The sequence below is a fragment of the Watersipora subatra genome, chromosome 11, assembly GCF_963576615.1.
Source record: "Watersipora subatra chromosome 11, tzWatSuba1.1, whole genome shotgun sequence".
Lineage (NCBI taxonomy): Eukaryota > Metazoa > Bryozoa > Gymnolaemata > Cheilostomatida > Watersiporidae > Watersipora > Watersipora subatra.
Window position 1 is genome coordinate 26,285,612 of NC_088718.1, and position 144,179 is coordinate 26,429,790.

Here is a 144,179-nt window from a genome sequence, read left to right on the forward strand (position 1 = left end):
AATTATCTGATTGATGAGACTGCTTGTTCGACAAAAGGAGCCAACATCGTCATATCTTATATTCATCAGTATCTAGAAACCTATTGCCTGGATGAAGAGAAAGCTTTGTTCCACGCTGACAACTGTTGGTATGCAAGCAACAACCAATGTTTTGAAGTTTCATGTTTGTATTGAAAATGTATTGGTACAATTATGTATATCAAACCCTTTTTAATGGCCAAAATAAAAACAACGCAGTAATACAGTACTTGGTTTGGCGCGTTGCAAACGGGCTGTACAAGGAGATTGAACTGAATTTTCTCGTCGCAGGTCACACGAAATTCAGCTGCGATTACTGCTTTGGCCTGCTAAAAAGGAAATACAGAACTAACAGAGTTCCTCTCTTTCTGATATAGGTGAGGTATGTTTCTCATTTTGTCAATTAGTGAAGTAAGAATGTTCAAATCTTGCATGCGCTATTTATACAGAAACTATCTAAAGGTTCTTGGTTACTTAATCTGAGTTTAATTTAATTAGGTAGTAAATGGCTTGGCTCGCCTAAACAGCACCCAGCTTGTCATGGATGATCATGGCATTGTGCTTGTTCCAATAAAGGACTGAAGTGGATTTTTTCATGCAAAAAGCAAAAAGATCAGCCGAATTAAGAGCTACCACCAGTTTATCTAATCGGTGGAAAGATTAGGTATAGGCCTACTTTGTTTTGTGTTCTTTGCCATCCTGAATTTTGGCTTTGAAAGTACAACATAGAGAAATTCAATAATGATGTACAATTCATGTAAGTGTAATACTAATAGACAGTGTGTGCAGTAATCGTTGTTTTGCTGCAGGCAGTGTCCAAGTAAAAAAGCATGCCAATAGCGTGGAGAGTGAAGATATACAGCTTATGTCTGCAGAGTCAGCCAGGTCAGGGTGGCCTGAAATCATTCCGCCTCCTTGTCTGAGTGTTGAACGTCAGCAATATCTTTTCAAAGAAATCAGAGAGTTATGTGATGAGAGCAAAAGAGATATTGTGTGCCCAGCGCCTATTCAACAGTCATCACAGCTCAATACGTCAACTCAATACATCACAGCTCAACCGCCGCAAAATCCAAAAAGACTACTAGAAAGTCTACTAAGGCTAGCTCTATCGCCCCGATACGGAAACGTAAACGTCATTCAGACAGTAGCAGCAGTGCTAGTAGTTTATTTTTTTATTGATATTATATTATTATATTATATTCATGTTATTTTGATAATATTTTAATCAATTTTAACTTGCTTTAATTTGAATCTAATTTAGCTACTAAACAAGTAACATTGATCTCAAATTGTCTCCCCGGGCTCAGAAGCATGGATCGTCTACCCTAAAGACGCTAACGCATTCATTTCAGTAAAAGTTCTGTGAGTGCATTGGATTATTATTCTAACACTGACACATTTGCATCAATTTTATGCTCAAAATAATCATGTGCAAATGTGCAACACAATTTGGTAGTAACTCCTTTACTGTGCATCAATGTGCTCCTTTTCAATGACACATGTGACCTTGACCTCACTGTTTTATGTATTCGAGTTGAAGTGACATCATCGGGACCCATTTCATATCGTTCGCCATGTTCTCTTCCCTATAGATCTCAACATTCATGAAAATATAATGTCTGTAGCGTGCGGTTGCTATGACATTGCAAAACGTCAACAAATAATACTGTTTAAAATTCAATCCATCAACTTTAAAGACAATTTTCTCAATTTGTGGTGTTGACCATATTGACCAACACCTTCTTCGATAAAAACCTGTATCTCAGGTTAAGTTGCTTCAATTTCAATTCTGAAAACAGTTTTGAAAAGCTGAGAAAATTCTCTATTACATTGGGCTAAAAAACAATTTTGTGATCTGACCTCGTTTGTATTGAAAATGACACAACCTGTCACATATTAGTATAGATTGCGTCCATTTGTCTTGCAATCTATGGATGTTTCTTCATAGTGCCACAACTCACGAAGAAATATACTCCGGTTTATAGGGTGAGGTTTCTGGCTTCCAGCGCACAGAATGTTGAGAGCTTGGACACTCTGTTTTGGATGATACGATAGTACCATTGCACATAGTCTGCAGACATTGAAGTTCAAGGACATTGTAGAACAGCTCTCCAAGATAATCGGCATTCGGAGATGAAAGAGAGTGAAGACAACTGTGAAATTCAGCATCACAATCACAAGAGACTCTACAAAGCCAGATACGCATTATAAAACTAATTGACAGCAATTGATGAACTGATGACTTATGGGTGGAAATATTGAACTGATGACTTATGGGTAGAAATATTGAACTGATGACTTATGGGTAAAAATGTTGAACTGATGACTTATGGGTAAAAATGTTGAACTGATGACTTATGGGTAGAAATGTTGAACTGATGACTTATGGGTAGAAATGTTGAACTGATGACTTATGGGTAGAAACACTAGGTTCAGACTTTAAGATTAGGACATGAACCAGGCTATAAAACTAATAAGGTAATTATGTGAATTATACATAAAGTACAATATAGCAACATATAGATTCAACTCATTTATTCTTCGACTTACCTATTTTTTTAGTGTACTTTGAAGGTAATCTTTAGAAATACTCATAAGTGAACTAAGATTGACAGTCCAGTTTACTTGACTGTCATGCATTTAAGTTACAATACTTAGATGAATGATATTTAAGTATTGCAACTAAGTGCAATGAATGCATTTGAGTTGAAATACTCTCATTTTACTATATAGCGATTAAAATGCTGTTTGATTGGTTACTTTGAGGTGTTGTCTTTATGTCTTTGTTGTTTTCTATATTCTTATAAAATTTCTCATTTAGTCACTACACTGTTAGTAAGTACAAATCTTTACCATAATACTTTTTAACATACAGGTAAGTACAGCCAAGTACCTTCATCTTACCACTTTGCTAATAGGAGAGGTAAGTCAAGATATCTATCATAATCTTAGCTAATATACACGTAAGTACAGACCTTCACCTTTACTTACATTAGGGCAAGTGGAAGTGAAGGTTTTTGTCATAATATTTATTTAAATACAGGTAAGTGAAGACCTTGCCCTATTGTGTGTTCACTTACAGGTACGTACATGTTGTAATGATGTTTTTAGAGCACATGTGTGCCAATCATCGATACAAACAGACCCTTAATACATAATGTAAATACAAAGGCAAAGCTCTATTGCGGCTCTATACCCAAATACATACAAACCTTGACAGTAATATTACTCTACAATGAGCATCTGCATACTACAGGTGTGACCAACAGTTATACAGTTGCTTCACACTATATCGCAGTAGGTCGAAGTTAATCCCATAATACATTAGTGACCGTTTGTGATAGCATCATTCAGATTATAACGAACCCATCCGTGTTTACATCGGTGAAGAGTCCGCAATATGATGAGATACCAGTCCCGCAGCAACTGTCATCAAGAGAAATATAGACTAATCTGTGACAGCCAGTCACTATCGCCGAAATGGTGCCAATGCATAAATTTTCATGAATGCTCGACGAACTATCAGAGAAGTTTGACAGCTGCAATGTTTCCCAACTTATCCGTGTTGTCTTGGCGATGCCATCAGTTTATGGTGCACATAACTCCCAAATAGTTGTTAAGAAGACAATCCCAACATACGACGACACAGCATGAACCAACCCACAACCTGCAAAGTGACCTCACCTCCGAAAGTTATCAGCTGAAGTCGGAGTTGCCAGACCTTTGAAGGGTACACCTGACTGTAGGTCACATCTATTACGAATAACACAGCATTTTTCGAGGTCATGTAAAGGTGCTTTTTCAGGATTGTAGTTCACTCGCTTGCCCACCTGGCAGTGACGGGTTCCTGTAAAATAATATTGTGATTAAAAGTTCACTTGTACAACTATACATCTAAGTAAATCATTAATGCTTGTCACTATGGGTCTACTAAATGTCAACATAAAACATAACATGTACATAAAACACGTAAATACATAAAATGTGCATGAAATAATTGAAGTTTACATAGGCCAAAGAGATGACAATAAATTGATTGCATTAAAATCTGAAAATTCCTGTTCATAAGTGAAATGGTTTTAAATCATTTACTTAGCCTTATTTTCACAAATCAATTCCTAGTTTTGGACCATTACAGCATGCTCACCATTTACTAACAAATTGTAAAATTGCAGTCAACTGAGCTGTTGAGATTAAACATGGTGTTCATACAAAGCGTTATTATTGTTATCTCTATTTTCTACACTGTACGCTAGCAAATCTGCAAGCTCCCTAATGGCCCCCTCTCTTAACGGGTATTCTTATTTTACCACTACAGTATCCACATTTTAAATAGTGTTTTAATATGTTCGTTACAAATATTCAGCTGTGTAAACATTATAACTAACTAGCCATTTTTAACGATGTCAGTAGCTAATATGAACATCTTCTGTGGCCTAGCTGTCAAGGTTACCTGTCAGGGTTTGACTTAGGAAAAAGCCAAGTACCCAGAAAGAGCACCCGCTCCTTCCGCCAAATCAACAATGCATATTTGTCCGCTGTAACTATTCCATTAAAGAATCTGCCACAACATCAAATTACTACAGCTTTGCTGCAGGACCAAACTGTTTCTGCTATTCAGGGATATAAAGCAATGAAATTGCACACTTTCATCCTACCATGCATTAAACTAGCATTGGCTGGCAATCTCTTTCAGAAAGTTTTAACTAGAAAACAAAACATACTTGATTTTACAAACTACGCAAAAAGTCACTGTTGGACCTATGAGTAAGTAGCAGTGACAGTTTGCAGTTGATGTTTGACATATCAAATGTCCATATTTGTACAATAGTCTGCTCATGTGTGGCCTAGCAGTAGTAGGTATTTGACAATTGACTAGGCAACCACACCTGAACACAGGTATATGGCTCGTGCATGCATCTAAGAAAAATCCAAACGCAATAATGTACAGAGAGTACTTTCAACGGGCAAATTTAAAACATTATTCAAAATGTGAATAGTAGTACAATGATAATAGATGCCGAGAGGGGGTGCTCATTAGAGCTGTAGGTCAGCCTACTAGCAAGCAGCCATACAAAATAAAAGCAGTTTGTGTGAGTGCAAGTATGTTGTTTGAGCTTTCCAAGCATTTTATTACATGCAGAGGAACATAGCAATTATTAGGCATGCATAACGTCTCTTTCATATACCTGTCCAATTCAACACGGAAGAGTAACTCCAAAAAACCAGATCATAAATGAAACGGTGTAAAGGAAACCACCGAGTTCCTCTACTTGCTTGACAAGAAAACCAACTATTCGAGTGCAAGGTAATAAATATATATTTCTCAAATGTATAATAATACAGTCAAGAGTGCGCATACAATTAACTGCATAGAATGAGATCCAGCTGCTCTAATCTCGGCCGATTACGTAGTGTCTTACATACTTTTCGATTGAACTTTTATTAACTATAACTATTACCTATATAGTATAATTAATAGTTATAGTATAGTATATTTAATAGACCTATTAACCATATTAACCATAGATCTATTAACTATATAGTATAGTTGATAGATTTATGGATATAATGTTAACTAGCCATTAGACACAGTTAAAGAAGGCACTAATTCTATAGACATACAAGACTAGACAGGTATCTAAACACAAAGAGCTAGTCAACAATGTGCAAAAATATTGTTCATTCGAACTCCCAGAGGTAGACCCAGTAGACGATCTTTACGATGATATGAGCAGTATTTGTCTATCTGTTCGAAGCCATGCTAAGAGCGTTAGAAAAAAGATTACCTTCCACAGGAATCAATCCCAAGCATCAGATTCAATCACAAGGACGCTACCACTACATCTACCAGTCACCTTGTCACTTCATGGGATAATCATACTCATTACCCATGACGATCTTTCACAATGCATAAGATTAACAAGGGTACTGTTAAAAACTATAGTTTAGAAGTAGACTGATCAGGATTTGAGCTCTAAAGTGGCTGTTTAAGGGCACTTCAGACTCCCTACACGTAGGGATAAATGATTGGGTGCATGTAAAACATTTCACTTTCTCAAGGAACTCATAAGAACAGCTGCAATACAAAAGTACTTCTTACGTTTCATAATCCTCAAAACTGCTTTATGTTCAGTTGTTCAAACATAACTGCATTCGAATAGCAGTCAATATGACCCAATTTAATGCATAGCAATAAAGGCTGTGACAATATTTAAAAGGCTTCCAGTAAATGACACTTTGTCTTGTAACTTTACAAGCTTTTGGGGTCCATTTAGAAGATACGCAATAGAGTACATGTAAGTAGTTTGGATTTAAATCACCTATCCTCACAATTTTAGGAGTAATATGGCAGTTGTCGTCTTGTTTGAAATACTTGAGAATAAACAGTTACTGAGTAGATAGTAAAGTTCATTGGCAACAGTCAAGCGTGGCGATGCATCAACAAAAGCCATGGCCTAGGCCTTAGGACCTTTAAAAATATCTAAAATTGTTTTGAGGCTACGTTAACTGAATGATAAAATGTTTTATTAGGTTCATTTTTGTGTCACTGAGTAAGTCGTGAGGCGCTAAAAGTGGTAAGAAGAAGGTAACTCCGAACCTATAATTATGCATCGAACTAAATGTTTATCGTGGACCCATTTTCGTGACAGATATTTCTTTAATATTTTGTCATATGTACTCGTCAAGGGTCCACACAAGGAACCTGAAAGCACCCTAACGCTCTAAACCACTCAGCCTCCTAATAATGATACAGATAGACAAAGGTAGACACTGATTTATATGTGTAAGGAAACACCGAGTGGCAGAGAAACAAAGGCTATAGGAGATGAGTTGTTACTACCAGGGTATGTTGCATATATTTGGTTGCCAAGTGCCTCTCTTCGATTGGCGCTAGAGGCTGTCTTCTGTAGATTATATCTGAATAACATTCTTGATCTCTTCCCATAATGCTTCTCAAGAAACTCCAAGATGGTGGCATTAGTTGTGACACCCAGAGACCTCAGGGGCATTCGAAGAAGATTCAATATTCCTTGGCGATTGGCGAAGGGAGTAACGAAGCTTCTGAAATGGTGTTAAACAGACTCAGGATGAAACAAAAGGCCAACAAACAGCAATAATGGGTTAGTGACAATGTAATAGAGAAGAAATTGTAATAGAAAGGAAATGTAATAGAGATAAAATTTAATGTTAATTTAATTTCATGAGGAAATGTAACACAAAGAGGACATGTAGTAGAGAGAAATTGTTAGGAAAAAAATTATTTGGAATTATTTTATGGTCATGTAAAGAAATTACTAGCATTGAAAAAGGCTGTAGCCCAAGTTAAGTGCAAAGCAGTGGTGAGCGTATCTTATTCTGTCAATGAAGTTGTACCACTACCAAGTTATTGCTATCTTGCACATTTGAAACCATTCAAAGTAGAATTTTAGCAATTGTAGTAGTAAAATAAATTTTATCAAAATCCGTGAATAACAATTACTATTTTAAAGAACATTATAATTATAATTATAATACTATTTGGCAAGTAAACAAACTAAAAAATAAAGAGAAAAAGAGAAAGTTGAAGGAGAGCAAACAGAATTGCAAGTGGCTTGTATAAAATGGTCCTAAATGCTTTTTCTAGTTGCTTAGCTCTGATTGTCAATATTTTGCGTTTTAACATAACGATTAGCATGGAAACCTGTTTTAGATCCGAGTTTATAAGAAGCGAGGAAAATGACATCACAAATATTTAGTTTTATACGCTTCAAGCTTAGTAAAATAAGGTACACACTCATCGTTGAAGGGGTAATAGCCTATCACGCTAGTCCTTCTGTAGTTAGCGGTTCTTTTGGATTTGTCTTCTGCCAACACCACTAAAGCGAATCCCTTGTTACTAAGAATCCGTTCAAGTTTTGTTTGCAGTATGAGATCTGACCTACCATATGGCATTTATATATATAAGACACACCACAAAACCTGGTAACGATATAAGATAAAAAAAGTCAAGCTGCAAAAACTACAAACAAACGTAAAAATTGCCAAATTTCTAAACGAGCAAGGAGCTTGGTTAGCAAATAAGCAGGGAGAGAAATCCCTAAAAAACCCAAGATTAATCTATGAGAAAAGCACCACAGTCGTGATAAAGGTTACAAATAAAAGGCAGCACTACAAAAACATTTGATTCGCCCGTGAGAAGGCAGCACTAGAGAACCAAATGATAACCAATGAAAGAGGCAGCACTAGAGAACCAATGAGAGAGGCTGCACTAGAGAACCAATGAGAGAGGCAGCATTAGAGAACCAATGAGAGAGGCAGCACAAGAGAACCAATGAGAGAAGCAACACTAGAGAACCGATGAGAGAGGCAGCACTAGAGAACCAATGAGAGAAGCAACACAAGAGAACCAATGAGTGAAGCAACACTAGAGAACCGATGAGAGAGGCAGCACTAGAGAACCAATTAGAGCGGCAGCACAAGAGAACCAATGAGAGAGGCAACACTAGAGAACCAATGAGAGAGGCAGCGCTAGAGAACCATCGAGAGAGGCCACACTAAAGAACCAATAAGAGAGGCAGCACTAGAGAACCGATGAGAGAGGCTGCACTAGAGAACCGATGAGAGAGGCCACACTAGAGAACCAATGAGAGAGGCAGCACTAGAGAACCGATGAGAGAGGCAGCACTAGAGAACCGATGAGAGAGGTAGCACTATAGAACCAATGAGAGAGGCAGCACTAGAGAACCAATGAGAGAGGCAGCACTAAAGAACCATCGAGAGAGGCTGCACTAGAGAACCAATGAGAGAGGCCGCACTAGAGAACCGATGAGAGAGGCAGCACTAGAGAACCGATGAGAGAGGCAACACTAGAGGACCAATGAGAGAGACAGCATTAGAGAACCAATGAGAGAGGCCACAATAGAGAGCTAAAGTCTGGTTCCCATATCGATTACGAGACCCCGGCGGTAATCTTGTGCAGCAAAGTGCTTGCGATAATGGTGGACCTTCACCTGTGCAGTGGATTTCGGGAAGGTTTTGTCTGCGGCTTTTCGTGAAATTTGAACAGTGCTAAACTCTTGCGCTGACCGCCGGCAACTACCGGTGGTACTCGGCGGTACCCGGTGTGCAGGTTCACATTTCACCGCAGTAGACTGCGGGGCTGTCGCCGGTGCTTTGCGGCACATATGGAACCATGCTTTAGGAACAACAGGTGAATGATGCTTACCTCTTTGATGCATTAAGCTTTGCGCTCATCAAAGGCCCCCGGTACGGTATATCTGGCAGAGGGTTGTCCTGATATCTACCATCAGTGGGAGCAGAAAGTGCTGTCAGGGTAATAAGTGACAGCAACAGCTGCCTCATTTCGCATTCAAGTGAACTTGCTGGAAACTATGGCATGATAGAATAGCGCTGTACGCAAGCCTCAGCCGACCTGCATTCAAGAATACCAGCAGAAAGGAGAACAACATTCATTAGCCTGTGAGTTGCCTATCTACTAACAATCTCAGCTGATGGCTACTCAACTGTCTATAGAGGCAGCAGGCACTCCCCATGGTTAGAGAACCTCAGTCTATTCGCGTGCTAAATTTGCTAATCCTTATACCTAGAACAGAGCGAACCAACTGTAAAAATGTACATGTAAACTGGTATTCCTTTTGCTTCAATTGTATAAAAACTAGACTCTGCCATGTCTCAAGCCTATAGACATATTTCTCGAGCCTATAGACGTATTTCTCGAGCCTATAGACATATTTCTGAAAACCAGTGAATATTAGTAGCAACTAGATTATTTATGATATGCTTACCAGCATTGGCTCATGTCGCTACTGACTCTTAGGGAGTTTTCAGCGGAGTTTTCACGGTCTATCGCTTCGCATCTCTAACATTTATAGACTTCTTCGCCAGTAACTGTCATTTGATGACATCAGAGTTCACAGATTTAGTCACCATGGTTACTAAAGCTTTATAAAAGTGAAGCGCAATAAATAATAAAACCTTTACTATTATAAGAACTGTGTCTGTCTGAAGCCGCAGATGGAAGTTGGGAAAAAGATTGCTTCATACTGGATTTGAACCCATGACCTTCTGCCAGCATTTCAACACACCACCACCTGCACCAATCATTCACTTTCTAGGGTTTTGAAATTATATTTTACATGCTTATTATCTGTGCTTTATCGGCACTCCTAACAGTCTCTCACAGCCCACCGAACAGCTGGGGTATTGGTAAATCATAAAAGCAATTAATGAATGAACTAATTCAACAAATACGCCAAAATTTGCTGATTTCAAAACAAACAGCGCAGCAGAACGTGCAAAGAGGCACAGCAGAGTCATTGAGAGGTTAAGGAGGAAAACATGAAGGTGACCACTGACACAGCCTGTACTAATACTTTTGGTAGAATGGTTGTTCTAGAATATGATTAGTACAACTAAAAAGTAACATTTGTGATGCAATCATTTCGCCCACAAAATACAAAACACTATTTTCAAGTAAATCAATTTTCATGTACAGAAGGTAGACAGAAATGATATGATTTACAATTCACTACTCATACAAATTTTATTTAATAACATCGGTTAGTGCCTCATCAGGCGTGTTCAACTGCTGAAGGAGAGAGGTGTCTCAAGCGACCAAGGCTACTTTCAGATATTCCTCATGTACACCCTGAATGTTACAATGACAAAACATCTGGCGTATCCACAAACTTGAAGACATCATCTAGACACCATTCTCAACGATACAAATTGTAAGGTAGAGGATGTGTAGACGAATTTGATAAACACAGTTTTAGCATTCACCAAATGCATCTGTAATGATTGGGGTTTGGTTATTGTAGCCTTAAAACATGAAAAATTTATAAATAACTGCGGCAATGACTGATGGAGAGTCGAAGGCCACTGCAAATTAGGCACTTCCAACATGATTGTGTACGTGAGTAATCTCTTGAAGATCAATTATGATGTCTGCTTAGCTTATTGTAATCAGAGGCTGTGTGTGTTTTTCATGACTTTATGATCTTGTCTGGACATGTCCTAGTCCAGTGGCAAAAGAACCTCGACGACTGGAGACATGCCCAGCTGCAGAGAGCAATTTCAGATTCCATGTCATTGCTGTCACCACCAGTGACCCTTTTTAGGAATTGAACCCCAACCTGTTGTTTATAGGTCAGGCGCACTAGACCATGACCTCTCTCTGACCTCTCTCAACACGATTACAACTTGTAAGGACTATTATTAAGACAAATTCAATTAAACTATACACTCACTATCTTTACATGTAGTAAATCTTTAATGACTCTAGGAGAACCACCGGCAGCCCTAAAGCCTTAAAATACAGTCTTGACGCTTGGAGTTTACTAAACTGGAGTGTTTGATCCTAACCCTCTCAAACCTTGACACTAAGCCTTGCTGCTTTTATTACTGACTCAAGTTTTTAACCTAAGTACTGAAAGCTAGACTTACCCAACTTGAGTTCTTGTTAAAGTAACTACCAGTGAAGCACAGGTGTGACTAGAGTCTAAGAAAGACAGAGATGGTGCTGCTTATCGATGCTTCCATTTTATTCATAGCTAAGAATGTTTAATTCAAGCACAAACTGTCAACTAATAGTTGAACATTCTAGAACATATACTTATCCAAGGCAACAATACAGCCATAACTATAAGGCCAACTGGCACTGTGCTAGCTAATGGATGCCTGATGACTTTCTGGCTATGACAAGCTTGTATGTGCAAACCACTAGTAAACTTTTAACGAAATCATGGGGAGGATATAGAGAGCCATTCTGATGGTAAATATTACTGTTGTATATGCAGGCATCTCTTGTGCACCTGACTACGTTACAGAAACTTGGGCTAAGAAAGCCAGATAGGCTTTTGGAGGCAAAGCCTTTCACACAGGCTTGCAGAATTATGTAGCTTTCTCAGCTTATTGATAAAGCTAAGGAATAGCTAACTAGATATGGAGAAGGGTGTATAAGGAGTATTCTTCTTCCTGCTACAGGAGAGTGAAGTTGTGGTGAGTGAATATTCAACTACAAGTTGGCGCTAAGGGTAGATATACCTTAGATCGTATTATTTAGCAAAAATAGCACCATTATTTTTTAACAGCTAAAATCCAGTGATTGTCAACGAAAATGTTACATGGTCAGGGAAGCATACCTTACTACCTAATGAGCAGCGGTGTGCGCTGCTGTTATATCCTCACAGGTTTTCATGGCGCGGCCCCTTGTGGTGCACACACTCTAGACCGATCCCTATTTTAGCTTGATCCAGAAATACGCGTACCTTTTTAAAACATTTGAGACTCGCGCCAGTCTGGCTTGGTCATGTGCTGACAGCATGTGCTCGACTTATATAAGTAATATTTCTCACTTAAGCATTACATGCATAGAGATGTTTATCCGTGGCTAAGTATCGTAACACAAGGTAATATATATTATAAATCTTTATTTATAATATATAACATATTCATAATATAGATTATATATTGTAAAAATAAGGAAATAGTTATACTGTAGGTAAACGCCAAAAATTTATGCTTCATAATATGGCCTATGGTTGAGAAAGTAAGAGAAGACAACTACGGGATAGGTCTCAGAAATCAGGCACTAAAACAGTCTTGAAGGTCTGCTAGGCAGCCGAGAGTGTGAACAGCAACGGTGTGGAGATAAGCTCCTTGCACTTGTACTATTTGACAGCAGCTGTATCTTTAGTCACAAATTGCTCCTCAGCATAGGTGTGTATAGTCTTTCCAGAGCGGTTGCGGAGGGCCTTGCTCCCTAAAAATAGAGATTAATGAGAATCAACATATAAAAAAAAGGTTAATGCGAGTGAGTCGAATCCTATGGTGTGTGAGAACTGCATGTGGCTGCTTTCTGCCCAAGGAACTAAGGGTATGTTGAATTACCTCCGCTTACCCTTAGAGAGGACATAATGATGATAGGGTACATGATAAACATTCATTTAGTGATAAGTGTAGCTTGGGGCTGTTCACTACTATTTGTCATTTTCAGTGATATGTGAATTTTTAGTGAAATACTGAATACGTAGATGACCCACGATTTAATCTAATCAAATGTTTTCAGCATTCGCCTAGTGTAGGTGTTATAAGGTAAGCGCTCGGACATCTTACTGTCAAATCATGAAAATCTATATATTTCTCAAAGTTTGTCGTCTGTTTTTTGTCGTCTGTTCTTCGGTATGTCCAGCTACAGCTATTAAAATCACGGATTTAAAATTTCGCGTCCTGATGGAATTGAGCTCGCGGAGATTGTGTCTGCAAAATTATTTACCACGAGCTTTACCACTGAGCTACGAAAGGCATATTGATCTAACGCATCATATTGTACCCTATAGAAAACGCTAAATAATGTATTGTTTGAAACTTTATGAATTCTTTTAACTCTATGAAACATGATGCTTTTTGCGTTTTCGTGAACTTCTATTTCCAGCTTTTCGTAAGGTTCAATTGCTAAATCGCCGTGAAGGTCAATACTTTTTGCGTGGACTGTTGTATTATCTCGAGTAGGAATGGCCTCTACATTCTTTCACCGTTCGGTCAAACAAAAAGGCAGTACCATATCTTATTTTTACATTTGTACAAGTATCGAGAGGTACCAATATCGTCGTATTCAGAGTTTTGATAGATTTTTACAAGGAGATTACATTAGATAATTACTATGGGTTTCTATACCACTCTATGTACGTCTATAGCCTACGATAATTTCGCATGGCAACACTGGCATGCAAAAATTGGCATGCCCATTTGCATGCCACTGAAACGAACTAAATCATATAATTGTATACCAAATAATTTTTCATTGTAATCGTAGTAAAACAGACAAAGACAGTACGATATCTCAGTATTAAATTTGTACCAGTATTAAGAGGTACCGAACCGGTATCGTCATATTCAAAGTTTTGATGGATAGCTTCTGGTGGAACCTTTTTTATGCACACACATTTCTATGCAAGAATTGTTATTATTAATTCAATGCTTGAATTAAATGCTTTTAATAAAATCAATTAAATGCTTTTAATGTAAAGCTTAAAACTTTTTTATCAAAAAGTATAGACTTTTCTATCACTTGAGATTGGTTTGTTGTTTGAGGTGATGTTATTGCCAGGACATTTTTAGATTAAAATTGGCAAAACTCAATCGTTGTTGAAATGCTCAGAAAAAAATAAATCTCACTTTTGAGCGTTTTAACCAAGATCAATTTTGCCGATTTTTCTGGAAGTTTATGCGAAGTTACCTCTCTTTTTCTCGCTTCCCAAGGGCCATCGCTAAGTGGATGTTTGGTCAAATCAAATTTCACCAAACCTTTAGAAAAGTCATTGACAAAAATATTTTGCCGATGGTAGCAATAACGACGCCTATGAATTACGAAAAGTTGAGGTATTCCTCTATGGGTTGGGATAAAGTGATTTTTTAAAGCGATAACAACTGTCTCGGTAGGTGTTGAGCAAAAAACTGTTCGAGTTAACAGAGTTGAGGTCGAGTTATCTAAAGCAATTTATCATTACGTGGGAACAGACGAAAGAAACCGTTCGAGTTAACCATGTGTTCGAGCTATCCGAGGGCGAGTTATCCATGTTTGACTGTACATACTAGCTGTGCGACCCGGCGTTGCCTGGGTAATAAATTATGTCTTGGGACAGAAAATTGATTTGTTTAACATATAACAACATTTACTATTCTAACTTTCAAACTACATATCGTGCGAGAAGTGTTTTGTGTAGTTGAAATACATAAAGAGAGAAAATAAAAACAACTGTAAAAGTTTTTAAACTTTGCCAAACAACCGTAACTTTCAAACTTCACATCATGAGGAAAAAGTTTTGTGCAGGAAAACTAAATAAAACAATTGTAAAGGTTTTCAAACAACTGTAAATTTAAAATTTCATAACTTGAATGAAGTGTTTCGTTGAAATAAATTAGAAGGAAAAATAAAAATGTAAAGGTGTAAAATGTAAAATCATTAGTAAGTAATGGCTAAATATAGTCTATTTTAGTACAATTACAATCCAAAATCTGATATACGATTATATGATTTCAGTTCATTTCAGTGTTGGCATGCGAACATTGGCATGTAGGCTAATATCGTAGGCTATAGGTACTAATCGTCCTCATTAAAAATAGTGCCAAAATACTAAGTTAACCTTAGTAACTATAGGTACCTACAATGACTTCAGTGAATTTAGTGGTTATGATCTGCGTGCCAAAGATAATATAACATTACAATGTACTACGTGGAGAGTTTTTACCTTCGAGACACGCGTATAACATAAACGCTGAAACTAACTTGAATGAATTTATTTTACTAATCACATGTAGTTGAAAGAAGTTTTAGTAGGTACTTTAGTAAACCTTAAATTTTTAACATTAGTTATATTATTGCGAGATGATTTTATTTCAACTGATACCGGATATACCGTATAACGGATACAGATAACTCGCCATGGCAAGTTCAGCGACGTATATCTTTTATTAACGTATATAATCAGTTCATAATTTGCCAAATTTTATGTTCGAGATTAATTATCATGGGTCCGAATAAATCAGCCCTAATGACAAAAGACGAATAAGCATCGCGTTGCATATACGTACTTAGGTCCCAAAATAGTTCTGAACAGTAGCATCGTAACTCGTCGACGCTAAATGCTAAAATAATTAGCACGCGTATTGTGTATCCGTTATATTAAAACATCTTCGACCACTATGGTGTTCTAGCTCAGTGGTAGAGCATCCGGATTAGAAAGTTGTCATGGAACCATCATGAGTTCAACTCTATCAGAATGCGGTATTTAAATATCAAGATTCTAAGATCTATAGCGGGAATGCAGACAGACGACAGACATACTTTGAGAAATATATATATAGATATTCCAAACAATCACGTCTAGTGATATTCTTATCCACCGTTAACTCACCTATTTGATTCGTTTATTGCACACCCATGTACACCTCACTCAAAGAAAAAACTACCATAAGTATGGAAAAATTGTGAGGGGTATGTGATTGGAATTTGAACGCCTCATTTTTACCCGAATCCAAATCCTGAAACTCAAAAACATATAGCAATAGAACCTTGCCTCACCTTACAAATATGCATACCTGAAACATATATAGCAATAGAACCTTGCCTCACCTTACAAATATGCATACCTGAAACATATATAACACTAGAACCTTGCCTCACCTTACAAACATGCATACCTGAAACATATATAGCAATAGAACCTTGCCTCACCTTACAAACATGCATACCTGAAATGGAAACGATGAGACAGAGAAAAAGTGTCAAGGCAGCCATGAACATGGCGATCGGTACGCGCATCTTATCTCTGCAGATCAGCATTTTGCTTGTCCTGCAAATAGAACATCCGCAGCGTATTCACACAGCTGTTATATAATTAACAGAAATGACAGCTCTCACAGATAGCAATAGAACGTAGGGCAAAAGATTTTTAGGGAAAGCAGACCTGGTTGTAAAACATAAAATGTACCGTATATTCCCGAATATAAGCCAATTATAGAATGCAAAAATGTTACTAAACTTAGGGGTTTGGCTTATACGCGCGTAACTCTGATTGAAAGTAAACGAAATAACATGCCAACTTAATTTTAACAACCATAACTCAAACCTTGCTACGTATGCGGCTGGTAGCCATTTACTTGCAGTTATTTTATACAATAGCAATGGCTTGCATTTAAAGAATAGCCGCAAACGGATATTCCTTAAAAAAATTCAAATGAACAGGTGCATTTAGCCTTTTTCTGTCCAGCTTTCATTCTCAAAGCAACAGGGTGCACACCAACACGAAGCAGCTCTTGTTTGATAATAGTATGGTATGACACTAATGACAGTCTGTGGTCACTTGGTTATACAAACGATCGCTTGCGTTGTACACATATCACATGCAATTGCATTGACAGTATTGCTGGTTCAGTTAAAAAGATTTAACAAAGAAAAAATGTCTGATCTTACTCATAAAAAACCAACGACTCACACTAGTTCTTAAATAATGATTATCGTATAACTCTTTAACTACCAAATAAATTTCTTTTACCGAAACAATTGAATATTCAATAAAACCAAATATTTGACATATGCGCATAAACATTTGACCAAATATAACTAGCATAAAACATTACATCATCCGATGCCATAGAAAGGCCACAAATGTGTTGCAGAATGAGTTCAAACACCTTTTTTGTCTTCTTTATACTACCGTGGTGGAGCATGTTCCAAGTCAAGCGAGTTACCACTATTGCTATGGCTTACGACATTATTATTACTGTTAAAAATAAATAGTCACAGTCACTACTACTATAGCCCGATATATAATCATGATAGATAATCATGAGAAGTTCACTCATCAATAATTTGTGAAACATACGTAGCTGTATAGCGTCTGATCATCGCTAAAAAGAGAAAGCTACAAAAAGTGTTTTTGCAAAGCAAAACTAAGGTCATCGTAAAATGCAAACATGTTTTCCACTGGCTCAACGCACACAGATACTCCCCAATCAGAAAGGCTTTGTACTGTGCCTACAACCTTTTACTTTTATATGGCATGTTACGATTTATAGGATCGGCTTGTGAGCAAGATAGGCTTATATGGAGGGACATACAGTGATACATGTATTTAAAAGTCACTTTTAGAACATTAAGCGCAGACTAAAAACAAGGATATGTTCGTGCCTCACTGTACAAACATGCTTATATACCAAGAGGAAAAATGAAAGATCTAGTAAAAACTAGAGATAGAGTCATCCTTTCACATCAAAGGATACAACTTCAAATCATTTTACGAAATGAAAAAGATAAACTGAGCCTTTCCAGAGCACCTTAAGACTATACTAGGAGGCAACGGGTAAAACTAGCGTTACCTTCAACATTTCCACAGAGAAAAATTCCACCAATCGAACTCTAAGCAACATTTAACCAAATGTTTCACTGCTCGCTGCTGTTCATCACCTTTCTTACGACTCCTTGACAAATGCATGGCACGAATTTAGGAGATCAACTGCCTCACAAAGTGCTTTGTTTTATTTTAACAGTTTATAACACCCAAAAAAGCTCATAACGCTCATGCCACTATAACGCTCACGACACCATAACGCTCACGACACCATAACGTTCACAACACCATAACGTTCACGACACCTTAACACTCATGACACCATAACGCTCATGACACTATAACCCTCACGACACCATAATGCTCACGACACCATACCACTCACGACACCATAACAACTTAACACTCACGACACCATAACACTCACGACACCATAACACTCACGACACCATAACGCTCATGACACCATAACGCTCATGACACCATAACGCTCATGACACCATAATGCTCACGACACCGCAACGTTCATGACACCATAACGTTCACGACACCATAACGCTGACGACACCATAACACTCCTGACACCATAACGCTCATGACACCATAACGCTCACAACACCATAACGCTCACGACACTATAACGCTCACGACACTATAACGCTCATGACACCATAACGCTCACGACACCCTAATGCTCACGACACCATAACGCTCACGACACCATAACGCCCACGACACCATAACACTCACGACACCATAACGCTCATGACACCATAACGCTCACAACACCATAATGCTCATGAAACCATACCACTCACGACACCATAACACCTTAACACTCGTGACACCATTAACAATCATGACACCATAACGCTCGTGACACCATAACCCTCGCGACAACATAACGCTCACGACAACATAACGCTCACGACACCATAACGCTCACGACACCATAACGCTCACGACACCATAACGCTCACGACACCATAACGCTCACAACACCATAACACTCATGACACCATAACGCTCATGACACCATAACGATCATGATACCATAACGCTCATGACACCATAACGCTCATGACACCATAACACTCATGACACCATAACGCTCATGAAACCGTACCACTCACGACACCATAACACCTTAACACTCGCGACACCATAACAATCATGACACCATAATGCTCATGACACCATAAAGCTCACGACAACATAACGCTCACGATAAAATAACGCTCACGACACCATAACTCTCATGACACCATAACGCTCACGACACCATAACGCTCACGACACCATAACCCTCATGACACCATAACGCTCATGACCAAAAAGCCAAGTTTCAGAAGTGCATACCTAGATCGAAGCAACTCAAGCTAGCATGGAGTGGCTATACAGCATTGAATGAATGAACAACCCAGTGAATAGCAAATAAGGCTAAAAAGTCTGGAATTGCATTAGCTTGTAATAAATAATTCAGTCAAACGCACTAAAAATTAATGTTACCCCCAAAAATATGACAGCAGCCTTGCCATTTCCCATTTTATTTTCAACAATTTCAGAGAGTTAACAATGTAAGAACATCAGTAGTGACAAAATAAGGTGACAAACAAGAAATAACTAATCAAATTTGACTGTCACACTAAACCTAACCAATAAAATGTGAGTGTCAGACCAACCCTAGCCAATCAAATGAGAGTGTAAGGCTAAACCTAACCAATCAACTACGAGTGCCAGGCTAACACTGCCCAAATCAAGGTGAGCATGGTTTAATGGTTTTCAGGATACCTTTTGTGCTTCTCCACACTGTAGCAACTGAATCTTCTGTTAGGTTGCAGTTCAGCTACCCTTTTACACTTTCTAAGTTATATGCTTTGCATAAGACTTTAGAAAGCATGGGCACACTCACTGAAACTGTTGGCAATAGCATTATGCAGAGTAACTATTGGGCTAATAGCTAATAGGGCTACTTTCACCTCACTCGTCATATAGAACTGTCAAAGGAAGCTACAAGACAATGGAACAGCTAACGAATATGGTAGAATGACAGGAAACCTACGGAACAATATCTGGAATCGACTCCTTGTCTGGGTACGTTTTGGTATATACCAGCATCCACTTGTCCATAGCACTTGGCGCAACGCTGTGTTGAGGCTGTACACCATCTTTGGCAGCTACAAAAACCATAAGTTATGTGTTGTGCAATCACACCTCACTTTTAACACTGCAACAAAAGATTAGGTTTAGTTTACTAATCCAAGTTTAGGATAGCCTAACAGAAAACACTGTTAGAGAGATCTTGACTTCAATTCCAGCTCTAACGTCAATTGTTTTATTGCTGGCTCCAAAATGAGCTTTTAAAAACTGTAACAATGATCACCAAAATGATGATATGCACACGCCAATATACAGTCGACCATTTCTCTACAGCTACCAATCTTCATACATCTGTATAAATGCCATTATATGAGTATAGGACTAGTAGTAGTTATTTTTAATATGACATTTCCAGATAAAATTTTTGACCATTTAATATGGCACGTTCTAATAAGTCAGTTGGACAAATTCAAATGACATGTGACCATTCTGACTTGGCAGCTTTTAGAATGTTTAACAAAACGTAAAGTGATTAAGATGCCACAAATGTTTTGATACTATCTTACTAGCAAAATTTTGGTCAGCAAGTCTTCCCTGACTAGCAATGATGAGCCTTTTCAATATAAGAGAACTAACAAGTTCAATCTGCTAAAAAGATATATGAATTCCTTATCCTCTTAATATGCTTACAACGCCATGATCTACTTTTTTGTAAAACATCAGGGATTACCAAAAATTAAGGAATACACACGACAGTCATATATATTACAAGTCCATAGTTGAAAGAATGTACATTATAGACTTAAGTCTACTGTATTTATATGTTAGCTCCGCATCAATTTCGTAAGTAATAATAGCTGCCAATGGTTTTATATCATGTACCATAATCAATAAGCTATGACTAGCGCTTTTCATTTGCTAATTCGACTACCGATCATAGTTTAAACTCTCTTGATATGCTAATCAGGCCTGCCAACCCAAAAGTGGGGCAATACGTGAGATTTGGTTTTGGGGCAATTGATTTATCAATAATAGTATATATAAAATTGTGGAAATTGGGGCAAAAATCTCACGCATTTTCATTTTTTCTTTGGGGTGATATCGTGAGTCTCACGCCCAATGCGTGAGAGTTGACAGGTATGATGCTAATTGTTAATCTGATAACCTGTGCATATGCAGAGAACGTTAAAATCTCATCTAACCACATACAATTCTAGTTTATACTTACCGGAGGTTTTGTCACCAGTCTTGTTTGTGGTGAGCTGACTTGGGTTTGCACTCTCCGAAGAAGTTTCCAACGACTGATAAGCTAAAAGTCGTGGCGTTTTTGATGATAAAAGTAGATTGCTTCTAGTCGATCGAAATTTGCATATGTAAAGTTTAGTTGTGGAACTTATAGGGCGACGATAAGATAAAACTGACGTATGAGATGAGAGGCGCACTTGCATGCGTCTTAAATTATACGACATGTTTGTCTAGCTTGTTCACAAGGTTTGTTATCTATTAAATAAGTTGTTGTATACGTGAGGACGAACGCATCTTCTCAAGTTACCTCGTCTCATTGGTTGACAAATTTATGAAAGTTCAAGGTGATTGCAAGCAAATTGGCAATAGAGTACTGATTCTGCATAAACGTGATCTACGTGTATTGCCAAACTGGTTTCGGTGAATAATAGGTGACAGGTCTATGTTCCGCACGCCCTATGTTCCGCAAGGCCCTATGTTCCGCACTTTTCCGCAAAATCGGATAAAATTTCTGAAAAGGACAGACAACTTCTAAAGCAAATGCAATTATTGCTGTTTAAATTAAAACCGTCGTTGCGAAATCACGCCGTTGGGAAAATACAAACCGCTCTGCTGAACTTGAGAGAAAATAAAAAGATCTGACGAATGAACGTTCACTAAAAATTAGTAGTGATAATTCACGAATTATCAAATTAGAATACGCAAAAAAACCATCTTTTTCAGTCATTTTTATTTTAAAGTAATATAGATAAATTCAAAGGCTACTTCATTTTTTTATTTAATTATAGACAAGCGTTCATGTAAGCCTACATTTCTAATTATAAAAGCCATAAACTCTATATATCTCACTCCATAACAATATTAACATAATCATGTAAGCCTATGTTACGTACTCTGTAATATTATACAATTTTTCTTCTAGGCGTAATGTTCCACCATATGATATTGTATGCCAAAAAAACCGATGCTCTACACTAAATGATATAGTAAATAAACATAATCATGAGGCTATGTTCCTCACTCAATTATAATACTGTATAAATATAATCATGAGGTTTATACTCCTCACTCAACTATATTATAAATAAAATCATTAGGGCCAAAGTTCCTCATTCGATTATATTATAAATATAGTAATAAGGGTCTATATTCTTAACTCTATTATATTATAAATATAATCATGAGGGCCTATGTTCATCACCCTAATATATTATAAATATAATCGTGATGGCCTATGGTCTACACTCTGTTATAAAGATAACCCTGATGGCCTGTGTCCTTCATTCTATTAGCATAAAAATAAAAACCGTGAAAGGCCTATGTTCCTCACTATACTTTATTATAAATATAATTATGTTATATTATAAATATTTTATTAGTTAAATTATTTATATTATTAGCTATGTATAGTTACGTATATTATAAACATAATATGTTTCTCATTTTATTATAATATAAACATAATCATGAGAGTTTTTGTTCGTCACTCTATTTTATTATAAATGTAACAATGTTGTATTATATATATTTCATTAGTTAAATTATTTATATTATCAGCTGTATATAGTTATGTATATTATAAAATAACATGTTCTTCATTTTATTATATTATAAATGTAATCATGAGGGTCTCTGTTCCTCACTCTATCATGTTATAAATATAATAATGAAGGCCTATGTTCCTCGCTCAATTATAATATAAATACAATAATGAAAGACTATGTTCCTCACTCTATTTTATTATAACTATAACAATATTATATTTTTAATATTTTATTACCTAAATTAGTTATATTATTACTAGTTACGTATATAGTTACTCACTCATAACTATATATAGTTATTTATATTATAAATATAATATGTCCCTCATTCTATTATAATATAAATATAATCATGAAGGTCTCTGTTTCTCACTCTATTTTGTTGTAAATATAATAATGAGGGCCTATGTCCCTCACTCAATTATAATATAATTATAATCATGAGGGCTTATGTTCCTCACTCGATATTGTACAGCGTACTCGCTTGAGCCTATGTTCCTCACTCGAGATATTACGATATAGGTATTCACTAGGGCCTAAATTCCTAACTCCATAACGAGCATACTACACTTGCTTGGGTCTATGCTCCTCACTCAAGATTGCGCAATATACTCAAAGGGCCTATACTCCTCACTTCATAATGAGCATATTATAATCCCTTGGGTCTATGTTCCTCACTCGAAATTGGGCAATATAATTAAAGGGCCTATATTCCTCACTTCATAATGAGCATATTTTATTTGCTTGGGTCTATGTTCCTCACTCAAGATTGCGCAATATAATCAAAGGGCCTATATTCCTAACTTCATAATGAGCATGTTATACTCACTTGGGTCTATGTTCCTCACTCAAAATTGCGCAATATAATCAAAGGGCCTATACTCCTCACTTCATAATGAGCATGTTATACTCACTTGGGTCTATGTTCCTCACTCAAGATTGCGCAATATACTCAAAGGGCCTATATTCCTCACTTCATATTGGGCAATATACTCCCTTGGGCCTAGGTTTCTCACTCGATTGCTTGGGCTTATAATCCTCAATTGGTAATGCGGAACATGCTCAAAGAGGCTATGTTAGTCACTCAATCCTGATATAAATGCAATCAGTAGGATCTGTGTTCTTCATTCTGTTATATCATGAATAGTCATATGGCCGAGGTTTTTCCTTGATATTGCATGCTAGTCTTGCTAGATCATATAAAGCTCTTAAGATCTCATAAAGTCAGACATGGCCATTTTTGGCATGATTGTGAGGCGCAGCACATTGGAATGCTCCCTCGCATACTTTACAGCTTAGATGTGAACTTTTGCTGTCATTTATGCTGCTTTAGGCAGCACTTGGCACCAACTATCACTGAATGAGGTTTCATCCTTGTCATGTAATGGATTGAAAAATTATTAAATATCAAACCTGGTGTGATAACCATAATTTGACATCAAAAACTGATTTGTGATCAATTGCAAAAATCTTCTGAAGTTTTTGACACATGACATTATTGTTCAGCAAGCTCATATCTCTACTACCCTTCTACTAAAAATATGTACTGTTTTGTTTTTTAGGACCAAGTTTAATGATTCTGTGAGGTTTGAAAGAAGACTACCACCTGTGACGCGTGGAACTGTGACGCGCGGTACTGTGACGCGTGGGACAAAAATAACACTACGAAAAATCCAGAATTTCTCTACGTTTTGTAGTATTTAGACAACAAATTGTCATGATTTGGAGTTACAACATCTACCCATATACATGTGGTCAACCAACTAATAATTTAAAATTAGTATATATTATACTTATTTTATTTAACCGTGAATTATAAGACACATACGATTCAAAGATTGTGAGACTTTTATGCAGTAAACAATTTTTTCTTAAAATCGTCATATTCTGCCGTTATCATTTTCTCATTTTTTAGTAAAAAGTACCACAGTGACCTGATAGTTACCCCTGGTGCAATAACTGGAGATACTTTAAGAGGAAAGTTCATCTGGGTGGTTCTTTTGTCGTTGGGGTTTGGCTGCATGAACTTCTTGCGTGCACTGTGCATGTACTTTATAGTTCAGCTACTTTCATTGGCCTTTGCTATGAAAATTTCTCCCGTGTTGACTTCAGAGTCATAGGCCAATGCGACCAGCATTTGTGGTGAAAACTCCATTAATGTTTGTGAAGTATCTCTTGTGGTAACTTCTTGATTAGGTTCGCTGCTCTGTGTGTGTGGAATTGGCTGCCAGGTGGGATCAATCAATCAGAGCAACATAACTATTTTTTAATTGCTATGTGATGGCACAATCAAATGCCATGAATTAAAGGCACCATGGACCAGGGTTCTTTGCACATTTGCGCAGTTTCAGTAATCTTATCTTTTGAGATAGAGAATATCTTTATTGGTTTCGCTGATTTGGAAGTTATTGTTGTTGCAGCTTTCGCAAATGACTGCAGAGTTTACGACATACTTTTATCCGGTACACTGCCATTAGCACCTGTTGTTTGATGCTTTTCCTCAATACTATATATTACACCTTCGCCATGCGATGTGATTTTTGTAATCATACATTAAAAACACACATTCAGTTCAAAGATTACCTCACAATTTGACGGGCATCACGCCAAGTGTTTGTATCAGTAGGGTAATATTGACCAACTCCATGTTTTGAGTTCGAAACATCGTAAATTAATTCTAATTTTTTATTTCTCTCAAAGAAACTGGCTTTTTTGCCTTGGAATATCCAGCGATGTTTTCCCATGCACGGTATCAAAATGAAATCTCAAACAAAGGCAGACATCGTCATATTATTAAAATTGTTCGGCGTGTCACAAATACTTCCATGTGCCCATAAAATCGAAACTAGCTATATTTTCAGCTAATTAGCAAGTTTGGCTGGTCAAACTCGCCAATTCTCGCTAAATCTCGTTTTATAGATAAAAGATTTTTACCTCAGATAGCTTAGGAAAAACAGGCTGCAACTAAATGCACTAAAATTGTGACACGCGGAACAAGCTATTCTTTGCTCACCCGAATGGTAAAAAAAAGTTGCATTTGTTAGGAAAAAACACCTAAGCTAAAAATCTACTTTTGTATTGATTATAAAAGAAAAGCAAAATTTATTTCAGAATGAATAGCAAAATTTAAAGAAAGATGACCTATTGTGCCGCCCGTCACACACCATACCAGAAAAATCTACTTGCATACCCCATATCATCATGAGAGATTATTTCATTATAAAAACTTTCTTGTTTCTGTATGTCTGAACATGTTTACTCACTAATTGACAGAAAATTATGATCACAAAAAAGTAAAAAAAAATTGCCTATGTGTGTGACCCTATGTCTGGCTCTGCCCAGTCGGATTTTTCTTGCTTGTTCTCGCGTAAAACAACTCGCTGTTGCTCACTGGGGTGAGCCATGCTGAAACTGACAATTCAGTTATGTATACTGTATACAGAGAAAAACCTTTTTTCTGGCATTATACAAAACATGCCTTTATAAATGACCTCAAGACTCAAATTTTGGAGTAATACATTTATACTCTTTCCTTTTAGAATACAAAAACCTGTGGTGAAACCTTATGATGCTCAAGTTAATCAATAACTTTTGGGAACTTGGGTTTGGGAACGTTCAGGAAATTCAATTTTATTGCATTCTAACCATAGCGTGATGAGGTATTCCAAGTAGTGATGAGATTTTGAATTTAGCGATGTATAATGTATTTGTGTTTACTTGCTACCAAGCCAGCAACAGCGCATTTTAAGCTGCTTTGGAAAAATTTGCAACTGACCAAAGAGGTGCAGTTTATCTTACAACTACCAGCAAGTATGTTTGGGGCCTATGCTTATGTGATGTTAGGCCTATTATAAATGTAGGTTATTCAGGGAGTCCTGTTTGTCATTCTACTCTATTTCAACTTTGCTTATGCAGGCTCCTTGGGTGGTGTTCATAAAGCTGAAAGATCATATTTCACATCAGAAGGTTATGCTCGCAGCAACAATAAATATGTGGTATGTTTCAGCCAACTCATACTCACTCAGGCTCTGTAACTCTGAGTCTGATCATCAGGGACCACCGAGAAAGGAGATGGCTGTAGATAGCCGTTTTCTTATGCCTATGGTGTTTTTATAAAAGCACCTATACTGATCATCCCACTGAACACGTAGCCAGCAGAATAAATCAGGCTTATGGGGGAATATGGGCACTAATTCAGGACTGACAACTGCCAGCTTATCAACCTGAGAATTGTTATTCACATTTTTAGTTTTCCTTGTGCCCAGCAGCAGTTGAGCATAAGTTATGTTGTGACATTATTATTTGTGTTCATAAAAATTAAGGCTATTGGAGGGTATGTCAGAAAAGTGTCTTATTGCAGCCACATTTATATACATGTAGTCGTAAACATTTGCTCCGTTTGATTGTCTGACTTAATAATTTAAGTCAGAAGTTTAAATTCTTAAAATAATTTTTTTACTTTGATAAGGTTTATCATCACCGCTATGTACAATATCTTTAACATACCATGAAATTTTTAGTAAGTGTTTGTCTCAACACACAAAGTAATGACATTACATAAGGTCGAGTTTTTCAAAACATTCTCTTTTTGCAAATTAAAATAAAGGGGCAAGTAAAAATAATAAAGCATTAAGGCTTTACTGTATACATTTGTAGATGCTCAAGGTAGTCAACGGCACTGAAGAATTCAGTGCCTTTGAGGTTGTTTGCGACTTTGAGATCAGTCTGCACGAAGCAATAAAAGCAGCAGGGCCCAATGTAGAAGTATGTGGGTGCTATTTCCACACCACCCAAAGTATTTCTTGAAAGGTTGCAGCTTTTGGTTTGAAATTGGCATACAATAAAGATTGTAATGTACTAGAGATCGTACAAACACTCTCAAGTATAGGATCTTTTTCGCCACATCACGTGATCGGGGCATTGAGTAAGTTGTATTAAATTAATATGATTATTGTAAGGTAGATTTTTGTTGTTATACAATTTTATTAATTTCATTTGAATATTATTTGACATGATAAACATTTGAACAAAAGCTGATCAGCAATTGTGCGCATTAAAAAGTTATTTAAAAGTTAATACACCTGGTTATCGAAAAATGGTGGTGATAGGACTAACGATCAAATCAAGAGTGGAAAGTATTTTACTGATTAAAAAGCAAACTACAGTAGAAGTTGTTTAATGCTATAGTAATCAATGCAGTTCTATGCCTGGAAGATTAGCTCTACATAGAGTATTTGGTTAATAGAATCTTACAAAAATATATGAAATGAACGCTTACATTAGTATAAATGGCAATTCTTTACAAGTGGATAGGCATTTTTAAGGCAAAAATTGTATTATTATAAGTATTACTCATGTATAAGATCACCCCGCTATTCCAGAATATTTTAGAAGCACTATAACTGTATCGATTGTTGCTATCCGAAAAAAATATAGCTTTCAAAAGTTTTTTATTCGATATGATAAATAGAGTTCATCGGCATGTTTTAAACGAGGTTTTGGTTGACTCACTTATGATATTGTTTGTGAATGGATCACATGCTAAAACAAAAGTTAAGCATTGCCTGTTCTCAATTGGGTGTGGGCTGCTCAGGAGGTAGTAAAAAAACAAACAGTGCATATCTATAGTCTATTTAGAATTTACAGTTGGAATATTTTGCCTAATGTTTTCCGAATATATTACTTGTTAAACTTAAAACCGATCGGTAGTAGTTCAGCATAACATTAGCGCCTGCCATATTATGATTGAAAGTGATGTACTAAGCATGTTCAGTAGAAATATATATGGTATCTTCGCTGATATTTGATACTGGTACTTCTGTGAAATAACTTTAACATTTATATGCTGAGCTATCATTAATATGAGTGTTTGTGAATCCGTAGACAAATGCATACTTCGTCGCCATTAAATTTGCTATTTGGCTTATTTGCTATTTGCTATTTATGAAAGGGTTTCAATAATAACGGCTTTTGCTGGAAAGCCTTTCGTCTTCAACAACCATGAACAATTGTTTTTTATTTATCCACAATGCTCGTGCCATCAAGATTTTGTTAATTAGTAACTATGCATAGTATGAACACGAGCTATATGGATAAGAATTGATTTTCATATTTGAAAAAAAATTTTTTTTAAGTATTTTACTGCATATGTGCATATAAAATTTTATGTAGACAACAGTGCGAATGCGCAGTCGTCAGTATTTAGGCTAAGATCCTAAAAGGCTAGTGAGCTAACAGCAATCTGCTGTAAATCAGAAACAAGCTTCCACAAGGTTAAAATAAAAACTGTATGCGATTTTCATCCAAAATTTTGGGTTGAAAAAGATTATTCGTATAGCTTAATCATATTATAAGCTTATTCAGCAAAGTGTTTTTCCTCAATGCCTAGCCTGGAACAGTCATTTTAATGCATGGTTGGAAAAAGCACCCTTCGATATAGCTTCTCATTTCGTGTTTAGAGGACAAAGAAGTATTGTATAAACAACAAGCCGCAGCAGCTGCTGAATATGGGAACTATCATTGTAATCTACTTTCTTTGGCAGACTTTGTGTGACATAATGATTAATTTGTATTGCTGAGTGAGTATAAATTGTGTCATAGAGCAATAATTGCTCTATGACACAATTTATGCTTAATACTTAATTGCTTATAGGCATAGAATTTACCAAGTGTAACTGAAAAAAACCTCATAGTCTCAGATTTTGATGATTTTTTAATATGTTGTTGCCTATATTGAAAAACGCTCAAATCCCAAATTTTTATCTTCTAGGGTCATCGGTTCAGGTGCTATGAGGATTTGAACTTTGACTATTTGTCGCCTGAGTTTGAGGGCAAGTCACATCTAGCTTACTTTAGACTCATATAAATTCAAGAATATACAAGTTAGAGGTCTAGATTTTTATTTGTCTACACACAATTTCAATATTTACACAAAAAAATAGGTTTGAAATTTTTCGGATGAATAATGTGGGAGATAACTCCGAACAAGAATGACCGAAAATGCTATTTTAGCCACTATTCAAAAACAATTATCACTATTAACATATAATTTGCCATTGTTTCTGTTAATATTTCTGAAATTCTCCAGGCCTCAGCTATCCAAAACAAGTCTCATCTTCTCTGTCGATTCATCGAGTCAGCATCTAGAAGCCATACAAGATTAAGCTCTTTGTAGAAATACTGCAAAAGTAGAAGTCAAGGTCAACCTGTGGTTTCAACAAAGTCACACATTCTTCTCATGTTTCATATCAATTAACATATGCAAATTTTATTAAAACCATCAAAAGTTTGTGTTTCAGATTGTAAAATGCTTAAAATTGAGTTCCAAATTCAATGCCCTCCAGACACCTTTGTAAATCGCCTCAATTAAATGAGATTATCCCCCCTTATCAAGCTTTAACTTGGCTGATTATTATCCTATTGAATTCAAACTCGCTGTGTGCTTGTGGTTTGTGATAGTAATGAGTTTTAAAATATTTTCTTAACTTACATTTCTCAATGTTATCCATTGTTGTAGCTTGGTAAATTCTATGCCTATAAAAAATTCTATTTGATGCATACATGTATATATATATATATATATATATATATATATATATATATATATATATATATATATATATATATATATATATATATATATATATATATATATATATATATATATATATATATATATATATATATATATACATGTATATATATATACATGTATATATATACATGTATATATGTATGTATGCGTCAAATAGAATTTCTTATAGGCATAGAATTTACCAAGCTACAACAATGGATAACATTGAGGAATGTAAGTTAAGAAAATATTTTAAAACTCATTACTATCACAAACCACAAGCACACAGCGAGTTTGAATTCAATAGGATAATAATCAGCCAAGTTAAAGCTTGATAAGGGGGGATAATCTCATTTAATTAGGCAAATTTACAAAGGTGTTCATATATTCCACTATTCATATATATGAATAGTGGAACTGATAACAAACCCCAAAATGCTTTTTAAATGCATTTTTATTTATATGCAATAACTTTCATTTCAGGGAAACTGATAGTTCGCAGGCGGAAAAAATAACAGAAGTTAGAGGAACAGATTCAAAAGCTCAAGAGACAGCTGGAGCAGGGAAAACGAACAATAAATAGCTACTGGCGGGCAATAAAATATGCTGTGAATTGAATATTTTAAAATTACCCCCATTTACTTTATACTGCATCCATTTCCTCATTCGAGCAGTTTGATAGCAAACTGTCAGAGTCATAAGTGATCAATGAAGCAGAAGAAGAGATGACCATGTTGCAGCATTTACAGTCATCCACTATGCTTTTAGAGCTCATCCTAGATAGCTGGCTCAAATTTTCTGCAGAGGATTGTACAATGTGCTCAGGATGGAAGTTCCGGATGCATAGCCCGTTTGCAGTTCTAGAGCTACGGCCAATTGTCCAGGCTTGAACATATTGTTGCAGCATACTTCAATAATATCAAGCGTAATTCCTTGGGCTTTGTGGACTGTCAGTGCAAACGCTAATGACAGAGGCAACTGTGACCTGCAGCCGCTAGTCATGTGACGTGAGGGGTTGAAACTACGAACAAAACAATGTGATTATAAACTAAAAAAGCTAAACAACTGAGTCACGGGGTACCATAAAGTCGTGGGCACACGATGGCCGAACCAGCATAGGTTTGGTTCGGAGGTTGTTTTACATTGTTTTGTTTTGTCCATACGCATGGAGACAGGACACTGTTTCATTGGTAGTTTTTATGTATTTGAGCTAAATATTTCTATTGTAAACAAAAAACTTTGAGCAACAAGCAAGATAACTCACTTCAAGCAATGCAGCAGAACAACAATTAAACAGAGAAATATATTACGTAAGTAATATTATGTAAGTATATTACATAAGTAATATTATGTAGTATATTACGTAACATATTATGTAAGCAATACTGAATAATAAAATGCTGCTTAGAATAAAACAATCAAAAATTTCGCTGCTAAAAGCTGCAGACCAACTATTAACTTTGTGGTATTCAAATACGGTAGCCACACCTCATGAGCAGGGCTTCTGCGTAGTATTTCCTTAGAGCCTGAGTCTTTAGCCAGATATTTTGAAATTTTCCCAGACCATCGGTTCACACAAGCAATATTATGAGCCCATGCATCAAAATTACGCGCATACAAAACGGTCTTGTCTCGATCGGAACATGGAAGAGGTCTGCATTTGGACTTCAAGAATTCCATGGTTTCTGCCGAAACTGAACCATCACTTGTCTCTCTAACAGCATTGGCTAACATCATATCCCTTGTTCTTACTATTTGCAACAGCATTCCAATTACATGAGGTTTTTGCTCAAAAAATAATTGATCAAATAACAATGTCTTCTCGTAAGAACATTTGCTTCAACAAGAATTTTGAAAAAAGCTGAATATTGGAAAGAATTTACTGTAAGTGCTGAGGTTTGACTGTATTGAAGTTTAGTGCAGAATACTGGGTTATATTATGATGTGGTCAGTAGTTGTATGCTACCTCAACTAAATTCGCTTTCTGAGGAATATAAGCAGAAATGTTTACATGCTTATATATAGGCTCGCCAATGTCTCCATTGATCAGATTGGCAATTGGAGCCAGAGGAAAGAGGTCACCAACAAATATTCTCTGCACACCTCCTAGAGGCAAGGAATTTATTTTAATATCTGGCATTATGGCAGATAATGTCAATAAAGTCTGGACCGACGTGATGCTGATTTCATCAATCAGCATCACGTCACACTCTGCCAACCTGCAAACAATTCATTCGGCTAGAGTATTTAAAAGACTAACAGCATAAGCAATTATGTGTGGCTTGTCCAACCAAATCAACTTTAATGACGCAACCAATGACATGTTGTGAGTCACAATGCCTATTAGATGTAGAAACATTTACCAATTAATTTATGTATACAATTAATTGAGTTCTAGGGCTAAAGTTGATAGCCTTGAGAAACAAATGAGAGTGAAGTGTTATAAATTGGCTCCTAATTACATTTTGAGAAATACAAACTCTGCCCTGCAGATCATTACGCATTTTTTGCATGTTTATATGCATCTGGCGTTTATCTTTCTGTTGCAAATAATTTGGTTAATGTGGTAGTCTTCTTAACACGCGAATATCCAGTTTATTTTAACAATTTCACATATATGAAGATTGTTTTAAAACACTCATGGTAGAGCCTATGCTATCCATCGTTGTTTTGACGTCATCACCCTGTTTGCACACGCGCTTGTTCACGAAAACGCCGCCATATTTGTAGAAAACGATTGTCATTCTCTTATTTAATAGTATTTTTTGTGTTGTTTTCACACTATAATAAAAAATTGCAAACAAAATAACCGTTTTCAAAAATCCATTGCAGAAGCTTGGTGTTTTTAACGATAAAAGTTGTCTATAAGGATGGCCGACAACGATAGAATGACGTCACAAAAAAATGAAGGATAGGGTCGTTCATAAGGCCAAGTTGTAAGGCTAGCTACCATGTACAACTACATAGTCCAATTTTGCGTTCAGGTACAATTAAATCAAGATGATCTACAGATTAGGACATGGATCCATGAAATCTCATTTTAACCATAAAAGCACTCAAATTTTCATATAGAACACATAAATTTTTGCAAAACTGAGAAAAATTTTTGCATCTTCTGATGCTATTGTTGTTAAAAAAAATTTTTAATATGAAAAAGTAGCACGAAATTGCGGTTTGAATAAAACTCGTGTTTCACCAATATATTCAACTACTAAGGGTATCATTTAAACGCATAAATGTTGAAACACTAATCAGCAATTAAAACATTGTCCTTTGTATAGAATACAATGAAGTAGAATTGCCCTACTCCTAGTACAGAACATAGGCCCTTTGAGTATATTGTGCAATCTCGAGTGAGGAACATAGACCCAAGCAAGTAAAATATGCTCATTATGATGTGAGGAATATAGGCCCTTTGTGTATATTGCACAATATTGAGTGAGGAACATAGACCCAAGCAAGTAAAATATGCTCGTTATGATGTGAGGAATATAGGCCCTTTGTGTATATTGCGCAATCTCAAGTGAGGAACATAGGCCCAAGCAAGTAAAATATGCTCGTTATGATGTGAGGAATATAGGCCCTTTGTGTATATTGCACAATCTCAAGTGTGGAACATAGGCCCAAGCAAGTAAAATATGCTCATTATGATGTGAGGAACATAGGCCCTTTGAATATATTGCGCAATCTCAAGTGTGGAACATAGGCCCAAGCAAGTAAAATATGCTCGTTATGAGGTGAGGAATATAGGCCCTTTGTGTATATTGCGCAATATTGAGTGAGGAACATAGACCCAAGCAAGTAAAATATGCTCATTATGATGTGAGGAACATAGGCCCTTTGAATATATTGCGCAATCTCAAGTGTGGAACATAGGCCCAAGCAAGTAAAATATGCTCGTTATGATGTGAGGAATATAGGCCCTTTGTGCATATTGCGCAATCTCGAGTGAGGAACATAGACCCAAGCAAGTAAAATATGCTCATTATGATGTGAGGAACATAGGCCCTTTGAATATATTGCGCAATCTCAAGTGTGGAACATAGGCCCAAGCAAGTAAAATATGCTCATTATGATGTGAGGAACATAGGCCCTTTGAATATATTGCGCAATCTCAAGTGTGGAACATAGGCCCAAGCAAGTAAAATATGCTCGTTATGAGGTGAGGAATATAGGCCCTTTGTGTATATTGCGCAATATTGAGTGAGGAACATAGACCCAAGCAAGTAAAATATGCTCATTATGATGTGAGGAACATAGGCCCTTTGAATATATTGCGCAATCTCAAGTGTGGAACATAGGCCCAAGCAAGTAAAATATGCTCGTTATGATGTGAGGAATATAGGCCCTTTGTGCATATTGCGCAATCTCGAGTGAGGAACATAGACCCAAGCAAGTAAAATATGCTCATTATGATGTGAGGAACATAGGCCCTTTGAATATATTGCGCAATCTCAAGTGTGGAACATAGGCCCAAGCAAGTAAAATATGCTCGTTATGATGTGAGGAATATAGGCCCTTTGTGTATATTGCGCAATATTGAGTGAGGAACATAGACCCAAGCAAGTAAAATATGCTCATTATGATGTGAGGAACATAGGCCCTTTGAATATATTGCGCAATATTGAGTGAGGAACATAGACCCAAGCAAGTAAAATATGCTCGTTATGATGTGAGGAACATAGGCCCTTTGAATATATTGCGCAATCTCAAGTGAGGAACATAGACCCAAGCAAGTAAAATATGCTCGTTATGATGTGAGGAATATAGGCCCTTTGAATATATTGCTCAATCTCAAGTGAGGAACATAGGCCCAAGCAAGTAAAATATGCTCGTTCTGATGTGAGGAATATAGGCCCTTTGAATATATTGCGCAATCTCAAGTGAGGAACATAGACCCAAGCAAGTAAAATATGCTCGTTATGATGTGAGGAATATAGGCCCTTTGTGTATATTGTGCAATCTCAAGTGAGGAACATAGACCCAAGCAAGTAAAATATGCTCATTATGATGTGAGGAATATAGGCCCTTTGTGTATATTGCGCAATCTCAAGTGAGGAACATAGGCCCAAGCAAGTAAAATATGCTCGTTATGATGTGAGGAATATAGGCCCTTTGTGTATATTGCGCAATTTCAAGTGAGGAACATAGGCCCAAGCAAGTGAAATATGCTCGTTATGATGTGAGGAATATAGGCCCTTTGTGTATATTGTGCAATCTCAAGTGAGGAACATAGACCCAAGCAAGTAAAATATGCTCATTATGATGTGAGGAATATAGGCCCTTTGTGTATATTGCGCAATCTCAAGTGAGGAACATAGGCCCAAGCAAGTAAAATATGCTCGTTATGATGTGAGGAATATAGGCCCTTTGTGTATATTGCGCAATTTCAAGTGAGGAACATAGGCCCAAGCAAGTGAAATATGCTCGTTATGATGTGAGGAATATAGGCCCTTTGAATATATTGCGCAATCTCGAGTGAGGAACATAGACCCAAGCAAGTAAAATATGCTCGTTATGATGTGAGGAATATAGGCCCTTTGTGCATATTGCGCAATCTCGAGTGAGGAACATAGACCCAAACAAGTAAAATATGCTCATTATGATGTGAGGAACATAGGCCCCTTGATTATATTGCGCAATACGAAGCGAGGAACATAGGCCGAAGCGAGTGTATTGTACAATATCGAGTGAGGCCCTTTGACTATATTGCGCAATATGAAATGAAAATATAGGCCGTCATGGTTATTTTTATAAAATAATTGAGTGAGAAACATGGTCCTCATGATGATTTTTATACTATTACTGTGTGAGAAACTTAGGCTTCAATCATTATATTTATATTATTATCGAGTGAGAAATATAGGTCCTCATGATTATATTTGTAGTTAGTTAATCTTCATTGAAATAATATTGATATCAAATATAATATTATTTGCGCTTCTATTTGCAGGCAAAAATAAATATCTTCAATTATATTTCATGAGAAGGAAACTCCCCATCTGTAGGTGAGATTGTCAGATGTAAATAACGAAACGGTTATGTAGAGAGGGTAATTACAAGTAGCAAAATAAAATCATACTGGCAGCAAACAGAAATTGATTCACGGCAAGACTTATATGCAGTGTTTATATACAAGACAATACAGAATATATTGTAATTATAAATTTAATCACATTATCTTAAATAAAATAATTACAAATATATAATTATATTTATAATATTTTTGAGTGAGAAACATATACCTTACTGAGTGCATTGCAAAATATTATGTGATGAACATCAGCCCTTGCGAGTATACTGCGCAATATTGAATGAGGAGCATAGGCCTCCATGATTTTATATATGTTATTATTCAGTGAGGAAGATATGCTTTGATGATTTCATTAACAATCAACGAGTAATATACGTTTTTTGATTATATTTACAAAATCAAATAATCAGAAAACAGGCTTTAGTTTTTTTTAATTTAATTATAATACAATCGCTTGGACAACTTATACAGTACGCATTCCTACATAAACTTGTTTATTGTATTCTTGCGTGAGAAACATCGGCAGAGCTAATGTGCTGAGACGAATCATCAGTCACTTTTACGTCCGCAACGTCTAGACAGCAATAAATTTACTGATTGAGCCGTAGCGATTTGCGGAACATAGGGCCTTGCGGAACATAGGGCCTGCGGAACATAGGGCTGTCCCCGAATAATAGACAGCTACAAATTTTTGCTACGTCTATTTTTACCATTGCCTTTTCCAAGCGGATTTAATTGTGATCGCGATAAATTTATGCAACAGGCGCGTACTAATTGTCATCGAACTTAAACCCCTAGAATGGCCAAGGTCATCCACGAGTACGACATTCCGCCCCGCACCATGTTGGGTTACGCGTGAGAGTAAATTTCATTGTGTTCAATTTGAGAAAGAAATATATTTTCAGATTTAACAGCAATGGAAGATCACAAATACACCGCTAAATCAAAGAGACAGACTACTGAGATTACTATTAATAACTTATATAAGAGATAGATGGATGTAGATGCACAGTGCTATTCCATCAACTGCAAAAACCTCAGGGATCAATGATATACACTCCCCCATGGGGGCTGTATATCATTGCAGGGATGGACTTTCAAAGGAAAGGGCATAACATTTCACATGTGAGTCACTTCTACTACTAGTTGTATTTCTAAAGTCAACAACTAATAGTTGTGCTACTACAAGTTAGTACTGCCACTGGTTAGTTCTACTACACTAGTCACTGGGTGAGTGAGAGTCGATCAGTGTCACTACTGATGGTACCAGCGTGACTGTTTGTTGTGGGCATACCTCCCTACTCACACGCATTGGGCGTAAGACTCACGCAATTGCCCCATGCCTCACGCACCTCACGCCCGTGTCATGCAATTGCCCCTTTTACCCAGCAAACCTGTCTTTTTGCCCCAATCTTCAACTAGTAACCATATACTTACTACTAATAAACACCTATTATATAATACTACATATACTACTACTTTATACTACTATATAAACCTATTTGTGGTAATCTCATCTATCAATAACCTCCACAACATGTAGTTTCCATAAGGAGTTATAGGTATTATCTTTCGCTGTGGTGTTTTTAGACGCTATGAAAATTTACCCCACTTAACAAATCCTTGCGTTTTCATTGCCCCCAAAATAGACTATCACTCCTTTCTCCACTCCAGGATTGGCAGGTCTGGTTGTGGGTGATTAGATGAATTTATCAGCTAGTGAGTGAACTTTTTCCTCCTTCAGAAAAAAGGTTTTTTATTATTTAAATTTGAAATTTTTATTATATTAAGATTTAGGAACTACAAACCGTCGCGTTATTTCTAAATAAATATTTGAAAAAAATGTTTGTAGCGCCTGTAATATTATTTATTGTTGTACCTGGATATAGCTAGCTAGCAGTAAGGAGGTAAGAGCAATAACACTATTGTTATTACTACTGTTGCTAATTAATTACTACAGTTTGATTTTAATTTTTAGATTTCCAAACAAAGTAACTGAGAACTCTCATTATTTACAATGTTATCGCAACTGCAGAAGAGTGAATAAGCCTGGTCCTTGGGCACTTGTCTACAACGAACATTTCAATTATTCATGTTTTGACAGAACAGGCCAAAATGTGCAACTAAAACCAGATGTTGTGCCCACACTGTTTACACTGCCAAGTCATTTAAAGGTTTATTTTTTTACTGTTGAATGGTGCTTTTCAGTGATTAAATTCAAAACAATTTGTCAGGCACAGTGCTGCTAGGTTGTTCAACTTAAAGGTTGACTTGCAACAAAATTCACATTACAGTTATTTGATATCAAAAGATTCACCATGGCTTACTCTGTTGTGTTGTAGGTGCAAAATATGTGGAAATGTGATTACAAGCTCTTAAAAGCTCAAAAACGAACAGTTAATCGCAGCCACACGAGACCGCCGTAGTTTGGATTCTCTTTCCAAAACGGCTCAAATGTGACGTAGTTGTGGTAGATGCTTTCTGTTTACACTTTCATGCAACCTTATTCGTCGAAATATTTTCACAAATATACTTAACGCATTCAATAAAACCATTTCTATTGTTCTTACGCGTCTATTTTATCGTCATTGTAATACTGTCACTTTTAGCAGTGATATCTTATAACTTACCGTAAAAACTCGTTTAATTTTTCAACCTTAGCTCGAAGGAGTACGTATCATTGTCTGATAATCATGATGAGCTTGCTGGTCACCTGTGATAATCGAAAAGTGCTGCAGAAATTAATTGCGAAGTATTGGGTCACATGGTCAGATTACGACTTGACGATTAGACCAAGCCGAAACGAAACTGTAAAGTAGCGAGCATCTATATTTGATACGAAGTCTTCGGTAAAACCCGAAGTGTTTGTTATAAACTAGTGCTACAATAAGTTTTGGATTGAGCTTTTTATTAGCCTTTCAATTCACGTGAAAACATCACGTGATAAGACAATAACCAAACTGTAATGACTACGTCAGAGAAATAAACAGATTCCAATCTACAGCGGGTTTTCGTTTTTGAGCTTTTAAAAGCTTGTCATCACATTTCCACATATTTGGCACCTACAAACACAAGAGAGTAAGACATGGTGAATCTTTTGATACCGAATAACTGTAATGTGAATTTTGTTGCAAAACAATCTATTCAAGATAGATTTAAGTAAATACATAATATAAAAATGTTGCTACATTTTTGTAATACATTAATTAATATGGGAAAAAGTTTGTAAGTTCAAAAGTTCACAGCTGTATTGTTGTATCTTTAAAGTACTATGTTTATGTGAATAAGACATTCATTTTTGTTGATTTTATGTAATTGTTATTATTGTTGCTTTTGTTTAGGTGGCTGTAATAATAATCCTATTAATACTGAGTTTAAAGGTTGACTTGCAACAAAATTCACATTACAGTTATTTGGTATCAAAAGATTCACCATGTCTTACTCTGCTGTGCTTTAGGTGCCAAATATGTGGAAATGTGATTACAAGCTCTTAAAAGCTAAAAAACGAACAGTTCACCGCCGCCAGCACGAAACCGCCGTAGATCAGAATTAGTTTATTTCTCTGACGTAGTAAATCCATTTGGTGATTGTTTTGACACGTGATGTTCTTACGTGAATTGAAAGGCCAATAAAAGGCTCGATATAAAACTTCTCGTAGCACTAGTTTACAGTTTTGTTTCGGCTTGGTCTAATCGTCTAGTCATAATCTGATTATGCGACCCATACTTCCGGCCAAACAGCGCGAATAATTTCTGCAGCATTTTTTGACTATCACAGGTGACCAACAGGTTTGTCATGTTTATCAGAGAATGATATGCACTCCTTTGAGCTAAAGTTAAAAAGCTAAACGAATTTTTACGGTAGGCTTTGAGATATCAGTGCAGAAAATGACAGCATTACAATCATGATGAAATAGACACGTAAAGACAATATACCGTACAGGATGAAAATATCCGATGGATATAAAAATTCGCGATTTCGCGAGCAGTCAACTCCGCGAATTATTAAATTCCGTGAATAATTAGTTCTATTTTTTATCACAAGGGAGAATAACTACTGCATCAAATTGAAAACTAGTCGCTAGGCTAGTTTTTAATATAACTACTAAACGTAGGTGAGTTCCAAAACATTTTTAAAATCATTGCCTAGGCTTTGCGCTAACACCATTGCCAATGCATCACATTTATTTACAAAATTATTCAAGGTTGTCACAAGATAGGCAGAATGGCGTCATAGCGAAAATAGCCACTAGGCAGTACTAAACGTAGCCGAGTTCCAAAACTTCTTTAAAATCATTGCCGGGGTTCCGAGTTTTATTGCCATTGCAGCAAACTTTACAAAATTATTCAAGGTTTTTACAAATAGTTCGGCATGGCTTCATCATCGCAAAACAGCTCTCCTAGTCTTTATACATTGAAATCAACTCCATCAATCTCGAATACCGAAGTTGAGGACGATCATGATTCTGATCTGGACATTATGGTATGTATTTGATGTGCTGTGCAGATACGTTTTTCCATTATTAACTGCATTAGTTAATTATTTTGTTTAAAAACTGATCGCTTTCATTAAATACTTCACCTATTGTTTTTGTACTTCCTTGACACTTCTTAAGATTTTTTTCTTTTTTGTGTTTACTGCAGATTGAGAATAAAACAACCTACTCCGATTACGAAAACTAGAGACGAGTAGTAATATTCATCAAGGCAGGAATATTGGCAGAGAAGCAACCAGTCAACCTAGACCCCTTCATTGACAACAACTCCTTGATATCGCTGCAGCAAACATGATTAAATTATATATTTTATTTCATGTATAGATATATTATAATTTATTACAAACTTGAGTGTACAAATAAAATTTTACAAACGATGAATGGAGTAAATATAAACAGTTTAGTCTATATTGCAGTTGTCTAGAGCAAAAAAATTAAACTGATACTCTTGATAAGTGAATACTAGCGTGTAATGGCGCTCTCTGACTAGTTATTTTGGTAATAGCAGCTCTACATCGCTGTTACTGTCTTGGGTAGATGTTAAAGACGATTCTCTTGCTACTACATGGCTGGTAAGGAAGTTATCATCAGAACTCTCCTCGTAGCTTACTATTGCAAAGTTCTGCCGGCTGGCCAAAGATTTGTGCTCGTAAAGGCGTTTTTGCTCTTTTTTTTAAATCAGATATATTCTCCTCGTAAGTAGCTGCGGTCACTTCTATCTGAATTTCCAGACTTCCCTGAATGATTCGTGATCTTCTAAAAATGACATACACCACCCTTGCAATCTTTGTTCTTCCGTGTATGATGAAAAATCTCTCTCTCACACTAAAACAAATAATGAATTGGTAGGGATGGAAAACATGAATATTGCGTTTTACCGAAGAACCAAAGTAAGATTCAACTAATTTAGTAAATGTGAAAAACTCATTACTTACCACAAATTGTTGGTTCATCAAAGGCCTCCAAATCTGTGAATATTCGTGAAAACTTCTGAACGCAACAATGAATTTATAGCTTAGTACGATCCACCCGTAGTTGTAAGCTAAATAGAAAATGGAACGCGCAATGCGCGCAGCCGCGCATGCGTAGTGTTAACTCTATGGCTAGACGTAATAGAGTTAACTTTTCCTAGAGAGTGGCAGTTTTCAGCCGCGAATAAATTCATCCGCGAATATGCATGAAAAGACAATTTTCGCGAAATATAACTCCGCGAATAAATTCATCCTGTACGGTACATGGTTTTACTGAAAGCGTGAAGTATATTTGTGAAAATATTTCGACGAATGAGGTTGCATGAAAGTGTAAACAGAAGCCATCTTGTTCATCTACGTCCCATTTGAGCCGTTTTGGAAAGAGATTCTAATCTACGGCTGTTTTGTGATGGCGGCGATTAACTGTTAGTTTTTGAGCTTTTAGGAGTTTGTAATCACATTTCCACATATTTTGCACCTACAACACAGCAGAGTAAGACATGGTGAATCTTTTGATACCAAATAACTGTAATGTGAATTTTGTTGCAAGCCAACCTTTAAGGCTACCTGGTATGCTATGCTGGTAAGACAGGTAATGTTACTGCTCAAAACGAGATTCTCATCATACAGGCTACTCAAAAAGTTGATCAGTTTGTGGAGCCCACAATGATTTCAGATGTCAAAATTTTTGTTATAGGTAATAGTATAGTCTATATAGTTGGTTAAATTTGCGAAAATTAACTAAAGTTAACTAACTACCGACATCTCTATACTTTACTCGAGCTACAAAACAATGGAGGATTGGTGCGTCCATCAGACGGTGTCATCAGGATCCTGCTAGGTGAAGATCGATACTTTTGTATTAATGCAAAGCCAGATCCACTCCATTGTGTGGTGTATGTTATTAGTAGTTATCTAGCCCATCTAGTGATGGGCTATACCTTGGGAAACACCCTACAGACACAGCAGATGGCATATCCAACCACTGTGTTTCATTGATGAAAAATCTCATTCAGTCGTTTTATGATCTACGACAGCATCATTATGCTAAATCGTACATTCAAACTGCAAGGTGTATCTTTGCAGCATAAGACTACTAGAGCAGTACTTTTTTAAAGACCAGTGACAATGTAATCACTGTAATATTCATCTGTAGCTGTTGTACTGCTATTTCCAATCTGATTTAGTTCTAAGAAACTCTGATGCACCTTAGCTCAGTATCCAGTGATATACAAATCTCCTTTTACACAGTTTATGTAACGTGCGCGTGTAGGCCTATAGGTTTAATCATCTGATTACACTAATTCCTGCATTTCCTTGTTTGTATTATTTTGATTGTCCTCTATTACAACTGTTTTTAATTTCTATTTAGTTGTTGCAGTAGTTTGTTCCATCTTTTACAGATACTGTATTATACATATCATACATTCATGTGCTCTTATCACTTAAAGATGTGGTTGCGTCGAATTCGAGTTGATTTTAAAAGAAAGTATTTTTTTGTCTATCAGTTGATGTGTTGTTTGTTGTGTTAGGCGATCGCATTGTCAAGATATTTGAAGATTAAAATCGAAAAAAATTGATCACGGTAAAAATGCTCAGGCCAAAAAAAATGCCCAAGCTTGCCTAAAATGATGTAACGAGTGATACTACAACCTGTCTCTATCTCTTGTATTCACATCCGCTATTGCAATAAAAGTCTAGTACTACGTGGCTCTATTGGCATATATTTTATCTTGTATTTACTTGTGTTGGCTAGAATAAAATTTTAAATCCAGCTACAGATACATTATTATCAATGTCTCAAACGCCTCAAATAAGGAAAATTAAAAACTTGTCATATTAGCTTCTTTTAAATGCTGTGTAAACATCTGAGTACCGACTATGATTCTGCAGGTCTACAGTAATTAGGTCGTCAAGTTAACTTATTTCATTGAGGCCTTTATATCAGCTAATTTTTCAGTTACTACCATCTACTATATAAACGACAATCGTTGTCTGTCTATCTATCTGTCTATCTGTCTGTCCGCTTTATAGAGTACCGTACTTTTCAGACTATTAGCCACTACTAGATATCTAGGGCGAATTAACGAGAATCTCCGGTTAGTGCGCCTCTATACATAACCTATTCATCGCTTGCCGTTTTTACACAAAAATGACGTAATAATTACAACTCATGTACTTTCTTTTAGCTTCATGACACGCGATGCTTTTTTGTCCTCGACGTATTAGGGCTGATTCGTTTTCGGCAAAACGATATCAACAATATACTCTCTCGATATTAGAATTAAGCGATTAAATTTTATTCACTCTATGAAACACGATACCGTTTTTGTGAACCTCTATTTCTGGCTTTTCTTAAGGTTCAATTGCTAAATCGCTGTTAAGGTCACTACTTTTCACTCGGACGATTGTGTTATCACGAGTAGGAGTAGCATCTAGATTCTCTCACTTTCGATAAGACAAAGACACTACAATATTTTATTTTTACATAACATATCGCCGTGCCAGTATCGTCGTATTCAGAGTTTTGATAGATAGCTGTGGGTAGAACAGTAACTTTTTTTATACACACACTTCTATGCAAGAATTTATATTATTAATTCAACATATTCACGAATTGTATTTTGTTTTCTCAGTTCGTATTAATTGTATCATTGCCGAATCATCTCATATTGTAATCGTAGCAAAACAGACTCAATTTAGCTATTACTTGCTAATTATTTCACTGTTACATCTAAACCCTTTATAATCGTTTTATTTTTAAAATTTATTTGACCTGCACGAAACATTTTTCTCATGATATGAAGTTTAAAAGTTGTTTGACAAAGTAAGTTTGAAAACCTTTCGAGTTGTTTTATGTAGAATGGCAAATGTTGTTATATGTTAAATACAAATCAATTTTCTGTTCAGTTTCTTTTAATTACCCGGAAACGCTGGGTTGTGCAACTAGATGTATTGGCTTACAAATCTTTCCTGTTAAACCTATCCAGTTAGTTTTTCGTAATTAATTTCACATTTTACAACAAACATTTGTAAGATTACTGTAAGATTTATTGTGTAAGATTGCAAGTATCAGTTATTCGCCACTTTCTTATATTTACATACATTTACATACTTTGAGAAATATATATATATAAATATATAAATTTAAATTATCTCATTACATTTATAAACTTCTTATGACTTTTGAAGTTGATAATATAAGTTTTTTAAACTTTGTTTCATCGTTGTTATTATTTCAACTTGCATTCTTTTAAACATAAATTGAGTATCGTGTTTGAAGTTTAAACATTATTCATTTTCCTATCACTGTTATTATTACTTGATTAGTTTCCAATCTTTATTATTAATATTATTCTTTTATTCAACCATTTTTGGCAGATATTGATCTAATAAAATTTCAACTACAAAATACTATGATATTCTGTCATATTTTTTAGTATCGTCGTATTCAAAGAATTGATGGATAGTTTCTGGTGGGACAGTAACCTTTTTATACCCACACATTTTTATGCAAGAATTGCTACTATTAATTCAACATATTCATGAATTTTATTTTGGTTTCTCATTTTGTATTAATTGTATCATTACCATATCATCTTTTATTGTAATTGTTGCAAAACCGACTTAGTTTAGCTATTACTTGCTAATTATTTTAAATTTACATCTAATCCCTTTTACAATTGTTTTATTTTTTTTAATTTATTAGACTGGCAGTAAACCTTATCCTCATGATATGAAGTTTGAAAGTTACAGTTGTTTGACAAAGTTTAATAAACTTTACAGTTGTTTTTATTTTCTCTCAAATTATTTATTTATTCAATTATTATTTATCTCAAAACACTTTTCTCATGATAGATTACCTATCATGTTTTCTCATGTTACCTATGTAGTTTGAATGTTAGAATGGCAAATGTTGTTATATATGTTAAATACAAATAGATTTTCTGTGCAAAGACTTTTTTTACTACTCGGGCAACGCCGGGTAGCACAGCTAGGCTTGAGGACATGGCGTCACTCGGGGATGCGCAGGAGACTTTTTTCGCCCCGTGTACAGCGAGAGTCTCCAGGCACGGCGTTCCGGATGAATGAGTTGGCGAGTGCGAGGCGATTGATTGCGAGTTCGAGGCGATTGGTTGCGAGACGATTGGTTGCGAGACGATTGGTTGCGAGTGTAAGGTTATTGATTGCAAGACGAGTGCGAGGTGATTGAGTGCGAGGCAATTAATTGCGAGGCAAGTGGGAGGTGATTGCAAGGTGAGTGCAAGGCAATCGATTGCAAGGCGATTTATTGCGAGGAGAGTGCAAGGCGATTGATTGCGAGGAGAGTGCGAGGCGATTGATTGCGAGGCGGGTGCGGGCCGATTGATTGCAAGGCGATTGATTGCGAAGCGATTGATTGCGAGTGCGAAGTGATTGATTGCGAGGCGAGTGCAAGAGCGCGATTGTCAACTGCGAGGCGGGTAAAGACTGGTCAGCCGAGGCGGGGGCTCAGCGGCAGAATTGCGCGATTGTCAACTGCAAATATAGACGGGTACGAACGGATGCACGAATCTAGAATATTTACTAGATGTTACACACATCTAGCTGTAAGACACATTGCAGATTTCCATTGTTCCCCCCAACATTGACATGTATATGTGCATGCATACTCTGATCAGGACGATTTCAGTAGACTGCATATTTGGAGTTGTTTTACAGTATGAAAGACAACTCTCAATAAACCTTATGCTGCACGTGAATCTGTTCCTGTAGGGTAATGCAGCTAGTAGATGTATAAACCTAGATTGGCCAATAATAGCTACTCCCATTGGTTGCCTTGTCAGACTAAAATAGCATGACGTTACGTCATTGTATTGTACCTAATGCTTGGCTGCACTGTTGTTTACAATGGGGCTAATGAAGAGAAGGTTACAAAATCACATTTATTTTCATCTAAAAACCTTCTTGGATACATAATCCAGTAAGCCAAAGCAACTCTGCAATAATATCTGATAATCACCAAAGATTAAAACTATAAAAGTTATGAAATGTTGCACACAAATCATGAGCCATCAGGGCTTTATTTGCCACCCCCTCTCCTATCCCCCTTCTTTCTTTTTGTCTTCCCTCTTCTCCCAAGAGAAAGTGGGAAGGGAGAAGGGGGAAAGAGAGAAGAGGAAAAGGAGAGGGGGGCAAATAGCCCACCCACCCGAAGAGCCAGACCCTGGCTAGGTAGATACGTATTATGGTTTGTGCGGCACACATCTGTATCTCTCTTTCCTATTTATGGCAGTTTCCAGACAGACACAACTGCTCCCCTACTGAATCACACAAACATCCTGTAACAATAAAACAAATGTCATTCATATATACGTCGTTCTAATGCGTATCTACTGAAAGCTTTCAATTTGAGAGTTGGATAGATTGCGAGTGTAATTGTCAAAATGAACAAATGTTTACCAAAAGCATAAATATGCAAAGCCGACAATTCAAAGCTTTTTTTTCTGAGAGTTGAAGATGAGCATTGATCAATTGATGTTCCTCACTTTCTACAAACACTTAAAAGACAACATAAATAGAACATAGAAAAGTAGTTGGCTCACACTTTTGAGGAATTATGTCATACAAATACATAAAAGATGTTTCGGTAATGATACTACTACTACGAACTGAGAAAACAAAATAAAAATCCTGAATATGTTGAATTAATAATAACAATTCTTGCATAAAAGTGTGTGTGCTTGCATGTGTGTAAAAATATTACTGTTCCACCAAACACTATCCATCAAACTTTGAATATAACAATACTGGTACCTCTCGATACTGGTACAAATGTAAAAATGAGATATCGTACTGTTTTTGTCTGACTGAACGGAGAGAGAATGTCGAAGCTATTCCTACAGAGATAAGACAATTGTACACATGTAAAGAATTGGCCTTGACCATAATGTAGCAATTGAACCTTACGCAAAACCAAAAATAGACGTTCAAGAAAAACAAGAAAAAGGATCATGTTTCATAGAGTTAATAGAATTCATTGAGTTTCAAATATAATACGTCATTTAATGTGAGCATACGCTATATGATAACATCTTTGATGAAATGGCTTTGTATAGCTCAGTGGTAAAGTGCATGGATGCAAAACTTGTGGATGCAATCTCCATGAGTTCAAATTCACCAGAAAGCGAAATTGTGGTTATAAGTCTATAGTGGCTATCAATTGGTGGTGATGTTCAAATAGAGAATGGTGGTCTATTTTTTCAAATGGTTGGTCAGAATTTTCGAAAGATAAATTTAGCCTTATTACCGGTGAAGCGAATGTCGCCTATATTTCGTCCTCTTCTTTAGTGGAGCATTATTAAACCTCTTGGATGCAATACATCTGCTAACTTACCTTCAACTTGTCAAAGATCTCTTAATGAATAAGCATTGAGAAACCGATAAATATTTCTACCAGTTGATTTCTATTGCTTGCAATTGACCTGCAATGATATTATAGCCTGTGTTCTTCTTTGCAATTTGTTGGCATTTTCAATTTTTATGTCAATCTAAATTTGAAGACATATTTTTTATTTTATATTTATATTTAACAATGTTCAATTAAAGCTCATTGTAATAATTTATATGTTTGCTACAGTTTGCAGCCAAAACTAGCTTTTTATGCGCGATATAAGTAGCGTTTGGAGCATCGATCCATTGTAAGCTGTGTTAAAATAGCCGCAAGGATGCTATTAAATAACATGCTTTAAATCTGTATATTTATATATTAGGTTATATAATAACTAGAAATTCTACTGTCATACAGCCCACTACCAAAGTGATATTGGAAAAAAAGAAAGGGTACTGATGATTGAGAAATGCAATATTAGCAGTCAAATGGCACTGCTGTGCAATAGGATAACTGCAATGGTAGCTGTAATGTACTGGGTGTGCGTGTTATTATATACAACAAATAGCAATAATGAAAAAAAAAGATTATATGTTTATATTTCTCCCCCTGCAATAGGAGAAATGCAATATTGGCCGATATAAGAAGTAAAATGCAATGATATTATTAGAATAACAAATATTATTAATATAGTAATAATATAAAACCAATGCACAATTTTGTTTACATTTCAAAATGTCATAGCTAACAATATCAAAAAGTTGTGATATTTATATAGAATTTTAGAAATTCTGTACTACGTAGTCATTGTTCTGTAATCATCCAAACTTATAATTAAATATTGTAATAACCTCATAATAATCGTTAGAAGAAATATCATCGTCATTTCCTTTACTTACACTGCGTTGGACATCAGTTAGAATACCAAAGTACTCCGAATTGTCTAAAATATCAGTTACTTTTAAATCGGCAAAAATGAAACGATTTCAGTACTCCTAACTTAATTACAGAAACTTTCGGCAATTCGACAATGCTATAGACTGGTGAAACGTGCACGTTATTTTTTTCGTGAAATGCGCACGACTTAATCGTTCTATTCTCTGTCGCTCGGCGTTTTAATTTGCGGTCTTAACTTTGATAAGAGTGAGGCTTAGCAAGTTATAATAACGATTTTCGGCCAAATAAATCTGTCTATTTATGTATAATCCGATCAGATGGGTTAGTTTTAGGAATTTGCGGTAACCTTTCAAAGGCTTGGTAACATATTTAAATAGGTTTATGTGCGTTTTGTATCCTTATTATACTTGAACGACTTTACTGAAAAATAGTTATATTTGTTGATAGGATTTCGTTACAAGGGTTTGGTGACTGGCGTTAACGAATAATTTTTCGGGAGTTGTGTGCACATGTGCATTTATCATAAATCTCCCAAACCAATCGCTTTGCTCGTGTTTGGTCGTGGGATTACAAAAAAATTAAAAATTAATGATTTTAAAACAAAAACATTTCCACCATGTGCTCGGATAGCTGCGTTCTGATTGTTGCTTTTGATAGAACGAATATTTTGTAGTTGTCCAATACCTTCCACAATGTCTTCTGGCCTCAACTCTTCTTTTGCGTTGCTGAACTAGTTGATATTAGCGCCCAAACCATTTTTGCTAGAGCAAAACCGTTATGCACTGTATTTAGCACAAATGCACCGCGTAAAATTTTGCTCGCTAAACGTAAACTTTGACCCAAAACTTGCAAACTGTTTTTATATGCATGTTTTTCAAAGTATTAAGATTACATTAAACTACGAACTACTATTAGCCTGAGACAGTTAGTAACTATGTCTATGTCGTTGCTTTCAAGGTTCATCTACCATCATAAATTTGAACCGCTTTTATATATGTAGGCTACTTCAAAGTAGAAAGACGTGATGTGATTTTTAATCAAATGAAATTAAACCCAATAAAATACTAAAATACCAGCTACAAATTGATCTCATTTTTGTCTTTGTAGACTAACCCTGTCCAGAGATATAAGGATTTTAATGAGATCATTTTTAAAGCGCTCAGATTCGAGCGAGTGCTTTATTTGTGACGCGTATAGTGGTACATGTGAAAAGAGTCCGTAAGCGATAAATATAAGATCTCTTCATTAGCCAATAATCAGCACAAAATTTTTATTTGTGTAGGTCATGATAAATGTTATTGCTCGTAAAACCCGTCGTCTGTGAACTCGGAGAAGCTCGCCGTTAGGGATTTTACTCAATTACTAGATCACGCATTGACATTTACTGAATTAATTGACATCATTAATTTACTTAATTATTGCATCAACACGTTTTATTGATGAACAACAGAATTGTAGCAATGCTTTCAGTTCCAGAAAAAGTGACTCAAAGTTTTCTGAGCATCAGGTAGTTAAAGATTGGGACAGACAGCTTACGGTTAGAGCTGACAGGCGTCAGCAGCGTTATGCTGCAGAGGACGATAAGATAATGGCGGTAAATTTATCTTCAACTGTGAGTGGCCTATATACTATATACTAAACTAAATGCAATAATTTTACTACTCATGAATACATTTACTAATTAATAAAGTTATAACTTTTTGCTATCACCAATTATCGTTTCATAACTTTTTTATCGTTTCGCCTAGCTATAATATTTGCTTAAAATTTTCTTTGGCAGTTTTAGCTAGTAAATAGATTTATGATTAGAATTTACGTTCACTTCTCACTTGTAGAAAGAGAGGAAATGGATTGATCAATGCTCGTCTTTAGCTACTAGAAACAAAGCTTCGAATTGTTGGCTTGGCGTACTTATGCTTTTGTTAAACATTTGTTCATTTTATAATTTTACACTTTCAAACTATCTAACTCCCAAGTAGAAATCTTTCAGTAGATGCATGTTAGAACGATGTATCTATGCATGACATATATTTATTACATTTGTTTTGTTGATTATAGGATGTTTATGTGGCTCCACCAGTGGAGCAGTTGTGGTAGTGTGGCCTTACTGCCTAACTGCCTACTGCCTAACAGCCATACTGCGGTGGATGGCGTCCCCTTACAATTAGCCAAGCCGATGTACAGCCGAGTCAAGCATAGTCAAGCCAGAGCCGTACCGGCTGAAGACCGAGCCGAGCCGTGCTGGGTCTAACCAAGCAGAACAGGGGCAGAGTTTAGCAGCTATATAAGCCCAAACATTTGTCTAGTAGAGCAGAGCTGTTCTGGGCCTGTTCATTGCTTGTCACTTGATTCATTTCTTGTACACCTTGATGAACTAAGCAGAAATATATGTATTGTACTCATGCACGAGTCTTGTACCAGTGGAGGAAAGTGAAGGTCGTGCAAAACCTTTACAATACGCCGAAAAGAGAGACAGGATTGTGTGCTGCACAAACCATGATACCTTTTGTTTGAGTTTATTGCAGTAGAATAATTTGTCCTATTATATGAACTGAAACTATGTGAGTGGCCACAACTTGGATGGATATTTTTAATAAATACTTTTTGCTGAGATGAACATCTTTTGGCTTATAAAATTATACAATAAAATAATAATGTTGAAAATAATGCAAAACACGATTTACAGAACATATTGAATACATCATAGCCCTGTTGCCTCAATGTAACCTGTGCAAAAATCTTGTTTGATAGATGGATGTATGAAGTGTAATCAGAGCTGTATTGACAGGTACTTTGCATAGCTTGACTCAATTCTAACGGACCAAATATTAAGAGCTCAAAAAAGTTTATGCTTCATGCTACTAACTGAAAACAGGTGAGTTCACAATCCACCAACCAGGTGCAAAAATGGCTTTATTAAGCCTTTGCCAGAGTCTGTGAGTTAATTGATTTCAAAGAAATTAAAGTTGTTTGGCGTTCACTATTTCGGTCAAACATGCACTCGTGTCTCGTCTTGTTCTTCACAAACATGCACTCCTGTCTACCATAATACTCATGCAAAATCTCTATACCGTTGTAAGGCAGATTGCAACATATTCTGATCAAACCCTACACCTCTCCACACTTCTCTACCCCTGTGTTCAATAGCTCTAAGTAATGACACTAACTTAACTCTACCCCCCATAATAGGTCATCTATTACCACCTTCACCTCAATGACCTTTCATTTCAGCGATATTCTCGATACACAAATTCACCTCAAAATCTCTCACAAACCATCATCGTGCCCTTAAAAACTAGCTTCAGATAACTGAACTCAATCACTACTAATTGCTTCATGTCGCAGCCAGCGCAATCAATTTTATACCTCTCCTTTCTCTTCTTTAAAGCTCACGTTCTATTATCTTTTCATGATTAATTTAAATACTGCCCCTGCACCTCTCTACACTGACACTTCTTCTGTATCAGCTCCTCGCCAACACCTTACTTGCATGAATCCTCTCCTACACCATCACCACCTACATCTGACATCATCTCACCTGCACACTTGTTGAAGGATACCAACAAACGCTATTCCCAATGGACCTCCAGTAGCAGTATACTTCGGTTAACGATTACAAGAAAAGAATTTCAGTTCTGTCCACTTCGTTCTGTTGTATAAAGTCAAGATACTCACATGGAACGGTCTCAAAGAAGGGCTGTATTTCCTTTTCACTCATAGGCTAGCTTTACTACTTGGTCCACTGGCTTTTTTATTTAATCATAACTGCCATGGCTACCTGTGACTGCCATCACAACAGACGTCAGCCTGGCCTGGGCGCCACGGTATGGACTGGGCACCCAGGCCATCCTGCTACCTGGGCGCCCAAACAGGCCTCATCATACAGCGGTTTGCAAGGAATTTCGTTACGCAGTTCCCACTACAACGCAAGGGATGAACTAGTCCTGCAGTCTTGTCTTATTCCGACTAGCCTTAGAGTGCATGAGTGATTGACCCTTTGATATGCAGTCTTCCCTGGGGTTGTTAAGTTGAAGCGAAAAATATGGAAACCTTTGGAATGGTAACTGCCACACCTTATTGGTTTGAATACTGGCCGAGTTGATTCTGACCTGGCTAAAGTTGACTGAAGGCTGACCCAGCAGGGTTGGACCTACAACTGGCTCTGCAGTGTTGGGCCAAAGACTAGTCGGACGGGAGTTAGACCAAAGATGGCCATGGCTAAATTGGACCGAGGACAGGTCCAGTTGTCTGTGCCAAGAACTGGCTCTGCTGAACTATACGGAATACTGGCCCAGCAGAATGGAACAAGTTGTAATGGCACAACGTGTGCAGATATTTGAATACAGAAACTTAAGCTCTGATTTGTCAAAGTGCCCAAACTATTTGAATGAATGCTAGCTGGTGATAGTATCTATTACATTATCATAAAGTATTTGTCAAGCTAAGTTAACCTCATACCACACAGTGTCACCCAGAGTTACAGATGTTCCATGATTATTAATCATTGAGATCTGTAAAGCAAAAGCACACAGTATTACTCTGAGCCATGACCAGGCACCGCAAACACTACCAGTTTGGCCCACGCTAAATGAATCCGAGATGAGACATATTGTAGTCCACACGTAACAGGCGCAATTGTAACATTGTGTAACACATGTTGTAACAGAGTTATTACGTGTGCATGTAACAATGCCCATAACATTACCTGATGTTTGTAATTTGTTACCTTCTAGACATATTCTTATGTCTGAGCAGTTTCATGTGCTGATTTTAAAGACCATCAAATATGGGTAAGGTGCACTACCCAGTTTGTCTGAATGTTAAACAGCGAGCTTTAACCCTTCCGCTAGCATAAGTTAGTAAGATGAGAACTTAGTTTTCTTTGATTAAGGCCCACAAATTAATCACACGGAGAAGGTTGAATGGTAGAGTTATCCTTCTCTCTCTGTTGGTTCAGTACTGTAAGCCAGATGGTGTCTTCATGTCCGTCTTATTAATCGAGGAGAAATGATGGTAATATGCTTCTTCTTTTGAGAATAAGTAACTACTATTAATAATGGCTCTTCTGGGTTGTTCCCTCCCTTAATATCAGTTTGACATGAATTGCAAACTACGAAATTGCATCTATTTGATAGACTAGTCAAGGTCCCCTACTGGATACAGGCGAGAGCTGACAAGAATGGAGATGCAACAGTAGACAGACAAGAATTTATTAACATAATAATGAAGACAAACATGTCCATGTAGTTCTACTCTGTATGGACTGATGATTGCGTAGATTGTGGTAATTATATGCTCAGCTGCAATGCCTTCAGTTATGCATGCATCTTCCACCACATTATTTTTTTCCAAATATTTTGTTACTTTGGAGTGCAGTCAGTGTGTTTAATTATTCCGTGTTCAAAATATGGAAAAAAATCTTGAAAACTTGCAGTCATGTTGAAGAATTAAAGCAATACACTGGCCTATGTTGCTACTTGAACAGTTGAAATAGAAGATGGAATACACGCTTATGTACACGTTTATTACATTTGCTCAAATTTGTAGTGACGATTGCATTATCGAAGATGAATTCTGGGCAGATATTATATTTTCACTATATTTATCACAAACAAAATAACGCATTGTATGTTATGATTCTAGAATAAATGTCTATAAGTATATGTTATACTATGAATAGTTTTTTCAAAATTTGAATTGGAATGCTGTCAGCATTCTGCTGAATGTAGCAAAAGTAAAAAGAAATAGATTTACATTACTGTTAAAAGTAGAAGAGAAAATCAGTGACCGGGTCAGCGACTTTCAGCCTAATGAAACCAATAAAGGCTTCTTGGAAGCGATAAAGAGTATCTACTTTCACGAGCGTAATCCTTGCCCAAGACCTTTTAGAAATAAATACAATTAAATATGACGAAGAATATGCATCTGCATAGAGAACAAGAAGCCTTGAGGCAACTAATATATAAAAATGTATGTGGAGATAAATGAAAATTGCATACATAAGAGGTTGTCAGGTAGCTGCTAAAGCCAGAGCAGCAGACAATCAAATGTGTCAATTTGACAGTCGAGAGATGGCATAATAGTTGGCTCGGCTGAACTGGCCACAGTATAACTTTTATGCTGGAGCCGAGTCACGTAGGCAAGACCAACTCAGCGTAAAGAGGGCGGAGCCAAGGAAGAGAAGAAGCATATGTAGGGAGACATATGTAAATGAGCCAAGACACAGACTAACAGTCTATGCATTGTCTTTGGCAAGGTTGTGAATGGTCCAGTTGACACTGGTTGTCCAGCTGTTCTTAATGGCTTCCTTGAGCTTACCCCTGAAATGTCTCAGGGCTTTATCATCGGGCAGATCAAGTTTGAGTGTGTCCTAAATAATAAAACAGGAAGACTCAACATAGGTCAATACATTGGGTGTACAAGTCAACTGGTCCACCCATAAACTTCAAACAATGCAACTTATAAAAAAGCTGTTTTGTCAATTAGCAACATAAAATCATTCTTCTTTTGTTTCCTTAAAACTCACTTGGAATACAGAGTTGTGCACTAATTAAGGGTTCCCCCCTAGTAGCACTAATAGTTTCTGCAAATTTTCGGATTAGTGCCATATATGCTAGCTTTCGTACGCACATTAAACTCAGCCCAGTGATAGGGCAACTTGTTAATATCAATCATGATTACATTATCATGTATTAATATTAATTAATTAATATACGATATTGATTTGTCTAGATGGATTTGCCTCCACGATTTGTCTACATGGAGTAGACAAATCACGACATTAATATTTTAATTAATATTAATTAATATTAGAGCCGCACAACAATTATAAAAATTAATCGCAATTAATAACAGGTCTGAACCAGTTAATCTGCAATTAATCTTAGAATTAATCTAGCATAAGCCTGCATATTCGACAACAAATGATACAGCTACACATAAATTAATTACATTTCAGACAATTATTGTGAACAGGAGTACATGTTATGTACGATGTACGCTAGTTACAATGTAATAATTATGAGTACGACAATAGTCTATGAAAGACTATAATTAAGCCAGCCAAGAGTTGAGGCAACACAGTTTATTCATATTATCCAAATGAAAAGATGCCCTCTTCCTACATACAATATTGTCAGCTTTAGAGAATAGCGGTTCACAGGGGACAGTATTGGCAGTAGTTATTGTTTGCGACAACTGGTGCTGATTTCTGAGCAGTAGGATGAGAATTAGTTAAATGATATCTTAATGATGCGCTATGGTGGCAGGAAAACTCTTTCTGACATATACCGCACTTCACTTTCTTGTTTACGCTTCCAACAACAGATGAAAATGCGCTACCTAGTACAGAGGACATTGTTCTGCTTTCATGTTCCAATAAAGTGTCAATCTTATATTACTGTTATTCTAAAGCTGAAATATGACTGTGACTTTTTGAAAAATGAAATTACATTTATAACTTGCCTAAAAAAGTTTTTAAATATAAACAAAAAATAGACTGTAAGATAATTAAATAAATAATACTGAAATGTATAATATAATAATACTGAAATGTATAATATAATATAATAATACTGAAATCGATTTTGTTGCATGTTTAAACAACTAACAACATGGCCGCTTACAACTAGATCGACACGGTGCTTGCGCCATTGTATCGTATAAATAGGTTTTATGTTAATGACTCACTTAATGTTTTCATAGTTGAGTGCAAAATATTTGTCACTGTATTCAATTAGTAAAAAAGGGTTGCTTGTCATAATATTTATTTGTTAGTAAATTGAATGGTAGTAACCTGCTATGTTAATGCTATGTTGTGGCGGACGCCGGGCCACAAATTTATTTCTGATGTTTTATATACTCACATATAACTACTTTTATATATATTTTATATATTTATTTATTATATATTATTATATTTGGCATAACGTGCCTGTCTTGATTATGTGTCTTATCGCCAATACTTTGTTAGTTTGGTCGTAATTAAGCCAATGTGTTAGCGACTCTATTATTCATTTATTCTTATATGGTTTCCTACCCGGTTCCATTATACGGTTCGGAGAAAATATATGTAGCCTATATATAGGAAGCGCTCTTGCTAGAAGAGCAGAGTAGTCACAGTTTTACGACTAATGGAAATTCCTTCAGAAAAAAACACGAAAAATCATACTCACTTCTCTTACAATTTATGCAACAATTTATTACAATCTAGATTGTGCCTGAGTAAAGACTGACAAAATCATTTACAATATATTAAACATTACACAAGGACCACATCCTAATCATCACCTCGGTTGCATTTTAGTTGAAGAATAATTGGCTCAATTCAGTTAATCGTGTATTTGTGTTGATCGAGTTAATCGTTTGATTAACACTCTAATTAATATTAATATCATGATTTGTCTACTCCATGTTTAAACAACACCATATTTGCTTATAAAGATTAAATATCACTACAGCGACTGGACTACAAATAGAGCTGTTAATATCGCACACTAATATTGGTCAGATGTTGCACTACATCCGGGCACAGATACGGGTCCTCATCAGTCATCCCTAGCATATAGTAAAGAACACGGCTATCATTGCAACTAAATTTGAAGTCGAAATTGAATCGGCCTTTATCAGTCTCCCCATACACCTAAACTAGACACAATGCCAGTACAAATACACTATATAGTACATGACAGGCGTGACAGGTGTGACAGTATAAGGGCACTCGCTAATAACTGATAGATAAAAGCAGGTACCTGAAGGTACTTGAGATCAGAGACGGAACGGAGCTCGGGAAGTCCGGTAGACAACATCATCATAAAGAGAGAAATGAGCAAGGTGCCCTTCTTACGCAGCAAAAGGAAGGCCTGTTCACACAACTTTCTAAACCTACAGAAATTCCATCAGCCGTCTTCAAAGGTCCATAAGCCTAGAACTGTCAGTTTACACACGATTCGACTAAGGTCGACAGTTACTCAAAGTACTGTCATATTGTTACTACTGGAAGCTAGTTAAATTCAGAGTTGTGTTCCTTCATAGCAAACGGCAGCTGAGCAAGCATAACAAAATTAGATACAAGAATTCGACTTAAGACTTATTGAAAAGACTTAAGACTTACGAACTTGAGACTTCCAACTTAAGACTTTTAATTCTAGAGTACACGACTCAGACTACTTGGTACTTGGTGAATGTGTTGCTTTTGCCAGTACATGAATTTAACAGTTGAATTTTTGTAATTAGGCACCAAGGGCAAAAATACACAAAAATAATATAATCAGCAGATAAATGCACTCAACTTATGCTGAGAGCTAGAGTTGTTTAAAAACATTAATTACTAGCTGTGTTGGGACTTAGAGGACTGGTATAACCTAACCATACTTGACTTGTCAAATTTTGACTAACTTAACATTGTCAGTTGATAAAGTTTCACGCAGTCAGCCATACTTTGCCTCCACTCAAATCCTCTCCACATAGCATAGCCAACTGATATGATCCTTTACAAATGTAGATGCGATGGGACAGCCTGCGTTTAATAACATTCTAGAGAGAAGGAACCTTTGAATAGATACCATAACTACTCACTGAAGGAAGGGATCTTTCACAGAGGTGTTCCTTTGTATTATATATATAAAGTCATTGGCCAGCACAAAGGGAACGCGTTCTCTACGGATTCCATACTTGCTCTTGAAGTTTCCGAGGAAGTGACCGAAGTCTATGTGAAATAGCTACAACAGTGTCATGAAAAAACTAAAAAAATGAAAAAGATGGAATTGAAACGCACTCTGTGAAATGGTACCATTCAGCACAAAACCGTTGGATGGAGGAGGTAAAAAGATGCACACCTGACCAGTTTTCTTGAGCATAATATTATCGCTGTGCCTGTCTCCAATACCGAGGACATAGGAAGCCACACAGTAGCCAGCGCATGAGAAGGTGAACTCTTTCACCGCTCTCTGCAGACTACAAGCAACAATTGACTGTTAGACGTAATTTCAAGCTATTGGTCAAGACTTGGGAACATTATGTTGGCTGTTAGGTTGTGCTTACGGCTAGCGTAAACTATTTTAAAGCTTGGATACATGTATTTCCACTTAAAATTTTTTGAATACATCCAAAATTCAAGCAGACACTGTAGGATGACTCTTTATAAGATGCTTAGAACATACTGATTAATATAATTATAGCTACTAGAAATTCCACTGTCATACAGCCCACGACCAAAGTGATATTGGAAAAAAGAAAGGGTACTGATGGTTGAGAAATGCAATATTAGCAGTCAACTAGGATAACTGCAATGGTAGCTGTAATGTACTGGGTGTGGGTGTTATTATATACAACAAGTAGCAATAATGAAAGGAAAAGATTATATGTTTATATCTCTCCTCCGGCAAAAAGAGAAATGCAATATCGGCCAATATTAGAAGTAAAATGCACTGATATAGATTTTTAGAAAATCTGTACTACGTAGCCATTGTTCTGTAGTCATCCAAACCTATAATTAATTATTGTAATAATCTCATTAGAACCTTTAGAAACAAATATCATCATCTTTCCCTTTAGGCTACCTACACTGCGTTAGATTTTTAGAAAATCTGTACTACGTAGTCATTGTTCTGTAGTCATCCAAACTTATAATTAATTATTGTAATAATCTCATAAGAACTGTTAAAAAATATCATCGTCATTTCCTTTACTTATACTTCGTTGGACATCAGTTAGAATACGAAAGTACTCAAATGTGTCAGCAAATGAAATTGAAAATGAAAAAATTGAAATCGACAAGAATGAAACGATTTCTGTACTCCTATGTTAATTGCCGAAACCTTGGGAACAATGCTATAGACTGGTGAAAAGTGCACGTTTTTTTCGTGAAATGCGCAAGACTTTATCGTTCTATTCTCTGTTCCTCGGCGTTTCAATTTCCGGTATTAACTTTTATTAAACCAAGCTTTTCAAGCGTTTTGTGACGATTTTCGTCCTAATAAATCTGTCTATTTATATATAATCCGATCAGATGGGTTAGTTTTAGGAATTTGCGGTAACCTTTCAAAGGCTTGGTAACATATTTAAATAGGTTTATATGCGTTTTGTATCATTATTATACTTAAATGACTTTATTGAAAAACATTAAATTTGTTGATAGGATTTCGTTGCAAGGGTTTGGTGATGGCTGTTAAAGGATAATTTTTCAGGAGTTGTGTGCACATGTGCATTTATCATAAATCTCCCAATCAATCTCTTCACTCTTGTTTGGTCGTGGGATTAAATTATAACATACAGACTAATATAATTATAGCTATTAACTTACTAGAAATTCCACTGTCATACAGCCCACGACCAAAGTGATATTGGAAAAAGAAAGGGTACTGATGGTTGAGAAATGCAATATTAGCAGTCAAATAGGATAACTGCAATGGTAGCTGTAATGTACTGGGTGTGGGTGTTATTATATACAACAAATAGCAATAATGAAAGGAAAAGGTTATATGTTTATATCTCTCCTGCAAAAAGAGAAATGCAATATTGGCCAATATTAGAAGTAAAATGCACTGATATTATTAGAATAACCAATATTATTTATATAGTAATAATATAAAACCAAAGCACAATTTTTTTTACATTTCAAAACGGCATAGCTAACAATATCACGAAGTCGTGATATTTATATAGAATTTTAGAAAATCTGTACTACGTAGTCATTGTTCCGTAATCATCCAAACTTATAATTAATTATTGTAATAATCTCATAAGAAACATTAAAAAAATATCATTGTCATTTGCTTTACTGACACTGCGTTGGACATCAGTTAGAATGCGAAAGTATTCAAATATGTCGGCAAATGAAATTGAAAATGAAAAAATTGAAATCGGCAAGAATGAAACGATTTCTGTACTCCTACGTTAATTGCCGAAACCTTCGGCAATTCGACAATGCTATAGACTGGTGAAAAGTGCATGTTTTTTTTTTGTGAAACGCGCAAGACTCTATCGTTCTATTCTCTGTCGCCCGGCGTTTCAATTTCCGGTCTCAACTTTTATTAATCCAAGCTTTTCAAGCGTTTTGTGGCGACTTTCGTCCAAAAAAATCTGTCTATTTGTGTAGAATCCGATCAGATGGGTTAGTTTTAGGAATTTGCGGTAACCTTTCAAAGGCTTGGTAACATATTTAAATAGGTTTATATGCGTTTTGTATTATTATTATACTTAAACGACTTTACTGAAAAATAATTAAATTTATTGATAGGATTTCGTTGCAAGGGTTTGGTGACGGCCGTTAACGGATAATTTTTCGGGAGTTGCGTGCACATGTGCATTTATCATAATTCTCCCAATCAATCGTTTCACTCTAGTTTGGTCGTGGGATAATTATAGCTATTAACTTATAACATACAGACTAATATAATTATAGCTATTAACTTATAACATACTGACTAATATAATTATAGCTATTAACTTATAACATACTGACTAATATAATTACAACTATTAACTTATAACATACTGACTAATATAATTATAGCTATTAACTTATAACATACTGACTAATATAATTATAGCTATTAACTTATAACATACTGACTAATATAATTATATCTATTAACTTATAACATACTGACTAATATAATTATAGCTATTAACTTATAACATACTGACTAATATAATTATATCTATTAACTTATAACATACTGACTAATATAATTATAGCTATTAACTTATAACATACTGACTAATATAATTATAGCTATTAACTTATAACATACTGACTAATATAATTATAGCTATTAACTTATAACATACTGACTAATATAATTATAACTATTAACTTATAACATACTGACTAATATAATTACAACTATTAACTTATAACATACTGACTAATATAATTATAACTATTAACTTATAACATACTGACTAATATAATTACAACTATTAACTTATAACATACTGACTAATATAATTATAGCTATTAACTTATAACATACTGACTAATATAATTATAGCTATTAACTTATAACATACTGACTAATATAATTATAGCTATTAACTTATAACATACTGACTAATATAATTATATCTATTAACTTATAACATACTGACTAATATAATTACAACTATTAACTTATAACATACTGACTAATATAATTATATCTATTAACTTATAACATACTGACTAATATAATTATAGCTATTAACTTATAACATACTGACTAATATAATTATAGCTATTAACTTATAACATACTGACTAATATAATTATATCTATTAACTTATAACATACTGACGAATATAATTATAGCTATTAACTTATAACATACTGACTAATATAATTATAGCTATTAACTTATAACATACTGACTAATATAATTATAGCTATTAACTTATAACATACTGACTAATATAATTACAACTATTAACTTATAACATACTGACTAATATAAGTATATCTATTAACTTATAACATACTGACTAATATAATTAAAGCTATTAACTTATAACATACTGACTAATATAATTACAACTATTAACTTATAACATACTGACTAATATAATTATATCTATTAACTTATAACATACTGACTAATATAATTATAGCTATTAACTTATAACATACTGACTAATATAATTATAGCTATTAACTTATAACATACTGACTAATATAATTATAGCTATTAACTTATAACATACTGACTAATATAATTATAACTATTAACTTATAACATACTGACTAATATAATTATAGCTATTAACTTATAACATACTGACTAATATAATTATAGCTATTAAATTATAACATACTGACTAATATAATTATAGCTATTAACTTATAACATACTGACTAATATAATTATAGCTATTAACTTATAACATACTGACTAATATAATTACAACTATTAACTTATAACATATTGACTAATATAATTATAGCTATTAACTTATAACATACTGACTAATATAATTATAGCTATTAACTTATAACATACTGACTAATATAATTATATCTATTAACTTATAACATACTGACTAATATAATTATAGCTATTAACTTATAACATACTGACTAATATAATTATATCTATTAACTTATAACATACTGACTAATATAATTATATCTATTAACTTATAACATACTGACTAATATAATTATATCTATTAACTTATAACATACTGACTAATATAATTATATCTATTAACTTATAACATACTGACTAATATAATTATAGCTATTAACTTATAACATACTGACTAATATAATTATAGCTATTAACTTATAACATACTGACTAATATAATTATAGCTATTAACTTATAACATACTGACTAACATAATTATAGCTATTAACTTATAACATACTGACTAATATAATTATAACTATTAACTTATAACATACTGACTAATATAATTACAACTATTAACTTATAACATACTGACTAATATAATTACAACTATTAACTTATAACATACTGACTAATATAATTATAGCTATTAACTTATAACATACTGACTAATATAATTATAGCTATTAACTTAAAACATACTGACTAATATAATTATAGCTATTAACTTATAACATACTGACTAATATAATTATATCTATTAACTTATAACATACTGACTAATATAATTACAACTATTAACTTATAACATACTGACTAATATAATTATATTTATTAACTTATAACATTTTGACTAATATAATTATAGCTATTAACTTATAACATACTGACTAATATAATTATATCTATTAACTTATAACATACTGACGAATATAATTATAGCTATTAACTTATAACATACTGACTAATATAATTATAGCTATTAACTTATAACATACTGACTAATATAATTATAGCTATTAACTTATAACATACTGACTAATATAATTACAACTATTAACTTATAACATACTGACTAATATAATTATATCTATTAACTTATAACATACTGACTAATATAATTATAGCTATTAACTTATAACATACTGACTAATATAATTATAGCTATTAACTTATAACATACTGACTAATATAATTACAACTATTAACTTATAACATACTGACTAATATAATTATATCTATTAACTTATAACATACTGACTAATATAATTATAGCTATTAACTTATAACATACTGACTAATATAATTATAGCTATTAACTTATAACATACTGACTAATATAATTATAGCTATTAACTTATAACATACTGACTAATATAATTATAACTATTAACTTATAACATACTGACTAATATAATTATAGCTATTAACTTATAATATACTGACTAATATAATTATAGCTATTAACTTATAACATACTGACTAATATAATTATAACTATTAACTTATAACATACTGACTAATATAATTATATCTATTAACTTATAACATACTGACTAATATAATTATAGCTATTAACTTATAACATACTGACTAATATAATTATAACTATTAACTTATAACATACTGACTAATATAATTATATCTATTAACTTATAACATACTGACTAATATAATTATAGCTATTAACTTATAACATACTGACTAATATAATTATAGCTATTAAATTATAACATACTGACTAATATAATTACAACTATTAACTTATAACATACTGACTAATATAATTATATCTATTAACTTATAACATACTGACTAATATAATTATAGCTATTAACTTATAACATACTGACTAATATAATTATAGCTATTAACTTATAACATACTGACTAATATAATTACAACTATTAACTTATAACATACTGACTAATATAATTATATCTATTAACTTATAACATACTGACTAATATAATTATAGCTATTAACTTATAACATACTGACTAATATAATTATAGCTATTAAATTATAACATACTGACTAATATAATTATATCTATTAACTTATAACATACTGACTAATATAATTATAGCTATTAAATTATAACATACTGACTAATATAATTATATCTATTAACTTATAACATACTGACTAATATAATTATAGCTATTAAATTATAACATACTGACTAATATAATTATAGCTATTAACTTATAACATACTGACTAATATAATTATAGCTATTAACTTATAACATACTGACTAATATAATTATATCTATTAACTTATAACATACTGACTAATATAATTATATCTATTAACTTATAACATACTGACTAATATAATTATAGCTATTAACTTATAACATACTGACTAATATAATTATAGCTATTAACTTATAACATACTGACTAATATAATTACAACTATTAACTTATAACATACTGACTAATATAATTATAGCTATTAACTTATAACATACTGACTAATATAATTATAGCTATTAACTTATAACATACTGACTAATATAATTATAGCTATTAAATTATAACATACTGACTAATATAATTATATCTATTAACTTATAACATACTGACTAATATAATTATAGCTATTAAATTATAACATACTGACTAATATAATTATAGCTATTAACTTATAACATACTGACTAATATAATTATAGCTATTAACTTATAACATACTGACTAATATAATTATAGCTATTAACTTATAACATACTGACTAATATAATTATAGCTATTAACTTATAACATACTGACTAATATAATTATAGCTATTAACTTATAACATACTGACTAATATAATTATAGCTATTAACTTATAACATACTGACTAATATAATTATAACTATTAACTTATAACACACTGACTAATATAATTATATCTATTAACTTATAACATACTGACTAATATAATTATAGCTATTAAATTATAACATACTGACTAATATAATTATATCTATTAACTTATAACATACTGACTAATATAATTATAGCTATTAACTTATAACATACTGACTAATATAATTATAGCTATTAACTTATAACATACTGACTAATATAATTATAGCTATTAACTTATAACATACTGACTAATATAATTATAGCTATTAACTTATAACATACTGACTAATATAATTATATCTATTAACTTATAACATACTGACTAATATAATTACAACTATTAACTTATAACATACTGACTAATATAATTATATCTATTAACTTATAACATTTTGACTAATATAATTATAGCTATTAACTTATAACATACTGACTAATATAATTATAGCTATTAACTTATAACATACTGACTAATATAATTATATCTATTAACTTATAACATACTGACGAATATAATTATAGCTATTAACTTATAACATACTGACTAATATAATTATAGCTATTAACTTATAACATACTGACTAATATAATTATAGCTATTAAATTATAACATACTGACTAATATAATTACAACTATTAACTTATAACATACTGACTAATATAATTATATCTATTAACTTATAACATACTGACTAATATAATTATAGCTATTAACTTATAACATACTGACTAATATAATTATAGCTATTAACTTATAACATACTGACTAATATAATTACAACTATTAACTTATAACATACTGACTAATATAATTATATCTATTAACTTATAACATACTGACTAATATAATTATAGCTATTAACTTATAACATACTGACTAATATAATTATAGCTATTAACTTATAACATACTGACTAATATAATTATAGCTATTAACTTATAACATACTGACTAATATAATTATAACTATTAACTTATAACATACTGACTAATATAATTATAGCTATTAACTTATAACATACTGACTAATATAATTATAACTATTAACTTATAACATACTGACTAATATAATTATAGCTATTAAATTATAACATACTGACTAATATAATTATATCTATTAACTTATAACATACTGACTAATATAATTATATCTATTAACTTATAACATACTGACTAATATAATTATAGCTATTAACTTATAACATACTGACTAATATAATTATAGCTATTAACTTATAACATACTGACTAATATAATTATATCTATTAACTTATAACATACTGACTAATATAATTATAGCTATTAAATTATAACATACTGACTAATATAATTATATCTATTAACTTATAACATACTGACTAATATAATTATAGCTATTAAATTATAACATACTGACTAATATAATTATAGCTATTAACTTATAACATACTGACTAATATAATTATATCTATTAACTTATAACATACTGACTAATATAATTATAGCTATTAACTTATAACATACTGACTAATATAATTATAGCTATTAACTTATAACATACTGACTAATATAATTATAGCTATTAACTTATAACATACTGACTGATATAATTATAGCTATTAACTTATAACATACAGACTAATATAATTATAACTATTAACTTATAACACACTGACTAATATAATTATATCTATTAACTTATAACATACTGACTAATAAAATTATAGCTATTAACTTATAACATACTGACTAATATAATTATAGCTATTAACTTATAACATACTGACTAATATAATTATAGCTATTAACTTATAACATACTGACTAATATAATTATAGCTATAAACTTATAACATACTGACTAATATAATTATAGCTATTAACTTATAACATACTGACTAATATAATTATAACTATTAACTTATAACATACTGACTAATATAATTATAGCTATTAACTTATAACATACTGACTAATATAATTATATCTATTAACTTATAACATACTGACTAATATAATTATATCTATTAACTTATAACATACTGACTAATATAATTATAGCTATTAAATTATAACATACTGACTAATATAATTATAGCTATTAACTTATAACATACTGACTAATATAATTATATCTATTAACTTATAACATACTGACTAATATAATTATAGCTATTAACTTATAACATACTGACTAATATAATTATATCTATTAACTTATAACATACTGACTAATATAATTATATCTATAAACTTATAACATACTGACTAATATAATTATAACTATTAACTTATAACATACTGACTAATATAATTATAGCTATTAACTTATAACATACTGACTAATATAATTATATCTATTAACTTATAACATACTGACGAATATAATTATAGCTATTAACTTATAACATACTGACTAATATAATTATAGCTATTAACTTATAACATACTGACTAATATAATTATAGCTATTAAATTATAACATACTGACTAATATAATTACAACTATTAACTTATAACATACTGACTAATATAATTATATCTATTAACTTATAACATACTGACTAATATAATTATAGCTATTAACTTATAACATACTGACTAATATAATTATAGCTATTAACTTATAACATACTGACTAATATAATTACAACTATTAACTTATAACATACTGACTAATATAATTATATCTATTAACTTATAACATACTGACTAATATAATTATAGCTATTAACTTATAACATACTGACTAATATAATTATAGCTATTAACTTATAACATACTGACTAATATAATTATAGCTATTAACTTATAACATACTGACTAATATAATTATAACTATTAACTTATAACATACTGACTAATATAATTATAGCTATTAACTTATAACATACTGACTAATATAATTATAACTATTAACTTATAACATACTGACTAATATAATTATAGCTATTAAATTATAACATACTGACTAATATAATTATATCTATTAACTTATAACATACTGACTAATATAATTATATCTATTAACTTATAACATACTGACTAATATAATTATAGCTATTAACTTATAACATACTGACTAATATAATTATAGCTATTAACTTATAACATACTGACTAATATAATTATATCTATTAACTTATAACATACTGACTAATATAATTATAGCTATTAAATTATAACATACTGACTAATATAATTATATCTATTAACTTATAACATACTGACTAATATAATTATAGCTATTAAATTATAACATACTGACTAATATAATTATAGCTATTAACTTATAACATACTGACTAATATAATTATATCTATTAACTTATAACATACTGACTAATATAATTATAGCTATTAACTTATAACATACTGACTAATATAATTATAGCTATTAACTTATAACATACTGACTAATATAATTATAGCTATTAACTTATAACATACTGACTGATATAATTATAGCTATTAACTTATAACATACAGACTAATATAATTATAACTATTAACTTATAACACACTGACTAATATAATTATATCTATTAACTTATAACATACTGACTAATAAAATTATAGCTATTAACTTATAACATACTGACTAATATAATTATAGCTATTAACTTATAACATACTGACTAATATAATTATAGCTATTAACTTATAACATACTGACTAATATAATTATAGCTATAAACTTATAACATACTGACTAATATAATTATAGCTATTAACTTATAACATACTGACTAATATAATTATAACTATTAACTTATAACATACTGACTAATATAATTATAGCTATTAACTTATAACATACTGACTAATATAATTATATCTATTAACTTATAACATACTGACTAATATAATTATATCTATAAACTTATAACATACTGACTAATATAATTATAACTATTAACTTATAACATACTGACTAATATAATTATAGCTATTAACTTATAACATACTGACTAATATAATTATAGCTATTAACTTATAACATACTGACTAATATAATTATAACTATTAACTTATAACATACTGACTAATATAATTATAGCTATTAACTTATAACATACTGACTAATATAATTATATCTATTAACTTATAACATATCGACTAATATAATTATATCTATAAACTTATAACATACTGACTAATATAATTACAACTATCAACTTATAACATACTGACTAATATAATTATAGCTATTAACTTATAACATACTGACTAATATAATTATATCTATTAACTTATAACATACTGACTAATATAATTATATCTATAAACTTATAACATACTGACTAATATAATTACAACTATTAACTTATAACATACTGACTAATATAATTATATCTATAAACTTATAACATACTGACTAATATAATTACAACTATTAACTTATAACATACTGACTAATATAATTACAACTATTAACTTATAACATACTGACTAATATAATTATATCTATAAACTTATAACATACTGACTAATATAATTATAGCTATTAACTTATAACATACTGACTAATATAATTATAACTATTAACTTATAACATACTGACTAATATAATTACTAGAAATTCCCCTGTCATACAGCCCACAACCTGATAATGGAATAAGTGATAACGGAAAAAAGAAATGGCAGTGCTGGTTGTTGAAAAAGTAGTTGTCAGCAGGAATTTGCAGAGTATAGTGTAAATCAAAGTTGTTCGAGATGACATAAAATAAATTTGAGGGAGCACGACTTCAAAAAGGTGCAAATAACAATTTCAACAAATATAGAAAAGTTAGATAAGTTCAGCAATGAGCAATGAGTAACTGTTCTATAAGTGTAAGAGAAGATAAAAATTCAACAGATGGACTTGGGTCCATATTGTTGGCTGCACTGAATCTAGTAACAGTGTCAGGTCTAACTTGTTGGCATGTATGACATAGTTGTATTTGAGTATTGTATGTAATTAAATGTTTCTCATTACATCCGGTACATGTGAGCTGTGATATGTTGTTGTCAAGTCTGCCTAGAAAGTTGTTACGCAGTTCTTTAAAATCAGGACAATCTAAAGATTGAAAATGAGGAATGTGATGAAGGGGGGCAGCATTGGGAGGAGCAATTTATTGTTTTGTGCAATATTTTCATGGTCAATGATGTCCATAAAATCATGATCATCATCTGGAAACAAAGGGGCTGTCAAGTCGATGTCATTTACATCACCTACAACATCTACTAAAGAATTATCTGAATCAGATGAGTTGTTGTTATTAATTTGAGTAGCGTGTTGTTGAACATTAGCCTTTGATGTAGATGGTTGCTGTGAGGACCTATTTATCCTCCTATTGCGCTGTAATAATTGAGAGACACGTGGACGACCACTGCGTCGGCTGCGACGTGGTGTTCTGGGAAGTTGTATGTCCATGGTAGTTGTCAAGTTGTTTTGAAATTAAATTCAAAAAGTCAATTATGCAAAACAAAAGGTTGTAAAAAAATCACACCTAATCTACTACTATCTCAAAACTATGTTTTACAACAATAAATCACACCTAATCACACCTAATCACACAAAAAATCACACCTAATCTACTACTATCTCTGTTAGGGCTATTGAGCTATAAGGGATTGTGACAATTATGAGATAATAGTTTATGGCTATAGTAATCCTTTTGCTTATAACAATTCTGTTTACATCTAAATCAAGATAGCCATATAGCGCTCTATTGTATTTTTACCATATACTAAGCTAATATTTATAAAGCTACTTTCGGTTCCATATAAATACACACAACATGTTCAGTTCAAGTTGTGTGTTTCCGTCAGTGAATAAACTACATTACAATCTACACTACTTCAGGCTTCAATTATTTACAAGAATACAACAATCTCAAACCTATGTTTTACAACAATAAAATAAATATTAATATAAGCTGTAGGCCTAACCTACTGTACTGTATGTAGTTTAACAACAACAATAAGGAAATATGTTTATCATAACTCTGAAATGCAATATTAGAAGTAAAATGGCAAGCTACTGTGTACTAACACAGTTTGAAAGTTGGTTGTGTTGAATGTAGAATGGTTTTGATAGCGATCTTTAACAGAAAGCAAGGATGAGCATTCACGCGTCAGGAAGTTTTCTGCAAACTGCAGCAAAATAAAAAAATGTTCTCGTCATAAAGGGGCATTGTAGTTCGGCCCTAGCTTGTACATAAGTTGTAAAGAATTTCGGCTAACGTTTTAAATAATTTAATGAAACCTTCGGTGATTGAGTGAAATGAGGACGGTTTTCTCGTGAAATGCGCACTGCTTTATTGGCGTATCGTAGGCCGGTCTTAACTTGATTAAACCAAGCGTTTTGTGGCGATTTTCGTCCAAATTAATCTGTCTATTTGTGTATAATCCGATCAGATGGGTAAGCTTTAAGATACTGTCGACAATTTACAAAGACTTGATAACATATTTAAATAAGCTTATATGTGTTTTGTATCGTTATTATACTTTAACGACTCTACAAAACGATGGTTAAATTTGTTGATGAGATTACAAAACAAGGGTTTGCAATGTTGTTGATGAATAATTTTCTAGAGTTGTGTGCACATGCATTTACCATAAAAACTCTCAAACTTCACTTCGCTCCGCTCGTTTGGTCGTGGGATAACTATTAACTTATAACCTACTGACTAATATAATTTAACTACACTGTATTAACAGGTACAGACAAAACAGGCGGTACAGACAATAAGCAAAGCATGGTTTTTCAGCTTTGAACTAGAATAACTTGCAAATTGTAACTGATTGATTCTCAAATCTGTATATACAGTGGACTCTCTCCATACGATTTTAATTCACTCTACTGTTGACATTACAAGGCGAAAATTTAATATAAAAGGGTGTAGGAACCCACAGTAAATAACTAAGGCCAAAACCCATCTGGTAAAAATCTTAAAAGCTTTATACACAAATTATGTATATAATTAAATATAATTATAATTAACATATAACAAATATGTTACTAATTTTTAATATGTACTATTAGTACATATTATGTAACAAAACAATAAATGTTAACAAAACAATATGATAACGTTAGTAACTATAGCAACCTACAGTACCTTTAGTTTGTATAGTGGTTATGATCTGTACGCACCAAAAGGGGGGGTTTACCTTCGAGGCAGACGTATAACATGAATGTTGAATTTAGCTTAAATGATTTAGCTTACAAAACACACACTTAAAGCCAAGTTTTAGTATGTATTTTAACTATTTTATTGAACTTCAACTTTATCATCAGCTAAAATTTTATCCCCCATCTGTTTCTGGTTTAGTTTTCATAATAACCAATAATGCCGAACAAAAAGAGATCGAGCATCATATCTCTTTCATGCGCTGTGTGACGGAATTTGACTAATGGTATATTGACACATTTGCCATTCCGACATATTCAGCACACCGATGGCCAAATTTGAATTTCAGGCAAAATCTTTGTTGATATAGCATTGCAAAAAATATTTCGTATGGACAGGGCAAAAAAATAATTGTGTACTACACCGTAGGGTGCACTGTATTGTGATTCCTTGAACTGTTAATAATCTAATGAGTTTAATTTTATTAATTTTGGTCAAGTTAGACACCATTAAAGGGAGATTATCTACAAGTATCATCAATTGTCACATTTTTAATAAAAATAAAGTTCTCTGATCCGAACTCCCTCATACTCACTTTTCTAAAGGCTTCTCTAGAACTAGTTTTGGTAATATTGCAGTCTGTGTTTATCACAAAGGTAAAGGTCTAGGAGGTTACACTCGTTATGATTTCTCATGAAAATTGCTAGAAGTTGGATAAGCTATTTCTGATCTACCTGCCAGCAAAAATTGGAACAGCTTAGCTATTGCGTACAATAAAGTTATAAAGAATAATGAGTAGGTAACTCTAATTTTGCAAAAGAAAACAGTGAACATAAGAAGACAGGTAGTACAAATATAAAGACAGGTAGTGGACATATAAAGACAGGTAGTACACATATGAAGACAGGTAGTACACATAAAGACAGGTAGTGGACATATAAAGACAGGTAGTGGACAGATGAAGACAGGTAGTGGACATATAATGACAGGTAGTAGACGTAAGACAGGTAGTAGACGTAAGAAGACAGGTAGTAGACATATGAAGACAAGTAGTGGACGTATGAAGACAGGTAGTAGACGTATGAAGACAGGTAGTAGACGTATGAAGACAGGTAGCAGACATATGAAGACAGGTAGTGGACATATGAAAACAGGTAGTAGACGTAAGACAGGTAGTAGACGTAAGACAGGTAGTAGACGTAAGACAGGTAGTAGACGTATGAAGACAGGTAGTAGACGTATGAAGACAGGTAGTAGACAAAAAAGACGGCTGATAGACATACGCGGCTGGATTAGGGTTCTTGCTCTGAAGCCACCTGTAGAGACACTCCTTGTTGAAGGCAGCAGTGATGTGAGTGGTAGCCTGGCTCTTCTGAATGTTAGCTATGGTGCTCGCTTCTTGTACGACCTCAAGCATTCCAACATCTCTGCCCGAGGAGAGGCAGCTATACGGACTCAACCTGTCAACAAACTGAGGCATAAGCCTAGACAGATCCCCACATTTTAAGATGCCAAGACTCGTGTGAAAGAAAGATGGGTGACGCATGAGGAGAGATTCTCACCTCAAGTCAAGACCCTGGGAAAGCCATATATTGTCCATAATATGAAGAATTTGCAGAGTCAGCATGTCCTGTCTCAAGTCTACAAATGACAGCATCAAATCAACCTAAATGACTTGGTACGGCGAGTCTTACAACGCGGATGCCAATAGAAACATTTGACATTCTGCAGGATGAGTAGCGGAAATAATGAAATTTTGTCTCCATCACAGGCAAGTCATCACAGGCACGTCATCACAGGCATGTCATCACAGGCAAGAATACAGAAAGTACCACTGACCATCTCCATTCTTGAAAATAATCTGGATTTCATCTCCAAACTTATCTCCGTTTTCCCAGACCAACAGAAGTGGCTTCATCTTAGATTCCATATACCGACATTTCTCTATCCTGTAAATTACACTTGCTAACATTAAATGTGTCTCAAAAAATTAAGTTGTCACCCACCTGCAGCTTGCATTCGGCATGCTGATAAATATGACATAAAGATACTGGTTTAATCCTTTTAAATTGGACTCCAATAATATAGGATGCATCACACTCACACTATATATTTGCTATGAGCAATTATCCAGAAAAAAACACAGCCCAGTACATACACCGCTAAAATTTTGCTCATTTACACAGACATTCCATTTACATGCGACAGGCGAGTTTAACTCACTGTAGAGTAGATAGCCTTAGAGCAGGATCAAGCGGGGAGGAGATGACTTTAAAGGTCTCTGACTGTTTATAGCTGTCCAATACCTGTCTCATGGCCTTGAGCACAGTAGGCTTGGGTTCCTGGAGTACATAAAGTTTCACTTTGCAAAATAAGAGGGAGGAGTGAATCAAACACAACTGCCGGCGTTTAGCACTGAATACTATACATTTTCAACTGAATAAAGCATTACAATATGGAAAGGCCAGCAAAAAATCCCTCCTTTTTACTGAATTGCACAATGCACTGCTCCAGTAGAACTCTTAGTAAAAGCAAATGAGGAGACAAGGAGAGAAGAGAGGTTATAAAAATCGATAATAGACGGACATCAAACAGGCCAAACAGAGGTACAGAAAAAGCATGATAAGATGGACAATTACAATAGCGCGAAAGGTAATGAAAAGAAGCAAGGATTGAGAATGTATTGTGGAAAGCAGAATCGGTGAAACATTGGTGATGGAAACATATGGCTAGAGAGAAGAGCTACTGCTGGAGATAAGAGACATGACTAGAGCAAAGATATACGACGAAAGAGAAAAGATACAGCTAGTGAAGAAATGAAACAACAAGGAAATCATTGCAAAAATGAATAGCAAATAAAAAAATGAGGACTGGACAAACAGACAGACCTTCTCTGCTGAACTTTTCACTAGTCTGTTAATAGCAAGGAGCTTGCTGACAGTGTCATCCTGCGTTCTTAGAACGGCTACGTGATCAACAGAACCCCGACAATAGGCCTCAAGAATTAGTCCAAATCTGATGGAAACTGAGGCGGTATGCATCTCTGACCTATAAAGTGTTGTATAGCATCAGTATAAAGACAAAAAATCTACTAAACGCTAAGACAATATCTGTGAAGACAACTCTTCAAGCCATCCCAGAAATACAATTTTCACTGATTTTCCCTTTTTACTTTTTCACTTTTAATATTTTCTTGATTTCTTCTGTCAGAAAGCCAAAAAACCTTTTCAAGATGTTACGCACTTAGTGTAAATCCTCGTGTATAAGCCGCACCTTAAATTTTAAATAAAATTTAAAGGTTTACAGGGGCTTTACACGAGGATTTACAGTAACTTACTTGAGCATCCAGAACAGGTAATGTCCCACTTTCCTATTATGTATGGCGCGTTCCAGAAGAAAGTAGACGAGATCACAATCTAGATACGATTCAAACTTGAGAGCCTGGACAAGCTGCAGGAGGTACCGGCACAACTCGGTGTCACTGTAAATAATAAAAGATATCAGGTGTCCGAGATTTTGGGGAACAATGCGGCTAGCCATTCCTCTGTCCCTATATCCTCCATTCATTATGTAGAAGAAAAGCAAGTCATTACATGAGCCAAATAGGTAGCTCGAGTTTTCACTAACCTGATAGACTGTCTAAGAGAGGTAACGGCGAAGTTTCGCACCCTTTTATCAGGATACATGCAGTCGAGCAGCTCAAGGGCTGTGTCTACACTTACACTTGGCCATGACTGAAGCAGTGCCTGCATCTACACACATATATGATCTTATTGTAGTTCCATCAAAAAACTGCTGTAGAACTAATGTATTAACCTTTTATGTTTAGTATGTTCGACTTGTAACGCATCAAGTTAAAGTATTATATTCAACTATAGCAGATACAAGCTCAGATGATGATAGCCAGAGGGGATATTTAAAAAGCTACAAGAGTGCTTTTGTTTACATACATTATGGAAGTACATACGTGTACCTTATAGAAATGGTCACAGGACACACAAATTATGTTTAATTTAAACGGAATAATTTACATGCATGAGGCATGCTAGTGCATAAGCAATGGCACAGGTCAATAACAAATGAGCATTGCTGTTGTTATAGTTATGTAGTCGTCTATTTGCTAAGATAACTCAAAACCTTAGCCGTGGACAACACTTTTCTAACACCTAATTTCATTTAATCCTTAATAAAACCCTTTTAAAACACCGTAATATTAGAAACAAAGGTGAATCACACTATTAATAAAATTAAGGGTCCATAGTTAAGGAAGTTAATTCTTCAGATACTTGTTGTTAAGGATATTAGGACACGTTTTACTAAGGATATCAGGTTTACAGAAGATGTACATGTAATTAGAGATATGAAGCAAGTTTACCTTGAGACATGAGATATGAAGCAAGTTTACCTTGAGACATGATCCTAAGAGTAACAGAACTTAGTCATAGTTCTTGTTCATACATTGATACTTGTTCATACACTTGATACTGTTTATTTTCTATATGAATATTCCACTCATTTCAGGTTTTCTTTTCTCTGTAAAGCTTGCTTCCTTGAGATAACTACTTGATGACTTCATCTATTTTTTAAAGAGTTGATCTCAAATGTTTACCCTCATGTTTATTCGATATCTCATTCCATTTTCCACAACTACTATTACTACTACTATTACTACTACTATTACTACTACTATTATTGCTACTACTATTACTACTGTCACTACTACGACTACTATTACTACTACTACTGTCACTACTACTACTATTACTACTACAATTACTACTATGACTACTATTATTACCACTACTATTTCTTTTAATCAATGATTTTAAAACTGTAAAAGGTATGAAGCACTGCTTATTATGATTTGAACACTGTGGAACAGAACTATGTGGATATGAACTGAGCAAATATATTGATTTATAAAAATGTGATGTTTTGAAATGCTTTGTAAGTCGCATGTTAAAAATCCCTTTATATTTTAAGTTAAATATTTGCTCAAATTTCATGTCAACAAACTTATTTCAGAAGTGATCATAATTCAACGTTTGGTTGTACTTTTAGGAGTTTTAAAACTCTTAACTTTTTGAGAATATTATGATTTTTATAAAATTGATTCATATTGGTTGAGCAAATCAAATCAAATATGCCACAGCTACATATTTGGAATTGTCTCCTACTGTACAAATGGCTTGAAGAAATAAAAGCAAAGGTTTAAATCGGATGCACAGACAAAGACCGCTGCAAGCGTATTGATAACTCTAGTAGACATAGTAGTAGAGTTCACGGGGCCAAATGTTCCTGATGATTTTAATGGCTATAACTGGACACAGGGTTTAATGGCTATAACTGGACACAGGGTTTAATGGCTATAACTGGACACAGGGTTTAATGGCTATTACTGGACACAGGGTTTAATGGCTATAACTGGACACAGGGTTTAATGGCTATAACTGGACACAGGGTTTAATGGCTATAACTGGACACAGGGTTTAATGGCTATAACTGGACACAGGGTTTAATGGCTATAACTGGACACAGGGTTTAATGGCTATAACTGGACACAGGGTTTAATGGCTATAACTGGACACAGGGTTTAATGGCTATAACTGGATACAGGGTTTAATGGCTATAACTGGACACAGGGTTTAATGGCTATAACTGGACACAGGGTTTAATGGCTATAACTGGACACAGGGTTTAATGGCTATAACTGGACACAGGGTTTAATGGCTATAACTGGACACAGGGTTTAATGGCTATAACTGGACACAGGGTTTAATGGCTATAACTGGACACAGGGTTTAATGGCTATAACTGGACACAGGGTTTAATGGCTATAACTGGACACAGGGTTTAATGGCTATAACTGGACACAGGGTTTAATGGCTATAACTGGACACAGGGTTTAATGGCTATAACTGGACACAGGGTTTAATGGCTATAACTGGACACAGGGTTTAATGGCTATAACTGGACACAGGGTTTAATGGCTATAACTGGACACAGGGTTTAATGGCTATAACTGGACACAGGGTTTAATGGCTATAACTGGACACAGGGTTTAATGGCTATAACTGGACACAGGGTTTAATGGCTATAACTGGACACAGGGTTTAATGGCTATAACTGGACACAGGGTTTAATGGCTATAACTGGACACAGGGTTTAATGGCTATAACTGGACACAGGGTTTAATGGCTATAACTGGACACAGGGTTTAATGGCTATAACTGGACACAGGGTTTAATGGCTATAACTGGACACAGGGTTTAATGGCTATAACTGGACACAGGGTTTAATGGCTATTACTGGACACAGGGTTTAATGGCTATAACTGGACACAGGGTTTAATGGCTATAACTGGACACAGGGTTTAATGGCTATAACTGGACACAGGGTTTAATGGCTATAACTGGACACAGGGTTTAATGGCTATAACTGGACACAGGGTTTAATGGCTATAACTGGACACAGGGTTTAATGGCTATAACTGGACACAGGGTTTAATGGCTATAACTGGACACAGGGTTTAATGGCTATAACTGGACACAGGGTTTAATGGCTATAACTGGACACAGGGTTTAATGGCTATTACTGGACACAGGGTTTAATGGCTATAACTGGACACAGGGTTTAATGGCTATAACTGGACACAGGGTTTAATGGCTATAACTGGACACAGGGTTTAATGGCTATAACTGGACACAGGGTTTAATGGCTATAACTGGACACAGGGTTTAATGGCTATAACTGGACACAGGGTTTAATGGCTATAACTGGACACAGGGTTTAATGGCTATAACTGGACACAGGGTTTAATGGCTATAACTGGACACAGGGTTTAATGGCTATAACTGGACACAGGGTTTAATGGCTATAACTGGACACAGGGTTTAATGGCTATTACTGGACACAGGGTTTAATGGCTATAACTGGACACAGGGTTTAATGGCTATAACTGGACACAGGGTTTAATGGCTATAACTGGACACAGGGTTTAATGGCTATAACTGGACACAGGGTTTAATGGCTATAACTGGACACAGGGTTTAATGGCTATAACTGGACACAGGGTTTAATGGCTATAACTGGACACAGGGTTTAATGGCTATAACTGGACACAGGGTTTAATGGCTATAACTGGACACAGGGTTTAATGGCTATAACTGGACACAGGGTTTAATGGCTATAACTGGACACAGGGTTTAATGGCTATAACTGGACACAGGGTTTAATGGCTATAACTGGACACAGGGTTTAATGGCTATAACTGGACACAGGGTTTAATGGCTATAACTGGACACAGGGTTTAATGGCTATAACTGGAAACAGGGTTTAATGGCTATAACTGGACACAGGGTTTAATGGCTATAACTGGACACAGGGTTTAATGGCTATAACTGGACACAGGGTTTAATGGCTATAACTGGACACAGGGTTTAATGGCTATAACTGGACACAGGGTTTAATGGCTATAACTGGACACAGGGTTTAATGGCTATAACTGGACACAGGGTTTAATGGCTATTACTGGACACAGGGTTTAATGGCTATAACTGGACACAGGGTTTAATGGCTATAACTGGACACAGGGTTTAATGGCTATAACTGGACACAGGGTTTAATGGCTATAACTGGACACAGGGTTTAATGGCTATAACTGGACACAGGGTTTAATGGCTATAACTGGACACAGGGTTTAATGGCTATAACTGGACACAGGGTTTAATGGCTATAACTGGACACAGGGTTTAATGGCTATAACTGGACACAGGGTTTAATGGCTATAACTGGACACAGGGTTTAATGGCTATAACTGGACACAGGGTTTAATGGCTATAACTGGACACAGGGTTTAATGGCTATAACTGGACACAGGGTTTAATGGCTATAACTGGACACAGGGTTTAATGGCTATAACTGGACACAGGGTTTAATGGCTATAACTGGACACAGGGTTTAATGGCTATAACTGGACACAGGGTTTAATGGCTATAACTGGACACAGGGTTTAATGGCTATAACTGGACACAGGGTTTAATGGCTATAACTGGACACAGGGTTTAATGGCTATAACTGGACACAGGGTTTAATGGCTATAACTGGACACAGGGTTTAATGGCTATAACTGGACACAGGGTTTAATGGCTATAACTGGACACAGGGTTTAATGGCTATAACTGGACACAGGGTTTAATGGCTATAACTGGACACAGGGTTTAATGGCTATTACTGGACACAGGGTTTAATGGCTATAACTGGACACAGGGTTTAATGGCTATAACTGGACACAGGGTTTAATGGCTATAACTGGACACAGGGTTTAATGGCTATAACTGGACACAGGGTTTAATGGCTATAACTGGACACAGGGTTTAATGGCTATAACTGGACACAGGGTTTAATGGCTATAACTGGACACAGGGTTTAATGGCTATAACTGGACACAGGGTTTAATGGCTATAACTGGACACAGGGTTTAATGGCTATAACTGGACACAGGGTTTAATGGCTATAACTGGACACAGGGTTTAATGGCTATAACTGGACACAGGGTTTAATGGCTATTACTGGACACAGGGTTTAATGGCTATAACTGGACACAGGGTTTAATGGCTATAACTGGACACAAGGTTTAATGGCTATAACTGGACACAGGGTTTAATGGCTATAACTGGACACAGGGTTTAATGGCTATAACTGGACACAGGGTTTAATGGCTATAACTGGACACAGGGTTTAATGGCTATAACTGGACACAGGGTTTAATGGCTATAACTGGACACAGGGTTTAATGGCTATAACTGGACACAGGGTTTAATGGCTATAACTGGACACAGGGTTTAATGGCTATAACTGGACACAGGGTTTAATGGCTACAACTGGACACAGGGTTTAATGGCTATAACTGGACACAGGGTTTAATGGCTATAACTGGACACAGGGTTTAATGGCTATAACTGGACACAGGGTTTAATGGCTATAACTGGACACAGGGTTTAATGGCTATAACTGGACACAGGGTTTAATGGCTATAACTGGACACAGGGTTTAATGGCTATAACTGGACACAGGGTTTAATGGCTATAACTGGACACAGGGTTTAATGGCTATTACTGGACACAGGGTTTAATGGCTATAACTGGACACAGGGTTTAATGGCTATAACTGGACACAGGGTTTAATGGCTATAACTGGACACAGGGTTTAATGGCTATAACTGGACACAGGGTTTAATGGCTATAACTGGACACAGGGTTTAACAAAAAGGCAAAAAGACAAACCCTGAGAACTATATATATAGATTATGAGCCGATTCAGATATATTAATAAAGGTTTAAAAATGCCCTACTTTTTTCAGATTGTCTGTAGATTTTTGGCAGGATGCTGACACATATTGCCAAGGATGGCCACAGGATGGGTCCAAAGGGTTAAATGTAGAAGTGAAGCATTACACAAAGCCGAAGGATACTTTCCAAAAATCAGTGACATCCATGCAAAACCAACCTGTGCCACATCAGAATGGCAGTTCCATCTGACACAGCTGAGGAGCTTGGGTAAGGATTCTCTGTAATTAGTGCTAACATCCAGCCTCATGGCCCAAATCTGCTCTTTCTCTTGTTCATGGAATGCTTGCAGAGGGTCCCTGTTGTCCAGCAGTTCCCTCAAATACATGCCAGCATCTTCTTCAGTCATCTAAACAACATGTAGCATTATGGAAACATAACTCAAACAATATCGCACAAAACAATACATATGTAGGAGACAATAAGCCACTTGACTAAAACCAGCTGATACCCGATTGGCTGCTATACACAGTTCTTACTAGTAGCTATCGATAGTAGCTATTAACTACTATCTACAGTTTTATGTCAATAGGGAAAATACCACAACTCCTGTAACGCTATTTAATATTAACAATTTACTTTTGTATAACTTTATTACGGCTGGATATCTATGAGGAGACTCAAATAAACTAATGGATATGCAGTAAAAGAAGTAATGGAACAAACACAATATATCAATAAACAAGCCTAGTCACTTCTGTGATGAGAAACTGAGTATGCAGAAGCTATCAGAGAGAGCACAACTCCAACTAGCAATAGCGAGAGAACATACCATAGTGTCAACCTGCCCTAAGCAACCGTGGAGACGTTCATCAGACATCTTTTGTGCTGCACAGTCTAGGATGACATCCATGGGCGGATAGACAATGGGCCGGTTTCGGTTCCCATAGTGAGAGAAATGTAATAGGAGGGAGACGGCAGTAGAATTCTGTGGGTTACTAACAACTGTGCCTGTAAATCAAAATTTCCATAGTCAAACATCTACATATGAAGCTAATTTGGTCTGAAATCTGCTGTATATGATAGAACAATAACACGTTAAATATAATAATATTAGAAAATAATATAGTATAGAATATATAATAATTATAATATAATATTATAATTTTGCCATAAGAATATAACATAATTCATTTAATTCATCCCACAGCACAAACAATCTACTGTAACACTGCATCCTTAATAAACACTGCAAATAATTATACAAGCATTAAAACAAATGCATTATATGTGAAAACCTAGAACAAATGTGTAAGATGATTAATGATATTTATGTCGTTATGTAATTGGTTGGCGCTTTTTTATTATATTATTTTTGTTATAGAACTTAATAAAAGCTTATGCCAGGTTGACAGATGTATTACTTGCTCCTATGAATTATGGATGAGAATAAAGAGGATATACAGTTTTGAAGCTGTCTAACGGTTACACATAATTACAAAATGAAAGCAAATGGATTACTAAATTACAGGAACCTTTTAAAATATTATAGGAATCTTGGATACTACAAGATTAGTAGATGGAAACTCTATTATATATATTTCAACTTTATTTTCGACATATACAATGTTTTCTTTTTGCAGCATAGACCTTCCTGTGGAGATAAAAAAACAAAAAACATCGAATTAAATTGAAGGTGTGCGGTTTTCTTAACTTACGTAAAATTACTGTAATTATGGACCCTAAACCAGGTGTAAGTGGGAAGAAAAAAGGAAGAACAAACCAACAATACTACAGTTACTCTACAGTAATTAAATTTAGAAGTTGTGTTTAGTGTTTCATTTTGAAGGAACAAAGAGGTGAGTTTGGAAAGACCTTAGAACGAATTAGAGAATCGAACACTCCCGGAATGGATTATTTACACCATCTACTCTTTTACCAAAGTGAGCTCCTTGATTTGCAGGACTGAAGAAGCATGATGTAGAATGAAGATGTCAGAAAAGGTTAAAAATTGGAAACAGTATCTATTAACTAATGCAAGCAAGCGACAGCATAAACTGGTAGTCAGTGCGCTCACAGTTGTGGGTACTTCTATTTGTGCAATATATGATAAACAACTTTACATTGATTTTAACCAGTAACTACTTGGCTGCTATGAGATCAGATTGCTAGCTAATGCGCATAATCAAAAGAGCAGCCATGACCTACAGGTCTAGAACACCTGACCTTCAAATGACCTCCAGTCATCGAGGTTTCTTTACCACTAGACTCAGACATGTTCAGTTAAGCTTACAGAGCCATTGTTTGTGTAACATTGGCTCTTAAAACACATACACAGGCTCTGATTGAAATAAGCTAAGCAGACTACTCAATATTCGAGGAATTGCTCACATGTGGCGAGTATAAAATGAAGAAGTATTGTTAGCAATACACGGAGAACACTCCAGAACATAGTATGGTATTACCAAGGTGGTTAGTTGGGTTGTCCGAGAAGATGATGGTTTCATCATAAGGCCACATGTGCAGAGTTTTATGGCCAACAGTCAGCCGCGCCTTGAAGTCAAATAGACACAGGTTCACCCATGCCAGAGGCATATAGTCCTGCAATAATATGATACGAATACAGTCTAAGATGAAAATAGCTATACAACGATTCAGTTTGCTTACTTTGACAACCATACCCATATCTCTAAAATATTGAGAGCAATTTATGTAAGGATGCAAAACAGCATACACTACGTTTCCATTGCCTGGATAATAATAATAATAATATACGTAGTTAGTTATAATGTCGAGTTATAATTGCGTGTGCTAAGTGTTTAAACGTACATTTGCAAGTTGCGAATTAACACGAACGAAATTTTTTTTAATCTTGGTTAAAAAAGATAAGGAATTCTATGCGGAGGTCACAAAGGCACACTTCTGTCTCGCGTCGCAGCGTGCTAAACTGCTCAAATCGAAATAGAAATGATTATGTAATATTTAAAATAGAACAGCTTACGTGGCATTATCTTGCGCATCATTCGCAAGCGATGTTTCCATCTTTTGCTAACATAAAATTTTGAGTAAAAACTTGCTTGAATTGCCAAGTTTCTGTCATTTTTATCTATCGGATCACGCAAACTCGCGGATTAACCGCGTCATGAAAACATAGTGATAGATTTTAATAATGTGAGCGACAGGCGCTGTCCTCTCAAACAATATGTTTAAGCTATTACATAGCATACTGTTATGTAATAACAGTATGCTATATTACATAGCATATTATTATGTAATAACAATATGTTATGTAATAACATATTGCTATTACATAACATCATGTATATAACATAATTATACTAAATAACGACTGTGCAAGGTTGTGTATTCTTTTTGTGAGCGGGAAAAGTATCAAAACTGGTTCATGTAATATAAACCACGAGTAGTATATAGCTATACAATACTGACACTGAACACAACAAGATACATGCAATTGTGATTAGTATCAGACACTTTTGAAGGCCTTACAAACAACTGGCATCAGACACCCTATGGGCAGTTGTTGATATTACATACAACAGGATATTGAAATATTATACCTTACTTACTTCTGAATATCACATCTGAAATGTAATGGTAACAAAACGATTGCAACTAGAAAAGGAGATGTTAGGTGACAGCGGAAACTGAAAGCATATCTGACGACCTGCACAGCAGGAAGTCGCTATTAACAACTGGTGGCGTATATCACCTACTTACTTCATACTCATCAGCTATGTACAATCAAGTCTAAGACATAAGCGTGTAGTGTTAAGTGTTTATCTCTGTTTTCATGCTTCGAATGAGTTTGGAGTTGCTTCCACCCTAAATCGCAAAAATGGTAAAATCCAAACACACTCGACGCCATTTTGCTTCACTAAGTTTATAGGAAGGCATTCGTTGTAAGAGTACTTCGACATCATAGAAATGCTTACTGTTGATGGATTACGCATCCTGACTAAGTGCGACTAGTTGGTTACGCATGAATTAAAAAATGACCGTGACCCGAAAGCGATTCTACTTTAACATGTTTTGTTTTGAGGAATGCATGTGAATCTTGGAATAGTTGAAACAGTAGGGTGCGAATTCGTCAGCAGCAGGCAACTCCAAACCCAATCGAAGCAGGGACAAGTGGTGTCTATACTAACAGATGGCGATGAATGCAATGTAGCAGTACTGAAAGCACAGCCGTCCATGCAGTATTTCCATTATCAGATAAGGATACATGCCAACATCCACGCATAAAAAGTGTCACCAATCCAATCATCACTAATCATACGCAATGATACATTTTGGCAACTGCTCCCAAACACTTACATATTTGCAAGTGTCACTAGTCATACACAGGCGCACATGGCAGCACCAGTCACATGTCAGTGACCATTTGTGACACCTAGCAAATGTTAGTGCCTATATGAAATACATCTCACCAGCCCCACACAGTGACACCTATCATATATCCAATAAGGAGAACTAAATGCATATCAAGCTAGACTGTGGGCCTAGGTATCAGTTCGCTTGAGCCATTAGGATATTATTAATGAACAGTAAGGTGCAAAGAGTATTGCGCAGAGGATTGTGCTAAATCGAGCGGTAAAAGAGGAATGAAAATTAGAGCAAGCGGTACAAAATCGTGAGAAAGCAGCAGATATGAAGAAGCGTGAATCAAACTAGAAACCTTTCCATTGGTTGAGGCATCCCCGAGAGCCGTGACAGACTTGTTACGCTTCTTTAGAGTCTAAACAGGCGTAAAACAAGAAGTTATTCTACAGAAGATGGTCGCTAATATCAAGCTGAGCAAGTGTGATGCTTTTACATGCACGATCCCCAGAGAGAATATGATTCAAGGCTCCTAGTAAATAAAACACGGCCAATCCACATGCCTATGAGGTGCATCCTGACCTACTTTGTTGGGTATTCACGATGCTTGTATACTAACAGCATATCTGGGACAATCCATTTTATCGATGAAAACCACAAACTTTGAATAATTAGACTGTTTACTGCAAATAAGAATTTCAACTCGAGAACTTGATGTACAGTGCACCCTCGAGATACGATGTTGATCCGTTCCAAGGTTGGCATTGTATAGTGAAAAAATCGTATGTAGGGGTATAGAAACCATTGTAATTACAAAATGCAAAAAAAATGGTAAAAATCGTCCAAAATTTTATAAAAATGTTGTACATATTGAAAATTAGTAACAAAATAGTATGTCAACTCTAGCTACCTACAGTAGCTGCATTGTATTAAGTGCACCTAGTGATTATAATCTGCAAAACAGTAAAATGCAACATCATGTGTGTACGAAATGCAGTACGCACGGTAAGGAGTTCTTACTATCAAGACGTACGTACAACATAAGCTTTTAATTCACTTCAAATATGCTTAGCTTAATAAACACACATTCAAAGCTAGTTAAAGCTGAGTTTCGGTATGTATTTTTAACTATTTCATTAAATTTTAACTTTTCTTCACTAAAATCTTTTCGCTTCCCAGCTTTTACTGGAGCGTTTAGCGAGTCTGGTTAAAACCTTTTTAAACTTGCATGTGTAACTCGACCATAAAAGTCGTGCGTTGCAATTCTCAAAATCGACCTCTCGTACACTTGACCATATAATGGCCATCAAAAATGAAATTTTATTTACTATACAGTAGTGTATGCACATACTTTTGGAGTAATGTGACTTGAGCTGTTGATGTAGTTTATTATTTTTGGGTCGTGAAAAGCAGAAATTGCCAGGAAGACACAACTTTGCTGCTGGTACAGAGAGTGCTCGAAGAAAATAAGCTAACTTAGTGCGGATTATCACTTATTGAGGATGACGCTTGCTCGTGCACTGTAAATGCTGGTGCAGTGCAGAAAATTGCTAGCTAGCTAACATTTGTAAAATGATTTAGAGAAGTTTGTCTTGAATGAAACATACACAAAAATCAATGTGCCCATACATGCAGAGGTTTGTACATATTTATACCCTAAAGGGCATGGTTTTAGCATCTTCTAGAAAGTAATATGGATGCGTCAACTATCTTGAGTAGCTAGTTATATATGAGTAACATACATACGATAATTTGTATTTACGTAGTAAAGAACAGGCCCATCTGCAAAGATATGGTTAAACAAGAAAATAAAACATGAAATCAAAATGAAATAAATAAAACATAAAATGTATTGAATAAAGCACGAAAAAAATGCCACACAAAGAGGATAAATAATGATATGCATTTACAGTAATGTTGTTATGTACCAGTTCACATCGGTAAATTAACACTTAACACTTTTCTGCCGGATGTAGGTTTTTATGTCTCCTCTACATCCCGTGTATTGCTTTCAACAGCTTATAGTCGTCAGTCGTAAGCTCCTCCTTGTGCTTGCTTTAACGAATTTCTTATTTTTAATAACTGCAATTGTTGATTGGTTGCGGTCATATTCCTTGGCAATATTAACAATACAGGCGTCTTCTTCCTATTTATTTATGACCTCCAACTCTGTTGTCATGGAAATCATTTTTTCTTTGTCTTGTAGAGGGATTATAACGCTAAAAATGAATACTCGCTCTCGATTATGGGCTTTTCACAAAATTTTCCACGTGGAACGCTGACCTGAGAGAAGTCGGTCATCGTGTCTCTTCTAAACGTTGTGAAATGTTTTCAACAAACCGCATTTCGGCGTCTTTGTTATTTCGACGTGCATTGTGAGCACACCAACCGCCAAATTTTAACTCGGGCGAAACTTTTCTCAAATTCGTATGGTGAAATAAAATTCGTATAGCGAGGTGAAGATCTCACGATGTTCAACTTCGTAAGGTAAGAAATCGTATATCAGGGTAATCGTATCTCGAGGGTGCACTGTAATAGTATTACAGTGCAATTATTACAGTCGCAATTACAGTCATTACTGCAACATCATATTAGGACTATGTAATGTGGGGTAGTTTCTGATTGGGCAATGTGGTGTGGTTTCTGATTGGGCAATGTGGTGTGGTTTCTGATTGGGCAATGTGGTATGGTTTGATAAATCTGCTTTCCTAATTTGCGATAAAACCTGATTTTATTGTCTATGTGATGTGCAACATGCAATTAGAAATCTGAATCAACTTTCTCCCACAAACCTTGTTAGCAGACTTCAAAGTGCCAGCCTTCTTTTGGGCTTTGTTCGGCTTGTGTAACTCAGCATAGAGTGTGAAGCAGAGTCGAGACATGCGAGGCAGGTCACAGACAGCGAGGTCAAACTCTAGCCTTTCATTGAATTCCACCATTTTGTCCGAAACAGTAACCTGAGATGAAGGGAAGAGCTAGCTGAACGATATTAGGAACCATTTTGGTGAAGTCGGTAAGAATAAAACATTCATTTACTGGTAAAAGAGGAATTCTAGTGGTGAGACAAACATTTGGTCATGATGGAAAGAAACTTGGATATTGGCACGTGAATGCCACACTGAAGAAGGTGAACCATATCTACACAACTAGAGATTCAATGCATAGTTCAGCAGGGTATTCACTGCTGACTAAAAAACATTTGAGGGTATAAAGACTTTTCTGTCGAGCAGCAATGGTAAATCCAACCTTGATCAAAATATTCCGAAGTTTTATTCTTGCAGGTCAAAAAATTGATCAATTTTTTCTTTTCAAACCAAAATTTAGACTGTAGACAAAAACGAAGTTCTTCACAACAATGATCGGTATTATAGCAATAAACACAATTCGAATATATAGCAAAGGAAGACACTCGTGTACTGTACATACTTCTGCCCAATCGGTCAAAAGTGCTTAGAGTGCGAAGTCTTAGATTCAATCCAAGCCCTTATTCAAACTTATTTCATTAAGTTTTCTGCTATGAAATTTAACAGCAACTCCAGCGCTTACTTGCATACAATTATTGGTAAAATTTTATCGGTATGATTGATAGAAGAGTTAATTGTTTATAAACACATCAATATTTAGTAATTAACGAAATATTGTTCATAAAGGTATTCGCCAGTTACAAGGATATACAACACTTTGATACTTCAGGTGTGCACAAAGTAGCCTTCTTTCTTGCGACTCAAAACTACATATACAACATATATTTACCTGCTTGACACTTACTAAAAGGCTATCTAAAATTGTAATAGAAATATTGCTATACGCTATTATTTACTAATGCAAGTACATATGTATTGTACAATGTACGATGTATATAAGCTGGTGGTGTGAAACTGCACTGGTGGCTTCACGAAAGGGCAAATCTCCAAGAACTATCATTCCCAAAGCTATAAACATTACATGCCTCAGTTCCATGCAAGCTGACATACTTAAGACTCGTAAAAACACATCATTCAGTTGCAATTAATATATTACGGCAGTATGAGCTTTCAAAGATGGGTTTAAAGCATTTATAATGCTCTTAAAAAGGAACAAAAACTATTTGAAGAGAGTAGCACTGATCAATTCTAAAGGGCCTAACACATATCACCTGATGGAAATAAACAGTGGCATATGCTAATGACATCTGCGAAGAAACTCTTGGTTTAATACTTTATATACTAAAAAGATATATGAGAATTATAACTAGATTATCGTAAATTACAGATGAACGAGTCCACGCTGTATATCATTAGTCTGCTGGCAGTTTAGATTAAACAAGACATTTAAGCACAACAAACCAATTAAAATGAATAATTTTTCCAACATATCTGTTAAATTTAACAGGGTTAAGTGTCACATATTGATATATAATATGTGATATATGGTAAACACCTTAACAGATTATAAAAGGTTTGAGACTAGCTACAAACCTCCTGAGTATCTTTCATGTCACAAAGAGTCTCAACTCCATGGTAGATGGCGGCCTTGAGAAACACCTACAAGCATTTTAATCGGCATAAGAGTACAGGATATGAGCATACTTCACTCTAAGAGTACAGGATATGAACATACTTCACTCTAAGAGTACAGGATATGAGCATACTTCACTCTAAGAGTACAGGATATGAACATACTTCACTCTAAGAGTACAGTATATGAACATACTTCACTCTAAGAGTACAGGATATGAACATACTTCACTCTAAGAGTACAGGATATGAACATGCTTCACTCTAAGAGTACAGGATATGAACATACTTCACTCTAAGAGTACAGGATATGAGCATACTTCACTCTAAGAGTACAGGATATGAACATACTTCACTCTAAGAGTACAGGATATGAGCATACTTCACTCTAAGAGTACAGGATATGAACATACTTCACTCTAAGAGTACAGTATATGAACATAGTTCACTCTAAGAGTACAGGATATGAACATACTTCACTCTAAGAGTACAGGATATGAACATGCTTCACTCTAAGAGTACAGGATATGAACATACTTCACTCTAAGAGTACAGGATATGAGCATACTTCACTCTAAGAGTACAGGATATGAACATACTTCACTCTAAGAGTACAGGATATGAGCATACTTCACTCTAAGAGTACAGGATATGAACATACTTCACTCTAGTCTAAGAGTACAGGATATGAACATACTTCACTCTAAGAGTACATGGTCACAACGAGCTCAGCAAGGTAAATAGAAGCCAACTCAACTTTAACCGAATGCAGCTCATACAAGTGTTCATTTATAACTCAATTCGGTTAATTCTATCAGAGATTATGAATAAAAGTTTAAAGGTTGACTTGCAACAAAATTCACATTAAAATTATTTGGTATCAAAAGATTTACTATGTCTTACTTTGCTGTATTGTAGGTGCAAAATATGTGGAAATGTGATTACAAGCTTTTAAAAGCTAAAAAACGAACAGTTAATCGCAGCCACACGAGACCGCCGTAGTTTGGAATCTCTTTCCAAATTGGCTCAAATGGGACGTAGTTGTACAGGATGGCTTCTGTTTACATTTTCACACAACCTCATTCATCGAAATAATTTCACAAATATACTTCACTCATTCAATAAAACCATGTCTATTGTTCTTACGTGTCTATTTTATCGTCATTGTAATGCTGTCACTTTCCGCCCTGATAACCTATAACCTACTGTAAAAATTTTGTTTAAATTTCAACCTTAGCGCGAAGGAGTACATATCATTGTCTGATAAACATGACGAGCCTGTTGGTCACCTGTGACAATCGAAAAATGCTGCAAAAATTATTTGTGAAGTATGGGTCACATGATCAGATTACGACTAGGCGATTAGACCAAGCCGAAACAAAACTGTAAAGTAGTGAGTATCTATATGTAATACGGGGGTCTTCGGTAAAACCCGAAGTGTTGGTCATAAACTAGTGCTACAAGAAGTTTTATATTGAGCCTTTTATTGGCCTTTCAATTCACGTGAGAACATCACGTGACAAAACAATAACCAAATGTAATGACTACGTCAGAGAAATAAACTGATTCCAATCTATGGCAGCTTCTCGTTTTTGAGCTTTTAAGAGCTTTTAATCACATTTCCACATAATTTGCACCTACAACACAGCAGAGTAAGACATGGTGAATCTTTTGATACCAAATAACTGTAATGTGAATTTTGTTGCAAGGCAACCTTTAAAGCGAAGTATTTATTTTAAATCTTAACTTTTGCATTTATTCATGAAACAGCAGCCCTCCAAAAAGGTTTTTGAAGTGAGACAAGCACATATCTACATAGCTTATGGTACATAGCTTGCGCTACATATTCTAAGTTTCCATACAATGATAGCAGGGTTGGAAAAAAACCACGGTTTTTATGAAAAAACCAGGTTTTTTTGGTTTAGACCGGTTTTTATGGTTTTTATAATTTTACCAAGGTTTTTACAATTTTAAGTCGAATTAACATCACTTACTATAACTGCATGATTGGGTATTGAACATACATTTGTGGAATCATCTGTTAAAGATGGTACTGTGGGAGTTGTTAAGGGGAAAAAAGAGAGAAAACATATGGAAATTTCAGAATGAGTCTTAAATCAAACATGATCGATGAAATACAGAGCAGAAATCTTATCACATAAAGTGAATATTTTACATATAGCTCTATGTATAAGTAGAAACTTTAATCCCATTGATTAGTCGTGTGGTAGTGTAGAGCAGAGCATAATGCAGATGCATTGCTAGTGTTTGGAGCAGTGGCAGATGACTCAACTACTATCACTTGAATATTAGGATCACTGTCTAAATTGGTGTTTTCAGCTTGACATTTTGTTACATGAGCTTTAAGCCTATATTCGTGATCTCACGTTACGACAGCACACCTATTACGTTTTGCCTTAAAACCTTTGCCTTAAAACCTTTGCCTTTCAAAACTTTTCAAAATACAACAAACTTGATAAACTGAATTGTAACAATCCAACTACTTTGGCTTGTGAGCAATAAATAAAATATTAGTTTGCAAACTTGAAGCTTTTGCCCAAAAGGACTTTATTGTTTTAATTTCAAATTATAAAGAATCCTTTCTCACTGGCCAGACTTGAGAAAGTATTTATTCATTATTAGAGTCGATGATTGGATTAGTATATTTCACATGGTTTTCATATTTCATCAGTAAAGAGATCATCATATCACTTGATAAAAGCAATTGAAAATTAAATTCACTAGGATTTCATGTAGTTTCAACTTGAACTCTGCCATCAATTTGCTACTGTGTCCTAAATAAACTTTTACAGCTGATAATTACATATAATTGCATTTCTACCGCGCATGAACCACTAGGAGCTTAAAATATTATGTTTTTCACAAAAAATAATGAAAAAACCGAAAAAACTATATAAACCGGTTTTTTCGGGCTGGTTTAAACCGGTTTTAAACCACTCGGTTTAAACCGAGCCAACCCTGAATGATAGTGTAGCAGCACCTAGGTATGGCAGTGCCGAGGTGTTATGATATGTTGACAAGCAGATCATATTGCCATAGGGCTCGACAGGGCCGACCGATGGCTTATTCTAAGGCATGTCTGCATATGAAGCAACAGGAAAGGAAGACCTATGCACATACACAATTGCGACACCATTGGTCGCTAAGGCCATTTCCTTGGCACAAAGATAGCACACCGTGTGGATATTTCCCTTGCATTCAGTGACACTGAATCATGACACAATGAGAGAGAGACACGGCTGTTTCCAAGAGGGCATTGCAAAGCTATAAGGAGTGTCTCATTACGCTATTGTTGTATGAACACTTAGTAGCAGCTTGTGACCCACCCCGCACTCGTCCACATCCAGCTGGTTCACTCCAACGACCTTGAAACTAAACTTATCACTGATGGTCCAGAGGTCAGCATTAGGCAAGCCTTTTTTAGTTTTATTAAGCCTCGGCGCAATAGGAGGAGGTGTTACTTTAGGAGATCGTGGGACTGCCTCTGAAATAAACATTATAGCCATCTACAACATCAAAAACAGCAAAATAATGCTTGAACTCAAAAGTTTTAGAGAAGCTTTAAGAGGGACTAATCGATATATATAAATCCCAGTGTTTGTCTTTTTGTTAAACCCTGTGTCCAATTATAACAATTAAAATCTAACAATGTAAAGTTCACACAGCACTGGATTTGATCCGAGGACCTCCAGATTTAGAGGCAGAGAACTTAACCATGACACTACACGGAACATTGGATTCATTGGACAGAGTCATTACATTGGGTCGAATACTCACGCTTGCAGCACTTGCGTGGGATTAAAACTAGCACTGTTGACCGTTGTGTGTAACAATTGTCAAGCTGGCCCCAAACACAGGTATTGTTTTAGTAAAGATCTAGCTTTCCAGGTACGTAAGTTACTCAAATCATTAGGTAATTATTCTATAACACGTGAAACGCCGCGGGCATTCACCTAGTGTCAGCATAAGTATAAATATACTCCAAATGTACAGCACAAACATCAAGTTTCCATAAAGCGATGATACCTCAAATATTGAGTTTACTTATATATGAAAATGAGGTGTAGTCGGTGGGTCGACTACAGTTGCATCAAAAAACTGAAGTGATTGATTTACTATTGGTGCATTCCATGTACACAATCAATCACACCATCTAGATTCCAGCATATCTGACAATGGTTACTGCAGCAGCAACTCTCGCTGTTTTTGCAATTAAGTGGCAAGTGGGGTGGACTGATGGGGCTCTCTGATTGGCTGCTGGATTGCAGAGATTCAATTATACTTTGTTCTAAATGTGTTATGAAATCAGTTGATAGAATAAAAATAACTTGATAAGCAGCAAACGGAATAACAATACAGCTTTGCCCAAAAATCATTAATATTCTGACTCGTATTCTGTGTTTTTAACATATTTGACAATTGTACCATATGTGTATCTAAATACAATTTTGCTATGATGTGTAAGCATCACTATATGGGGAAATTCCAAACACACTACCTTGATGAAGACTCTGTAGCAACAAGACAGACACGTCAGATCGCTAATTAATATTAATAAATCAAGCTGTAGTTTAGATTTGCTTTCACCTAAGCATGCTCGACCTACCAAATGACCTATCTTGTGCATGTTGTCAGAGTCGGAAGGCTGTCTATCACTACTTACTATTGACATCTGATTTCTTTAGCACTATCAGCTTAGCAGCTTCTTGCTTAATTATACACCGGTATATGTAGGTGTATTTATATAAGGGTCTAGGTTTGCCATCACCATCCGGTAGGAGGTACTCTTCCCGTCCTACAATTTTTAGCACATGCTCGTCGGTATCATAAACGAACTTGTGACGACTAGCCTGACTCTGTTTCCTCAGTGCACCGTGAATCACATCCTCTGGATAGACATCGGCACTGATGTGGAGTCTACAAGCAGTGAAACGGTAAATAACAACATTAAATCAGCAGAGCAAAAGAATTGATTATGTGCAGCAGCATGGAAAGTGACTCCCTGAACGGCATGTAAAACACGTGCTGGTCTTGAGCGATGTGTTAGTCATTAAATCTTATTAATTCGCTTAGATCAAATCGTATGCGGTGCCCAGGATAAGTGGTATTCAGGCTGGACATCAGTTGAAAGAACTAGGCTCTACTAACTTCTATTGTAACTAAAAATATATGACATGATGTAAAGCCAAATTACTTCTACGCTTCAAACTGATGCGATGCTATAAACCCATAACCATTCTTTTGAGATTTACATGCAACTAGAGTTCAGCGATCTCTAGCGTTAGTCTTTTTTTGTTAGGGTATGAAGAGGTTTGACCCAAGAGAAAATGTGGCACAGCTACTGCTTGAAAAGCAGTTATGGAGGCGCTAATTTTCCCACCCAATGACAGTGCCTGTAAGCAGTCACAGTTACAGCGTTGTGGAGCTACGAAGTAAAAAGCAGTGGTTTTTGGAGTGCTCAGTGATCGTTAGTGATGCAATCAAGGTAGTAATGAAGCAAAAGCTGTTCCTGGTGAATGCTTAATTGTCCATGTCAAGTAGACCTAGAGAACTATGTATTACACACTTGAGTGATGCAATCAATTGCTACATCCAGCCTGCACCCAGCATGCTACTCTCATACACCAGCCAAAAGAACTACACGTATAAAGGTGTGCCAATGCAGCAGCCTGATTGAAATTTGGTAGGATGAAGCAGTTGAAGTCAAAAGCTTGAAATTGAACAATTTTGTTCAAGCTAAATCTAGCCCAATCGTGAGTATCAATGCTCCAGTTTGGTTGGATAATATAACTAGCAAAACACTGATTAATAAATTTTTTCACATCATTTGTGTGCTAAAATACAGTTGTATTGAAATAACATGGAGTATCATTAGTTGGCAACTATGTCGCATCATCAGATTGCATCAACTATCTCACCAGTGTTTTTGTCCTGAATTTCCATTTGGTAATCAGAGCAAAAAGTCTCACACATTTAGTTAACACTCCAATTGGTTTGAGATCTGAGGCCTTGGAAAACCAAAGTTGGACTGGAACAGGAAACATCACTTTCAAGAAACAGCAACTCTGCAGTTCTTAATGAATGTAATTTTGCTACTTTTTTCATAGTCATAGAGAATTCAGTGAGAATGTCTTTCAGTTCTATTGAGAAAAGCAACATGGAGCAGATAACTCCTCTATTCAACATTCATAAAAGGCTGGTTAACACTGTATCGCCACACGTCGGGGTGGCCATCTCGGTAATTATTCGTCAACTGATGATTCGAACTGATGATATCGCTGAAGCAACAGGGAAATGGCAGGAAACATTGCAGTTGTAACTTTCCCGTTATTTCGCCGGGTATCCTCAAGTCTATGCGATGTGCAACACCTGGACGATGGTGATTGGCTGTAGCGAATCGCTTCATCTATATTTTCTGTCATGGTGGCTGCTACAAGACTAATAATTCATCGTTTTAGCAACTGCCTTGTGCAATGAGAATGATATGTTGCGGACTCTTCCGAAATGCAAACGATGGGTTTGTGATAGTATGAACAATTTTATCACAATTAATGTTGATGGGATTAATGGTAACGTAATGCGATATAGTGTGGACGAGCCTTCAAACAGACAGCTGCAAAACAGCGTTTCTACTGCTCACTGAAGCTTACCTATGAGTGCTGTTGTTGCCATTGTGGTGTGTATGATGAATTTCAACAAAAAACTTGTTGTCATCTTCTTTCAGAGCATTTTGGACGCGTTGCCAGAGGTCAACATCCTCGCACACATCTGGTGGGTGCATGAACGATATAAGCTGGTCCAAATCCTATGTAAAAAGTTATATGATAACCAACTGATTTCATGCCATGTTCACGATCAATGGTAAAACAAAATAACACATTCCTGGGTTGTAGCATCAAGTAGTCAAGTCATAAAAACTAACTAATAACATAATAGAGCAATTGACAAACTAAGGTAAGTACCCGCACAGAAGCCTTTTCATCATTTAGTCTCTCACAAAGCTGTTGACTATCTCGTCTGAATGCAATGATCTCTTCATCTCTTAGGGACTCAAAGTTATGCTTTCCTGTTATATATTTATACAAAAGTGACAATCTGATGACAGCCATGTGACTACACAACGCTATACAACAGAAAATAACACAACATAAAGGCGGAACCACATCTAAAGCAGTATGACCCGGTATGAGACAGCACTACAGTACTTGTAACTCAATTTATGTCACATGAAGTGCAATATTGTCCCATGAAAGGTGATCGACCGAAATATAAGGTTACTAAAAAGGTAACTAAAATGTACTAACTATTAAGATCTAACAAACTCTGCTACCAACAAACAAAAGCAAACTAGCCAATGAAATACTCTATATGAAATTCAGTTCCCACAAACAAGCTAGAGAAACAGGGTAAGTAAACTAATGATCACACGGGAGATCTGCGACAGACTGAGGGTCTATTTTATGCTGATGACTCAATGGTTTCTTTCCTGTTTTCACATATACCTGTATATGATAATTCTGGTGTATTTCTAGTAATAGTGCATAAAAACCAACACAAAAATAGATCTATTGCAGTTTAAATAAGTTGGAGTTATCCCAAATTCAACCAAATAAAATGAAGTAAAATCAAACCAATCAAAGCTCCGATTTCGGACTCGAGATCTTTCACGGGATCACGATGCTCCTTCTTGATGACTTTGAGCATAGAAAGAAATGGTTGGATGGTAGATATTTGTCTCTCCTCGTCCACTATTTCCTGTCTCACACCAAAGCTGTTGATGTAGACAAATATGTAGTTTTCCTTGTCCTTGAGCAGATCATAGAGTGGATAGTAGCTGGCATCCTTCCAGAGCTTCTGTAAAGAGTTACATGGGCAATCTTAGGCTGGACTGATGACACATTTGCTTGTTTATCTAACAAAGCGAATCTCAGTATCGGGCAAAATCATACCTCTTTGACTTGGTTCACCGTGTTCCATCTATTAACGGTAAGCTGGATGTATATCCCGGTGGGCAAAAGGCAGTCTAACTGCACATCGTTAGTACCATATATGTCATCATCCCTGGCCCCCTTGCTTATCAGGGTGTCAACGTCTCCGATGCTGAATGAAGGTAATTATAAACATGGTAAAGCGCTACTTTAACACTACCACAGAAATAATAATGCTCAGAAACAAATGAGTGAAATGACGCCACTAGTGGCTATCGTTGCTATAGTTGATATCATCTATTGCATTCAAGTTGCAGCATTACGCGTCTCCATTCTGTCAGTCTCTTTACAACTACAGACGTCCTAACGGCACTTTCGCTTGATCTGAGCATTTTAACCGTGATCAAGTTATGTTGATTTGATGCTGTAAACATTATGGCAGTCAGATCACCTCAAACATCAAAAACAATGGCCGACGGTGAAAAAATACTGATACCTTCTGATACAATCTAAAATTTTGTGATTTTGTGCAAGTTCATCTTTAAAGGTTGACTTGCAACAGAACTCACATTACAGTTATTTGTTATCAAAAGATTCACCATGTCTTACTCTGTTGTGTTGTAGGTGCAAAATATGTGGGAATGTGATTACAAGCTCTTAAAAGTTCAAAAACAAACAGTTAATCGCAGCAATCACGAAAACGCCGTAGGTTGGAATCCCTTTCCAAAACAGCTCAAATGGGATGTAGTTGAACAGAATGGCTTCTGTTTACACTTTCATGCAACCTTATTCATTGCGAGTTCATCTTTAAATACAAAACCACTTCCTATTAGTATCTATAAGTAATAACAGTCTATGAGGTTGTCATTATTGCTGGAGTTCTTAATCTGAAGCTTACCTGTCAAGCTGGCAGGTAATCTCGTGAACATTCACACTCAACCAACTATGTTACTATCAAGACAGCTAGCAACTACTTTGTCAAATGTGGTCTGTCTCCAACTTATAGGTCAGCGAATGATTACTACAAAACTGCTCTACAAATTAAGAAAGTTTAAGTACCTGCTAAGAATCATGATGTCATGTATAGATATTCATGACCAGTGCTACAGCAGATACTCAGATTGTCCGCTTGGAGGTTGCGCAAGAGCCAGTAGCCAATAGCTGATACTTATCAACTGCAATTACCTACAGAAGAAATAGCAGCAATGTATGATGCTCATCTTGAAATGAAGCATTCGAAAATTGCCCGTACATAACACTGCGATATTATTGCTGAAATTTCTCATCCTCGATACTGTGATATTGTTTTTGACATCTACCCACCCTGCTACGAAGATATGGTTGGAAATATACACATTGAATTTTAGCTTGTACTAAACAAATCTGATTATGGGATTAGAAGCTGAATATTAATCAATAAAATTACTTAAAAATGAAGCTCTTGCTCAAAGCGCGACACATTAACATGCAATGTTCCGTTTAAACAATTATCATTTCTGAATTTTTGTGAGTAAAATGTAAAACTAGCTGCTGGTTGCTCTATGTCACTCGAAGCAAATATTTAAAAAATTTTTTTTAAAAACAATGCTCACAACATGGTGCTGAAAGTGCACCACTTAGCCTAGCTTTTTACATAAAAACGTAAGTCAAAAGAGGTCAGTTTTATGTAAGGATACAAACTGGCAATAAAATACATACTGGCAATAAAATACACACTGGCAATGGTACATCGGCTGAAGACAAAAAGAATTGCTAACAATTAGTCAAAGAATGGTGATTTCTTCTCTGAGTGTGAATTGAGTGCGAATGGAACAATGACAGGCAATAAATTCGGAAAAGACCCCTTGTAATACCAAAAATCAAATACAGTAGGGGCTCCTACAACATATACATCCTATATCGTAAACTCTACATATAACCTAAATCATAAATTTCACATAACATAAAGAATTTATGTAACATTTTTGCTTCATACAACAGAAAAAATTCCATATAACGTAAAGTGTCAAGTCGGTGCTAGTTCTCAAATTCGATTTGAATAAAGATAATTTTGTAGCTAGGCTTAAAATGTCAATTTCTCTTTCTCTCTTTCGCCACATTTGTAAGAAAAAACAACATATGTATAGTGTTGCCTCTGTTACACACATATACCAGTTCGATGACATTTTAGTTCGCACTGATAGATCGTCAGATGTGTCAACAAAACAGAGAGAATAAGAAGCTGTGCAACTGTTCAGAAATACTTAAAGGCAATTGATTGATGCAAGTGTTACAGCGTCGGTCTACTAATCTGAATATCACAAGTTGGAGTATCGTCAAAAGTTATTTTTTATCACAGCCTTGACCGCCTTAAGACAGATAGATGACGAACAGGTAGACACTGCTCTTGTTATATTAAAAATATTTTTTGCTTTGCTTTATCTTAAACATATAAGCTATTATTAATTTTCCTTTGCAGAACAGACTTTGCTTTCTAAAAAAAAAAATCATTGTAAATGGATGTGGAAGATGTGCGATCTACATATCTTAATACTGCAGTTACAAAACGGCCAACCAATTAAAAATTTAAGTTTTGTTTTTAGTATGGCCAAAGAAATGAGTTCGGAAAGGTCTTAAACGGATTAGGCAATTTAAATGTATTCTACTGTTCTTACAACGCAAAATCCCTGTAACATAATTGTTCCTGGAACGGATTATTTGTGTTGTATGAGCATCCACTGTACTTATTTTAAAAGGTTTTTTTCATAAAAAAGCTTTTGCAGGTTAAAAACAAATCTAACAAAACCAAAAAGTGGCACACAATCAATGATGTTAGATAGACCAAATTCAGAATAAGAGCTTTTTTAGTAACTGTCTCCAATACTCAGGTAAAACGGTTTGCTTCAAACTATCATTAATTAGTTAGGTTGGCTAAAGATATTGGATTCAAATGGCACATATATCTGTGTGTGTGTATATATATATATATATATATATATATATATATATATATATATATATATACAGGACAGATAGTGCAGTTGGTAAGGTGTTGGGACAGTGATCATTAGGTCCTAGGTTCAAACCTCAACGACTGCACCCTTCTGGTGGTCCTTAGACAAGACCCTTGCTTGTACAATGTCTACAACCTCTATGATGAGTGCAATAACCAAAGCCATGCCGGCTCGGACGTCGCCCGGTCAAACAAGGTCCGCGCTGCCTGTAGCTGAACCAGGACAAGGCAGTGAAAAATGGGCTACTGGTTCAAAACGGATGAAATGGACTCGGACTGATAACACGGACCTCATGCAGTGCTACTTTATGAGTGAACCTCAAAAGTGGGGCTATACGGGAAGGATGCGCCAACTGTGGATAAACATGTGCCCTGAATTGCCACTAACCGTTAAGCAACTTGTAGCTCAGAGGAGTAACATAATCAAGCGCCCCCACATATCAGAATTTGAGGTAGATGAAATTAGGGAACAGTTCACCCAAGTAACCTCAACCAACGAGGAGTGCATATAATCACACACCGTCACACAAACATGATCTTGTGTTGACTCACAAGTTGAAGAAGACATGCACTTTGACCTTGACCCAAGAGTCAAGGAGCTTGCAGAAAATATCATCAACAAGATGCCAGCTGCTAATGATTATGAAGGCAGGGTACCACTACGGAGAGTTAGCAAGACCATACCCAAGAAGCTGTTAGAAGACATTAACTTGGCACTGGAGTCGATCTCAACTAAATCGATCGGTGAGACTAATGCCTTAATCTACAGTACGGCAACTGTCGTCTTGGAAGAGATGGGTATTAAGGCACTGTCAACAAGGCTTCAAGTCATTCCATCTTGGCAGCTGAGGCTACAAAATAAGATCAAGGACTTGGGAAAGAAAGTTAGTAGGCTCAGTGAAAAGTCTAACCACAGTTTGGAGCGTCCAAAAAGGGAAGCCACAATAGAAGCTCTAAAATCAGCCAAACAGTAGCTAGTAGCACTCTCGGCATGACTGAAGCGGTACACCAAAAAGCGGGACAACAAGAGAATGAACAAACTGTTCATCAATAATCCATCTAAAGTGTATTCGCAGTTCAAAGGTGAATTGCGGAGGCCAATGTCAGATCCTCCCCGATCCAGCACCTCCAAGTTCTGGAAGGACATCTGGGAGAAAGAGACTACTCATATCACTACTGCAAATTGGCTGAAGAGGCTTAAAAAGAGCCACCAACACACTGTGGCTCAGCAAGGACTCACCATCAGCGAAGTGGACATCAAGTGCAGAGTGCAGCGTATGAAGAACTGGGCAGCACCTGGCCATGATATGATTCAAGCCTTCTGGTTGAAGAAATTGACATCACTTCACAGTAGAATGGCTAAGCAGATGGAATGCCTAATAGAAGAAGGCGACCATCCGGAATGGCTGACCATAGGACGAACTGTACTTCTGATAAAAGATCCAAAGCAGGGGCCGATTCCCAAAAACTATTGACCAATAACGTGCTTGCCCACCACCTGGAAACTGCTCTCAGGAATAGTTGCAGACAAACTGGAAGAGCACATGAGTCACTATATGACCAGTGCTCAGAAAGGAATTGGGCGCAACACCCGAGGAGCCAAACATCAGTTACTGGTGGATCGGACGGTCTGTCAAGACAGCAGAAGAAGGCATACCAATCTTGCCATGGCTTGGATCAACTACAAAAAGGCCTATGACTCAATTCCCCATAGTTGGATACTTGAGTGTCTCAGTATGTACAATGTTCACCCTGCTCTTGTGGCATTCATCAAGATGTCAATGACCAAATGTAAGACGGAACTGGAGGCTAATGGCAAAAAGCTGGCGAGTGTACAAATTAAGCGAGGCATCTATCAAGGTGACTCCTTATCACCGCTGCTCTTCTGCATATGCCTAAACCCTCTAAACAATATGCTGGAGGGGACTCAATATGGGTACCAGTTTAAGAGTGGCACCAAGATAAACCACCTCTTCTACATGGATGACATCAAGCTGTACGCTAACAAAGAAAGGGACATTGATTCGCTAATACACCTCACTCAGGTATACAGCAAGGACATCGAAATGACCTTCGGTATTGAGAAATGTGGAAGGCTAATTCTTAAGAAAAACCATTCTATGCTCACAGATGGCCTAAGAATGCCAAATGGTACCATCAAAGATATAGAAGAAGGGTACAAGTACTTGGGGATTATGCAAAGCAACATCAACCACGAAGCCGAGGTACGTCACAAAGCCATTACCGAATACAAGAAACGCCAAGAAACGCAGGTCCTACGGAGCCAGCTCAATGCCAAGAACCAAGTCATGGCAATAAATACCTACGCACTGCCAGTAATAAGATATCCAGCAGGCATAATAAAGTGGACTGAGGAAGCCATCAAGGAAACAGATAAAGCAACTCGTTAACTGCTGACCATGCATGGAGCACTACACCCAAAATCTGATACTACTAGATTGTATCTCGATAGGAAAGATGGCGGTAGGGGACTCAAAAGTGTACAGCAAACAGTGAAAGAAGAAGAGCAAAGCATCAAAGCCTATGCAGCCTCCATGGCCACTTCAGATAAGCTGCTAGCTGAATTTCAATCGGCTGCTCTTACAATGGAGCTTCGCCCTGATGATGAGGAAATTGACTGGCACACAAAACCTTTTCATGGTGCTTACCACCGACAAATATCTAAGGTTGGCGATCTACACCAGACATATGTGGCTGAACAAAGGAAACCTAACGGCCAATACAGAGTCGCTAATCATGGCAGCCCAGGAGCAAGTGCTCCCAACAAGGCAACTCCAAACGAAAATCTATCACACTAGAGACGATCCTAGATGCAGACTGTGCAAAGATGCACCTGAGACCATCCAACACATCATCAGTGGATGCAAGCAGCTAACAGGAAATGCATACAATGAGCGGCATAATCATGTCGCAAATGTTGTGTATAGAAGTCTATGTGATGAGTATGGCCTTAATAAACCACAACACTGGTGGAAAACTCCTGGTAAGGTCAATGAAAATGATCGCGCTAAGATCCTCTGGGACTTCTACATCCGGACCGACAAGCATGTCCTAGCAAACCAACCAGATACAGTGGTGGTGGACAAGGAGAACAAATGGGCTACTATAATAGATATAGCAGTACCCAATGACTACAATATAGACAGCAAAGAACAAGAAAAGGTAGAGAAATATCTCCCTCTTGGAGAAGAGATTGAAAGATGCTGGGATGTAAGAACAACTGTAATCCCAGTAGTCATTGGGGCACTGGGCGCATAAAATGTGGCTTGCCCAAATACCGACAGCAGTCAACTCAGGTGAGTTGCAGAAAAGTGCGCTACTGGGAACAGCTAAGATCTTGAGGCGAGTGCTCAAACTCCCAGGTCTCTGGTAGGAGAACCGAGTTAGAGCAGAAACTACCACCTATACGGGTTAACCGGGGTGAAGAAACGAATTTTTTTTTTCAATTTTTTTTATATATATAAATATATATATATATATATATACCTCTTGAGTTTATGTTCAATTCTGCTTAATACTGTTAAATGACCAATAACAAGATGAATTGATAAAGAGCTTGTAACCCGAGGATTCTAAAAATAGACAATCTAGCTTTATCATTCATGTTTGTATACTTATATTAGGTTGTTAAAAGTTTATACTTGAATTGAAGTTAAATTCGTATATTTAGGGAGTGAATATATTTGTTGACTAGCCAAATTACCAGCGTTGCACGGGTTTTAAAAAACAGCTTATAAACAGTGGCAGGTAATGTAGTTGCCTGCCCCTTGCCCTTAGCCTAGCACATTGCCATGGCTAATTTGAGTAACCTAGTATCCCTATGCTAAACTTAGCAATATGAGCCGTGAGAGTTAGCTTTAGTGACATTTCGCCGTAACGCAAAGTACTATGCATATTTTAATCGACATAGCGACTCATATCGCCAAATGAATCCACTGCAGCTCGCGTAGCTCAATGGGTTAATTTATCGCCTAGTGAACGTGAGGTTCTGAGATCAAGTCTTCTGCAATACGGATTCTTCATTGCTAGATACTAATCAGCCATAGCTGTAATTTTGAGATTTATTTGAGATGTATATGATTTGAGATTTATATGATATGAGATTTATATGTGAATAAACCCTTCGAAAACATCTTTTACAATAATCTTTTCCATTACTGTTCATATGAATATATCTTTCAGCTCATAATATTAGAGAACATCCTCTACTGTTAGTCTTTGTTGACTATTAATTGCAACCAGTATTTAACAGATAACTAACTATACTATATGTACTGGCCAAATGGTAGCCTTCACCACCTTAGCCAATACAGTAGGCGCTCCTATAAAAGTAACCTTTCACATAAATTCCACTTAGAAAACAATCTATCTAAAGTTTTTGCTTCATACAATGTAAAGAATCCCATATTCAAATTCGATTTGAATAACAACAATCATATTATTCAAATTGAATTAAATATACACATATATAAATCAATTATAAGATTGGCAGATGTGCCAATAAAGCGCAAGGAATAAGCAGCTGCACAAGCATACAGAAATGCCTCAAGCCAGTCGTTGGGTGCAGGTGTGATGTGCAGTATCGGTCTACTAAGCTGACTGTCACAAGTTGGAGTCTCGTTGAAGGTGATGTTTTACCCCATAAACACCAGAGTGATGGTACAGTCATTCAATTAAAAAGTTATGTTAAGTTTTTTCCTTGTTGAAGGGCGAAAGGGGTGAGTTTGAGAAGATGTTGGAATGGATTATGCACTTTACACGTATTTTACAGCTCGTGCAATGTAAATATTCTATAACGTAAAGGTTCTCAAAACAGATTATTTATGTAGAAGCACCCATTGTATACAGCTCATACATGAAGGTACTCTTGTGGCAGTTGCCATTATATATTCAAGAATAGACTTGCTGATACATTAGCAAGTCTATTTTTGCTTTTAAAAGTCTAAGTTTTCATTTGCTAATATATTGAAAAAAGAATCTTTGAAAACAGATGCACATGTGCTAAATTTTTGTCAATTAGCAGTGTTTAAGTAAAATGAGTCATGATTATATTTAAATGCTTCCAGCAAAGTGTTATTTTTATCCTAGGATACTAAATCTTCGCATACATATGTATACCTTAATATAGAAAAGCTAAGACACAACAGCAATTAGTAAGCTTGCTTGTTATTTCCCTGTTCAACATTCTTAGTGACTCAATTACAAGCTGTGGTCTACTTACATGCAAAAGTAATTACTGTTAACAACTTCGGCAAAGTTGATAATGGTACTACGGTTAAATGGGTTAAAAGTGCAGTATAGCAAAAATGGAGAACACAACAATCAGTGAAAAAGGCTTAAATTTTAGTCCTTAAACTTTGTAAATCAGTTGTAGCAGGCAGCTTACTATGTATATTGACAGTGCTATTTTCAGTCAAATACAAAATGTACAGCGAAATAAATAGTAAAAAAACTAGATTGTGTGTAAGTAAAATTCACGTCTGCTACTTTAAAAATAATTAACACCTACTTGTGAAAAACTATTACCTAAACTTTACCTGCAGCAATTTTTCTTCAAGAGCTAATGCCATGTAGCCACATTTAGCAAAACAAAAGTATGCACTATGTCTACATCTTTTGCACTGCGTACAAACGCAGACCTAATTAATTACGGCTGACATCAAACTATAACGAATACTATTTCTGAGTAAGATTTTCGTTAACAGCAAGTGCTGAAAGTTCAGCAATCTTGTCATTAGTGCAACTTTAAGGATGAGGATAGAGTTCGAGGGTCAATCATACTATGCGTGACCATAGCCATGCAAGTTTCTACTAATTCTGAAACATATTTAATCGTCAATATTCTTTTTTAAGCAAATAACTGTAAGCAGAGTAAATCTAGTGCAAAACTGCTAAGAGAAGCTATCATGCTGCAGATAGCAAGAAGCGAATATATGCAATAACATCTCATTGTGTCGATTCAGGAAATAATGCCTTAGTACAGTCGTACTTTCTGTGCTACAAAGATTATCTCCGAGTGAGTATGGGTTAATACAAACCCATAAAATGATTCTAGATGATTAATCAAGAAAGTCTTGCAGACACGATTATGTTTGTATTTTGTTTGAAAAACAGACAGAATCACTGGTGAAAATGATGGTAATGCTAGACAATCTAATTGTAAAAAATGGAATCCATTATTCAGCCACAGCAACATCTGCTAAGTATAGACGTGCACGTATTTACCGCAACACCAGGCGCACTACATTTATTTTCTCATTTTGCGATCCTTCCCGAAAAGAGGAAGTGCAACTGCAATGTATAGCGGAGTCGCCTACTATTTGCAAAGGGACGGCTGGTAAATGTATCGTTGCGACTTTTAAACCGTCTGCGCTGCAAACTGTGTTTTGGCTATAATAATAGCTTATTCAATTGTAATCGTCGCTACAAAGCAAGGTTTTGCTACAAAGCAATGTATTATGTATTATGTATATGCTCCAACCATAGTGGTAGATTACCCTACCTCGAGTCATAACTGAACGGGACCCAACAAGGAACCCCTTATTCTTTTTGTTGGACGTATCCTGTATCCGGTGATAACCAGACCTGCCAACCCAAGAGTGGGGCAAAGCGTGAGATTTGGTTTTGGGCATACCTGCCAACTCTCACGCATTGGGCGTGAGACTCACGCAATCACCCCAAAGAAACAATGAAAATGCGTGAGATTTTTGCCCCAATTTCAAAAATTTTATATATGCTATCATTGATACATCAATTGCCCCAAAACCAAATCTCACGCATTGCCCCACTCTTGGGTTGTCAGGTCTGGTTTTGGGACAATTGATGTATCAATGATGGTGTATATAAAATTGTGGCAATTGGGGCAAAAATCTCACGCATTTCTCACGCATTTTCATTTTTTCTTTGGGGTAATTGCGTGAGTCTCACGCTCAATGCGTGAGAGTTGGCAGGTATGGTGATAACTGTGTGTACAACAGCGATTTGATGAAAATGCTGAAAGTTTAAATGGACATAACCCTTATTTGTCCTGGGTTTTGGAGGTCTTGAACCATCCATCTTGACCCATTATTTTTGCCCATGGTAATCAATCAATGAGAAAGCAACTCTGAAACAATAACCAAACAGCAATGTTACAGAACACTCCCTGTGACGAGAAATGATGGATAGTGTGTACTTTACCATGCCTACGCTTCCTAAGATGGGTGTTGTCTCTTTAGAGCTGGGTGTATAACATATCAAACAGCACATAAAAATGGCAAATATGTACTGTATATTGCCACATGCACATGCGAGGGCATGTATGTGTATATAAATGTAATGCCATTTGCAATACTATTGCTACAAGTGAAATGAAAGCTAAATGCAAAATATAAAAACATTGCTACTAGTAAAATCTAAACAAAAAGATTATGAACATCAGTCCACCAATACATGTGATATATAATTACAAACAGGAGACTTTGAAATTTGATATAGGACCTATAGATACTAGCCGAATGCCCAGCGTTGCACGAGTAATAGAATAATTCCTTAATGAATTTGAGTAACTTACCTAGAAAGCTAGATCTTTACTAAAGTTTTCACTAAAACAATACCCACGTTTTGGGCCAGCTTAAAGGTTGACTTGCAACAAAATTCACATTACAGTTATTTGGTATCAAAAGATTCACCATCTCTTACTCTGCTGTGTTGTAGGGGCAAAATATGTGGAAATGTGATTACAAGCTCTTGAAAGCTCAAAAATGAACAGTTAATCGCAGTTATCACAAAACCGCCGTAGATCGGAATCAGTTTATTTCTCTGACATAGTCGTTACATTTGGTTATTGTTTTGTCATGTGATGTTCATATGTAAATTGAAAGGCCTGTGAGACTCTGAAACATAGGGCTGGTGAGTTGCTCTTGTACCAAGATCTATATCTAGCTATGCAGCGCTCTGAAGATCAAGGGTATTTCCTCAAAAGAGGTAACCACTAAGAGTTCGGTGGCAACAAAAAAAATTAATAATTCAAAGCTACATAAACGAAAAATTAGTTAGCTTGGTTGAGCATATCACATTGATGCCTTTATTAATGCAACATGTTGGTTTTTCTGGTCGCAAGTAAAATTTGTTTTCAACTGAAACTGGTTAAATAAATTTAGTTTGAAAACTAGCTTATATTTGATATAGCTGTACATGATGTAACTATAACATTATGCACCTATAACATGTTGTAGCTATAACATGATGTAGCCATAACATGATATAGCTATAACATGATGTCGCCATAACATGATGTAGCTATAGCACTATGTAGCTACATTTAGTTGCTATATGTTATGGCTTATTTCATAGTACTGCTATTCCCAATAATATTACTGATAATTCCTTTACATGATAAGTTAATTAGCAACCCCAAATGCCTGAAATGCTATGCTCCATTTTCTGCAAGTTCATAATGTATTACCTTTAAAAAACCGAATAACTGCTAACATATGCTGGTAAGAAAAAATTCTATTAATAGAAAATTCTATTAATTGTATTAAAATTCTATCAAAATTTAATGAAATTAAATTTTGATAGAAATTATATTTCTAGAACATAACTGATGAATTTCAATTTTATACTTCGCACAACTTCTCAAAGTGAGAGCAGTCAATTTTATACTTGTTGTCCGTCACGTAACAGTATTCATAAAACAACTTTGTTACTTTTAATTTCTTTCCGACCTGAACAGTAAACTGTGTCATTGAGAAACAAAGATCTTTTTCTAGCATGATTCCATCAGTTATTTATAATTTATTACTAAAAGTTGAAAGTGCACCAAAGGCTTGAAACCATACATTCAGATATTCCTAGACTCGACTAGCTCTCACAGATCAGTCTAAACTTACTGACAAATCAGAGGTCCTCTCACAAATCAGTGTAAACTTACTGACAAATCAGAGTTCCTCTCACAAATCAGTGTAAACTTACTGACAAATCAGAGTTCCTCTCACAAATCAGTGTAAACTTACTGACAAATCAGAGTTCCTCTCACAAATCAGTGTAAACTTACTGACAAATCAGAGGTCCTCTCACAAATCAGTGTAAACTTACTGAAAAATCAGAATTGACAAAATGACATTCATTTTAATCTTGTGTGTGCTCATTAAAACCTTAACTTCAAGGCCTACTTGATAAGAAAATGTTTTCAGATAATAATATTCATAAAAACAACAAAATATATTTTTTAAAACAGCATCACACATTATAGGCCTACATATACAGAATATATAAATAGTGGGTGATGTAAGTTATGCGCATGTTTTAATGACAAAAAATGTGTTGTTATAAATTCACTACTTTAGCTAGATTGATCTACATGTATGTATTATTAATATGTTTATTATTATTTTTGTATAAAAATCTCAACGTTTGTGCATCTGTACATCTGTCTGTTCAGCTATAGTGATAAAAGTTTACAAATGAGAAATCCGCAGCAAACTGCATTTGAACTCACAACCACCAGTTCTGCAGACAACTAATTATCCAATACACTACACTGTCCAACCAGCTAAATCAGGGAATAACACGGGTACGTACATACTTACAACACATGCCAATATTTCATGGCTTCACTTTAAATAAAACACCTCAGCAAGTGTTTTGTGTGTAGCCATACCAGAAGAAAAGGCATGCCAATACGCGAAGAAGCATGTGTGAACTCATATATCCAACAGAACTTTCTCAATCAGTATAGATCCATAGAAGGCACTGCAGCTGGTACAGTATGAATTACACAGAAGTAAACACAGTAAACATAAATAAACAAACACCTTCATTTAAAAGTTAGAATGGTAAGTGTTACTGTTAGTTAAAAGTAAATTTTCTCTACAAAAACCTTTTTATTACCCATGCGACGCCGGGCATTCACCTAGTATAGCATAATAATATATAATGTATGTATTGTATATTAATAATGTTATATATTATATAATACATATTATTATATAATAATGTATTACATAATATTAAATATAATATTAAATAATATATAATATTAATAATATAAACTATATATAATAACTAATAATATTAGTCTTACATATATATTATTACTAGCTAGGCGCCCAGCGTGGCCCAGATATTAAAAATAAGCTTATAAACAATGAAAAGTAATGTAGTTGCCTGCCACTTGCTATTAGCCTGGCACGTTACCAATTGATAATTTGAATAAGCTTACTAATAAGGGCTACCGCTTTCCATGGCGTTACACCATCATGTTGCATCGTGACGGAGAGCAGTAGCATATTTGCTTCCATATAGCGACATATATCATCTAATGAATTCATCAAGCTCGTGTGGCTGAATTGGAATGGTGTTGGACTGGTGAACAGGAATGTCCGAGATCAAATCTTCTGCTATACGACTTCTATATTTCAAGATTTTAATAACTATAGCTGGACAAACCAACTTTGAGAAATATATAAATATCAAATTAGTATATATAATATAATATGTATACTAATTTAATATCTAAATAATGGAACTCTGAAAATATATTATATACTTTATATATAATGTATTTTCAGAGTTCTTAATATGGTCAGATTGCTAGATGCACTAAAGGCTGGTGACCATTAAACTTTGTGCTCTTAAAGTGGTGTGGTCCATCTGCTAACATCTACCTAAACGTTTTCGGCAAATCGCTTGCAAGTCAGAAAGCATGGTTTCCAAAAACTACTATTTGCTCCTTGTAAAATAACCTTGTGTGCTTGTGTACAACTAATCATGTATTCCATCTCAACCCAAAATACAAATTCCACTATTCATATCATAAAATCTTTGAACATATTCCCCAATCACAAATTTACTCATTTCCGCATTTTTATTACAGCTTTCAAAGTCCTGTGTATGCTATGCCTAGAACATTTATACACCGTATTTGTTCTTTCACACATATAACAACACTGTTTTCTATTTCGTGACACAGCATATTACATCCGCCATCTTGTTTTAGTTTGTGAACTTTCTGTTACTGCTACCACTATCCCAGCCCCTTCACAGTACTATTAGATTATCAACATTTAAAACACGTTTGTTCAACTCACTCAATAATTCCTGAATTCTGTCTTTTTACTTGTTTTTCTTTTTTAATTTAAAAAAGAGGATTGATATGTGAAAAAACTGGCAAAGCTGTCCAAGCTATAGTGATACATGTGATTAGAGCCAATTCTGTTTTATAACGACTGGATATTCCTACTAAGCCTAGCTACAATAGTGTATAAATGCTGTACATTTGGGAAGCAAAAGTAGATTTGGTAAACACTTTATACCAAAAACGAAAGAAAAACCAACTTCTTTTTTACATTGACAGTGTGTGAGCAATCTCTATACTTAGCTTACTGCTTTTAAGGGTGTTGTTGTGCTTGTGATTGTGTTGTGAACTGTGATCTTCACTGAACCAAGATCTGTCTTGCCATGATTTGTTTATGTCCGTTTGTCCTTGCCACTGCCCATGTCTGAGTCTAGTGGCAAGGAAACCTCTATCACTGGAGACACGCCCAGTGGCACATAAAATTTGAGGCTGAATGTCATTTTTGTCGCAACCATTTGCATTTTTGGGAATTTTTTGGCAAAAGATCCCTCTTTTGGATATTGAATCGCAACCTGTTGTTTGCAGGTGCGGCGTTCTAGCCTACTAGGCTACAGCTTCTTTCATCACATAAGACTGTAAATCAAGCCATATGAAAACTTACACGTAGCGTCAGCTCGGCATCATTTTCATATGAAAGATATATCTGAACACGAGTCAGCATAGTGTCTGGACATTTTTTTATGAAGTCTCAGATGACCGTCACAAAAGACTTGACAACATTGCCTGATGAGAATCCTTTGACACCTATACCAATCACTTAGAAAGCTATTGATGTGTGCCCTTGGCACACAACTTCAGGCAACATACGATCATCTTCTTTAGTGTCTGTAAAACATTATTCAAAGTAAAAAGTATAGTTGAAAAGATTTATAAGCTTCATTCATAGTTAATCATTTTAATCAGGTAAAAACAATTGCTTAAAAAATTGTCTGTTGCTGTTTTAAATGTAAGTTAAAATATAAAAACTGCTGTATCTAGAGCTCAGTTTAACTCTCCTGGGCAGTCGTGATAGGGCTTCAGCCTGCCCTAGCTCTGTCTGAATAACTGGCCCTGCCGCTCTCCAGATATGTGTAGTTGGGCCAGGCTTTTATTACCTGGTAGAGTCTCACAAATCTGGTTTGCAGCTTTGAGTTGTCTCCTCACTGGTTCCTTTTTTATCATCCAGACCCATTAACCAAGGAAATAATGAGCTGGCTCCTATGGTCTTCTTGTTGGATCCCAATCTGGCAGAATGTGCTTTGTGGTTCCTCTAGCTTCTTTTGCATGTCTACCACATACTCAGGTGTCTGGTGAAACTCAGTGAAAGGAAGTTGATAATTCAGCTGATTTGGGAGTTGTAGTTCTCACTCAAGCATGAGCATATCTGCTGTCTTCTCATGGTCAAGTGCTTTTCGGTAAGCTCTCATCAGCTGGAGGAGCAACAGTTCACTCTTCTGGGCCTCAGTTTAGTAGCAGCACCCTGAGCAAGTCGCCTAGCTTTCTGTTAATGCTCTCCACTATCCCATTTGCTCGGATGTGGTATGGAGCGGTGTGTGATTTCTCCACATGCCATAGTTGGCACAACTCTGACATTAATTGACTGTCAAACTGTACCCCTGTTTTGTGTGGATATTTTCTGACAAATCCATGTTGCAGACCAAAAGTTCATCCAGAGTACTGGCTTCTACTGGCGTGATAGTTGATGAAAGGGCCAGTGCATCCTGCCTCTGAGGTGAAGTGGTCAGTCAGCACCAAAATATACTTTTTGCTTATGTGTCTTGTTGGCAAGTGGCCTACCAAGTCTACTGCCACTTTCTGCTGTAGCCTGGTCCACATATAACCTTTTTTTCCAGGCTATCTTTGTTCCACGGTGCTTTGCAGCTTGGCACACCTTGCAGCTCTGGATCAGTCTTCTTACTCTTGCTGTCAGATCTTGCCAGACTGAGGTAACTGGTTGTCCTGCTCACCTCAAAGTAGGCCAATACGTGCGTTTGCCACACAGCGGTTTCTACACTCCTGCCACAGCCAGTGCAGGTACAAGGTCCATTGGCAAGGGCAGCTCCATTAGAGCTGTGTTGTTCATCCTGCAGCTGCGGGACTTGCTTTGTTAGCTAATGTACCAGAAATGCAAGCTGGCTAATGGATTGACTTTGTACCACTGCTACCTGTTTAGCTGGCTCTCATTCCACAGACCAATGGTTGTTGGTGTTTCCCAGTTTTTATCTGGAGGAACTTGGTACCAGCCTGCACTGTGTTAGTCAACAGAGGAGTGGGCATGGCCAGTAGATGCCATTGCGAGCAAGGGTTAGCCCTGCTAGCCATGAGTAGTATAGTGAGAGCAGATCTACACACACTAGGCGGAGCTTAGGGAGCAGGAAGTGACATCACATCAGGATCTGTTTGATTGACAGTTGGGGGGCGGAGCTAGGCGGTGTTGAGTCATGGTGTGAGTCATGGCGAGCTGTGTGATTCGTGGTGCGAGTAATGGTGTGAGTTGGTTGGTGACGTCGCGGTGGTGGTGTCGGTGGCCGAGTGGTGAGTCGGGCCGCGAGACGATTCGCGGTTGTATTTGGGATTATCGGATTTCGTTGGCGTCCGGTAGAGGTCGCTCTTCCGTGCTGTTTCGGGGGATTGACGGAGAGCTCGGTGGCGACGGGTTGACGGACGGTGGCGGATGGATTTCGAGATCGTCGGAGCTTGTATGTATTTTCTTTTTTCCGATCCCGAATGAGAATGATGTGTCTGCGAACGAATATTCATTTTGATTGTAAACTTCATAAATTCTGAAATTATCTATCGCCTCTAAGTCTTCATCAGGATTAAAACTTTTCAGAATTGACGGAGCATGCAATCTGAAGGAATTCAGAGAGAAATTAAAACAAAGATTATAAACTCTGTATATCAAGACAGTAATGAGTTAAGGAAATGATATTATGATTAAATTTTATATAGTTTATTTGATGATATATCATAGGGATTTAAACTTACTATCAATGGATATGTTATTGAATAAAAGTTTTGTATATGAAAATGCTAAAACATAATATAAAAAAGACTATTGAATTTCATTCAATCCCAATTTTCTTCTTCTTCTTTCATTGTCGAATGAGAATGAACTGTCTACAATCAAAACATACATTATTTTTAGTGAGATATAGTAAAAGTAAGACATACAATCAGATTAGATCATTCATTCAAACTAAAAATCAAATATAATGTAATACTTACTGAAGAAGAAGAAGATCCATCCTTTTTCTGAATGGAATCTTCCTGTTGAGATACGGGAGCCTGCAATCGCAATGATTACAGTCAGGATGGTTTACTATATCCTTGCTGAGATAGTAGACTCTACATTCACAATGGACTCCAACTTAAATTGTAAATTTCAATTGCATTAGTCATCGAATCATAGAATGATATGCAAGATGTAATGCAGACAGAATAGGATATGCAATCAGCTAGAGTAGGACATACAGACAATAAGAAAAACAAATATGTTACATCACATAGTCAGACTAGGACACACAGACAGAGGAGGATATTCAGTTAAAATAATCTGTTTTAATCTGAGTAGGGATATAACATACACTTTGCTAAGATATTGGAGTTTGCAATTGCAATGAATACAATCAGCCTAGAACACATAGTTACTACTCAGAAGAGAAGATTCATTGTATCATTCCTACATAACATCTAGATTGAATTTGTAGTACTTACTGTAAACCGTAATCTTTCGTTGAGATCTTGATAGAACTTTTCACGTAAGAGAAATCGACAAGCTTTTCGCTTCCGATCGCTTATTTCCATTCCATGAGAGCAGTAACCCCATCGCTTCACACATTTATCTACACATTGTAATCGTTCTTGAAATTTCCTTTTTCTGTTGTCTCTGGTACTCATTGTGAAGTTATGAACTGAATTGAAAAGGCATATTCGCTCGAAGGTTTTATAACAAGTAGAAGTGTTGTCGCGGTTCAATAATTTTGTGATCTAATGATATATATAAACAGTTTTCGCGAAATTCAATTTCGCGAAATTCACTTTCGCGAAATTCAATTTCGCGAAAGTTGACTATATAATATATAATGTGTAATTTCGCGAAATTCACTTTCGCGAAATTCAATTTCGCGAAAGTTGACTATATAATATATATAATGTGTAATTTCGCGAAATTGAATTTCGCGAAATTCACTTTCGCGAAAGTTGACTATATAATATATATAATGTGTAATTTCGCGAAATTCAATTTCGCGAAAGTTGACTATATAATATATATAATGTGTAATTTCGTGAAATTCAATTTCGCGAAAGTTGACTATATAATATATATAATGTGTAATTTCGCGAAAGTTGACTATATAATATATATAATGTGTAATTTCGCGAAATTGAATTTCGCGAAATTCACTTTCGCGAAAGTTGACTATATAATATATATAATGTGTAATTTCGCGAAATTCAATTTCGCGAAATTCACTTTCGCGAAATTCATTTTCGCGAAAATCTGTTTACTATTTTCGCTTCATTAATTCCTTTGGACACACCCATCATTCTTCAATTCACTATATAAGCGTTGCATAATCTGATGGAATATTCTGCCTCATTAACCATCTCTTGATGCCTACTTATATTTGAGAATTTGGGTCGATCGAGTGTTGATACCATAAGGCTTGTATGCTTCAGCTAGAATTCTGTTAGCCGGCTACTCGCGATTAAGTTCGTTGAGTGTCGCTGTTTTCAGGGGCTGTTGTGTGGACAAGCGCCTTGGCATTCGACCTGATTGTTTTCCTAGGTTTACCTATGGAATTCTCCTGTTTGGTTTGGCTTAACCATTCCATAACAGTTTCTCGACCAGTAAATAGATGAAGATGATGAACTAGTAAAGGGGCATACATGGATTAATATGTGGATTATTTTGAGGATAACTCCAACTCAGTGTGAGTATATCAATATATAAAACTTATATCAAAAAGTAAATAATATTCGGTTGTATTTGTTACCAACTTTATTTCGATATAAAGTATATATGTATATTCAATTGTAAAATATAGAAAAAAAATTTATGTCAGATCTTCTAGTAATTTAACAATTTGGGAAGTTCCTTGAATATGTACATTGTCAACACCTTCATTTTCTTCGTTATTAAGACTTTTACTAATTTTTTTTCATTCCAATCATATCTATCTAGTATAGTTTTTCGAACTACATGATCTCGTGTATCTGTTTCAGAAATTTTTAGCATAACTGTTAGAAAATCTTCTATTGAACATCCTCTGCTCCAAAATATTGCAAAGAGAAGACAGTAATCACCACATGTTGTTGAAAGAATTGTTTCCAATAAAACAACCTTTTTGCCAATCAGGTGTAACCAATAAAAAAAAAAAAAATTTTTTGTTTTTTTTGTTGAACATTTCCATCAATTCGCGGTAATATAAATACAGACAATCAGACGGTGTATCGACTCATCAATAGGGTTTCACTTTTTCTTTTAATTACAAATCCCACACATCAGCTAGGCCAATCAAATTTTGTTTCCAATGAAACAACCTTGTTGCCAATGACGTGCAACCAAATTTTTGGTTCAACAATTCCATTTCTAATTATTTTTTCAAAAACGGTAAAACCAGACCGTTATCGTCATGACAATAAGAAACACACCGAGTTTGTTCAACGCAAAGAAAAGCGTCAGGAATTTTGTGAGAGTAAGAGTTGCTAAACAATTTTACACCTATCTTGTGGAGAATTTTGTTCTGAATAAGATACATTTAAAAGTAAAACGATATATGTTTTCATTTTTTGAGATATTACTTAAATACTAACGGTATATCGGATTTTTTAGAAAATCCGTTTGAATTAACTTGGGCAGAATAATCGTTTGGTCAACAATTAACGTGGTAGCGAAAGAGTTAATATACAAGTGAGCAGTGATTATAAATGTATATATAATAATAAAATGTGAGTAAGATAAAAGCTACTGAAGATACAATAAACAAAGCTAGGACTGTGCTAGTCCATGTTAATATACAAGTGAGCAGTGATTATAAATATATATATAATAATAAAATGAGAGTAAGTAATGTGAGTATATATAATAATACATTTTTTTATTATATATATTTATAATCACTGCTCACTTGTATATTAACATGGACTAGCACAGTCCTAGCTTTGTTTATTGTATCTTCAGTAGCTCTTATCTTACTCACATTTTATTATTATATATACATTTATAATCATTGCTCACTTGTACACCAACATAGACTAGTACAATCCTAGTTTTTGTTTATTGTATCTTCAGTAGCTTTTATCTTACTCACATTTTATTATTATATATATTTATAATCACTGCTCCCTTGTATATCATCATGGACTAGTACAATCCTAGCTTTGTTTGTATCTTCAGTAGCTTTTATCTTACTCACATTTTATTATTATATATACATTTATAATCATTGCTCACTTGTATATCAGCATGGCCTAGCACAATCCTAGTTTTGCTTATTGTATCTTTAGTAGATTTTATCTTACTCACATTTTATTATTATATATACATTTATAATCCCTGCTCACTTGTATATTAACATGGCCTAGCACAATCCTAACTTTGTTTATTGTATCTTCAGTAGCTTTTATCTTACTCACATTTTATTATATATACATTTATAATCATTGCTCACTTGTACATCAACAGGGTCTAGCACAATCCTAGCTTTGTTTATTGTATCTTCAGTATCTTTTATCTTACTCACGTTTTATTATTATATATACATTTATATTCGCTGCTCACTTGTATATTAACATAGACTAGCACAATCCTAGCTCTGTTTATTGTATCTTCAGTAACTTTTATCTTACTCACATTTTATTATTATATATACATTTATAATCATTGCTCACTTGTACATCAACATGGTCTAGCACAATCCTAGCTTTGTTTATTGTATCTTCAGTAGCTTTTATCTTACTCACGTTTTATTATTATATATTCATTTATATTCGCTGCTCACTTGTATATTAACATAGACTAGCTCAATCCTAGCTCTGTTTATTGTATCTTCAGTAACTTTTATCTTACTCACATTTTATTATTATATATACATTTATAATCACTGTTCACTTGTATATTAACATGGACTAGCACAATCCTAGCTTTGTTTATTCTATCTTGAGTAGCTTTTATCTTACTCACATTTTATTATTATATATACATTCATAATCACTGCTCACTTGTACATTAACATGGACTAGCACAACCCTAGCTTTTATCTTACTCACATTTTATTATTATATATACATTTATAATCATTGCTCACTTGTATATCAACATGGCCTAGCACAATCCTAGTTTTGCTTATTGTATCTTTAGTAGTTTTTATCTTACTCACATTTTAATATTATAAATACATTTATAATCACTGCTCACTTGTATATCAACATGGACTAGCACAATCCTAGCTTTGTTTATTGTATCTTCAGTAGCTTTTATCTCACTCACATTTTATTATTATATATACATTTATAATCATTGCTCACTTGTACATCAACATGGTCTAGCACAATCCTAGCTTTGTTTATTGTATCTTCAGTAGCTTTTATCTTACTCACGTTTTATTATTATATATTCATTTATATTCGCTGCTCACTTGTATATTAACATAGACTAGCTCAATCCTAGCTCTGTTTATTGTATCTTCAGTAACTTTTATCTTACTCACATTTTATTATTATATATACATTTATAATCACTGTTCACTTGTATATTAACATGGACTAGCACAACCCTAGCTTTTATCTTACTCACATTTTATTATTATATATACATTTATAATCATTGCTCACTTGTATATCAACATGGCCTAGCACAATCCTAGTTTTGCTTATTGTATCTTTAGTAGTTTTTATCTTACTCACATTTTAATATTATATATACATTTATAATCACTGCTCACTTGTATATTAACACGGCCTAGCACAATCCTAGCTTTGTTTATTGTATCTTCAGTAGCTTTTATCTCACTCACATTTTATTATTATATATACATTTATAATCACTGCTCATTTGTATATTAACATGGACTAGCACATCCCTAGCTTTTATCTTACTCACATTTTATTATTATATATACATTTATAATCATTGCTCACTTGTATATCAACATGGCCTAGCACAATCCTAGTTTTTCTTATTGTATCTTTAGTAGTTTTTATCTTACTCACATTTTAATATTATATATACATTTATAATCACTGCTCACTTGTATATTAACACGGCCTAGCACAATCCTAGCTTTGTTTATTGTATCTTCAGTAGCTTTTTATCTTACTCACGTTTTATTATTATATATTCATTTATATTCGCTGCTCACTTGTATATTAACATAGACTAGCTCAATCCTAGCTCTGTTTATTGTATCTTCAGTAACTTTTATCTTACTCACATTTTATTATTATATATACATTTATAATCACTGCTCACTTGTATATTAACATGGACTAGCACAATCCTAGCTTTGTTTATTCTATCTTCAGTAGCTTTTTATCTTACTCACATTTTATTATTATATATACATTTATAATCACTGCTCACTTGTACATTAACATGGACTAGCACAACCCTAGCTTTTATCTTACTCACATTTTATTATTATATACAATTATAATCACTGCTCACTTGTATATTAACATAGACTAGCACAATCCTAGCATTGTTTATTGTATCTTTAGTAGCTTTTATCTTACTCACATTTTATTATTATATATACATTTATAAATCACGGCTCACTTGTACATCAACGCAAAAGTGAAGTTCGCGAAATTGGATTTCGCGAAATTTCACATCATATATATTATATAGTCAACTTTCGCGAAATTGAATTTCGCGAAAGTGAATTTCGCGAAAGTCACTTTCGCGAAATTTCACATCATATATATTATATAGTCAACTTTCGCGAAATTCAATTTCGCGAAAAGTTGATTTCGCGAAATTTCACATCATATATATTATATAGTCAACTTTCGCGAAATTGAATTTCGCGAAAGTGAATTTCGCGAAATTGGATTTCGCGAAATTTCACATCATATATTATATAGTCAACTTTCGCGAATTTGAATTTCGCGAAATCTGTTTAGCTGATTTTACAACTTCGTGATCATAAATTACACAAGTTTAATCAACCATAATATTGATTCTGCTTACTATATAAGCAACGAGAAAGAATAAGTTTTTCATCTCATTTTATTTATAATAGTTTACAATGTGTGCTCGAGACAAAAACGTGGATAGACTCCTAACTCAGACAAAATGCATCAACACGTGTGTTGAGATATGGGGCTACTGCCCTTGGGGTAGAGAGGTAGATCCTGAAAAACAGAAGGCTTTTCGATTCAAGATCAAGCTTCAAAAGAAAGTAAGTACTACATTATAATATTTTACTAAATTATACTTTTGATTAAAGGAAACTTGAGAATATAAACTACATATTAAATATATTTCGAATTATAGGGTTTGCTTAAATGAAACAATTAAATTATACAAAGTAATTTTGGAAATTATTGTAGAAATCATTGGTCATGCAGCAGCAAAGAGAGGAGTTCTTTCGTAACTTCGATGTTACATTGACTTTAAAAGTAAGTATTACATTATATTTATTTCGTCTAATATCGTTGTATAATGATAAAACATGTAACTAAAGATCAAATACATTCAACAAAATTCACTCCAATTGGTATGTAGGAATGTTAAAATGAGTATCAATCTGTGAAAACAGTAATTAATATTTTGTATAACTCCACTTTAAAACAAAAGGAGTTGGAATTGAAATTCAAAGTAAGACCTGACTGTGTTTTAATTTGTCTGCATGTTCTACTCTGACTGTTATCAATGCAATTGTAGGATCCTGGGCATCACCGAACTAAATATAGTCCTTTTCGGAGAAGGCTTTATGAATTTGAATCTTCAGTAAGTAGTACATTATATTTATTTCTTTATTTTAACTGAATATCCTCCTCTGTCTGTGTGTCCTAGTCTGACTATGTGATGTAACATATTTGTTTTTCTTATTGTCTGTATGTCCTACTCTAGCTGATTGCATATCCTATTCTGTCTGCATTACATCTTGCATATCATTCTATGATTCGATGACTAATGCAATTAAAATTTACAATTTAAGTTGGAGTCCATTGTGAATGTAGAGTCTACTATCTCAGCAAGGTTATAGTAATCCATCCTGACTGTAATCATTGCGATTGCAGGCTCCCGTATCTCAACAGGAAGATTCCATTCAGAAAAAGGATGGATCTTCTTCTTCTTCAGTAAGTATTACATTATATTTGATTTTTAGTTTGAATGAATGATCTAATCTGATTGTATGTCTTACTTTTACTATATCTCACTAAAAATAATGTATGTTTTGATTGTAGACAGTTCATTCTCATTCGACAATGAAAGAAGAAGAAGAAAATTGGGATTGAATGAAATTCAATAGTCTTTTTTAAATTATGTTTTAGCATTTTTATATACAAAACTTTTATTCAATAACATATCCATTGATAGTAAGTTTAAATCCCTATGATATATCATCAAATAAACTATATAAAATTTAATCATAATATCATTTCCTTAACTCATTACTGTCTTGATATACAGAGTTTATAATCTTTGTTTAATTTCTCTCTGAATTCCTTCAGATTGCATGCTCCGTCAATTCTGAAAAGTTTTAATCCTGATGAAGACTTAGAGTTCATGTAAATCTCACTTCGATCCAATATCATGAGAGCTGGTGTCAACCATTGAAATGATGAGGGAATGTTATACTTTTGAGGTTCGATGATCGAACATAATACCACACGCTCTCCCTTACGTTCAACGAAGAATTGCAACGCAATCTCACAATTGTCATTTTCTTCAGACTTATTTGCTTGTATTACTTCTAACGAAGCTGGAATATCCAAAACTTTTAGATCAATCCATTTCCATGGTTCTTGCATTTCCTCGGTTTTAAAAACTGTTGCAATAGGTGACGTAATTTTCTCATCTCCTTCCATATAATTTTCCTTGGATTCGAATAACCGCTTTACTACCGAACTTTTTCTTGATGATCTTCGTAATGACGTAGTTCTGTTCAATCTAGACTTGGTTGGTCTTCTATACTCTCTTTGTTTCATATTCAATTGGGAAGTTCTTTCAGAAATAATGTCGATATTCATACTATTGGAAGTTGACTCCTCAGAAGCTCCAGTAACAATCAACACTAACTAATAATACTTCATCAATTTATACATTATCTTTAAAAAAGTAGTGGAACCATAACAGCGATGGATAATTTCAGAATTTATGAAGTTTACAATCAAAATGAATATTTGTTCGCAGACACATCATTCTCATTCGGGATCGGAAAAAAGAAAATACATACAAGCTCCGACGATCTCGAAATCCATCCGCCACCGTCCGTCAACCCGTCGCCACCGAGCTCTCCGTCAATCCCCGAAACGGCACGGAAGAGCGACCTCTACCGGACGCCAACGAAATCCGATAATCCCAAATACAACCGCGAATCATCTCGCGGCCCGACTCACCACTCGGCCACCGACACCACCACCGCGACGTCACCAACCAACTCACACCATTACTCGCACCACGAATCACACAGATCGCCATGACTCACACCATGACTCAACACCGCCTAGCTCCACCCCCCAACTCTCAATCAAACAGATCCTGATGTGATGTCACTTCCTGCTCCCTAAGCTCCGCCTAGTGTGTGTAGATCTGCTCTCACTATACTACTGCCATGTTAACTAAGCCTTTGCCATGTTAGCCTTGTGAGGTCTGGCAGGTTGCCATAGGCCACTTAGACCAGCTGACCCACTCAAACGGTGTGTTCATGGTAGGTAGTACAATCATTTATTTGCAATATACTCAATTCTGATTGAGTGCTGGCATCCAGGGACTGCTTGGGAGACAGGCCAAGATGAGCCCCGAGCACACCAAAGATGACTTTGACTTGGTAAGCGTGGCCAAATCTTTTTGGCATTTGTACTTCCTCACGTGCAGCAGTGTGGCAGCTTCTGTTTATCGATTGGTTCTGACTACCTCTCGGTAACAGGTTATCAAATGTTCCACTTTCTTGGTACCTGTGTATTGAGGCGCCTTTAACTGATGGGTCAAAAATGGGGTCCTCAGCACCATTATTAGCCTTTCTATTACACCATTCAAGCAGTTATGTTTCCTTTCACGCTCTGGGCACACCAGGTGGTTATGCTGATGACTTTCCTCTTGCAAACTTATCCCTTGGAGGTTTAGAAACAGGCTGCCATTTATAAGACAGCTAGGCCTACACCAGTCCAAAGGGTGTCACACTTTGTGTCACTCGATCTCTCTGGGTTCCTCTCCTACTGTTTCTTTCTGTTTCTTTTCTTTGTGGAAATTTCATCTTGAGGTTTGCTGCTTCCTGTAGAGCTGGGATTCAAAAGATCCCACGGTTGCCACCAGGGTAAAAGATCACCAGAGCTTTTTTACTGCTCTACTTAAAACCAACCAACTGTTCGAGTATGACTATACATATTTATGCAACATATTATTAAAATGTATGGTATGAAATATTTGCACATACAACTCTACTCATTGAGAAATTCCTGGCTTGTTAGGTCCTGACAGCATCTTTAGATATTAAAGGCTTCAACTGACTCTTCTTCAGAACACCAGCTGGTCTCTAGCGCCAGTCAGCGCCTGGCAGTCACTTTTTTAGTTGGGTTGGTCACTCCTCGTCTCGGTTTGATGATATCGAGCTGTCTCTCTTTTGCCCCGGTGAGGCCAAGCCGTCTTCTCACTGGCCGGTAGAGCCGGGGTCAGCTAGGCTGCTGATTGTTCAGCCTAATTCTTGGTTGACCGGCATCCCTCACTTCATGACGCAACAATAATTGCCTTGTAGAGTGCACTACTAGCTCCTCCTAAAGGCAATTTTGAAACAGATGTTGGCAATATAGATCGACTCTAACCTTGATAAAAAAAACTATCACAGAGCAAACCATAATGCGTAAAATATCTTTTACATAGTTCAGAAAATTACATGAAACAAAACCAGGTTGAAAACAAAAAATCAATAAAATTGGCAAATGATTGAATAAGCTAGAAAAAATATTGATCGCAAAAATGTTTTTTATTTTGTATTTTACTGTTTTACTATCTCCTTGTTAGCTCATGCCTTGCTCTTTACAAAATAATGAGTAGAAATCATTAATAGTATGTAAAAAATAATGATAACATCTCAGCAAGGATTTATGGGTTTGCAAAGTATTTCGCTGAGACCTTGGTAAAAAACTACCGTTGATATTTCTACCATTCTACCGTTACATCACACCAGAAACATGTTCACAGTGCTACAACTACTGTAGAGTTATTTTTATGACTAGTACCTTTTATATTTTGTATTTATATTATGGTGTATAGTGATTAATAGTGTCAGCAGTGATGTAGTCATAAAAATTGTTCTCCATATTATAAAAATGTTAAATTAATGTGATGTAAAATATATTCACGCAATAATAATAATTACTACATCATTGAGTGTGAAATACATAGATTAATAGTTTTTAGTCGATGGTGAGATACATAGAATAATATAAAACCTATTATTGAAAATATTTAATAATTATTGAAAAAAGCTATATGAACCATCAGCCTTTCATTTGATGAGGCTGTGTATTTTTTATACTGTAATATTCTTTAGTGACTTTGCTAGAAAGAGTTGCTGCTTTCAATTGTTCAAAAATTATTTTGAAATCGGCTTAGTAAACTTTGAAAACTTAAATGAACTGTACAAACTGCTTTTTACCTTTTAAATATAAAATATAGTCAAATAGTCATCTTCTCATTAAAACTTTGGGAAGATTAGACTAGCCTGAGTTATCTCTGGGGCAACTAATCATGCATTCGTAAAACAGTCCTCTTCCAGGTGGAGTCCTTCTGACAATATGGTTTGATGTTGAGATTTATTAATTAACATTGACAATTTGAGTTGATGAAAGACTTTTGAGATTAAAGAGATTATAAGCTGAAAATACAGGTCTTCTGATAATATAGACATTCTCTCTTCAAGCAAATCTGGATAAAATAGTGGCTTCTATGGCATGAGACAATAATCTTTTACTTACCAATCCTGCTCCATTGCAAAGATTTGATGGATATAAATTTCTTAGTGAGATAATGGGGATACCAACTTTGAAACCTAATTTGTAAGGTGGAGTCAGAAGGTTTAGAGATTCAGAATTCTCTGGAACCATTGAGGTTCCAGAGAATTCTGAACATCTGAACCTTTTGGTTCCAGAGAATTCAACAATTCAGCAGGAAAATAAACCACTTCCAATTGATCTATGATAATAGGTACGAGACTACATAGAACTTGAAATGTATGTTGATATAGGGTAGCACATAAATAACCACTAAAATGCTCCATGTTTTAAATGGGGTGATTGAATGGTAGTTACAAAAATTTACTGCTTTGTAAAATTTATACTACTGACTGATATGGTTGCTAAAAATAAATTCCTGTATTCTGCAAACTAGTGCAAACTATTTTGAGCTTTCACAGGTTCAAAACTTGAAGCAGAAGTGTTGGGATGTTAGTAGGTTGAAAAGGGTGCAAAGTATATAAAACCGCAGGCTGGCACAGCTGGCACTCTTTCAAGTTCTAAGAGCTATTTGATGGGCATAGGCAGCAATTTTAGCACATTTGTCTAGTTATGAAACTTATCTTAAAAAGGAAAGTTCTAAGGCGACATATATGCAGAGGTATTAAAACTCTATAAGTGGTTGCAATACCTAGCTAAGAAAAGCTTTGTGAAAATAAATTGTTAGATTATTTTATTTATTACTTTATTGACAATAATTTCATTGTAAATGGAAATATTTTCGAAATTATGCCATATAAGAATCATTAAAACATAAAAACAGTAAATTTTTAGATTCTGCAGACTATTTGAGAGATTCGTCTTAGGTTCTCCACAATACATCAGGTAGAACAGGTAGACTGTTAAAGCAGTCTGTGTGACCATAATATCCAGCAATTACAATAGTCATTCTAAAATAGATTAATAGTAAAGGGATAATTATGAAAAAATAATAAAATTATACTGTGATAACATTGAACCTAAATTATGTGGATTGCACTTAAAAATTAGTTGGGGCCACTAATACAGTATACAACATAATCGCATTTAATAGTCTCTGTAGTGACAGCAAATTATGGTGATTACTGCAAAAAAAGTCTTTTTGCAGAAGAACCTCAACAAATTTAAGAAAAATGAAACTCAGTAAAGTCATATAGCTAAACATATTTAACCATTTAGCCAGATGTAACAAATTTCAGAAACTATCTTAGCAAGCTATCAGATTCATAGATATTTTTTAACCAAGTTCAGGAACTATCTATGAATAAACAATGTAACAAAGAGGATGACCAGCTGCAGAACAGACCATTAACAATTAATTCTTATTTCAGATTAGGAACGGTGAACTCATCATTAGGTAGAATTAGGAGAAATATAAACCTTTAGTGTTTTATGCATCTTAGATAACTTTAGCTAGCTAATGCTACTACAATTTATAGCAGCTATGCAAACTGATGACAGCGGAGAAGTTAGAAAGATACAAAAATGTAATTAATTTGCCATTTTTTATTTGACTCATTTTCTGTAACACAAATTCATATAAGTATTTACAAATAAATAAAACTGATGTGCAACTCTTGTATTAAGCAACACATTTCATTACAAAACTATTCAGTTGAGTTTCAGGAATTTTCTAACCTTCGCTGCCATTTTTAAGTTTTTGCAGCTTCGAAATTTATATACTTACAAATATTGTAATGGATTGTTGATCTTGTGTAGTCTGCAGTGGTATCTACTGCTGTCTAATTGTTCATTCTGTCTGCGTTGTCGGAATTATTTAAGCATGTCTCTCTTTCCCCCTCCCCTCTTTCTCAGAGTCAGTTTTAGACTGTCTACGGTTGTGGCTTGTGTTAGCAGATCGCTAATCAGCTAAGTTACGCTAACACAATTCAGGCTGTACGGGCATGTGTTGACAGCCATAAAGTTGGTTGGTCGAGTACTAGAATTAAATTTATTATTCGTTTTCTTGTTCAACTCATTTCCTGTAACCGCAAATTCACACATGCACCCACAAATATAACTGACAAGCTTACACACAGCTCTGGATTAGCTGATGCATTTCGACTTGTAAAAACTTTAGTTGACTCACTGATTCAGATTATTATTTTTTTCCTACACGATATTTTAATCTTGGCATACACGATGTGATATGCCGATGTGATGCCACCCAGGCTAAGTGATAGAATATGAGGCTAAATTAGCCAGAAACTTATATGAAGATAACAACTTTTGTAGAAGATGTGTTATTTATCATCAGTGCAGCGCAGCAGGCCAATCAAAGGATGTCAGATGTCAACCGAACAAGAAAATCACAATTGATTGTAACTAACCATAATATACATGGATATATATTTTGTTTAATCAGATTTCCTACAAAACATTACGATATCACATATGCATAGGGTAACCATCTAATAGAGGTGAGATCCCATACAGAGTAAAACCGGGCTCTTATGTATGCATCTTTAAACTGCCACAAGGAAACAAGTGTAGGCCTATCATATAGACAAGATGGCGGGGGCATAAGATTATATTTTAATAGTTGTATTGTATATTAATGTTTTCTATTTTTATTAGTTTTCCAGCTCAACTAAGGTGGCGCTCAGCAAACATCAGAACTCTTAAAAGACAAATAAATGAACTAAGCGTTCATTGCATTCCACCTAGTTGCAGAATCTTTTAAGTATGCTTTAATAATATACTAGCTGTGCTACCCGGTGTTGCCCGAGCAATAAAAAAGTCTTTGGTCAGAAAATTGATTTGTATTTAACTAATAACAACGTTTGCCATTCTAACTTTCAAACTATAAACATGTATGATGAAAAAAGTGTTTTGCGTATTTGAAATAAATTAAAAGAGAAAATAAAAACAACTGTAAAGGTTTTCAAACTTTGTCAAACAACTTTTAAGCTTCATATCATGAGGAAAATGTTTCATGCAGGTCAAATAAATTATAAAATATAAAACTATTATATAGAGGTTTAAATATAAATGTGAAATGATTAGTGAGTAATAACTAAATTAAGTCGATTTTGTTACGACTACAATAAAAGAGGATTCGGTAATGATACATTTAATACAAACTGGGAAAACAGAATAAAAACCCTCAATATGTAGAATTATTAATAACAATTTGTGCATAGAAGTGTTTATGTATAAAAAAGGTTGCTGGTCCAGCAGAAGCTATCCATTAAAACTTTGAATACGTTGATACTGGTACCTCTCGATATCGGTACAAATGTAAAATGAGATACCGTACTGTCTTTTTCTGACCGAAGGGAGAGAGAATGCCGAGGCCCTTCCCACGGAAACATCATAATTGTCCACATGAGAAGAATTGGCCTTGACCCCAGAAATAGTGATTGAACCTTATGAAAAATATTTCCTAACAGAGGTATCGTACCGTGTGGCCGCATTGATAAAATAATCAGCATGCGCTATAGCCGGAATGACACACAGATCCACATACTTGGAAATATATATATATGTAGATTTACAGCTAAAGGCAAGTATTAAACAGTATGACATTCAAAAAATTAGAAAGAACATGTATATCGAAAAAGATTGCCAATAATTAGGACCAACCATAAATTCTGCATCCGCTGAAATGAGTCAAGTGTTTCATTTATTAAGGGTTTTCACAAAAGTGAGGTACCAGACACACCCACATCAATGGAGTCGCGGAATACTCAGTAAAAAGTATTCTTTACAAAAGGCAGGCTATTTTAGTCAACAGTCCATTTAAATCAATTTAAATCTATAAAAGGAGCCTTTAACAGAAACCAACTAGAGAACAGACTGGAGAAACCACAAGGCTGAAGTCTCACCACCCACATTGACTAGTTAGTCAAGATGGACTAGATCGATAGTCATTTAGTTGTCTCTAAATTTCAAGAATAACATCCGTAGCCTTACATATATATATATATATATATATATATATATATATATATATATATATATATATATATATATATATATATATATATATATATATATATATATATATACATGTATATATATATATATATATATATATAGCACGGAGGTAGTGTTTGTTCATTTTTGTCTGCAAGTGAGATTGAGTCCAAGATGAATAAAATTAGAATAAAATTATATCCCAGCCTGACATTGACCAATCTGTTTCTAAGTAGATATTTATAATTTAGACTGAAAGTAGCTATGCAGTCACAATATTGGCACACAGTATTGGCACACGATATTGGCTATTCAAATAAAAAATTGAGCGGACTTGGAAAAGGCAAGACAACTACCAAGTTGAGAGTCAAGTATTTATTCAGGACAGACTAACTCTTATTGAATTCATAATTAGCTATTGTAGTTGGTCCATAAGTAAGGCAGTTGCTTGTTGTGTAAAAGTATTTTTGCCTGGCGGAGGGACCAACATTGCTTGTTTGAAACATGTTGACTCATTCAGGACATTACCATTACGTACACAGATTGCTGACTGACACCATCACACCTCAGTTGCAGCCGAATTTTTATAAGGAACAGTTCAGCTTTTGAGCTCTCTACTCAATTACATAAAGAGCTTATAACTAGCTGTTATTATAAGTTTGGAATCTTTTACTCATGACAGTCTTCCAGAGATACAATAATTGATCAAGTCTTGTCAACATAAGGGATGAGGTACAGTGGTGTGCAAAATTATGGCAACCCCCTGCACAATTTGACAAGCGTCACGTTTCATTGGTATTTTTTGTGCTTAAAATCAATATAACTAGGCAATGTTATACATCATTTTGCGCAGAAATATGTGGGCAATTCAAAGATGCATTTTAATTCTAGCACATTTCAACTGCTTTTTCATGACTAAAAATATATTTCTAATGGTGGAAAACTTGTAGCTATAGTGAAAGTGCTCGAACTGGTTTAGCATTAAACATTGCTCAATTGAGGAAAACTTACAAACTAAATTCTTGGTACAAGTGATGGTGGCCCTGAAAAGCGCCATTGGGTTTTAAATTGAGGTCTAATACTTTGTTGGCCAGCCTTTATTTCTGGTGGCAGCGTGACACTGCCTTGGCACACTGCCGCAGATTTGGGATGCCTCACAGTAGGCTAAATACACTGAAGCTTGAACTTTTCACCTGGTCTCCTCAAATAATTATTTCCAGCATGATTCTGTAGAGTTAAGGTTGATAGAACACTGAAAAGTACTCTATGCCACTGTTTTTCTGTCCAGGAACAATGAATCTTTGCCCATGACAAACGTGTCTTCCTCTGCTTTTCTGAAAGCAGGGGCTTTCATCTTGCTTTACATCCTCTCAATCCATTTTTAATTAGTCTTCTCCTCACTAATGAAGATGATGCTTTTACTCCACTAGACTCTCTTCATTTTTGTCGCAGGTCAGTGCTGGTTTTCTTTCTGTCAGAAAGTGAAATTCACACCAAACTGCAGTTGTCTCTGGTGGAGCTTTTGCGTTGACATCTGTTGACAGTGCCAGCAAAACTTTTCATATAACATTGAGCCTCCTTAGCAATCTGCTTGTTTGATTCCCCTAGCTGGTGAAGGTGAATGATTAAAGCTCTCTTCTCATTGGTCAACCTCATGTTGTGATAGAATTTCAAAATGTATTCGCTGGTCATTGCCAGCAGACTTTTAAAGCCAACTGGTCATTGTTGAGATGGATTTGAGATATTTCTGAGATAGTTTTGCATTGTTGATAAATTTCTTACATGTCTCCAACATTCTGTACAATATGGAGCAGATTAAAATACTTCAAAGACTTGGTTTGAGGTGATTAAGCGAGTGAAAAGTTTATAGTGAGTTTAGAGATTAGAAGCAAATTAAGCTCTTTAACATTTTGTAAACAATGAAACAAATAATTTAACCAAATTAAATGGAAAGATCATATAATTAGCTTCAAAATGATATATAGATGTAAGGAATTAGGCTAGTTTGGGATGAGATATGAGACAAGAGATGCTCTCGGCCAACAATTTGCAAAGGGGTTGCCATAATTTTGCACACTACTGTATATCTACATGAGCCCCGCCCGAACTGGGTAAGTCCCAAACATATGCTTAAATATGACAGGAACAAGCAAGGGCACAAGAAGTAACTCTGAAAGTGAAAGTACTGCGACTATAATGAAGGATGTTCCTTCTCAGACTAAAGATCTAACCAATCATGTTACTCAGCTTGAGGAAAAGTTTACCAGCTTAGAAGAGGGAATAGCTTACAATTCCATATCTGTTGATGAACTTAAATCTTAATTTACCTCAATTAAGGAATCTGCCTGCTATCAAAGATAAAGTAGATGAACAGGATCTTGTTCTTTGTATAAAATAAATAAAGTAATAATAAGTAAATAAGTTTGTAGACATGCAAGGTGTACCACATCACTCTAATGAATCTCTCAACGATATGGTGATAAAAATATGGTGGTATGGCAATATGGTGGGACATTACAATTACTCCCCATTACATCTACATAGCATATAGAAACATCTAAAGTCTGTAGTAGTGCGCTTTCTTCAAACTCATGCACGAAATAGATTTGTACAGGCCTTTAGAAATTCTAGCTCTCTACCCATAAAAACTAAAGATATTGGATTGGATTCATCAGAACTAATAGTAACATATTTGTAAATGACCTTCTTTCTTTTTTTACTCGTAAAATGTTTAGCTTAGCCAGAACTTTTAAAAAGAATCATGGGTTATAAGTATGTTTAGACTAAGAACCAAAACATGTATCTTGTAAAGATCGGAATTCACCAGCAATTTTAATCAAATCTGAAAAAGACATTAAAGATCTGAGTATTGATTAGGGTGTAATAAATAACACACTGTATTCAAGTTTTTGATAAACTTGATTTTATCTTCATGAATTTGGAAAGTAATATAAACTGTCAAAGTTATGACCTAATTAGATTATATTCTTTGAACACTATTATAGTTAGTATTTTGCATGTAAATATTCGTAGTCTAAAAAATAATTTTGATTGTCTTTTAGAGATGCTTGCGTCATTCAAATTTGTGTTGTAACCACCACATATTCCTTCCGATTTCTAATTACATGGTTATAGATGACAGCTGTCCATCTCGTTGCGGAAGCGCAGGCGGAGGCACAGGCGTCTATGTACGCAGTAGCATAGCAGTAGTATATAGAGAGCAGATCTACACACAAAAGTGACGGATCCAGCGGGGGGATAGAAAAAGGGGGTTGTGAATTAAATTGGCTAGGGGTGTAGATTGAATCGTGTGGAGTTGAATGAGATGTTGGGGTTTGGGGGGAAATTGTGGTGTAGAGTAGGGGGTTGAATTCGAGGGGTTACGGATCCGCTCCTGGCGTAATCGGCGGATTATCTGTGGATGAGTCATCGGATTAGCGGGGGATGAGTCATCCGATTGAACGCGGATTATCGCGGGATTAGTCGGGGGAATCGTCGCGGATTAGTCGGGCGAATCGTCGCCGATTATCGGTGGAATAGTGGGGGTGAATATCTGGGACATCGAGGGCTGGATGGTTTTCCGGAGTGGATCTCGTGGATTATCGAGGAAAGCGAGAGATTACCTAGCGGATGAGTGAGGGGGTTAATATCTGGGACACCAAGATGATTTTCCGGAGATTGTTATATATTTGAAACATGGAATATATATGAGAAAGTGTTTATGTGCAAAGTGGAGAATGTTATATATTTGAGAACGTTGAATATATATGAGAAAGTGTTTATGTACAAAGTTTTTTTTTTTTGAAGATTTGATGTTTTTGTAATGTTGAAGCTCTTGAATGGTTAAGAATTTTAAGGATTTTTATTTTCGGTTTTTTATATATGTTGAATGAAAGATCAGTTTTATTACAAAATTATTCACTTTAAAAGATATATTTATATGTATTATTCATTATTTCCATCATCATTTCGTTTCAATAAAAATAAAATAGTTTATGTTTAACTTGAAATATATGAAATGTACAAGTAGATAAGTCACAATAAAGATAATATAGTATAAATGAAACATTGAATATATATAAGAAAATGTTCATGTACATTCTTTAAAACGAAGTGTACAAGTAGATAAGTCAGAATAAAGATAATATAGTATAAATGAAACATTGAATATATATAAGAAAATGTTCATGTACATTCTTTAAAACGAAGTTTGTATCGAGTTGTTCATCAATCACTCATCGTCATCGGAAATAAGTGAGATAGAAGGATCCTTTTTGCATTGTACCGAACTCTCGTAAAATCTGCTTGCTTCTTCATGTCCCATGACTACTACATCGTAGTATTCGCGAGTATTGTGAGATGTTACTAGCCCCTTGTATATAATGATACCCGGATAATTTTCTTTCAACGAAAGGGCACATCTCGAAGGCATCGTTAAAGTTCCTTGAACTTCCTCTCCATCAACTTTGGTTGAAAATGCTACAGTTGGTACCACATCCACATTGCCTTCACCATCTTTGTATTCACTTGCTCCAACATTGTGATAGTGGAAAATAGATGGTGCTTTGAACTCCTTGAGATGACGAATCTCGAAATGTTGTATAAGTTTTTCAAGTTTCTTCGATCTCAGATTGGCTAGAGTACGTTTCATGTCTGAGGGAGTTGAGGTTCCTTCTGTTACTCTTCTTAAGTCATGGTAACTTCCCTGTCCATTAGCCTTAGGTTTTAATCCAAGATATACCATAATACTTGGATAAGACAGCGATCCATCCAGAAATCGTTTTGGAGCAAATACAGCAGTAGATTTAGTAATCCCATTTTCCACATAGTTGAAGCGAATGATACAGCACGCTCCATGGATCGAATGAGCTTCTTCCGTTTTTGTCACCTCCATAATCAATCCTATTGAAAGATCTGACATTCTCTGCAGTGATTTTGCTTCCATTAAAGTAGCCTTACTTAATGTTCTTAACTTGTCTGCCACATCTTTTACCCTTTGCTCCAAATTCGTTTTGATTTGGTTGGATTTCTTCTTCTTCGTTGAAGGAGTCGTGTTAGAAAGAGTTACAGGTGAAATTCTCTTTTTCGTCATCTTCACTGAACTATTCGATCCAGGTTTTATCACTCCAGATTGAGTATTATCCTCCATAGTTGTGTAGTGTGTTAATTCTCTGAGTTTGAATGAAGAACTGATATCGTTTTAGTAAAATTCTGCTGGTTATATACAATTCTCCTCATCAAATGATTAATGAGTTTTGATAAATTTAGTTGCATCATCCATAATATCAGAAGACTTTTCGCGAAATTGAAAATCGCGAGATTCAATTTCGCGAAAGTTGACTATATAATATATATAATGTGTAATTTCGCGAAATCCAATTTCGCGAAATTCACTTTTCGCGAAATTCAATTTCGCGAAAGTTGACTATATAATATATATAATGTGTAATTTCGCGAAATCCAATTTCGCGAAATTCACTTTTCGCGAAATTCAATTTCGCGAAAGTTGACTATATAATATATATAATGTGTAATTTCGCGAAATCCAATTTCGCGAAATTCACTTTTCGCGAAATTCAATTTCGCGAAAGTTGACTATATAATATATATAATGTGTAATTTCGCGAAATCCAATTTCGCGAATTTCACTTTTCGCGAAATTCAATTTCGCGAAAGTTGACTATATAATATATATAATGTGTAATTTCGCGAAATCCAATTTCGCGAAATTCACTTTCGCGAAATCCAATTTCGCGAAAGTTGAGTGAGACAAGTTGGATTAGAAGTGATTTATAGCTTTTGTGCAGGTTCCACCTCCTTGAACTTGACTAGTATAAATACAGCCAAGTTTGATGGACTCACCATTATCGAGAGTTTTTTTCGAACTATTTCTATACCTAACTGGATTATATATCTCACAAAAGTTTGGATTAATTCTACAATTTGGATATCTACGTATATTCTTCTCTCAGAACTTTGGATTATATTTCTCCGAACTAACTGGATTATATATCTCACAAAAGTTTGGATTAATTCTACAATTTGGATATCTACGTATAATCTTCTCTCAGAACTTTGGATTATATTTCTCCGAACTAACTGGATTATATATCGCACAAAAGTTTGGATTAATTCTACAATTTGGATATCTATGTATAATCTTCTCTCAGAATTTTGGATTATCTCTGTTTCACTGGATTATATTTCTCCGAACTAACTGGATTATATATCTCACAAAAGTTTGGATTAATTCTACAATTTGGATATCTATGTATAATCTTCTCTCAGAACTTTGGATTATCTCTGTTTCACTGGATTATATATCTCCGAAATTTGAATACATCAAGGAAATGTATCCGGCATCTTCCCATTCAGAAGGAGACTGGAGCAAATCTGATGAGGTGAGTTGATTTACAATAATTGGTGGAAAAAATTTTTAATGAATGAATAAATGTAGAGAGAATAGTAAAATGAGATTTTTAATTCTTGGCAGCTGGAAATCTTCCTCAAAGATGTTCAAGCTTTCACGAGAGCATAATTTAATTTCATCGGAAAATTCTGCTCCTTCCACTTCAATTGATAATAGAGAAAGAAGCAGAAGTAGGGAAAGAAGTGTATCATCCGTTTCAGCTAATAAATATATCTGCTTAGAATGTTCGACTTCATTTAACAAAAAATCAAACCTCAAAAGACATGTTAAACACATTCATCTCCAATCGAATGAAAGTTCAGAATCGTTTACAACATCAACTAATGATTCTTCGGAACAATATCACGAATATGATGATGATGATGATGCCTCGATTATTATACAAGTTTCCAATCCCCCTTTCATTTTCGAAAAAGTAAAGATTGTTTCTCATCATTCTTCATTTCGTTCTGCTTCAACTCAAATTGGAAGAGGAGATCTTAGTCGATCTAAGATAACAGTAACTCCTATTACTCGAAATGTTGCTGATGATGAATCCGATGAATCAGATGTATCAGAAGAAGAAAATACAAATGAAATCGAAGAAAATAGATATTTATCTGATCAACCTACAAATCAAATCGAAAGAAACGAAAATGAAGTGGACGCTGATGATGACAATTTAGTTGGTATTAATGATAGAGTCGAGCCCATCGTTCCTATCGAAAATGAAAGAGAACAAGATAATCAGGATATCATTCCTGTTAATGATGATGAGGAATGGGATGAGTTAATAAGAAGATATTGGAATGCTATGAAAACAAAAAGACGACGAGGAAGAGTTGTTGAAACGTTAAACGTAAATTTATGGAATGGAAATATTCCTCAAGCAGAACTTCCAACTCCAAACCATTCGGAAAGAATATGGAACGAGATGTTGACAACTTGGAATGGGTTACAAACAAGAGCTAAGTTAAATTGTAGTGTGGGATGCATTCTTGAACATAAAACTTCAGGAGAATTAAGATATTTTCATGCTTCATCGAATAATGCTACAATTTTCAAAAAAGCAAAACTGATTACAACAAGACAGGAACTACAGAATTTCTTTGAAGAATTGACAAGACAAGATCTTGCTGCTATAGCGATTCGAGAACGCCCGAATACAGCTTGGAAATTGAATGTAATTACCAATATTTCATTCTATTTCTATAAATTGATTGGAATGGGGCAAATAGGAATGGCTTCAGATCTTCCGACTCACATTCTTAACAATCGACATGTAATCACTATGCATAACATTCCTCGTAGCTGCACTCCTTACACAGACAATCTCTGTTTCTTCAGATGTTTAGCATTGAAGGTAATGTGTAAGTGTTCAAACCGATGTAGTTGCACCAGACAAAGACCAAAACAGCAACTTGTGAAGGTGCTATTTCAAAAGTACTCGAATCATATTTCTTCTTCCTCATCCAACAAAGTTCTGATGAATAATTTTCTTGGAATTGAGTTAGGAGACTTAATTTCTCTTGAGAAATGTTTTGACCTCCGTATAACCGTATTTTCTCTGAATGCTGATGAAACCTCAACAGTCATCTGGACATCGTCCCAAAAAGAGGGAAAGGAACTCTTCCTCGATTTGCAGAACTCTCATTTCAGTTTCATCAAGGATGTTAATGCTTATACTAAAGGGTTTAGTTGTCCTTCCTGTGAAGTGAGCTTTACAAAAAGAGGAAATTTCAATAGACATAAATGTAGTCAAGAAGTAGTAACAAACTTCATCTTCGAAGGAGGAAAGTTTAAGGCAACACCTACAATTTTCGAACAACTGAAACGAGAGATAGGAATATCCGTGGCTGAGGAAGATACTTATTATCCCTTTTTAATCACCTATGATATCGAGTGTTATCTTCCAAAATCCGACCTTCCACCAAATTCCAATTCGGTTACATTCACATCGAGACACGAATTGATGAGTATATCAGCTTGTTCAAATGTACCCGGATTTAAGGATCCAAAGTGTTTTGTAAGTGAGGGAGATACTGATTCTTGTATATCTTCTTTTGTTCAGTATATTTCCCAAATTGCTGATGAAGCCCGGGATATCCTTGAAAAAAAACTTTACTACATTAGACAGATGATGAAGGCAAAAGCTGAAAAGCAAGGAAAAGTTGAAGAAAGATTTAAATCCTGCAAATTTTCCAATCCTCGAGTATACCATTCAAGAGAGGAATTTTGTCATTTATTTAATCGTTTCGACAAATTCATCTCATGTATTCCGATTCTAGGATTTAATTCACAAAACTACGACCTGAATGTGATGAAAGGACCTCTACTTCAATGTCTTCAAGACACAGAAGACGAAGATTTTGATTTTGTAGTGAAAAGAACAAACAAGATGAGCTGTATTCAATCAAGAAGATTCAAATTCTTGGATATTTCCAACTTCATTGCTCCAGGATTTTCCTATGCAAAGTATCTCAAAGCTTTCAAATGCTCTCAACAAAAAGAATTCTATCCTTATGAATATATGGATGATCTTGAGAAGTTGAAACAACCGTTTCTACCAGCTAAAGAATGCTTTTACAGTTCTTTGAGAGATGAACATATTTCGGATGCTGATTATGAAATCTGTTTAAACATTTGGAAACAAGAGAAGATGAAAACGTTAAAAGATTTTCTAGTATGGTACAACAATCTCGATGTAGTACCATTTGTTGAAGCTGTAGAAAAACAAAAAGAAGTTTACAGAACCATGGGAATCGATATGTTGAAAGATGCCATTTCACTTCCTGGATTGGCAGTAAAATGGATGTTGAAACTTTCAGATTCGCCTCCTCATCCTATGAGTTCTCATCATCAGACAATCTCATCACATCATTTCAAAGCTTGTCAACCTGTCTGTCTGATCAAGGAAAGTGATAAAGATATTTACTTTACTATCAAGGACAATATCGTAGGTGGACCTAGCATTGTTTTTCACAGACTTCATGAGTCGAAGAAAACACTGATTCGAGAAAGAAAGTTTGGAAAGGAATCCAAACTTTGTGAACTTATTCTAGGAGTTGATGCAAATGCATTATATTTGTGGAGTATGATGCAAGAAATGCCTACTGGAAACCCTAGAATAAGACGATTCGAAAATGGATTTGCATACACTCATTCTCGAAAAAATAGCATGGCTGCTCATGGATGGTTACAATTTTTGACTTGGAAGGACAATATTCAAATCTTACATGAAAACAACGATAAAGAATTTAGAATTGGACAACATAATCTTCCTGTTGATGGATATTGTGAAGAATCGAATACAGTGTTTCAATTTCATGGATGTTTCTGGCATGGACATAACTGTAACAAGACCAAAGGAATAAGTATACATCCATATAAGAATCGACCCATGAGTGAAGTTCTGGAGGAAACGATAAAGAAGGAAGAATATGTTAAAGAACTTGGATATCGTTTAGTAAGAATCTGGGAGTGTGAATGGAACAAGATGATTGAGGATAACACCGAGATTAAGAACTTTATTAGTATCTTCAACGAAGAGTTTTATCCTTCCAATTCCTTTGCCACCGAGGATGAGATTATTCAGCAGATTATAAAAGGGGAAATATATGGATTCATTGAATGTGATATATCTGTTCCTGAAAACTTATACGAAAAGTTTTCAGAAATGAGCCCCGTTTTCAAGAATACATCTTTGAATAGAAATCATCTTAGTGAAAGTATGAAAGAATTTGCTGAAAAGGAAGGAATGCTACCTCAAGAACAACGAACTTTGGTGGGGAGTATGTTTGGAGAAAAAATTTTACTACTCACCACTTTAGCAAAATGGTATCTTAATCATGGATTGATTATAACCAAAATATATCAAGTCATAGAATACACCCCTAGAAGAGTTTTCCAGTCATTTGGAGAATCTGTCTCAAATGCTAGAAGAGCTGGTGACAAAGATCCTGACCAAGAGTTGATAGCCACAACCAATAAACTCATTGGAAATTCATCGTACGGGAAAACAATCACTGAGAAATTAAAACATCGAAATGTCAAGTATATTCAATGAGATTATGAAGCATCCTTGAGAATACGATCACACAGATTTGAATCTTTGGAGGAAATCGTTGATAGCTTCTATGAGTTGACTCAACACAAGCCTTCGGTTAGTAGTATATATTTATTATCTTATTGATATAATTGAATCATAATGAAAAATTTACTTGAGCTAATATATGTAAAGGAATCTAATAGGACTGTATATATTTATTCAGATGAAAATGGATATACCTGTACATATCGGATTCTCCATATTACAACTGGCTAAACTTCGGATGTTGGAGTTCTACTATGACTTCATGGATAGGTAAGTAATCTCATTTGTATCTTTTAGAAAAAATATGTATAATGGTAAACATTTGAATGATAATTTTTGAAATGGGAGTATTATAATACTAAGATAACAAGAATTAAGGATTGAAATTTTTTATTTTAGATACTTCGACAGAAAGGACTTCCAGTATGTGGCGATGGATACAGATAGTGCCTACATGGCTCTTTCAGCACCTATGGATAATATCGTTAGAAAAGAGATCGCTGATATATACTACAAAGAATATGGAAAATGGTTTCCTAGGATGTATTGCGATCGACACGCGGATGATTTCCAACTCTGTAAATCTGTTAGTAGTATATAGAGAGCAGATCTACACACAAAAGTGACGGATCCAGCGGGGGGATAGAAAAAGGGGGTTGTGAATTAAATTGGCTAGGGGTGTAGATTGAATCGTGTGGAGTTGAATGAGATGTTGGGGTTTGGGGGGAAATTGTGGTGTAGAGTAGGGGGTTGAATTCGAGGGGTTACGGATCCGCTCCTGGCGTAATCGGCGGATTATCTGTGGATGAGTCATCGGATTAGCGGGGGATGAGTCATCCGATTGAACGCGGATTATCGCGGGATTAGTCGGGGGAATCGTCGCGGATTAGTCGGGCGAATCGTCGCCGATTATCGGTGGAATAGTGGGGGTGAATATCTGGGACATCGAGGGCTGGATGGTTTTCCGGAGTGGATCTCGCGGATTATCGAGGAGAGCGAGAGATTACCTAGCGGATGAGTGAGGGGGTTAATATCTGGGACACCGAGGGGTTGATTTTCCGGAGATTGTTATATATTTGGTTGAATGAGAGATAAGTTTTTATTATAAAATATAAACTATAAATGTTACAAAAAATTCAAAATCATTCTGTCATTCGTTTTAAAAAGGAAAGTTTTGGAATACATCTTTCATCAATTTCTGTGTCACATCGAAGAACTAAAATAAGAGTTGATTTTCCCAAAGAATTGAGAAACTGAACAGGAAGTAACAAATCTAATCCTTCATTATTTCCAATATTATCATATATGAAGGCATCTTTAGGTGTAGTAGAATTTGAAATAGGTTGAAGATTACAGATAAAGTCAATATCTTGAAAATTCGATCCTGGAGGACATTGCAACATTGAAAGAGTAGAGTTATATCCACATAATTCTCCTCTGTAGAATAATTTGAAATCAATTAGAATATCGATTGTGGAATTTTGAACTGAATATTCACATTCAGAATATGTTAGAACTTGCTCCGATGAAGCTGACACTATAGGATTAAGGTATAGGTTTTTTCCATCTGTTTCATCTTCATTTAGTAGTTCTTTACACGCAAATCTGTGATTGCCTGGTAATGGATAACCACAATGAATGTAGTCCAATGGAAATATTCTTCCGCATGTTTCATTATTCTTGTGATATAAAGTAGTTTCTTCGAATGGAAGTAGTAATGAAACTTCAAATTCATTGAGTGTTCTGCTTAAGCAGTTATTCGCATCGGTAACATATTGAATTCTTTGATTTCCATTTATTATTCCCGTAAAGCGTAAAATGAGAAATATTATAATGTGCAAATTCATTATAGTCATAGTGTCTTTTTAAAATACTACTCTCTTGACTGAAGTAGGCAAAGAAAATGCATAAAAAAGTATGTCAATATAATATATATAGTTCATTCTTCAAAATTATCTTGAAATACTATACAAAAAAAAGTTATTCAATTCTATTTGATGAGTCAATCCTTCTTGGATATAAAGTGATTAAATATAAAGAATTATGCAAAGTCTAACTGTGATGATTATCAATTCTTCCCATTGATATGTAGGAGTTCACTGAAGTAACGATTTGTAGCATGTTGATCATTGGCTTCTCCTCTCAAATATGGATAAAGTCTTGTTTCGGTTAATATTATGTTTGAAGGTGTGTTCCAATCAAGTGAGGATAATAATGATAGTTGGACTTTGTCACTCCTTGGTCCGATTTGAGCAGATTCCAAACACGTTCCAATATCGAGTTCGGCAAAAGTCTCATGAAGTTCTTGTCGAGTCAATCCTTCATTTCCATATCGTATTTGCATTATTCTAATACAATATTGACATCCTCGAGCTCCCTCGAAGCATCAACACCGACTTTCTAAATATGTTACGAAACGTTTATAGATATAGAATCCGATAACATAGTAAAAAGTTTCTTCAGTAACTCTTCTGATGAATTTTTTTGTGTTTTTCTTTACAACCACTCTTGATAATTGTCCATC

The 144,179-nt window shown here is 35.1% G+C and overlaps 3 protein-coding genes and 2 long non-coding RNA genes across 7 annotated transcripts; 2 read left to right on the forward strand and 3 right to left on the reverse strand.

The window, feature by feature from the left end:
• Positions 1–1,917: 1,917 nt before the first annotated feature.
• Positions 1,918–9,861, reverse strand: LOC137408463 (uncharacterized). 2 transcript variants are annotated; one of them, XM_068095000.1, is made up of 6 exons: positions 9,807–9,861; positions 9,227–9,433; positions 7,796–7,939; positions 6,863–7,083; positions 3,703–3,865; positions 1,918–2,204 (listed from the first exon to the last, which is right to left on the reverse strand). In XM_068095000.1, exons 2-6 carry the CDS (start codon positions 9,361–9,363, stop codon positions 1,976–1,978), a joined length of 894 nt encoding a protein of 297 aa, XP_067951101.1. In that variant the 5' UTR covers positions 9,364–9,433; positions 9,807–9,861; the 3' UTR covers positions 1,918–1,975. The 2 variants fall into 2 exon arrangements, with proteins under 2 accessions (XP_067951101.1, XP_067951103.1); XM_068095002.1 differs by lacking the exon at positions 9,807–9,861 and adding an exon at positions 9,526–9,750.
• A 2,587-nt stretch (positions 9,862–12,448) lies between these two features.
• On the reverse strand, positions 12,449–21,559 carry LOC137408659 (uncharacterized). The gene is made up of 4 exons (XM_068095240.1): positions 21,202–21,559; positions 19,936–20,050; positions 16,276–16,376; positions 12,449–12,784 (listed from the first exon to the last, which is right to left on the reverse strand). The coding sequence occupies exons 1-4, from the start codon at positions 21,440–21,442 to the stop codon at positions 12,693–12,695; spliced, it is 549 nt and encodes a 182-aa protein (XP_067951341.1). The 5' UTR covers positions 21,443–21,559; the 3' UTR covers positions 12,449–12,692.
• A 33,115-nt stretch (positions 21,560–54,674) lies between these two features.
• On the reverse strand, positions 54,675–108,241 carry LOC137408903 (phosphatidylinositol 4,5-bisphosphate 3-kinase catalytic subunit delta isoform-like). Of its 2 annotated transcripts, XM_068095525.1 has the most exons (25): positions 108,197–108,241; positions 100,018–100,143; positions 98,980–99,130; positions 98,662–98,884; positions 97,993–98,096; positions 97,681–97,835; positions 95,694–95,947; positions 94,357–94,514; positions 90,971–91,036; positions 89,306–89,470; positions 86,872–86,931; positions 84,641–84,776; positions 83,008–83,186; positions 82,396–82,584; positions 76,516–76,640; positions 76,226–76,369; positions 75,777–75,936; positions 75,112–75,230; positions 74,728–74,837; positions 74,451–74,529; positions 74,172–74,348; positions 58,939–59,056; positions 58,679–58,821; positions 57,853–57,985; positions 54,675–55,472 (listed from the first exon to the last, which is right to left on the reverse strand). In XM_068095525.1, exons 2-25 carry the CDS (start codon positions 100,029–100,031, stop codon positions 55,338–55,340), a joined length of 3,297 nt encoding a protein of 1,098 aa, XP_067951626.1. In that variant the 5' UTR covers positions 100,032–100,143; positions 108,197–108,241; the 3' UTR covers positions 54,675–55,337. The 2 variants fall into 2 exon arrangements, with proteins under 2 accessions (XP_067951626.1, XP_067951627.1); XM_068095526.1 differs by lacking the exon at positions 86,872–86,931.
• Positions 108,242–122,616: 14,375 nt separating this feature from the next.
• Positions 122,617–123,380, forward strand: LOC137408169 (uncharacterized). The gene is made up of 3 exons (XR_010980044.1): positions 122,617–122,696; positions 122,962–123,027; positions 123,321–123,380. It is a non-coding gene; the product is annotated as an uncharacterized lncRNA (long non-coding RNA).
• An 18,254-nt stretch (positions 123,381–141,634) lies between these two features.
• Positions 141,635–142,171, forward strand: LOC137408842 (uncharacterized). The gene is made up of 3 exons (XR_010980149.1): positions 141,635–141,724; positions 141,834–141,925; positions 142,055–142,171. It is a non-coding gene; the product is annotated as an uncharacterized lncRNA (long non-coding RNA).
• Positions 142,172–144,179: the final 2,008 nt, after the last annotated feature.

Bases quoted from the DNA above. Each gene is read 5' to 3' on its own strand.
- LOC137408463 (XM_068095000.1), bottom strand. From the start codon at position 9,363: ATGAGGCAGCTGTTGCTGTCACTTATTACCCTGACAGCACTTTCTGCT. The intron at 7,940-9,226 runs GTAAGCATCATT...GCCATATGGTAG, and splicing joins AAGCTTAATGCATCAAAGAG to GTCAGATCTCATACTGCAAA. The intron at 7,084-7,795 runs GTGTGTACCTTA...ACACCATTTCAG, and splicing joins TATTACCCCTTCAACGATGA to AAGCTTCGTTACTCCCTTCG.
- LOC137408659 (XM_068095240.1), bottom strand. From the start codon at position 21,442: ATGTCGTATAATTTAAGACGCATGCAAGTGCGCCTCTCATCTCATACG. The intron at 16,377-19,935 runs GTAGGTTTCCTG...TTCTATTTGCAG, and splicing joins TCGATTCCAGATATTGTTCC to GACAAGCAAAATGCTGATCT. The intron at 12,785-16,275 runs GTATGCATGTTT...CTCTATTTTTAG, and splicing joins TCTCATCGTTTCCATTTCAG to GGAGCAAGGCCCTCCGCAAC.
- LOC137408903 (XM_068095525.1), bottom strand. The intron at 76,641-82,395 runs GTTGGTTTTGCA...ATATGTGTGTAG, and splicing joins GCCATTCTGATGTGGCACAG to ATGCAGGCACTGCTTCAGTC. The intron at 57,986-58,678 runs GTGAGTAGTTAT...GAATTTCTGTAG, and splicing joins GTGAAAGATCCCTTCCTTCA to GTTTAGAAAGTTGTGTGAAC.